Source organism: Leptidea sinapis, chromosome 14 (assembly GCF_905404315.1).
Source record: "Leptidea sinapis chromosome 14, ilLepSina1.1, whole genome shotgun sequence".
NCBI lineage: Eukaryota > Metazoa > Arthropoda > Insecta > Lepidoptera > Pieridae > Leptidea > Leptidea sinapis.
The window spans coordinates 13,528,029-13,672,207 of NC_066278.1; the positions used below are offsets into that span (position 1 = coordinate 13,528,029).

Genomic DNA, 144,179 nt, shown 5'->3' on the forward strand with positions numbered 1-144,179 from the left:
GCTAGGCTCACGTACCACCGATCATGCAGGGAGACCTGTCCACGACTTCGCCTTAGCATATGGTCTGACGCAACTGGTTATTGCGCCAACGCGAATCCCTTATGTGCAAGATCATACACCTTCACTGTTGGACCTTCTGTTGACCTCACATCCGGACGGCTACCTAGTTTCCGTTGACCCTCCTCTGGGATCGTCGGACCACTGCCTGATCCGGAGCACCGTGCCGCACACGCGCCTAACACGGCCCCGATTCCTAGGCTGTCGCCGCGTGTGGCACTATAGGTCAGCAGAGTGGGACGAGATGTGGTGATTTTGTGCATCCTACCCGTGGGAGCAGGTCTGTTTTTCGCTGGGAGATCCAGATGCCGCTGCTGACGCTGTTGCTGATGTGGTACTGCAAGGTATGGAACTCTTCATTCCTTTCTCCTCTGTGCCCATCGGTGGCAGGTCCCAACCATGGTTTGACCGCTCCTGCAAAATGGCCTCTCGCCGAAAGCAGGAGTGCTATCAGGCTTGGGTCAATGCGGTGTAACGATGTGAATTCCAGCGAACTTAAAAAACACTTCAATCATGCCTCCAGGTCCTTCAAAAGAGTTATTGCTGACACGAAGACGAAACACATTGGCAGAATTGGCAAGAGACTTGCACGCCTTCCCTCGGGAATTCGTGCGTTCTGATCGCTCGCCAAGGCTGTCCAAGGAAACTTCTGCCAGCCAGCCATTCCGCCACTGCACAGGGATGATGACTCGCTGGCCATGGGCCACGCGAAAGAGAAAGCTGATCTCCTGGGCTCCCTTTTCGCGTCCAACTCGACTCTGGATGACCAATGTGCACCACCACCGCATATTCCGCGGTGCGAGTCATACATGCCGGAGGTAAAAATCCGGCATGGCGCCGTGCTTAAGGCGCTTCTCACCTTGGACATTCACAAATCGAGCGGGCCCGATGGCATTCCCCCTATAGTGCTGTGGACATGTGCTCCGGAACTGGCGCCGGTCCCAACCCGTCTTTTCCGGCTCTCCTAGTCATCAGGCGTAGTCCCGAAATTATGGAAGGCGGCTTTAGTGCACCCGATCCCTAAGAAGGTTGTACGCTCAGATCCGTCCAACTATCGCCCCATTGCCATTACCTCCATTTTCTCCAAAGTAATGGAGTCGATCATCAACCACCAGCTCTTGGGATACCTAGAGGGGCACCAGCTGATCAGCGACTGCCAGGACGGCTTCCGTCAGGGTCACTCAGCTGGTGATCTTCTTGCATACCTCACCCATAAATGGGCGCAAGCGGTTGAGTCAAAGGGAGAGGCGTTGGCGGTGAGTTTGGAAACTGCCATCCTATGGGCTTCCCGAGAAGTTGTGCAAATAGGTCACTAGCTTTTTGGCTGATCAGAGCATCAAGGTTGTTATCAACGGTGCATGCTCCGACTTAAAACCCATAAACGCTGGTGTCCCGCAAGGCTGCGTGCTATCCCCTATGCTGTTTCTTCTGCATATCAATGATATGCTTCAAATCAGCAATATTCATTGCTATGCAGACGATAACACAGGGTATGCTTCCTACACCGGCCGTGCCAACATGTCCCGGGATAGCATCGACGAGAACCGAAACAAACTTGTGTCTGAAATCGAGACTATGCTTTGCAAAGTCTCAGAAAGGGGCCGACAAAATTTAGTCCAATTCAACCCCAAGAAGACACAAGTTTGTGCGTTCACCACTAAAAAGTCTCCCTTTGTCGTATCCCTTCGATTCGAGAACACTCCTCTAACTACCACAGCCTGTATTGGCATAATTGGCGTCGATATATCGAGCGACGTCCAGTTCCGTGGTCACTTGGAAGAGAAGGCCAAACTGGCCTCAAAAAAGCTTGGTGTACTCAGTAAGGCGAGACAGTACTTCACTAAAAGCCACCGCCTGCAACTTTATAAGGCACAAATTCGGCCTCACATGGAGTACTGTTCTCACCTCTGGTTGGGTGCTCCCCAGTACCAGCTTCTTCCATTTGACCGCATACAACGAAGAGCGGCTCGAATCATCGATGATCAAGTCATCTCCGATCGGCTTGATTCTCTAGCATTGCGTAGAGATGTGGGTTCTCTCTGCATCTTCTACCGCATTTATCACGGGGAGTGCTCAGAGGAGCTGTTCGGGTTAATTCCAGCGGCTGAATTCCACCACCGGACATTACGTGCAAAGTACCATCCGCATCACGTAGACGTCTGGCACTCCACAACCTCGCGTATGGTCCGAAATTTCTTGCCTCGCACAGTCACTACGCACTAGCACACTTACGGGTAGCGGGAGTGAATTAAACTCAGACGGTCTCTATACAACTGTAGGTGTACCTCAGGGTGCCTCATTGTCTAATCTCGCCTTCTCTATTCTTCTGAACGACTTACCGAGAATCGTAGAGCACGCCGATGTATACATGTACGCTGATGATGTGGCTGCTGTAATAACTGCGGGACTAGATGCTCTCGAACAAAAGCTCAACTTGGTAATAAATCAATTGGCTGAATGGTTCCGCGGAAACGGTCTGGTGTTAAATCAAACAAAGACCCAATTTTTATGTTTCGATCTTTCTGGTCAGACTCGGCGGCAGCTGGTTGTAAATATCAATGGTGTTCGTTTACAACAGGTTAAAGTAGCGTCCTTCCTCGGTATTCAATTAAATCAAACTTTGTCGCGGGATCGCCACATCGAAAATCTATCTGTTACATTAGCCCGTAGCTGTTTCGCTTTAAGTAGATTATCCTAGACATTGTCAAAGAAAGCGCTTCGTACCTGTTACTTTGAAACCTTTCAGTCACAGATAAAATATGGAATTGAATTTTGGGGACGCGCCGCGGACTTTGAACGAGTTTGTCGCCTACAAAGGCGAGCCGCTTCGTGTCGCTAAACATATTAATAATACCAAGCCTCCTAATACTACAGGTAGGCTTATACGCCCGAGCTCACTTACACCGGTATAAAAAAAGAGGCGACACCAGCCAGTATCAGCTGCGACACGTGAATCGCCTTTATGCTGGAAAAAGCTTCCCGCACAATACACGCTATGAGCCCTCGGGTTTATTATAAACTTCCGGACTATATCACAAGCGTGTCAAATTTTAACACTTTTAAACATAAATTCAAAAGGTTGAGTGCTCGTTCTACTCATACAATGAATTTGTAAATTATTTAAATTATTAGGTTAAGCATGTATGACGTGTAATAGTATTTACGAATAAGCCCAATGACTTGAACTTGAACTTGTTGCAAGAGAATGAGGGCGGTGGTGATCATTTAACACCAGTAGCCACCACCACCTTTTCTTGTAGTCTTATTTTTACTAAGTTTTAACTACCCAACCCGCCATTTTAATTTCAATTATTAGCAAAGTTTAACAGAACATGTTGCACGTCAACGTCACACATTGTTTGAGACTGGCTCGCCCACTTGGGCGTAGTATTAGTTGCCGCACTTTGCGACTACTACTGCGGTATCTAGTTGGATCGCAGCGTAGACCAACCATTAATGTAAGAGTACTTCTGACATCAATACAAAAATTGTGACATTTGTGTTATATCGAAATACATCAATATAAGATATTATACACGGAAAAGTATACGAGAGAGTTATCGTCACGTAATTAGTGGATACATAAATTCGACTTGAGTAAGCATCGGGTAAATCAGCTTTTTATCAAACTATTCATTGAGTTAAATTGTTGAGGACATGCCTATACCTAGATATTATATTTAGGTCTAAATACCCCACACATCATGACTGTGCTTGCTAGGGATGACTCACACATCATTAGAATCTGCATGAAAAGATTAATGATGTCAGCAAGCGGAGGGGAAATAGAGAATTTAATGAAAGGATATTATGTGTCACTCTACTCTATTGCCATTATATTGTGTTACCTTCACAGTGTGATTATAACAATTTAAGTGTATTATAGATGATTTATTACATTTATTTTTCGTACTGTTCAAAAAACATAAAACAAGACTTAAGTCTACACTTAAGTCTTATTTTATCACACCTACGTGTGTAATTTGAAAAATTAAATAAAAACTGAAAAAATATTGTTTGTTAAAATTGAAATTTCGATACTGGATTGAAAATATAAAGTACAAACATTGACTCTTAATCCCAGAGTTATGTTCAACAAAAAAGACAGCATCAGAGAGCTATTTTATGCAGACTGCTTACAAATACAGATTCTTCAGTATCTTGTAATATGGAATTAATAACTCAGTCATATCAGATTGAGGTGACACTAGCGGCACCTAGATTAATTTAGAAGTCAATAGACTAATTTTGTCCAAGTTTACGATGGTTTCGTAAAAAAATAACTACAAATTATGCTCCCTTTTTTGTAATTATAAAAACAAGTTTAAAGAAGCTCACACAAAGGAGTTTTGGAACGAAGTTCCTTATGGAGCGTTGCAGAGCGTAAAAAAGTAAAAAGCGTAAGACTTTTATGTATAGTGTATGTATGATAGCTATATAGTGTATAATGCATATATATATAAATATATATATATATATATATATATATATTGTCTGTCTGTAATATCTACATGATGATTGTTATGAAATATTTTTAAACAACATTTTATTGAATGTTTTTCTTGGAAATATTTGTTTATTGGGTTTATTTTTAATTTTCGTTGAAATATTTTATTTAAAATGTTGGCGGGAAACTTTGAAATATGTTTTTTTAAACTTTGTCCGTTGAAGTTTCACTTATACCACAGTCTTAAGAAACTCGTTCCTGTCATCACTCCAGTCATCCCTCGAGCATGCCTAGACGGGGCAATTATTATTTTCGGGCGGATGTGACTTTTACAATAAAATCAAATTGGGTATTATTTTCGATATTTTCGGCAGTGTCAATTACAAATATGACACCCATTTCAGGATACAAGATGGCGGATGTGACATTTTTAATAAAATCAATATGGGTATCATTTTTGAGATTTTCGGGAGTGTCGGTGAACACCCTCGAGAATCATGAAAACATTTCCCATGATAAAAAAGTTGATATTTCATGTAGCTCCTACTTGGATTTATATTTAGACAGCACTATCAGTTTCAACATCCTCAAAAATTATGAAAACGACACCCATGGCGAAAAAATTGTCAATTTTATGCGGCCGCCATCTTGAATTTTCATTTTGACAACACTAGCTGGTATTGGTTTCAACATTCACGAAAACCATGAGAAAACAGATGTTGGTAAGTATATTTAAAATAAACAAACATAAAAAAACATCCAAGAAAACCATTAAACCATATTCATATTGTTTTTTTTAAATATTGCAGCCACCATCTTAGTGTAAATTGTGAATTATGTTCACGAATTTATTAAAATCGATCTTACGGATTTATAATTCGAATACCATAACTATATAATAATAATATAACAATAAATCATTCTTATATAATATGTTTATAGTTTAAAAAAACGATAGCAGGAGTTTTGATGGAGCCGAGTTCAAATAGCCGTATACCACGCAATACGCTGGCATTTTTAAAAAGATCGCGGAAACAAATAACAACGTGACACTCGACTCGTATTGACCACGAAAACTGCTTAGGGGACTCGTCGATGCGCATGTTTGTGTGAGTGTGTCATTTCGAACGTTTGTAGGTAGTTTGTGTCAACTGTGCTATAACTAGATTTGTTAATTCAAATACAGCTAAAATCGATTAACAGTTTTATTGGCCATACTGTTGAAGTACAAGTTTTCGATATACATATAAATCATAAAATTATCCGTTATAAATTAAAGTTTTATCTCTTAGAATGCACCGCGCACATCATTTCTGATTCTCTGATTTTTCAAACTTAACAACACCTTTGTTTGATCTAAATAAAATAATTTCCAAATTGAAATTGATTTCTTTATAACTTACCATTTATCATTAATAAGTATCATGATTATAACTTATTACACAAAGGCAAGATCCTCGCAATGTGTATGTCAGCTCCTGCTCATCACTTAGTATGTTAGCATTAAATTTACACCTCAATTTTCTCAACTTAGATTTAATAATGCAGCATAATATTATTTGATTACAAGTACGATATTATGTATGCATAACTTCTGGTTATAAAAACTGTGTTAAAACCCTCAACTTCGCTCAAACCCTGCAAACTCTGTTACAACTCCTATTAATCATGGTCAAGTTATTGCTAAACAACGACAGTGTCGTAATGAATAAGCGATGTACTACATAAGTAACTGTACTTTCTAACCACTTTAATCACAACCCTCAAAGCTTGGCCGGTTACAAAGGCAGATTGGAAAAGTTTTTTCCTTCTGAGTGTCCAATTAAACTTGTTAGAAGCAATTTCCTTTGGTGTGTGCGCTTTTCTGAGTGCACTCACCTTGCGGGTTCAATGGGTAATTGTTATGTAAATGTTACCAGAAGATACAAACTACAAATTACTAATTGTTGGCTATTTTTTATTTCCTGCTTATTTATCTACCTGTCCGCTTAGGATTTCAACTTCATATTTAGAGCTGGTTTTAGTTTTTATCCTTATATATAATGAGTTAAAACTACTATTATTATATCTATAACATCACTAATTATTGTAAAGAACACATGGGCATAGCATTGTCGTCCATTGAACAAAAATGCTAGGACACTTCTTAGCAAAGTCTGGACTCTACTAGGAATAAACTTGTAAAATAATCAAAAGCAAATTGTTTATCAACTAACAATTGATCCAATTCGTGATATTAAAATTACCAAAATATATATTTATTTATCAAAATTTATTGCGAAATTAACTGCACCGATCATATCAAAGTATATTAATAAGCCGAAGTAAGCTAAAATATAAAATAAGCTAATTAAGTCCAACGTTTGCATAAACTTGAAAACGTGGCAACGTCTGTGTAAAGAAAATTGATGAATTTCATTTTTCTACTTAAGTAAGACCCTCATTTTTATGCACGGTTACCTCAAAGGTTAGCTTCGTCAAAGTTAAGTTGCCCGTTATATAAAACATTGAGCACATAAAGACCAAATTTATTTTAATATCTTCAGTTGTCTGAGCTGAAAAGGTGCAAGGTAAGTGGGCTCATGGAATATTAAAATTAATGTCAGAACTCAGGCTTTCTTATACCCACTTTTACCTCATATGAGCTTTAATGATAGCATATAATATTATTACATTCTTTGCTAGTCCAGTGAATGTGATATTATATATTATATGACAGCTTGTATCTGTGATCAGGTAATCAAACAATTAATATAAAGCATATAATTATATAATTATAAAGCAGCCTTTAGCTCAAACCGTGTAACTATCTACCGATTAAATAGAGAGTTGCGGGTTTTGTCCTTCGATATGTAACAATATATTGATACATTTTTTAGACGCTCATGTGACTTTTATAATAAAAAAAATAATAAATATTGATATATTCTCACTATGTATTAGCATAAGTAAAAGAATAGAAAGTGGAGTGATGTTTGTTTAAAATGTATTTTCTTAAATGTATTTAATATTAACTTAAAAACTAACATACAATGTAAATGTTAGTTTTTAAGTTAATATTTGTGAAATATATTTAACGACCGTACTTTTGCTTTGTAACTTTGTGTTTAATTATATGGAACTTTAAGTTTGTTTGTGCTTAATTTAAATTTTACTATATTTTGTGAAACTCTGTTTGATTTCCTAAATGAATAAATTAAGAAAATACTTCTGCAATTAGAACATGAGAAGATGGAAGATGCTTTGGAAAATTGTCAAAAACTTAAATGGAAATGGGCCGAACATGTAGCGCGGATGAATAAACAGAACATGGACATACAAAGTAACTAACTGGAAAGAACCGCAAAACAAACGATAACGAGGAAGACCAAGAGCAAGATGAACAGACGAAATAATTAAAATTGCTGGTAAAGATTGGATGACCAAAGCTAATGATATAGTTGTATGGCAAAATATGGAGGAGGCCTTTACTCGTAGAGAGGTCCTTAACATAAATACAAATACTTAAATAAAATAAACAAAATAACATAACTTATTACATAAGTTAATAATTTTAAATTTAATTTATTATAATTAATAGTTTATTTTAACGAATATAATTAAATTAATAATAATTATAAGTACTTAATAATTTAAAAATTATTAATTCATTAAAAAATATAAATTATAATATAAACAAAAAAGTAAAATTAAATTTGGTATATTAAATTCATTAAATTTAATTTGTAAAAATAATTACCACATAGAAAACAATGCATGCAATACAAATAAAAAAATTGAAATCATATATTTAGAAAGTTAATTAAATAAACAATTATTATACATAGTTCTGTTAAAGAGAACTGTTGTGTACATAAAATTAAAATAATATTAATCTGATTATTAATTTGTAAAATATACATAAAATCATACATGAAATAATATGATAGATAAAAATATACGATGTAGTTAATAATTAATACAATAATAATGTTATCATGAATCAGACGTTGTAATAGGAATGTATTTATTAAGGAATAGATGAGGCTATTTATTTATTTCTGAACTTATGTTTTTATTCAAGTTCATTTGGAATTGAATGGAACGAATGAGGAATGACTTTACTAGAAACTAGCGTTACTTTGCGGAAATCCATAATTATACAAATGATTTAAGTTTTCTTTGGTGTTAATTCCGCCAATATTTGTTTTGAGTCTCGTGCCAGATTTTGGCGAGACAACACGTCCTGAGGATGCCTCGTGTAGAGGCGAAACACGTGTCGAATTGTTTTAAAAACAAATATTGGCGGAATTAACACTAACGAAAACTTAAATCATTTGTAGAATTTAGTTTATATTTTATATCCTTCCTTCAAGAAAGGAGCATACACCCACATTAAAGGCCTGCCGACCTTTAATGTGGGTGTACGCATCACTTAACCTCTGGTGTTGCTGATGTCCATGGGCTGCTTCCCCACGACTCACCATCACGTGAGTATATTGCCCGCTTGCGATCTCTTATATAAAAACATTTATGAACTGTGTGTGAACCATATTAGATGGACAATTGGCCGCAAAGCATATTAAATACTTTATTATAGACCAAGAACAGCCACTTACAACTGCTTCGATCCAAAGCCAACAACGCCACAACATGCTACATAAAAAATAGATAGTTAAAATTATCATTTATTATTTTTTTGATAGTTCCTATGATCGTTCCAAAATATAATATATATATATATGAAAGAGATTTCTACCGGTAATTGACTCATCACGAAATCTCAGAAACTACAAAGCCTTCATACTTGGAATTTGGAAGGTACGTTCTGTCTAGGACGTATGTGTCAGCAGAATCGGATTTAAGAATCTCCTCCCTTAAGGGAGTGAATGGGGGTCTCGATGGTTGTTGTTGGAAGGATGTTTGAAAGTTAAAGACGTAAAAATCGTAATTTAGGTTACTCGCTGTAAACAATTAAAATCTGTACCTATACGTTATGAAAAACCTCCCCTTAAGGGTGGTTAAATAGGGGATGTCATTTTATTTGCGAAAGTTTTAATAATTGTTAAATTGAAGTTTGGTAGGTCTTTTTAGGGAGACTAAGTAAACTACTTACTAACTTATCAGCTAAGAAAATATTTTATGAAAACCCTCCTAAGGGGGTGAAATTGAAAAATACCATTCTCGAGAAGATAGTGAAGCGCCTTAACACTACCATGTTCAATACAATAACCAAGAATGGTCCTTCCAGCAAGACTCGGCGCCGGGTCATAATACTCGGTCTACGCAGTCTTGGTTGGCAACGAACGTTTCGCTTTCATCAGAGCTGAAGACTGGCCATCGTGTAGTCCCGATCTTAATCCGCTGGATTATTATTTATGGTCAGTTTTTTAGAGTATGGCTTGCTCTAAACTCCATGATAATTTGGAGTCCCTAAATCAATCCGTACGATTGGCAGTAAAGAATTTTCCCATGGAAAGAGTGCGTGATTCTATTGATAACTGTCCTCAACACTGTAAAAGTAATAAATGTTATATGCAATAGATTTTTTTGTCTTTGTTTTAGTATATATGGCAAGTCTAACTATATGGCAAAACAATTTTTGCCAGGTCAGCTAATAAAATATATCTATAACAAATAATAAAACTACAATGGCGTGTTACTCAACTACCCAATGCATTCATGTCAAACGCTGCGTAATCCAAGGTTTTAATCACACCAGCGTCACCCTGCACGGTTAGCTTTGGTTCCAAAGCTTTGTAACTGCGTACTAGGATGATATAACGATCTACTTGTTATTGTGTCGGATATATGGCTTTTTATGTCAGAATGAGTAAGCTAGATGTATATATATAGCAGAAATGATTATTACTTTGTTTATAAACGACTATGAGATTGTTTTATGAGAATAAGAACAAACCAAACTGGTTACCCTTGAATAAGCTGTAATATCAAATCTTATTTCCCATCACCATCACACAATTAACATCACTTATACTTCATAAACATGTAGCTTCTGACTTATTTTATATTTATTGTGAAATTCTATGATAAATTGACATTTTATGACTTTTAAATAAAACTCTTTTTAAAGAATTAAAACGTGAAATTTTAAGTGTGTGTTTACATTACATTTTGCGTAAAAATTTACAGTCTTATTATTATTTTGGTCAACCCGATGTTTCGTAACCTTTTTAGCATATGGTACCGCACCAGAGTATTACCACTCCATATCCTCCCGTGGTATCGTAAGGGATACATAGAACGGAGGATGTGCAGCAGCATCCTACCGAGAGAGGACCACTATCAATTGCGATCGACAACCCGCCTGCCAAGCATGGTGATTATGGCAAAAACCCCCAAAATGAAAAATAGCAATTGATGAAATACCCGTGTTATTTTATGCCAAGTGTGCGAAGTGCGCAGCCTATTTCTTGTCTGTTTAACCAATGTTTTCGTGGAGGTTACTTTCCGAAAATTTGGAAAACGGCCCATATAGTCCCTATTCACAAAAACAACGTTACTTAAGTTTTGCAGAATTTGTGATGTAATAAATAAATAAATAGTTAGACACTGTAAGTAAAGACGACTAAGTTGCTGGCACATCTAGTAGAGCACGTAGTTACGTAAATAATGAATCAAATTGGAAGTTCAAAGAGCACACGAGACTAACGTAAAATTAATCAATTAATTAAACTGTCACAGACAGACGTCTCAAATTAATTAGCTCCTAGAATCTCGTATGGCGGTTAATACTAGTGTTCATTCCATTACAGAGATTTTATGGATATTAATGGATCTTATATTAAATACAATAATTGTATTATTGGTAATGAAGTTTGAATTTAGAGTCAACAGCACTGCTTTAGTTATCCAAAAGCAAAATATTTATAAATATTGTTTTGAAAGGTTTCTAAATTCAAATATTGTGATTGGACTGAATGCTGAATTTACGGTCGTAGTAATTTGTCATGGACTTCCAACAAAACTGTCAAATGTATGTGAGATAATAGTGAGGCCTGTGTGCCCCAGGAGGTGCCTGCAAGGGAATCATATGTTGCTATTATGTTGTTAATTCTGTATTATTTTACAGTAAATCTGCTCGTGGCCTAGAGGCGTATGTCTAACTAATATATTATTAGAATCAGATAGCTCTTTTTAGTCCCAAAAGGCGTATTGGTTCGGGAAAACAGGAGACTTCTTATTGTAGAAAGATATGCAATTATTTTTATAGTTTTTTACTTCATATTTGTTTTTTTGTGATTTTTTTTAGATATACGTACATTATAATACACATATAATATTATATAGTTATAGTTATGGTTCAGTATAGTTATGCTAATTTCCGGGATAATATCATATTATTAAGTTAGAGTTATGAACTCGAAGCTGAGGAAAATGTTTAGTTGGCATTTGTTAATGACTAACCCCTTTGGTTAGGTTAGGTTAGGTTAGGTTAGTAACCTATTTTAGTTAGGTTAGTATCTATTGAGTAACCTATTTTTAAATTTGTAGGGGCTTTAGTAACTATGATTAATTTATTGAGGACATGGCTTGGTCTGCAATAAACGTTAATTTTATGTAGGATGCAGTATAAAATCGTCATTATCAAGAAAAAGGCGATCTTGACCCTACAAATCCCACTAGATCCGATTTTAAATTTACTGTCCAAGCCAAGATTCAATATATGGATTACGATTATGTAGGATTACGTTTTGTTTTATTACTCCATTTAATACCAAAACCAGCCATTTTTTACTATAGGCAGAAAAACTTCCTTAGTAGAAAGAGCTTAACTATTAAATATTTAAAATTTAATCGGATTAAATTTATTTGAGCGTACATGGGAATACATTAAGACAAAATGGTGTAACTATTACCTTAACACGCAATCATGTAATTCTAGGACCTCTCAAAGCATAATATATTCATGAACAAACAGTTTCTATCAAACAACAGGTACCTACCATCAAACAGAAAATCGATCCAAGACTCTCAAATAGCTATACGGAAACGTGACATATTATGTGAACTACAAAGTAACTTCACGCACTAGAAGTTTGGCTACTTTTATTGCAATAACTTGGCGACTGTTCGGCCAATATAATAGGACCCTTTGTTGCTTGTGTTGAATGGCTTTGTGTATAACACTTGTATCCTATTTGAAACCTATTAGCTCTATTCAACTATAACTGTGTGTTTTGGAGTTCAGTAAAGGGATATAAATTCTAGACGGACAAAGCGGAAAGGAATGCTTTTGAAAGTTTTACGTGAAGGATTTTATGACGACAATTGCTCCTCGTTTATTAAATTTTGATAATCTTATACCATTGACTTACAATGAACAACTAGACACCATCATGCTCAAAAATGGTCCGAAGCAAAATTCTGCCCACGCTCCAATTAGGTAGAGTTTTTGTTCATAGATTTTGAACATTACCCCCACGTAATAATACAAATATTTTAATTTATCTCAAAAGAAAACGTATTATACATAAAAATCATGTACAAGTTACTACATACTCATAATACCTACTACACAACATTATACATTACAGCCATTAGGTACAAATAAGAAGTCTACATACTTAAGTTTGGTAAATGCATCTAGACAAGTAGGTACGAAGTTGTTATTTCTAGGACTTCATAAACTTGGTACATATAGACAGTAGGTTTATGTGAAACAGAGCAAAAAGCTGGTGCCCTATTCCACAAAATAGCTATTTTGCTGGAGAGTAGGTATGTAGTCTACATTATGACAACAATCTACTAGTACATGGCTGAGCTCTAACTCCTAACTAAGTTTCCCTGTGTTTATATTATTAGTACTCCCCGTGTATCGGTCGATTATTGCATAGTAATTCAAGAATGTGAAGGTAAGTAATAAGGTGTTACTTTAAATTAATATTTTAATGTTATCTGTATAAGTGATTGTCAACGCCGCTTGGACCTTTTTTGGCGACTTTTTACTAGACGATTATGAGTGTAGTTGATTATAGTACGTCAATGTCTTATACCCCTATTTTTGTTCTAGGATTGATATCCTAGATACCCTGGTAATCATAGAAAGTTATACAACCTGAGCACACATACACATATTTCAAAAGTATCTCTTGAAAACAGCAGAAGATTCGCTTGAGCATGATTCTTTTAAGTAGATTTTCATGTTATTTGGAACCAATGTTTTTTTTTAACAAATGTGATGTGAGACGAGCAAATCACCTCATGGTAATCGCCCTGCCCATTACAAAGCAATGGCTCACAGGATTCAAACTCCCAATATTATGAGCAGCATTATAAGACAATTGGGAATAATATTCAACAAAATAAACATGTTTAATAACGTATTCAATTCAATAGACAGTTTCTCCAAGAATAATTTAAATCTTGGTTATAGACAGAAAAATTTAAAGCTTGGTTATAGACAGTCTCTCAAAGAAAAATTTCAAGAAATAAATATTATGACTGTTCACTGTCAGTACATTTATGAAAATTTAATATACGTTCACAAAAATCGTCACCTTTTTGTTCTTAATAGCGTATTTTATTATTATAGCACTAGAAATAAGAGATTGCTTGTAACTAATTCTTGTAGGCTTCATAAGATACATAATAGCTTTAAGGGTAAATGTATACACTTTTATAATAAAGTCCCAGCACTGTTCCGGCATTATCTATAAATAATTTTAAATGTTTAATAAAAAAATGGCTCTGTCGTAAATTCTATTACTCCACAGCTGAATATCTAAGTAATCGGACTACCTTGGACTAGAAATTTGATTATTTTATAGCAAATGAAATGACTGACAGCTACTAAGGTGGCAAATAATTTAATAATGATTATGTATTTATATAAAGATACGACAAGTGTACATATTTTCACAAAACACAGACACACACTCGTACATGCACGCATATTTACACACCATACATACACATACGCGATTGCACGCACACCCACACAAACACGTCCTTATAAACATTAATTTTTAACCAATTATTTAAGTTAGAAGTAATGTAAACAAAGATTATGTTCGTTTACATTTTAAGTTAATTCATATAATTTGAATTATATGTATCCATATTAACAATTGAAACGGGGGAAGGGGGGTTCCTTTCAATACATGCATTAATTGCTTTTCGCTGGGCACTAGCCCAAATTATGTTAATGTTTGTTTCAAATAAGATTCTAAGTCTCATTTCTTCAAACTAAAACACAATAAATGCTTGCACATTAATATTCAATATTCTGTGCAAGGAAGCCTCCTGCTGGTCGTAAAGAGCTGTCAGCCACGCTAAATACATTTTATTCGAAAGTCTCTAGTAGGTACAAAGAAATAATTGCCATATACCACAAGTGGATGTTGGCTATGCAACTGGAATCAGGTAGATGTTGAAAAATGAGATTATAATTTGAGTGATCTCGTATAGTAATGCTACTCTGTCTATTTATAAATGTCGCCAATAATTATTGTTATTGTCAATTGGTCTAACCAAGCTATTTAACTAGGTGCACCGTGTGTCGCCAGCAGTTACCTGCTTTCGTGACACTGTTACAAAGGCCAGGGTGCTCCCAATCAAAATGTGCCATTCAGTTTAAGACAACCTTATTATTTAACGAATCTGATTTGTGAAAAGGTGTTGGTGAAAATAAATATATTGAGACAGTTTGTTTTTTATATGTTCGTGATATTCTATCAGCCGTTTTTTTTGTACAGAGATTCGATCTGTACAGTTTTATTATTTGCTATTTGATTTGATGCAGCAGTTCCAGATATTAGTATATAATATTAGGATAGCGCGTACAGTATGATTACTTCAAGCCTCATTCGCGCTAGAAGTGTGTGACGCAAAGCAAGAAATTATGTCATAAGGTATGAGTGGAAAGAAAAAAAGCTGAATGAAACAAATTGGAACTCAAAGGTCAATGGTCATTAATGTCGGAGTTTTTAAAATGCAAAACTTTTATCGAGTTTTGTACTACATTAAGCGCTGGGTGTTGAATGTACTTTGTGGCATTTCTTGCTTTAGATTTTAACGCCACGCTTTTCCGACTGTTGTGCTAATGCAATGAATGAATTTATTATTATTTTTAATTTGCACAGACTGCTTTCATAAAGATTCAAATTCAAATATTTTTATTCAAAATAGGACGTAACATCACTTATTGAAAGTCAAAAAACTACACCCTTTCCAAAATGAATGCCTCAGACCTGAGAAGAATGGGCGCAACAAACTCAGCGGGCTTTTTTTTTTTCATCGAATAAATATGTTTACAAAGTAATATTGTACAATTAAACTTATTATTTAATAGCCACACTAGTGGTCACTCCATTCCCAATCTGTGGTTTCATTAAGAAAGTCATTTATGTATAGTAACCTGTACCACACAAACGTTTTTTAACAATTCTTTTGAATAACGTAATTTTTATTTTGAACATTTTCTGGGATCTTGTTGTAAAAGCATATTATACATCGCCCCACAAAAGACTTACTAACTCGACTTAGCCGAGTAGTAGGCATCATAAGTTTATGTCTGTTCCTGGTGTTAACATTATGATTATGACAGTTTCTGGCAAGTTCACTTATGTGCCGTCAGCCCACCTAACGATAACAAAGGGTAGAAGTTTTTGTTGTTTTTGTTTCATTATTTAACATAAATCGAAAACTATTTACAAAAATAAGATTTACAAATATACCTTGTTTTATGATTTAATACAAAAGTATTCTTTACAGACCCTTCCCTATATACGTTGTATAAGACGGTATTACTTGCCAAATCTCATAGTTCTAAACCCAAAATACCCTATAATTAACATTGATTCCCATGAGTGTGTCGAAATAAACGCGTTAAATAATAAAAAATAAATAGCGACATAAACGGCTGTATCTTTTTACGTTTACTTAGAATTTTTTTACAGCTTAAGAGACTGTAGACACAAGTATTTTAATTTAATTTCATCAATTGCCACACAAAATATACACTACTCTTTCTATACACACATTTTCTTTCGATTTTAAGTGTTACTTTTTGATAATAATGTATTAAATAGTTAGTAAGTAAATCTTTATTTGGTAAGGGATGAGCGGAGCCTCCAATCACAAGCGATCATTACTATCCAAAGGAGACTATTATGACAATGTTAGATAAGATATTGTTGATATGAAATTAATATTAGTATATAATTTTGTTAGCGTTACCAACATATTTATAATTTAAATCCATTTAAATTTCTATATTTGGTTGATTTATTGTTAAATAAAATTGTAATATTAAAATGTAAAATAGAGACAGTCAACTGACAACATCAATATGACGTTGTCAGTTGACCACGAATACCGGCATTCAGGTTGTAGCACCAGTACGAGGTGGCCGATTAATATGTTTTAAATTTTATTTTTACAGTTATTTGTTACTAAATAAAATATTTAAAATCCGAACTTTAATAATAATAAGGTTGGATCTAAAAACAGTGAAATGTGCTAATAATGTAAATAAAATACAAATTCATTCATTCATTCAATTCAAAGCGAGGGTCATAATGAATGCTGCGCGAGTGATTCATGGCCCTCAATATAATTAATCCATTTTATTTAATAATTGCATACTATATTAATTTTATCCGTAAACATAAGCACATTTTCTTTTTGATAATAATGTATTAAATAGTGAACAGGTAAATTGATTTTAAATAAGAGCGGAGCTTCTAATTATAAGCATTATTATGCATCTTTTGACAAAGTATAATATGATAATTTTTAATATTGTTCAAATGAATGGCCGTTGAGTTACTTGTATGTTGTTCTTCTCACGACCTCTTCTTTTTTTAACATATGGTAGATTTAGTAATTTAAAATAAATATTTATAGTGACGATTCAAAAGCGCTTAGTTTAAGCCTAATTCAATAAGTTTTATTTGACTTTGTGAAATTAATATTAGTAAATAATGCAATTAGTGAATAAAACATAAATTTAAAGTGAGGGTCGTAGATGAATCCTGAGCTACGCGAGTGATTTATGCCCATCAATATAAATTTGCTTTAGTTATTAGTTGCATACTATACTTATATATTATAGTGGTCCCACCAGACAAAAAAAACATGTAATGAATAAAAAAGAAAGCTTAAATTAACAAAAATGCACATTGTTATTATAAGGATTTATTTCTAACATGTGCGATATTTATTTATTGTAATGCAAAACTCCTTGAGGAGTTATTTGTCCACAGAGTTTGTAAGTCGAATATTCTTAGTTTGGATCGAGAATTTTTGTTCAAGGAGATTCCAATATTGAGATGGAGGTTGAATATATTGGTGTGTTCTATTCAAACACCACAATTGTTTCTTTTTATACATTGTTTTCACAGACTGAAAAAAAAAACTATTTACAGAAGTAGTGCACATTAAGTGATTGATAATTTTTAAGCTACTCTACCATAGGATGTGGGATGTTCCCTCAAAGTTCTATTACTTTGCGTTAGGTATATAAACATAAGATTTTATACCAAATCTATTATACATTAAACAATTTTAGCGCATACATTTTGTTAAATTTCCTAATATATTACATTATTAATTATTCTGAAAGGAACTATGTTGCCACGCGTGTCATTCCTATACCCTTTATATGTTCTCCAGTTTAAGTAGCTTATAAATTAGCTTGAAGCACTAATGTATCTTGATCGAAGTTGATCTGACAGTTTTACTTAAAAGTGATTCAGTATTTGAATTACAAAGTTAATGAAATTGGAGATATAAAAATCGAAGTTTTGACAAGTTGCATCATAGAAGCTAGTATTTTTTTGTCTGCAATAAATCTCATTTTTAATAATATCCTATTCAAGATAAAATTTTATATACAGTTTGGTATCGATGGTGTGTATTTATATGAACAATTATTACAAGAAAAATAGTGCTGTCAATACTAAAATAATACCCTGTAATTGAATTTCATAAGACTTAAGAAGTCTTGTGAAATTCAATTACAGGGTAAGATAGAACAAAGTCCTTGTTGACCATCTAGTATTTGTATAGAAAATCGTATAACTATCTCTCGGAGATTATTCGTCAATACCAGCGAAATACTTGATAGTAAAAGAGTCTTTGAATGATTGATTATATGTCAGGTAAAATGGATTCAATGAGCTATATAAGAAAATCAACTACGTCACCACGTGGTTTACTTAAAAGCTCTGGTGCCCAATAAATTTTTGAAAATTCTCAATCAATGGTTTCGTTCCCAGCATTATGGCATATGAGTTATTTACAATATAGCTAATAATTAATTTTATCGAAGTGTGATTATTTTAATTTAATAACTATACGTATATGCCTAAAAGGAACAACAGGGTTTTTGTTACAAAGTGTAAAAAATTTATTATAAATTATAAGGTGACTGAGCGTAATTATTTTACATCCTTGTCTTAAAATAAAACAATTGGTTTGTGTTAGCTAAAATATGAATTGAATACATTTGCTAAATATGTAAAAAAATATTTTTGTTGTGCTTTTATTTGGATCATTTGACGTATTCAAACTTATTGTTGATTTCATAACTTCACACATCATTGAGTGGGTCTCCCTTTGCCGACTCGAACTAACTTTACCCGAGCGATCAAAGTCGAGCATGACAGTTAAGTCTCAGTAAAATGTCAAATAGCTCAGTCAAAATAAATAGTTCAGCGACCTTAAGTGGGCCCTTCCCGGTCCTGTCTATCATCAATGCCAACATGGACGAAAAGTTTAAGAACATGTTGTTTGATCCAACGCATACCGCCCGTTGACGACAACCAAGAGAAATCGATAAAATTGAACGAAAAATAGTGAGCAGAAATTGTATTAAACTTCTTCCAGGAAATACGTGATTTTGATTAATCCTTACAAACTTGTGAAATAAGTATTTATCATTTAGAATCTTAATTATATGCGCAAGATTTCTATGGCAATGTTTCCTTTACTTTTACAATTTTTCAGTGCATTATTAATGGCCAAATACAGGTAAAATATGTGCGAAACGCAAATGTTTGGAGAGTTATACTGAATTTTTTCTAGAGTTTTGTATTATCAGCTTAGAATGAAACACAGATAAAATGAACAAGATAATAATAGTAATTTTTTAAGATGCTTTATAATGTCAAAATCACGTACAAGCATTACAATGAAAAATAAAACGGATTAGCCCCTCTTAAAGAAGTTTTAACTTCTAAAACCATAAAAGAAAGTTGTAACATTATAAATACTAAATATAGCAATTAAGAGTTTATAACTCACTCAAATACCACAACAGTAACTGTTACAACATAAAAGAGAAAATAAAATACATCGGATAAATAATAAATCGCTTGAAGCTCCTCAATAGTTGGGTGAAATAATTGATATTCAGAGGGCGAGCAAGCCGCAAGCGCGTTCATGTGAAAAACCGCTGTAAGAGAAAACAGAAACAATAGTGTTTCCTAATGGTTACTTTGTCTGCGTTATTTTCAAACAAGATTATCTACTGGTTTTCTATATTTAAAAAAGTTTTAACAATAATGTTATTGGCTGAATGCTGATAGCATTAGGATTTTTTAGTTCGGTTTATAGTTTTTATACGTTTGTGCGGTTGGTATCGAGACACTTTATGTTAAGTGATCACCGCCGCCCATGTTTACTTATTACACCAGACGAATTACTTAATAATGTTATTGGCATTCAGCCAACAATACACAACAATACACGTGAGTGTATATGCATTTTTTAAGGTATTGTCCTGAAAACATCGCACAAGGAAGCTCATTCTAAGACTTGGTTGTACGTGGGAGAAAATTCCCTAATAACTGCACTATAGAGGAACGCCAGACATGCAGATTTGTGGCATGCCGTGTCAATAGTGGAAATCAACGGCAGGATTTAAGTTAACAGCCCTTTGGAACACTCCCTGTGGCAAAATTGCGTTACAGGCCTTTTCGAACAATACACGTGAGTGTATATGCTTTTTTAAGGTATTGTCCTGAAAACATCGCACAAGGAAGCTCATTCTAAAACTTGGTTGTACGTGGGAGAAAATTCCCTAATAACTGCACTATAGAGGAACGCCAGACATGCAGATTTGTGGCATGCCGTGTCAAAAGTGGAAATCAACGGCAGGATTTAAGTTAACAGCCCTTTGGAACACTCCCTGTGACAAAATTCGCTAGAAGACACGCGACGTTTCTACGTAACGCCAAAAGGTCGAGCCGTTCACAGAGGACACACTGGACCCCTAAAAATTCGAGCAGCCCCGCGTTACATGCGTTATTTTTAACTTAGCTTAACGATTCTTTTAAACAGTTATGCTGTTATTAATGAAGGAATAATCAATAACTGTATAACAAGCTAATTCAATACTAAAATCAATTTATTTAGTATATTGATTGATCCCAAATGACCCTTTGTCGCTCTTATTGAATATTAACATATTTTTGGGTATTTTATTGATTTCATCAAAAAATACAACTTATTAATTAGCATTACCACAAAATATTTTTGTCATTTGAAAGGTATTTAAATTTTTTGTTTAAATAGAGATAGTTAAACTTTCAGCTTCACTTTTAAATCATTGCTTCAGTCGAGTGTTCAAATATTAATTATTTAAAACCTTACTCCAGTTTATAGTTAATAACCTATAATGGCATATTAAACTTTAAATTAAGTAGATATAGTACTGATACTAGTATACAAAAACACATACATACATCATCTAAGTTTTCACTGAAAAAAAAATGTATGAACACTGCTTAGCAATAAAAAAGCCAAACCACATACAATTAAACATCGAGGTACTCGTATGAAAACAGATCGTAACAAACAATACAGACTCAAAACTAAAGTTATAAAGATTTTTATATTTAAATTAATATAATAAATTAACTGAAATGGTATAACAACAAAGTGGCTACTAGTACTTACACATTACAACGCATTAAAATTATCGTTAAAGATTAAAACAGAAATGAACTAGAAAAACAATAAGCCTTTTTGTAACAGAATGAAATGGAGCTCAATAAAAACAAATTTCACTTACAGAACATTCCGACATGGCAAACTAGGGCTTAAACACAGAAAGTCATTATCTTCGCCGTCCTCAAGCACTATAAACTCCGATGAGCTTCGATTCTTTATAACAGAAAGGAAAAAAAGAGATTTGAGAATAACGAGAACGACCAAACGGAGCGTGAAGCCTCGCTCGCTCTGATCTTCCGACCATGATTTTCTGACTCCATCTTATTAATATTTATCGACTGTCCAGTTATCCCTTTAAAGGGTATTGGAGAATATATACGAAAAATATGCACATTTTATAAAATTTGCTAGTAAAACCACAAAGAGTTTTTACAAATATATAATATTATTGAGTTTATATATACGTCAACGTAATATTTACAGAAATGCTCTCAAATCATAGTTTTAACTAACTCAATACGTTATAGAATCAAGTTTTGAAATATACAACTAATATTTAAGAAGAAATTATACAACTAGTACTACCGAGCTACCAATAAGCGCATGCAATAAACGGTCCTAAACGAATAAAAAAATAATTAAGATGCAAGTTTACACCTATTATAAAAAAAACTTCACAAAAAAAGGTTGGTATTAAACTTAAGGTACCACATATTGCTTATAAGGGAGCTTGAGATTTGATATTGTTAAAGCCCTTAATATTATGATCAAGAGCCCTAGAGTAGGTAATAGATCTTGTTTTTATCGCAAATGCCACGTTTGTTCAAAGAATAAATAAAATAAAATAATGAAAGATTATTTATGAATTCACAGAGATTTTCGTATCCAATATTTGTTAAGACTATAATTGTTTGGACAATATTTGTTATCACTTGTTCCAATTGTTTTAACTATAGTTAAAAATTGTCGTTACTTTTGATATTAGAAATTAATACGATTCATAAAAAACAGGGAATTGTTTATTGAAGGATTAATTTTGTTCTTTAGTCATATGGCGTTTAAAGTAATATCACTTAGACCTCTCGGTGAGTCCGTAAAACGGTAAATTAAATAAGTGGAAGAGAAAGAGTTATGCAGGGATCTCAACGCTTGGTATTTTGTTCGCTCCGGATCTTTCAATACGTGCACAGCGTGACAAATAGAAATACCTCAATAATTTATTAATTTTATCGAACCATAACAGGTCCCCATGTACATTATCTATACAATATACATCTATGCACAATAAACAACTAGTTTGTCTATAGCAAAACTGTGTTTTGACCGCACTTAGAATACAGCACCACTACAATGATCACAATGACACAAAAAAAACAACTGATCTCAAAAAAACTATTCCAAAACAATAGATATAATATTAATTATAACGTAAAAGAATAATTGCGTATTTCTATAAATTGTATTCATCTAATTTATTAATCTAATTCTATTACAATTATTGTTATGTTTTGAATCGGTGTCCTGCCGCCGTCGCCCCTTCGCCGTCACTTCTCGCCTTGTCACGTTGCGCAACACAAGCACATCTCTCCTTCAACTATATATATATATACTTACAAACCTATCTTGGCTGACACCAACTCCAAAAATAAAAAATTCAAATAAAAAAGAATTATCAATATTGGTTCATCCACTCGAAACTACTGAGGTAACAAACATTAAAAAAATACCGACGAATTGAGACCCTTTTTCTTTTTTGAAGTTTGTTAAAAACTGTCCAAATAACAACAAAATATCAGCAAATAACATCGTATCGTATTGCATTGCAATTGCTAAAACTTAATACAAAGCTAACAAAGTTTTTGCACCATCATCAATGAGCTTCATATAAGGGTATACAATAAATAGACTTTGAAAATTACCACCATGACATAACGTGTTAATTTGAATGAATGTTTTAATGTTATCTGTTTATACTTACGGCCGTTTTTATTAACGTATCTCTAGTTACGGATACATTGCTGTCACCGTTTAATGACAAGATCTTATCTATCCATAGTTATGTCTAATATAGTTATAGTCCAATGCTTTATATCGATATGTTTTTGAAATGTAAGTAAGCGTAAAAGGATAGATTTGTCTTACCTCTAGTAAGTTAAACTTAAGATAAATACATTGGCTACGGCATACGTTGGCGCCAATACATTGTACAATATTATGCGATATTAAAATGGAGTGGGGTGATAAAGAGAACCGAATCCCTGTGATTGCATTACACAAAGTAGGTATGAAGCCAAAAGCCAATTTTAAAGCTCTCCATACGCTTGGTAAAATGTTTGTATACCGTGCTATTAATAGGTACAATGAGACTTTCTCTGTTTGTGGCAGAAAAAAATCTGACCGTCCACGTAGTGTTCGTACGAAAAAGGTGGTCACAGCAGTAAGGGAAAGATTTCAAAGAAATCATGACCGAAAGCAAAAGATTTAACCTCGGGAGATGAAGATAGCACCTAGAACCATGTCGCGTCTTTTAAAAGATGACTTAGGACTTGCAGCCGTACTGTATAAGATAACGACTATAGACGACGACAGGTATAAGAGACGTACTGGTCATTTCTTAACTGATAATCTAAAAAAGCGGTAAAATCGAAACAACTACTAAAGCGGTACACAAAGGGAGGTAACAGAAAAATTTAGTTTACGGAAGAGATATTTTTACAATGGAGCAAAATTTTTACAAACAAAATGACCGCATTAATGCTCAAAGCTCTAAGGAAGCTTCCCAAGTAGGCAACAGAATGCAACGTGGGCACTATCCGACATCAGTGATGGTTTGGTGATGTATTAGCTATGAAGGAGTGACTGAGCCATACTTTTGTGAAAAAGGTATGAAAACATCGGCACAAACATATCAAGATACCATTGTTGAGAAGGCAGTATAGCCCCATAAAAACACCATGTTCAATAACCAAGAATGGTCCTTCCAGCAAGACTCGACGCTGGGTCATAAAGCTCGGACGGCCCCCACAGATGGACCGACGATCTGGTCAAGATTGCCGGAAGACGTTAAATGAAGACCTTTGTCCAGCAGTGGACGTCTTCCGGCTGATGATTATGATGATGGAATGATGCATTAATAAAAATAAATTCATAATCCACCAACAAAATAATACAAATAAATTTATCCAAAAACAATTAACGTTTCCCAGCTTTTTAATTTGGCATAATATGTTAATTCTGGTGTTCGTGCCGAATTTAATATGTTAATTAAGGCTTCAGTTAAAATTTCAATACGCGAGAACAATACTCAAAGGTGTAATTGAGTACAGAGTGAAGATTAATTGAAACTGTATGTATCACAAGTGCAGATAAGAAACGCGCGAAGCTACGCAGGCGCGTTTTGACTCAAATCGCAGTGACGGTTGCTCTATCAGAATGAACGCTCGTAGCACATCACGTTTCGTCATAATCTACGGAATATATAAAACCTGAGACTGCATACGCAATTTAAAAAAAACTCTTCTCCATTGAAAAAACACTTATTCTAAATTCAAAGTTGATATTCCACAATTGTTTGCATTGTTTACAAGTTTTGTAAGTATGTTGTGAGAGTGTTTTGTAATTGAGTGATGAATTAAAACTTTGTGATTTCGTTTGGATAAGTGAAACTTCAGAGTATCATTCAACGTAAACCCTAATGGTGAGTTTATTTTTATAAGGGCTGTAACGACACCTAAAGAAATTAATGAGTACCGTTTATATCATTTTCAGTGGCATACACAGTGGTAAAGCAATTTAATCCACGGGTTAACAGCTTAACGTAACGTTACGTGTAATAGCTTTACTGAATTAATATCAAAGGCTTTCAAATATTCCCGAACATTTAAACGCCTTTGACGATCGTTAACATAACTATTACAAATATTACAGTTAAATGGTTGTTGAAATAATGTCAATGAAAAGAGTAGTAGTATTCACAATAAATTATAGTAAAAAATATATAATATTATTTAAATTATTATTCATACTTAACATTAACCTAAAGTAGGTATTTTTATGAAGCAGGAATTAAATAAATAATTTATTGCAATTAATTGAACTTTTTTAACGTTCAGTGATTTAAAATTCAATTTGGAATAAAAATATTTAAATTTAAAGATGGTAAAATTAATCATAAAAAATTAAAAAACCGCTTACAATTAAACTAGTTCAAATTTTTTTTAATTTATATTATCACTAAATTTTAATAATTTCTGTAATATTTTTAATTCGGTTTATATTGAAACATAAACGTATATAACATTCAATTAAGAGATAGATATATGACACGCCACAAGTTAGGATATCATCCCCACCATCTGGATGTGTCCTCCACAGTGCGGTTTTCATGGAGCTTTCTTCCTCGTACTACGAAGCTGTGGAATGAACTTCCTTGTGCGGTGTTTCCGGGAAGATACGACATGGATACCTTCAAAAAAAGCGGTCTTAAAGGCCGGAAACGCTCTTGTGATTCCTCTGCTGTTGCAAAAGAATGTGGGCGGCGGTGATCATTTAACACCAGGTGACCGTTTACGCTCGTTTGTCCTCCTATTAAAAAAAAAAAATAACAATGCTATTTCAAATTATGAATCCATATTTTTAATTCACAAAATAATTGAATTGATAGTAAACGCTTGTAGTGAGCTTTTTTTATAGATTAGTCGTTTTTTAACTAGAACCTGTTAATTTCTAGTTCTAGTTACTATTTAAATTTTGTAAATGTAACTCCTGAAATATATTCGTCACTACGGAATACTTATCAAAAATGCTATATTATTGATAGTGAACAAACTTTGTAGATGTTAACAAAATTATCTGAAACTATTGCATTGATTTTAAAATTGATGTAAAATTTTAATACTATTCACGGGTCGAAGCGAGTTTCCGTCCATGCGAGTCTTTGATGATGTTATTATTATAACTATTTATTTAATAATGTTGTCCAATGTCCACATTTATTTAAAGTAACACATACTTTTGTATTTATAAACTCTAGACGGTAGGTAATAGGATCAAAACTGATATTTATAGATTTTATTCTTACACAAATAAAATTTGAAAAACAAAATTTTATGAACGATGCGGGATTCGAACCCACGACCTCCGGCGTTCCGTGCCGGTGCTCTAAACCACTGAGCTAACCGTTCAGTTTTCAGTCCAATTTTGTTTTTCAAATTTTATTTGTGTATTAATCCTAGAAGTGAGGGTTATCACTTTAAAAACATAACAAATTGTTTAGATTTTATTCTTAATTAAAAATAAATGGGACATGTATAATTTTTTTTAATAGTAGTAACTCCATAGATAGCCATGGGGCTGCTGATCAGCGCTATTTTGGTATGATGCCAATGGCGCACGATGCTGGGTTAGCTTGTTTTGTTAACAATAGCTGCTGCACAGTACCCTCAAATTGGGAATATCAATATGACAATATTATTTAAGGATTATCATTCTTTTTGTATTATTCAGTGTAGTTCGTTCATGTAATGAATAAGTTTTCATTCATTCATTAATTTATTTTCATAATTAATATGTTTCTGACGTTATTGAAACAAATTTCTGTTACATATCTGAAAATACAGCCTCCTGGTAGTTCAAGACCTTAAATAGATACATGTATAGAACGGCTTAATTTTCAGTGAAATTTTGAGTAAACAACGTATTCCCAATTTGAAAATCTACATGACATAACAATACTTAATAATTCCCACAATCCAGATTATTTTGTGGAAGTAACTACTAGTGAAATACCAAAATGCGTCCAATGCTGACTAGTAGGAAGCTTATAAATGAAGACAAATACTAGAAACATTGTGGAAACAACGTTGATTGTCAATGGGCCTTGGAGTAAGCTTTAAACTTCAATGAATATTGTATTAACTTGTAATGTATTGTACAATTTAGCATTAAGACACATATATATAAATTAATGATTGTTATGTTGAATTAAACCTTCGAGGATATACCGGTGCAAGTTTAAGTAACAAAAAAAAAACACGGCTGTCCATTCTGCTCTCAACACACTACAATTGGTGTTAAATAGTATTTGTTTATGATATTGGTACTTCTGTTTTCAAATATTAATGACGAAGATACTACTCAATAACTTTGCGTATCTTATGGATAAAGTTACCTCGCCTTTATGTGTAGAATGCGATAGAATTCAGGAAGCATACCATTTTACGGTGGAATTTGTTCCAATCGAGGCTGAAAGAATAAAATGTTCTCTGAAATTCTGAATGAATTTATATGAAATAGGAGCATGTAATCTTATATTCACTTATCTTCTTTCGGAGGAAACTAAAAGTATGCATAAGTTAGGTTTAGATAGGCGATTATAATAATAATATGTGATTTTTTTTGTTGCAAATTGTACTATTAAGAGGGTGAAAAGTTCACTCTGTGATCAAACCCTGTATAAATAAAAAAACAATTCTTAATAAGAATGGGGTGTAGGTACGAGACAAAATCGAGGGCCCCAAAACCAAACCAAAAGAAGTGTACATGCACTATCCCTATTGAAATTAAAATTATTTATAGATGTCTGGTTTTCACATCTATTGGCACTCCGAGCAATAATAATGTAATAAAGTATATTATAGTAAAAATTTAAAGCACATAGAAAAAATATTTTAAAATATTAAACTGTTTTGTATACATATGATAAAATTACCTACCATTAAAAATGATTTATGAAGTACCAATAAAATATAATAAATTACTTCATTCGACCACGAATAAATGACCTCTATTAAATGATTCTGTATTTGTTAATAAATATTATTGAATGTTGACACTAAATACCGACTATTAATTTTGTCAAACATGTACATACTACTTACAATTTGTAAGTGTATTATATATATACATATGTGTATACGTGTACTTATATAAGCCTAGCTATACTATACTTCGCTAGTCTGACTCAAGCACAATATGCTACGAACATGTCAATGTGACGCAAATATATTTATTTATAAGTATATATAGTTAACCTTTGACAAAAAAAAGCTTAATGCGTCTAATAAACATTTCACTTCAATAACCATTTTTTTTTTATATATTTTAACAAACAAATTTTAAATAACGATTTTAAAAATTGAACAATGAAGTTTTCTTCAGATAATGACTAACAAATAGTTTGTATAGTAATTGTAACTGCAAGCAAACCAAAAATGCAATCATCCAAAATATTCAGTGTCTAAATTAAAAACAAAGGACGTACATCATCAGAATTGGATTTCCATACAACATTTCCGCCGGGCAATTATGTAGTGACTATATTAAAATTTTATTAGAAAATCCAAAACCAGTATTAGATTGAGATCTATGTTAATTTCATATAATCTAGTCAATATTTTCTTAGAAATTACTACAGAAACAAAAACCTCTTATTGTCGTATTGATATTATAAGTATTTGCCAATAAAAAAACCTAGTTAGTACTACGTAAAAAATATACTAAAATAAAAAATTATTTGTGATAAATTGTAGGTGACTGGAGAAAAATAGTATAGTATTTCATTAAAACTCTCAGTATCTGAATTATAAAAGTAATCCCTATGAGATCTATAATATGCTATTTAAATTAATTAAAACAGACCAAGGCAGTCAACTGGGGTGGTTTCTTGTAATTTAATTGGGTAACAGCTGGTATTCATAGGAGCAGACAACAGTTATATGGACTTCATAATAAGGCTTCATTATATTAAAACATTGACTGTGCTTTTACATAAAAGTTAAACATGTGTTGAACACTTGTTTTAACAAGTTCTATTACAAATCTGTGTCTTTCTTTTGTTAAGCATTGAACAATCTTTAGACATTGCTCATATTTAAACACGATTTGAAGCTTGTCTAAGGTGTGTCTAACTAATGATCATATTCGGAAGATTGATGACATAATACTATATGACAGCTAACAAGAATTACGTACCGTTCCTTTAATTGTTCCTGTACACTTCAGTTTAAGTTGTGTTAAAGGACGAAAAAGATAAAGTCCATTTTAGACGTCGTTATTGTTAGGTCACACACGTTGTTATAGTTAGGACACTGTTTAACAAAACACGTGTCTAAGCCATGTTTAGATTATTTTTTTGGAATAACAACGATTATGTTCTAGTGCAAAATTATTGGATATTAGACAAATAATCAAAAAGGCTTCAAAATTAATATTTATAGTGTTTCATTATTTCAATTTTATATTAATTATTTATTGCACCAACAGATTACATGCTAATACATACATAAATACAAGTTACTTAATTTAAAAGTGCAAATAATATTGATAAGTAAGAAGCAAATTTGTACATTAAAGAGTAAAATGTTTATGTTTAAACAATTAAATAGTATTTATATCATACATTGTTAATATTATTATTAGCTAGAAATTTGGAAGAGTAAGAAACTTCAAGTATGAATATTATCTCACTTTCAGCAATGCCCTATATTTTTTTTTAATATTACAATTTCCATCATAAATACTCTTGTCTCCTCCACCAGTTGCAGTCACTTCTTTTGGAACATATAAAATAGAAATAATTAATACTTTTAAACACGAAAAAATTGCTGATATATGGGGTATTTCTGTAAAATTAATAAATTTCTCTAAAAAATTAAAATTACATAGCTAACAATATTTTAAGTTAATAGTTGTATAATACATGGCGTGTTTCCTGACCTTCTGAAAGATTGTAAATTAAATTAATAACTGTCGTAACAATAACTATCTATTTAATACCTAATATCTCGTAAGTTAAGTGTTCAAGTTTGGCTTTATTAAGGGATGCTCAACTTCGGATGCTGGTGTCGAGCTTATCAAGAATATTTTTAGGCTTGGGAGAAATAACAAAATACACTTGGTATCTTCTGTGATTTATTTAAGGCATTTGACTGTGTTCAACACTTGCCGCTAGTCAGGAAGCTATGTCACTATGATATAAAGAAACTGCGCGTAATTTTCTGATTTCATGCACTTCTTTTGCCTACTACTCGGTTAAGTCGATATTAAGTATTTTGTATATTCTTTTATAACACGATCCCAGATAATGTTCAAAGGAAATGCGTTACAAATTCAAAATGTATAAAGACGCTTATTTGGTAAAGGTTGTAAAATAAATTACTTTCTTGATTATGTTTGGAGCGACTGCCCTAGATTAATCAAATAATAAAATTATTATAACGAAATTTTATATAAGATATAAGATTGAGAAGAAAATATAAGAAAAAAATATATTTTCTATTAAAAATATATAAATAGAAAAAAACAAAATGCACCTTAATATCTGATATTATTACTACGTACCCGCGCATCCCCAAAATTGATTCGTGACCCACTTTAAATAGGTACATTCATAGAATAATAACGCTCAGAACGATAGTTTCATTCATTGTTCCTGTCAAAATAGTAACATTATAATTAATGTGTGCGTGAGCATCACGTACTTACATTCGCCAACACGCACACAGACAGCCAAATAATGTTGCAAGTGAATAGACATATGTCTAGGGATATCCCTAAATCAGTAAATTGTAAGAAATACTAGATAGATATGTAATACGAAACAAGAAACAAAATATAAATTAAGAATTTAATAAAAACATCACGTATTTAATTATTGTTGCAACAATTTTTGAAGTATACGTAAAGAAGTTCTTTAGAATCGTTGTTTTTGGAACTCGATAAAACGAAAAAGCGAGACGATAGAGGTGCCGTTCCCTGCTTTATCCGAGGTTTTCTAGGATGCCGAGATCGAATTTAGGATAATTTTTGAAATCCAAGATGGCCGCCGTGCAGAACTATGATTCCAACAAAATGAATATCGAATCCAAGGTTCTCGAGGGTGCAGAACGAATTTGGGATCATTTTTTAAATCCGTGATGGTCGCTGCGCAAATTTATGATTTCAACAATATTGATATCGAATCTGAGGTTCTCGTGGATGCAGAGAATAATAATTTTGCTTGGCGGCCATATTAGATTTCAAAAATGATCCCAAATTCATTCTCTACACCTTCGAGAACTTCGGATACGATATCCATATTAAAAAAACAAAAAAGCGCGTAACCGAAAATCGAAACGATTTGCTATAAAATTTCTCTCATACGTCGACAAAGAAGTTTCACTTTAAAAACATACCGACGTATTGAGAACCTCTTCTTTTTTTAAGTCGGTTAAAAGTTCGGAAGTTGATGTTTTCACGAGCTCAACTTTTTCCGAACATATGTATTATTATATATTCAGTAATTTATAGGAAATATTTATAGTGACTATTCAAAGCGCTTAGTTTAAGCCTAATTGTATTAAGATTATTTAACTTTGACTTTGAATACTTATAACATCATGTGTGGCATCGTACATTATAGCCTCCTATCAATATTTACCACTAAACACAAAAAACTATCCCAGTGGAGGAACTCGGGGTATATAGTATATTCATAGCTGGCAACATATTTATTTAATGGCGTCTGTTTTGTTTACAAAATATTTTGCTGTTTCGACGAATGTAAAATTAAAAGTTGTGAAATAGTATTTAGGTGTGAAACGTGATTTTCTTATCATAATTTTTATTATAAGACGTTTTGTGACACCCTTTCACTGCACAGTAAGTCATTTTTCAATTAAATTTCGGACACTGATTGTCCTGGAAGTTGACAGAATGATACTGAAGCGGCGGGAAACGTATGTGGTCATAAACGACCACATTGAAACTGCTTCATTTCGCTTGGGCCTACTCACGTTCTAAGCGTTATTATTCTAAGGGTACATTATCCTACAGTTATAATAAAAAAGTGGATCAAAATTAAATAATTGTTTTCATTTTATTAGACACTGGCATTGTACCAATTGTCGTACAATATTTTTCGTGCAAAAATATAAACCTGTTAATTTGATTTTTAAAGAATTATCAGTAAAGTAGGTCATAAATTAATTTATTTCACCGTACATACTTTATAATTTTAATATGTAGCTACTACTAAAGATTTACAGAATATAACAAATGCTTTGTGAATATTTTTTCCAATATAAGAGAAAGTTCTTACAATGATAAGTAAGGGAATAGAATCGGCGGCACTCAGTCGAGTATCAAACACCTGTATTGTTAAAGAAATGAAATTCAAAGCACGTAGCCAGTCACAATGAACACGGATCAATATTAACAAGATGAGAGCTCGTCACTTTCAATACAATTGTTCAAGATTTCATGTAAACGTTTATAGATTTGTAGCTGAGTATACAGCTGTACATACTCTGCTATTAATATGAATACTATAACAATCGATTGCGTTGGTTCGTTAAGTAAAGACAATGTAAAGAAATCGATAAATTCTAACAAAGGATAAGTATAAACTTAATAACAGTTTATTAGGACAAAGTACTGATGTACCACAACAAGCTTATGGGCATATATATCTAAGCCTCACTCTAGAATCGAAGACAGCTCCTCTTAATTATTTTCTTATCTGTATAAGTTGGTGAATGACGTCATGTTTAGTTCCTATTTACTAGGTGCATTAAAAATTCGTGCCCCTATTAAAGACAAAAAGGCCGTCATCTTTTATACCATTCGTAGAAAAAAGTATCTACATGCTCAAATTAGGGACAATATTTGCCATAACGAATACCTACGTTGACTAAGTTGGTATCGATAAATGTAACAGTAAAAGAGTTTCCTACTGCCAAGCTAGCGGTTGGTAAAATCAAAAATATTATTGTGTTAATCAACTTCCGTAAAACTGAATTTATTATTTTAAAAGCAAAAAATAATAAAGATATTAAATTGAACCACATTCATATAGTTATATTACGACGATTAATAACATATTAATCGTTAATAAATTACTATTTATTAATTAAACTATACTGTAATGTATATATCAATCTCGAGACAAATTGAAGCTTGCAAAACTAAAGCTTGCCTTGTCAAGAAGACACCGGCGCCCATCCATGTTGATAGTTTGTAAAATATAAATAACGCGTTAAAAAATAAGCAAACTCTTGAAGCGTAACTTGTTGAAAGTTGAAAGTTTTTATGTAGTGACAACTGGGCCGAAAGTACATCATTTATTATGTTTTAAATATTTGAACAGAAGAGTTGGGAATTAATGTTGCTGGAACGGAAAGATATATATATATATATATATATATGATGATGATCCATTTATAATTTACTTTTCACTGGGTTTTTATTTAGATATTGCATAGAAAAGAATAAAATTATATTTATTTACAACAGTGAGTGACAATAACATACCGTATTGCAACAACACCTGGTAAACGCCACGAAGCTACATCAATTCGTGAAGAGGCTTAAATCCATGTCAAGTGGGAAAATATTTAATAAGAAACTCCCAGAAACTCCCCAAACTTAACCTGTATATAATAATATACATTTCTCGGTGGCCTGCACCGAAGCAGACAAGAACGATGCATCAATATCCCCTTTATATAGTCCCTTTTAAAATAATCTACGATACTATCTAATTACACTTTCTTTATCAAAGAAGCTTTAATATATTTCTTGAATTAGTGCTCATTAAGTCCTACTACTATCTGGTATGTAATTGTAAAATTGAATACCCTATGAAGAAGCCCTTAACACTAGATAGCGTAATACACGGCACGTACAGTTATTCTTATATTTTATCTTATCTTTTCGTACAGTTTATCTAATTCTTTCTTCTTGAATGAATAATTGAATGATTTCATTATTATTATTATATCCAAATCATACTATTATATTAATAGTCTGTTATCCGCTCCTATGGTTCTTTCCCTAGGACACCCGATCTTGTAATTACAACTAAAACTTTTTAAATGGAAATTATGTTATGCCATAGACTAAATATATAATATTTGAATAGCACAAACAACGACTTGCTAATGTTCGTTTTCCATTATGTAGGTCAAGAAAAGTATGTTGTGAAACCAGCCAATCTTTTTCTTTGTTCACGTTTTGGCTTACATCAACATTTCTTATAGCAGCATCATTCTAAAAGACATGTTTTTGCCAGATTTCTAATGTTTATGTAAATGTCACGTGATGGTACAATTGGGTAGAATATTTTTTATATTACATTCATGAAGGTGTTATAACTAAAAGATCAAAGAAAATATGATTGGATTTCCTTTACTAAATATTATGTTATATTTTAATAAGAAATACGTGAAACTACAATAATATGTATCATTTTATTTTGGCAATTCCCTCAAAATCTTCAAATATTTATATGATCGATCTCTTCACTATTTTCAACGTCTTTTTCATAATAACAAAAATTTATCCAAAACAATACAATTGTTACAGTTATATTTACAATGTTTATTATGATTACATGAAGGAAAAACTATCACTACGAGGAAGTATTCCAAGAATAACGGTAGCATTTCCTCGTTGGATAGTTAGCACAATCCATTGGCTGAAAAAACTTTCAGCGATTTCCAGTATCTGACTTGAGTCGAGTAGATATTACTTTGTACATTCTCCGCGCCTTTGGGTCCCACTGGCTAAGTGACTCGACAACAGATGGCACAAAGATGTAAAATTCACTGAGATCGATATTTTGACGTTTGATATCATCAGTAGCAGAAGCAGCAGCCCCTGCACCAACTGAAGTAGCTTGAACATGAGAAGGAGTAAGAGTGATGTCGCGTCCCACACCAGCAACTTACAACTCGCCTAGCCTATAAGGCCATTCCACCAGGTCATTCAATATTAGTATCATAATAATTGTGATTTTCAAGTTAAGCTACCTTAGTCAACCAAATACGCTCTCCTTAATACAATTACAAATAATTGGAAACTAATAGTTGCGTATAAAATTGTGTGTTTTTAGAAAGAGTCATAACTTATTCCATCTTACGCTCATGTTATGAAAGAAGTTAGCCGAGAACTGACTGAGCGACCAGCCTCGCGAGGAACTTCCTTGATCGGTCAAGACGTGCCCTGCCCGAGGCAAATGCACGCGCTGTCTCGCCCGAAACTAACGTTGTCGGTTTTTGTTCATGCTCAAAAGTACCTTGGTAAATTTGCTGCGCGCACTCAATACGGTTGTGATTTGTTTCACTTATTCGACAACCAATGGAACCTTTTTCTGGTTCTAACGTTCTAACGGTTTCCTTAATATTCTGAAGACATAATTTAAAATGCCAAAGGCGTTCTTCACAACTCTTCTAGCTTAGGACAGCCTGTAATATATTTTCGTTTTCTTTGTTGTACAAGGCAAAGAATTAATATAAAGGCAGTGGTCGCTATAGGTTTCTGAACTTAAGGTCTCATGCTAAACTGGCTATAATATAAGCCGTCTTAGGCACCTGTTCGACCTCACGTTAAGCTGAGAGCTCGATGCTGGCTCAGCCTGGCCGTGGCCTGGCCTTCTTCGTGCAAAATATCTATAGACCTCCGGCCTCCCGCGGCAAATGTCCGAGCCTTCTTCGCGAGGCTGCTCGCTCAGTCAGTGGCGGCTTATAACGATGGCATGAACGGAATTACGCGGCAAAATCATCCCTGTGACTTTTGAAACTTGCACAAAAAGGCATGAGCTTGGGATAAAGATGAAGTCATGCAGAATTTGATTATTGGTTTTCACACTGTCACAAGAAATGAATTTCCCTTACTATTTGATAATAAGCAATTACTTTACTGAAAATATTTTGCTTCTGATCTCTTGAAAAGCAGAATCATTTAAAATAATATATTCTATAAATACTGTATTCCCACATTTCCAACACGTCAGTATAAGCAGGGCAGACTGAGGTTGACAGGTGTCTAAAGCTTGAATACAAAATGACTTCCTTCGCTATATTTAGAATAAATTATGCTTTGTAGTAATTTTTTAATTAATATTACGATATTCTTACATTCTATTTAAGAGGGTTTTTTTCGATATCATTTAACATATAATATCGGTGAAATATATGAAGAAAATTTTTAGTTAATCCAACAAGCATTTAACACAGCAAAAGTACGAACACGGCTGTATTATTTTTGAATCTCGCTGGAACGTGAAGCCCCCTCCCGTACCCCTTTCACTCCCTCGCTCTCGTCATGTTGCGTCAGTACGGTTTGCAGCATTTTTTTTTTTATGGAATAGGAGGACAAACGAGCGTACGGGTCACCTGTTGTTAAGTGATCACCGCCGCCCAAACTCCAGAGGAATCACAGGAGCGTTGCCGGCCTTTAAGGAAGGTGTACGCGCTTTTTTTGAAGGTTCCCATGTCGTATCGTCCCGGAAACACCGCACAAGGAAGTTCATTCCACAGCTTTGTAGTACGTGGAAGAAAGCTCCTTGTAAACCGCACTGTGGAGGACCGCCACACATCCAGATGGTGAGGATGATATCCTAACTTATGGCGTGTCGTGCGAAGGTGGAATTCGGCGGCAGGAATTAGGTAAAACAGCTCTTCGGAACACTCCCCGTGATAAATGCGGTAGAAGACACACTATGAAGCGACGTCTCTACGCAACGCCAAGTGATCCAGCCGTTCACAGAGTACTGGGTCCCCGACAATTCGCGCTGCTCTGCGTTGCACGCGGTCAAATGGATCGAGCTGATACTGGGGTGCGCCAGACCAGAGATGACAGCAATACTCCATGTGTGGCCGGACCTGCGCTTTGTACAGCGCTAGAATGTGGGCTGGCTTGAAGTATTGACGTGCTCTATTAATGACGCCCAGTTTCTTTGAAGCCAATTTGGCTTTGCCCTCCAGATGGCCACGGAATTGGCAATCGCTCGAGATTTCGAGACCCAGTATTCCGATACTAGGCGAGGCTTTTAGGGAAGTGTTGTCGAAGAGCGGTGATGCGACAAATGGGGTTTTTTTAGTGGTAAACGCGCAAACTTGAGTCTTCTGGGGGTTAAATTGAACAAGGTTCAATTTACCCCATTCCGCGACCTTCTCAAGAGAGGACTCGATAGAAGACACAAGTTTCTCCCGGCACTGGTCGACGATTTCCCGAGAGAAACGTGCATGGCCTGTGTATACGGCATCATCAGTGCTGTCATCTGCATAGCAATGAATGTTGGAGGTGTCCAACATATCATTGATATGCAGAAGAAACAGCGTAGGAGATAGCACACAGCCTTGGGGCACTCCAGCATTCACGGGCTTCGGGTTCGAGCAATGTCCGTCGACAACGACCTGTATGCTGCGCCCAGTGAGGAAGCTGGAGGTCCACTTGCACAAGCTCTCGGGAAGCCCAAATGATGGAAGTTTAGAGAGGAGCGCCTTATGCCATACACGATCAAAGGCCTTCGCTATATCCAGGCTAACTGGCTGGCCTTCCCCCATGCTTTCAATAGCCGCAGCCCATCTATGTGTTAGGTATACCAGAAGATCACCTGCCGACCGACCATGGCGAAACCCGTATAGTCGGTCGTTGATCAACTGGTGACCCTCTAGGTATACCAAGAGGTAATTATGCTCTCCATGATTTTGGAGAGCAGGGAGGTAATTGCAATAGGCCTGTAGTTTTCCGGATCCGAACTGTCTCCTTTTTTTTGGATCGGATGGACAAGGGCTGACTTCCATGAGTCAGGGACTACGCCTTTAGAATAAGAGTGCCGGAATAAACGCGCGTTAGCACCGGCGTCAACTCAGGGGCACATGTTCTAAGCACGATTGGAAAAATGCCATCCGGCCCGCTCGACTTCCTGACGTCCAACGAAAACAGAGCTCGCTTAACAGTTTTCTTTCTGAACTGTACTTCAGGCATAGAGCTCTGACACCGCGGGATGGTCGGCGGTGTTTTTCCGTTGTCGTCAAGAGTCGAGTTGGAGGCGAAAAGAGCGCACAGGAGATCGGCTTTCTCTTTTGCCGTATGGGCCAGGGTGTCATTCCTCATATGCAACGGCGGCATGGACGGCTGGCTGAAGTTACCAAGAGCAGCTTTCGACAACGACCAGAACTTGCGTGTTCCGGTCGGGTAACTGGAAAGCTGCTCGCCGATTTTGACGACGTGTTTTGACTTTGCACGGGCGATTTGCCGCTTAAAAACTCTGGAAGCACGGTTGTATTTCCTCTTTAGAACTATGCAGTTCGGATCCTTTGTGCCCAGCGCCGCAACCCAAGTTCGATACGCCTGTTTTTTGCAGTCATGCTGCTTTAACTGACGCATCGAACCAGGGCTGTGATCTGCCACGGATCGGTACTACAGAGCTTGGTATAAAAATATCCATGCCCTGTAGTATCACATCGGCTACTGCTGACTTGTAGTGCCAAACGCGGCATGTCGCTGGTGGTCTGCGACGTGGGCGTCGTATAGGCACTACACTCCTGACCAGGCAATGGTCGGACGTTCCGAGAGGGGTGTCGACAATGACCTGGTAACCATCGGGATATGTAGTCAGCAGAAGATCTAATAAGGACGGCATGTGGCTATCCACATCCGGGAGCCGCGTGAGCGACTCAACCAATTGGGACAGATCGTACGCCAATGCAAAATTATGCACAGATCGCCCTGCGTAGTCTGTGGTACGTGATCCAAGCCATTCGGCATTGTGCCCGTTGAAATCACCCAAGACTACGATTTCAGCGGAGGGGATCTGTGCAAGCACGTCGTCAATTGCCGCTTGAACGCAGCCCATGAGATGATCGGTTTCTGCGTTACCACTATGGGACCTGTAGACACACGCATAGATGCGGACTTGGTCCAGTAAATCTACGCGGAGCCAGAGAGTGGACAGGTCCCTACCCTCAAAATTGCCGAGACGGCGACAGCAGATATCCTCCCTAACGTACACACATACACCGGCATGAGGCAAAAAATTGTGCTCAATTTTGTACCCGGGGTACGTTAAATATGACGTATCGCTAGGTCGAGATATCTGCGTCTCCGTAAGGAACACAAGGCCGGCTTCGCCGTCTCAAGGTGGTGGTGGACGGCGTTTAAGTTGGAGTGAATTCCCCTGATATTGCAAAAGTCCACGTTGAGTGTGGAGCGGGATGCCGTTGCGTTACTGCCTCGTTTGTCCTTGGTCATGCGCGGTACTGTGCCCTCCCCAGAATACGAAGGGCAGCCCTAGCTAGAGTGCTCGGGGAGGGATTCTCCGACTCTGGTAGAGCCGGTACCCTCCTGGGGTACTATCTCTTTAGGGACCGCTTTCATAATCTTTGTTGGGGATGGGGGGGGAATGGCCTCCGGTCCTCGACACTAACCTATGCGAAACATAGCGGCACTAGGCCGCTACTTCACGCCGGTATTCTGTGCGAGTGTGGTAATTAACCCGGACGAGTCTGGCCCGATTGTGCTGACGTCAAAAGACGGCTGCGTGACTCTCCCACTTCTAATTCAAGCAGCTTCATTTCTGTTACATTTGTGATATTTTCGTGCTAGCACTGCTTTGTTTTTTAAGTTTTCATTGTTCATTATGTAGTTTAGTTCTGTGTCGCTATAATATTTATGTCAGAAAAATAAATACCTACTTACTTTTTGTACTTAACCCAGATTCTTTCATTGATTTTTCATAATCATTTTAATAGTTATCAGCATCGTGACATCTTTACATTTTTTTTTAATTTATTTAGTGGCACGGTAACAGCTTTACATGAATCAATAATACAGATAAAATAAATCGTTGCTTATTCACAAATCATACTATTCTAGTGATGCTTGTTTTCCACACCATAACAAAGCAACTATGTGACGTCATCCAGTTCGTTATGTACAGAGATAATGTAACCTGGTAGTACATCGCTAAGAACTCGTTAGACTATTAATTATATTAAATATAAGACCATGTGTGTAGTCCCACTTTCTCTCTTGTATCTTTCATTCTTCTCGTTTCATTCTTTCTATTCAAATTCCAATATTTTTATTCAAAATAGGATGTGACATCACTTATTGAAAGTCAAAAAACTACCACCCATTCCAAAATGAATGCCTCGCGCCTGAGAAGAATGGGCGCAACAAACTCAGCGGGCTTTTTTTTTCATCAAAAATATGTTTTACAGTTAAAGTAACATTTACAAAGTAACAAAGTAACATTGTACAATTAGACTTATTATTTAATAGCCCGAGGGCGGTCGCTTCATTCCCAATCTGTGGTATCATTAAGAAAGTCATTTATGTTATAGTAACCTTTCCCACACAAACGTTTTTTAACAATTCTTTTGAATAACGTAATACTATTGTTTTGAACATTTTCTGGGATCCTGTTGTAAAAGCATATACATCGCCCCACAAAAGACTTGCTAACTCGACTTAACCGAGTAGTAGGCATTATATATTATCTTACGCCTTCTCAATTACGCAATAAGCCAAATTGTATTTCAATCAATCCATATCATGTAAAAAATTCACTTGGAATTAATTTTATTACAAAGTTTTAAACGAATTCGATTGTGAAATGATGGCTGGAATATAAAAGTTGAATCTGTAATACCTTCAGTTGAAAAACACTTCCGTAAATCATTTTCGATTCTACAAGCGGACGGCAATCTCTCCACTAGTACTGCTATAATTTAACATGCGAATTTCCAATAAATAGCTCGTATAAATTCTGTCAATTGGGATATCTTTTATTCAGAGAGAGGATTCTTTAGTTATTGTGGATTAAAATGATTTTTTTTCGGTTCTTCGTTGGGTGGTGCTACTATTTTATTGGCAATATATATATTTCGTATTTTATCATTAAAAAGAATTTGTAGAGATTCGAAACAAAATCAATTTGTTACCATTTTTGTCTTATGTAATTCTAGAACACTTTTTAATTTCTTAAGTTAAAAGGAGGACAAACGATGGTACGGTCACCTGGTGTTAAGTGATCACCTCCGTGCAGATTTTATTTCAACACCAGAGGAATCACAGGAGCATTGCCGGCCTTTACGGTATTTTGAAAAAAATGTCTTATAGCATTTTAAACATTTTAATCTTCTTGAAGTGAAATTTCTTAATCGACGTATGAGAGAAACTTTAAAGCAATTCGTCAATATTTCGGTTACGCGCCATATTGTTTCTGCTATAAGTGGGAGAATACTCACGTACAACTTTGTAATTTAAAATTATTATTACTAAATATATTGATCAGAATACATTATCAAACTTTTGAAGTGATACTTCTATATCGACGTACCATTGCTTGAATAGATTTTGAAACTGAGAATAGGTATAAAAATAATGTCTACATACTAGATTCACAGTCTTAATAATTAATACTTGCTAATTGCAATGGATTTATGAATTGATGGTTAGTTTGACTTCTTAAGTATTACACACGACCATTTTTTTATATTGGAAGGAACAATTCTTGTACATATTTATTTAGTAACTATATCTTGCGTTTCTCGGCATCGGCTCTAACAATTCAGATGATTTTTTTTAACAGGGTTTTTGGAGCGAAAAACTGATCAGTTGTTCCATAGCAGAGGAGGCCCTACTTTGTATTGAATTATCCTATTCTTTCATAATAAATTCATTTTCTTTAGAAATTTCGTTTTGTTAAAAAAATGTTTAGTTGCTTTTGTACCTTAGTTTCTGCAGTATATTCTGATGTTGTTAATTTCTGTTGTTAAAAGAACTTATAAAGACAACAGCTGTTATTTTTACATCATAGGACGGGAAAAATATTATTTTAAAAATGAAATACAACGTTATAATGTGAAAAACCATCCTAAAATTTAAATTAGTCCGTGTTGCTTAGACTTTTTTGATGTGTGTATTTCAGTTTATTATACTTAAAACATAAATGAGATTAATATTAGTTATAGATATAATTAAATAAAGTACTTTAGAAAGAATATAATATATTGTCGTAAAAGGACAAGTTATATATTATGGTCATTGCTTATAAATGAATAGACTGACATAGGGCCCGGCCAAAATAACATGTTTAATAAAATAATATAATATTTTCTAGGTCATATAAATTTCATTTTCTGTAGAGAAGTTAATAATATCCCACATATCTTAACATTTTGTTTTGATGTTATTAATGACCCTACATACACCATAATGCTGCTTCGGAAAAACGAACTGAGTTCGAATTTACTTAACCAAATTGTCGATTCTATTTATTAATTAGTGTTAACATGAAATACATTATTCATATATTTAAACTTTAATGAGTTTCATATTCATTGTAATGATAATATTCAATAATTTAGAAGTTGGTACATTTGCTTAATGTATGGCAACTTCGAATTTTCATCGCGATGATTGATCACTTTCAAATGTGTCTCAGTTTAGGTATTACTTTTATATTTTAGATAGATAATATGATTTTCATTTTCACATCTACGATACGTGTCCCTGATATCCTGAGAGATGGAATATTGTTTCGTTCCATAACTATCTTGAGATGAGATAAAAAATATTCAAAAAAGAAAAAAAAACACAACAGTCAAATTGACAACCGCTGCTTTTGTTTTCAACATTACTTATATCAGATACATTTCATACATCTCAAATACCCGCAAAGCTTAATACTTAACATGAATTAAATTGTGAAGTTTGTGGCTTTAAAATGACCTAGATTGATATAGGTTGCAAAAACCTAAAACACTCTAAAGATAATATTATTTTACAAGTACTTACTTAAGCTGCCTAATATTATTTAGATACTTTAGGGCAATTCAATTTATTGTACTTTAGACATTGTCGTAGATGGGATATATTTTGGAAAAGGGGACTATTTTTTTCACTTCTGTTATTTTTCTGAATGAAGATGTACTAGTATTAATGCTAAATTTTTTATTCTCTCTACTTCATAATGTAAGAGGGATTTATTATTCTTAGTAACGTAACTTAAAAGGCGTTTTTCCTTTCTACCATACCTATTAATTTATACTCCTTAGAGTAGAGAAATAGAAAAAATAGATCAGTACTTAATTTATGTGAGTACCTTTATAATTAATGAAGAGCCTTACTTCACAGGTCCATTCGTCTTGTTCACGTGGGATGCGATAAATTGTTTTTTGTCTCTCTTCTGATATTTAATTCAAGAAGACCAGCTAGACAGCTAGACATTACCTTGCAATTTCCTGGTTCGATTACGGTAATAGTTTACGAGACATTACAAGTACTCTCGAAGTCAATGATCGTTAGAGTTTCTACTTAGTACCTTTTTTTAATTCCATTAATAATATAACAATTCCTTTAATAAGTTTTTATAAGTGATTGTGAACCACACAAGATAAAAATGTGGCGTGTTTTAGGGATATGCTAGAAACTATGATAATCACAATGTTAATACTAGGAACAAACATAATCTTGTTATGCCTACTACTCGGTTTACTGAGTGCATGTTTACATACAAACATGCACACTGATACATACACATACATACACACGTACGCACACACACAAACGGCTATGCAACCTAAGTGCTTAAGGAGCTACGCACCCTAAAGAGACGAAGAGCCCAAATAAGGCAAGCATGTAGTGGAAGTAGCTGCTAACACGTAAGTCCCTCCCCGTGAAGAAATGTTTGACGGCAATCCAGCGGGCAACAACGAGGGAACAGAAGAAAGAGGCGGTTCTTTAGTCGGTATAGGTCACCAGACCGAGTCTGACATACGGGGTCCTTGGCATCCTGACCCCACGATACGTTATAGTATTTTTCCCCTTAAAAAAAAAACAGAACATGCTCACACACAGACACATACGCACATACACACAACTACCATACAAAACATTATTAATAAGTGATGTGGCTTAAAAAGTGTGAACCTTTAATTAGCAGTAGGACATCGCATTATAATATTGTAATTATATATAATACTTTCTGATAGAAAATAAATAGAGATTGGGAATGGAGCGACTGCCCTCAGGCTATTAAATAATAACCTTTATACGATAACCTTTGTACGATATTATATTGTTTCGATATTTTTGTCAAAATGAAGTCTGCTGAGTTATTTGCGCCTGTTTTTCTCAGGTCTGAGGCGTACTTTTTCGAATGGATGGTAGTTTTTGACGAAAATATTTGAATTTGAATAAAACTAACCTTATGAAGTTTAGTCTAGTGATTATAATAGTGTGTTTAAAAGAAGCACATTATGAGACTTGAAAAGCAATAATAGGTCAATTTATATTCTGGGAGTGAAGAAACATTAGCCATCCTCTTCTTTCTTGTTTTTTTTTAATGCAATCCTTTTAAAATAAAATCAATGTGTCGGTGTAGTAAAACGAATATGAGTAAACAAATTACATATCTATACTGCTATACCATTGGTTTTATATAATAATTAATAATTTTCTTCACAGCTTATTGTTCTAAAATAAAACTGAATATAGAAATGAGTCACTATAACTTTGAGTATAACGTGAAATTACGTTGATCAGTCCAGGTAGTAACCAGTTTGACAATAAGATATCGGTTTGATGTTTGTAACCCTTAATATAGGGCTCGCATTTTACATCTGTTTGTTTAAAATGCATGTGCAAGAAATAGTAGAGGCACTGTACTCAATAATTCTAGTGGATTTACAAGAGTAGCAATGAGTTTGTTTCCACATCTTCTCATTAAAGCTTTTCAATTGGTGGTAAAGGGTAAAAAGTAAACTTTTAACATTCACGCCATATTTTCTTTGACCTAAATAAATAAATTGATTTTGATTTGATTTGTAATCATTTACCACATAGTAACCCAAATCTTCTATCCGCCTTGAAAGATACAAGTAAAACGATATCAAACTCATCCTAACATCATGATCTACGCGCGTAATTCATAAAACTTAATAGTGTCAACAGATTTCACGGCTAATTTGGTTTTATGGAAAAATCTATAATTTTAAAACGTGGTGTTTGAATCATTGAGGAATAATACGTGAGTAACACTGAAAATGTTTAGAACTGGCCAGTTACCAACATTGCTTGCATTGCATTAATGAAAACTTTTTTAATTTCAATTTAAGTACTCATTGGTAACCTAATGTATTATATTGCATTCATTTGTCATTTGTTGTTGTGAAATGGCGGCAAATCTAAAACTCTTGTAATACATGAAAACGAACCTAACGCGAGAAAATTTTCGGTCAATGATTTATTATGACTTTCGTTGTGGGTTTGCTCAACAACAAAGCTATGATAGGCTGCGATTAGCATTTCTTAATGAAGCCCCATCTAGTGCCACTATTTATAATTGGTTTAATGAGTTAAAGCGTGGACGTAGCAATCTCAATGATGATCCGCGTGAGGGACGTCCTTTAACAGCGACTACTGTAGATAACATCAGTGCTGTGCTCATGATAGAGGAAGATAACAGAGTGACCTATCAGCAGATACGGGCAAAACTAGGCATTGTTATGAGTCAAGTTCACAAAATATTACATGGACATTTAGGCGTCAGGAAGCTTTGTACCAGATGGATTCCCCATACTTTAACCGACGACCAGAAACACCTTTTTTTTTATATGAGAGGGGGCAAACGGGCAAGAGGCTCACGGGATGGGGAGAGGTGAGGCAACCGCCCATGGACATCCGCAACAACAGGTGTGTCAAGAAACACGTTGCCGGCCTTTAAGGTGGGAGTATGCTTTTTTCTTGAAGGTCCCTAAGTCGTATCTGTTCGGGAAGACCGCTGCCCGTAGTTGATTCCACAAAGTGGCTGTGCGAGGCAAGAAATTTCGAAGAAAACGCGCGGTTGTGGAATGCCAAACGTCTACGTGATGCGGATGGTACTTTGCACGTAATGTCCGATGGTGGAATTCGGCCGCTGGAATCAACCCGAACAGCTCCTCTGAGCACTCCCCGTGATAAATGCGGTAGAAGATGCAGAGAGAACCCACATCTCTACGCAATGCTAGAGAATCAATCCAATCGGAGATGACTTGGTCATCGATGATTCGAGCCGCTCTTCGTTGTATGCGGTCAAATGGAAGAAGCTGGTACTGGGGAGCACCCGCCCAGAGGTGAGAACAGTACTCCATGTGAGGCCGAATTGGCGCCTTACAAAGTTGCAGGCGGTGGCTTTTAGTGAAGTACTGTCTCGCCTTACTGAGTACACCAAGCTTTTTAGAGGCCAGTTTGGCCTTCTCTTCTAAGTGACCACGGAACTGAACGTCGCTCGATATATCGACGCCAAGTATGCCAATATAGGCTGTGGCAGTTAGAGGAGTGATCTCGAATCGAGGGGATTTGACAAAGGGAGACTTTTTAGTGGTGAACGCACAAACTTGTGTTTTCTTGGGGTTGAATTGGACTAAATTTTGTCGGCACCATTCCGAGACTTTGCAAAGCATAGTCTCGATTTCAGACACAAGTTTGATCCGGTTCTCGTCGACGCTATCCCGGGACATGTTGGCACGCCCGGTGTAGGAAGCATACCCTGTGCTGTCGTCTGCATAGCAATGAATATTGCTGATTTGCAGCATATCATTGATATGCAGAAGAAACAGCGTAGGGGATAGCACGCAGCCTTGCGGGACACCAGCGTTTATGGGTTTTAAGTCGGAGCATGCACCGTTGATAACAACCTTGAAGCTCCGATCAGCCAAAAAGCTAGTGACCCATTTGCACAACTTCTCGGGAAGCCCCTAGGATGGCAGTTTCGCTATAAGCGCTTTATGCCACACCCGATCGAAGGCCTTCGCTATGTCCAAACTCACCGCCAACGCCTCTCCCTTCGACTCAACCGCTTGCGCCCATTTATGGGTGAGGTATGTAAGAAGATCACCAGCTGAGCGACCCTGACGGGAACCGTACTGGCAGTCGCTGATCAGCTGGTGCCCCTCTAGGTATCCCAAGAGCTGGCGGTTGATGATCGACTCCATTACTTTGGAGAAAATGGAGGTAATGATAATAGGGCGGTAGTTGGACGGATCTGAGCGTACACCTTTCTTAGGGATCGGGTGCAATAAAGCCGCCTTCCATAATTTTGGGACTACGCCTGATGAGCAGGAGAGCCGGAAAAGACGGGTAAGGACCGGCGTCAGTTCCGGAGCACATGTCCGCAGCACTATCGGCCGCTTGATTGTGAATGTCCAAGGTGAGAAGCGCCTTAAGCACGGCACTATGCCGGATTTTTACCTCCGGCATATATGAATCGCACCGCGGAATATGCGGTGGTGGTGCACCTTGGTCATCCAGAGTCGAGTTGGACGCGAAGAGGGAGCCCAGGAGATCAGCTTTCTCTTTCGCGTCATGGGCCAGCGAGTCATCATCCCTGTGCAGTGGCGGAATGGCTGGCTGGCAGAAGTTTCCTTGGACAGCCTTGGCGAGCGACCAGAACGCACGAGTTCCCGAGGGAAGGCGTGCAAGTCTCTCGCCAATTCTGCCAATGTGCTTCGACTTCGCGTCAGCAATAACTCTTTTGAAGGACCTGAAGGCATGATTGAAGTGTTTTTTAAGTTCGCTGGAATTCAAATCCTTAGATACCACCGCATTGACCCAAGCCTCTCCTGCTTTCGGCGAGAGGCCATTTTGCAGGAGCGGTCAAACCATGGTTGGGACCTGCCACCGATAGGCACAGAGCAGGATGGAATAAAGAGTTCCATACCTTGCAGTACCGCATCAGCAACAGCGTCAGCAGCGGCATCTGGATCTCCCAGCTGAAAACAGATCTGCCTCCACGGGTAGGATGCAAAAAAGTACCGCATCTCGTCCCACTCTGCTGACCTATAGTACCACACGCGGCGACAGCCTAATAAGCGGGGCCGTGTTAGGCGCATGATCGGCACGGTGCTCCGGATCAGGCAGTGGTCCGACGATCCCAGAGGAGGGTCAACGGAAACTAGGTAGCCGTCCGGATGCGAGGTCAACAGAAGGTCCAACAGTGAAGGTGTATGATCTTGAACATCTGGGATTCGCGTTGGCGCAATAACCAGTTGCGTCAGACCATATGCTAAGGCGAAGTCGTGAACAGATCTCCCTGCATGATCGGTGGTACGTGAGCCTAGCCATTCGGCGTGGTGGGCGTTAAAATCGCCAAGAAACACGATCTCTGCAGTGGGGATCTGCTCCAACACGGAATCTGTAGCCATTTGGATGTGTTCGAGGAGCCGGTCAGTCTCTGCGTTACCGCTATGGGACCTATACAGGCATGCGTAGATTCGCGGATGGTCATCGCAGTCTACACGCAGCCAGATGATGGATAGGTCCTGTCCTTCAAGAAAACTCAGGCGTCGAGAACAGACATCCTCCCTGACGTAAACGCACACGCCAGCCCGTGGTATAAAGGAGTGTTCCAAATTATGCCCCGGGTAGGAAAGGTAAGATGAATCAGCCAGGGAGGATATCTGTGTCTCGGTTAAAAAGAGCAGGGCCGGCTTCGCCGTCTCCAGGTGAAAGTGGACGGCATTTAAATTTGATCGAAGCCCCCTGATGTTGCAAAAGTCCACAGCGAGTGTGGAGGAGGGTGGTTTGAGCCTCCTGCTCTGTTTGCCCCGAGCAGATTTGCCCCCTCCAGAATACGCGGGGCAGCCTGAGCAACCATTGTTAGGTACAGGCCCTAATTGTGGACGCCCAGGGACGGATTCTCCAGGGCTGCATAGCCTGGTACCGTCCTGGAGTAGTCTCTTTTTAGTCTTTGCTGCCATTTATATTTGGGAGGGGGGGTGTAGGCCTCCGGATATCCCACTCACCGGACGAAACACAGCGGCATAGCCGCTATTTCACGCCGGTTTCGAGTGGGGGAGTGGTATTTCTCCGGGCGTGCCGGCCCAATTCGGTTGTGTCCGTGAGGACCCAACATGGCACTACCACTCCTAAAAAAAAACCTTCGCATGGACTGTTATCGCCAAATGTTACATAAGTTCAATGGCGGTGACTCAAATTCTGTATTTGACATCGTCACAGGTTGTGAAAGCTGGATATATTCCTACGAACCCGAAACCAAAAGACCATCAGCTCAGTGGGTGTTTCCTTTTGAGGATCGACCAACTAAGGTAAAGAAAGGAAGAAGTCAAGGAAAAAAGATGAATGCCTCATTATTTGCTCGGAAAGGCCATTTCGCGACAGTTGTGCTATAGGATAGAAGGACAGTTACTGCAGACTGGTATGTCAATCGCTGTTTGATTGTTTTCTTGGAAAAAATTCGACAGCATCGCCCTCGAAGCAGGATCCTCCTTCACCACGACAATGCTTCAGCGCATTCCGCAAAACGGACTATTTAGCTTGAATATTTGACTATGGCAGGTGTCGAGATAATGACTGACCTGGCGCCCTACAACTTTTATTTATTCCCAAGAACTAAAGATAAAATTCGAGGTATTCGCTTTACGAGCTCTGAAGATGCGGTGAAAGCGTGCGAAAATGCCATAAAATAGATCCCTAAGGAAGAATGGGCCCACTGCTTTTCTCAGTGCTTCCATCGAATGCAGCGATGTGTAGAGAGGTACGGAGATTACTTCGAAAAACAATAAAAGTATTAACAACTTTCTACATTAAGCCGTTTTTCATTTTCTAAGAATTTTCACCTAGGTATCGGAATTCTGGGTCTCGAAATCTCGAGCGATTGCCAATTTTAGTTGACCATCTGGAAGGCAAAGCCAAATTGGCTTCGGAGAAGCTGGGCATCATTAATAGAGCACGGCAATACTTCAAGTCTGCCCACATTCTAGCACTCTACAAACTGCAGGTTCGGCCACATTTGGAGTATTGTTATCATCTCTGGTGTGGCGGATCCTAGTAGCAGCTCAAACCATTTGACCACGTGCAACACAGAAATGCTCGAATTGTCGGGGACCCAGTACTCAGTGAACGGCTAGATAACTTGGCGTTGCGTAGGGATGTCCTTTCATTCATGTCTTCTACCTGATTCCTGCCGCCGAATTCCACCTAGGTATATTGTTGATATCATGTTTGTACAATATGTCAGCAAGTAATAATCTTATGTTTTAATATTAGCTAAGTTCACTGAGATCTTGTCGTGAGAACATTACTAGGACAGTAGAGTTAAGTCTCTTTGACGTAATCAAAGAGAATTTTAATTAGGTTCTATACACAGTGCTTATTACTTAAAATATCATTGAATGATTTACAATCTTATATTTTTTAATTTTTTACAGTAATAATACTTTACATAGCTCCAATTGACTGTTAAAATATAATTAAATTTTGTGATGTATTTAAAAAAGTATTGTTAAGGAACGGAATCCTTTGACACAGGTTTGTTAAAAAAATAAAACTTATTGGTTTATTAATTATACCTATAATCCACTTAATCCATGTAATAAAAGAAAAGTATTGAAAGAGGCAATTGAATTTTGTATTTTGACTTAAATGAGAAGAATGAAACAACTCAATCAAAGTTCAATTAGGATTATTCAAAAAAATATATATAATCGAGGTAATCCAACACAAGTAATTAAATTATTTAACACCCAATATTAAGGAGGGCAGAAGGAGTATTTATGTAAACAATGTAATAATATACTATGAAATAAATTTTTATTTAACTTAATGGCCGGTAGTTAATATAGGAGGGCCTCGAGTATGTTTTAAGTTCTTTTTTACAGCTTCTACTCTTGTAAGAGTAGAACCTCAGTCAAGATATGCTGGCTGCATACTGAAGTAATAACGTAATGCTAACTAAAGATGACGTGTAGTGTTTGAGTACCTACGTTTGTTGTTTGTATGATATTGAATGGTTGCATAATAATGTATTATTAACAGTCAGCTCAGCAAGCAATTAGGTTAAAAATTGAATATAGTAAACGCATTACTATGAAACTTGTTTGATACATAAAGCATTATTATATCAGTTTTATTGTTTTAATCCATTTGCAAATATTGTTTCACGGTTGTACAAGTAAATGCAAATATTGTTAATTTACGTGTATTCGAGCATCATTTTATAGTATTTGTTCGGTTATTGAAATTTGTAATAATAATATTTACTTTAGTATTACATCATGAGATAGCGTTCAAAAGGTTGTGTTCTATTACAGTTTAAATGATTACATTAATATCCATTACGACAATTCATGTAATATTAATCCGCTGTGTTGTGCTGAACGAGTATTCTAATGTTTGAAGACACATTTCTTAGGTTAAAAATAATATTATGTACATGCCAAACTCCATTCTATTGATGTAAATTCTGTCGCAAAATGGATAAAAAATCTTACATCTTAAGCAAAAGAAGCGCACTGGCTCCAAACTAAAAGAATTTAGAGCTAATTTGAGTTTAATCAATGATTGAATTAGTCACAAAAAAACCCCCGTACGTTATATTTTACTGAGGTCTCTTAGCATATGTCACATCGTAGCTAGTCGTCTGAGAATTGAATTTAATCGAACGTATTGATGCAGTTCCAGTCCAGAAGCTTAAAGACATCCGCCAACGCAGCGGTGAACAGCTTGCGCGATATGACATCGCCTTGTCTGACTCCCCGCTGCTGTCAGATAGGCTTCGAGATCGGATCCTGGAGACGGACTGATATGGTGGCGTTTCCATACAAACACTTCAACGCTTCGATATATCGGAAATCGATGTGACACCTCTAGATAGACTGAAGCACAGGTCTTGATCGAATCAAAGACATTCTCATAATCCACGAACGCCAAGCATAGTGACTGGTTGTTGTGGCTGAACGTCCTTCTCATTTTGTCCTTTATTGTCATAAAAAGAAAAATAATACTCGTGTACGAGCGCTGCCGGTTATTGGTCGATTCCGTTATTGTTAACTTGGCTTTTGTTGGTGATGAAAAATTCAAATTTTTATTTTTGTGTTATGTAGTCTATAACTTTGACATTCTTTAGTGCCATTTTCGTACTTAAATGATAATGTCCTTAATGACATGATATTTTGATTTTTTATTTTTATATTTTAAAATACTAACAAAGAGGCAAAAAAGAAAGTAATTATTTGATTGACCATCTCGGTACTTTTATTTTACCTTATCGTTTTAGTTACATAAATAAATTTTAAAACCTCTTAAAATATATGACTAATTCCTGAAAGAAAACTTAGATACGGGTCTATAATAGCTTTGCATGAACTGTACGGCATGAATGAATCCACAAGAGTAACCACATTCATAAATCCACAAGGTACTAGAATCAGCACACTAATGTGTCCCATGAATTCAATCAACTAAATCATGATTTATTCATAAATGTCGTGCCTGAATAAGATAATCATACAGTCGCAAGTAGGTATGTAAACAATATTAAATATCTATGAATAATCTGCAAACTAGAATACTCATACTAAAATAATATACAGTAATGTACATAGATTTCATTCGCCTTTGTTTTACAAACAACCTGTTTTTTAAACCATTAAAAGTGAATAGCTTAACGAATAGTTTCGTACTGCTGAAATAACAAAACCAAAGACTTTAAAGAAATTAAAATATCCTATGGAAAGATTTAGTGAAACTCTCATTCTTCGACGAATCCAGTAGAAGTATTTTATATAGCCTAAAGTTTGGTCTGTTACCTAAGATCTTGGTAATGGTAAGAGGTATACCCACACAAACATTAAAAAAAATACTAAGAAACTGTCCCATAAACGAATGATGTAGTGATCTTGACTTGCAATTTAGATTTGCAGTTTGAAAATAGTATAATATTATGTGTTTACAATTCATAATTATCTATAAAAATTCCAATGATGGTTTGAGATTCTTTAAATTAGATTTATGTGAAAGAAGTTTGATAATGAGTGCCTTACAATGGAATCCGAATACCCTGATTGGCGTGAAGTGTAAGCTACAAAACTTCAAATCGATACCTCAGTTCCAAAGTGTCAAAAACTAGTCTGAAATTCAGCAAGTTTGATATAAGTATGTACCCACCATGACCACAGAGAAACAAGTCGATAAGTGAAGGCAGTTAAATTATTACTTCCAATATAACCTCATAAGTCTTAGGATATTTGCGTTTCATACAATAACAAGTCGAGTTGTTTATTTTTTTTTATTGAGAACCATTTACTGAATTGTTACTCTTTGGGAATGAGGTATTGAAATAATTAAACTAATGGTCTCCCAGAATAGGGAAAAAACTTAAAATTAAAACTTTATTCGCATTCCAAAATTAGTGAATTCCAATATTTCATAGAAATAAAACACTTTTTGACTTCAATGACAGTACCTCTTAAGTAAATTTTGCCAGAAACCATCTGTCAACAGCAAATATTACCTCCGGGGCAATAAATGGCGCTAATCTTCATAATGACAAATACAATATTGATTCATTTCAATCGCAATCCCCCTGAAAACGTGCTCTGGAAAGGTCTCGAAACGTCGGGTTGACAAAATAATAATAAAAATGTAACTTTTACACAAAATCTAATGTAAAATCATAGTTGCAATTACACGCGTTTTATTCCTTTAAAAAGTGTTTTATTAATGTAAACACTCGCGTTATCAAAGAAAATACTATTAGTGACTTCAGTTGTTGGGAAAATTATGTAAACTGTAATTTCTTACCTGTATTTGAAGTGACAAAAAAATATCATACAAAATTACTGTAACTCGCATTTGAATTGAAAATATCTAAAGTTAAGTAGGAATGATAAAGCAGAATTACTTTGAAGTCGAAACTCTAAGTGGAACAACAAGACAACTGCTTTAAAAGTTTAACAAAAAGTTTGTGAGGCATTGTAAAGTGTTTGATAGCAAAACAATAAGGAAAATGGGTGGAAAGTAGAAATTACTGTTTAGCTCGAATAAGTTAAATTTTATTGAAAAGTGAGTTGACAGTTTTGATACTTTGTAAGGGATAGGGTTATTTATTGCCCTTTGAATATATTATATTTTATAACTTAAATAGATAATGCTGGTATTTTCAACCAAGCTCATAAATAGGATACGTCCTCAATTCGAGGGTTGTTATTTACGTCTTTTTTATGAAAATATGGGACGAGACGAGCAGGACGGTCAGCTGATAGTAATTGATACGCCTTGCACATTACAATGCAGTGCCGCTCAGGATTCATGAAGAACTTGAAAGGATTGTTTCGATAATTTCGATTACTATGATGGAATTCATAAGGAATTGAGTTAATTCTGCATATTAAATAGGTGGTGAACATGTAGCGGTATGAGATAGAGAATTAACATAAGAAAATCACATTTGGACTAGTTCAAGTGATTAAAAAATATCACAAATTGTCACTAGCAGGGCACTTCTATAGTATATTATAGTCTAAATATTTAAAAACGTCAGTGAGTCAACAGGTTTGATTTTATTCCGTCATGTACCTGTCATCATCAACAGTCATGTGTTTTCGATTTTTGAATTCACATATTAGTTCATTCGAGAATCGGCCAACATCTATTTTCCATCCCCCTAAATGTCAAATTTTCACCCATCTACGATCAACAGTTACTTTTGTATCGCGATTTTAATATCGGCAATACAACGTTTGCTGGGTCAGCTAGTAATATATATACTTACTTGTAAATCCAACTACATAGTATCATGAACCATTATGTCAGTACGCTGAAAAAATGCTTTAACGCAGTCTACACTATTGTACATACTTGAAGTCTTATAATATACAAAGATGTAATATCACGTTGCTTGAAAGGTACATAACTTGATGCCTATACCTTGACTAAGAGTTCAACTTGTCAATGTAGTGAGTCAATGATATACATTTATAATATAGTTAAAGGCTGATAACGCATGTCTTGACACCTGTTGTTGCGGATGTCCATGGGCGGTTGTCTCCCCACTCCCCTTCACGTGAGCCTCTTGCCTGTTTGTCCCCTCTTATATAAAAAAAATGTTACGTTCATAATATATCTATATCATTGACACACAATACGAAACAACTAGACTCCTAATCGCCTATTAAAAGGTTGCCAGGCTGGCAACGTATGTACGTGTAAATTAACTTATACAGATAACACTAAATCATTCATTCAAATTTATTATTTTATATAATATTATTCCTTATTTCAGAGCAGTAATGTTCAAAATCTATTGTATACGCTCATCAGAAGCTTCGACGCTATTAATCAAAGGCAAGTACATTTTGTCTTAGCAGTTGAAATGTAATTATTTATTAAAATGAATAAAATCGTCTAGTATGTTACAAAATTTTGTTAATTTAAAGGGACACTTAATTGAAATACAACACTCTAACCTTTTTATGTTTGGATATACTGTTATTTGGACAGTTTTTCACTGAACACTTTGCGTGGCGTTGTATTCAAAGCACGGTCGAAACACGACTGATTGAGAACTCTACGTAGACAGTAGGCAGAGTTTTGAATCAGACAATTTTGAGCGTTTTTGTGATTCTAGCTGCTTATTGTACGTCAATGATCTGTATACAATATTTCAATAATTCAGTAACAGGAGGCTAGAGAGTTACGACAGACATTTCAGTGCAAAGAAATTCAAAATATACCTTTTTATTTATTACTATTTGATATAAATAAATTCAACATAATTAAATTGGAGCTGTAATAAAGATTTAATTAATTTCAAACAATAAAGTTTCTTGATTGCTATCATAAAAAATAATAACTTAATAAGTTCCAAAGCTAAAATTAATATAACACGCTTAAGCTAAGTTTCCTCGTAATTTTGTTAGCGTGATGTTGCAGTTAAGACAACTTATATTGCAACAAATTTAAAAGCAAGAAAATTTCTGACCACGTTCGTTTTAACTTTCGTACCGCGTATGTGAAAGTTAAAACGAAAAGTTTATGTTACGGAACAAAAGAACGTGTTTCTTTGAGGAGTTATTAACGAGCCTTTGTTTTCAGGCACGATGACCTCATATAGGGGCCTCTGAGATGGCGCGTACAACAGCGGCATGCCTTTTCACAGTACATTTTCTTTCGTGTATTATTGGTAAGTAGACTTTCAACTTATACACTGGTTCAAGTTTGCACTAGTTTTAATCATAATGACTTATCGGAGGTTATTATACGCTTGTTAAAAAAAGGTATTCATAATCGCAGACAATTGCTAAAACACTCATTATCCTTTCAATATAGTTGATGTGATAAATTGAAGTAAGGACCCTTCTACAAACCAACTTTAAGCCCTCGATAGCAAACAATTGGCGTTCGGTTAGCTATTGTGTATTAGGCGTCGATTTTTAATTCCAGGAAGTTTATAATATTAAGCTGAGTGTCACATAAGGTTAAGCGTTATGTGTATTGAGAATTCTTAAATCGAAGCGATAAAAAATTGTTGCTAAATGAAATTATATAAATCAAAACTTAACGAATCAATCATTTTGTTTCCGTTTTAACTAAAATCTATAAGTGTGATCATTCAACATTAGATATACTTAAAACACATTTTAACTATTTGGTTATGTTGTGTATGGTTTATACCTTCGATAAGCGTTCTATTATGAATAAGGTGGAATTATTTATGTATTATTAATTCAACAATTGGGAATCGATGAACGAATATTGATACAAAACCGATACGTTGTCGATTCTTTTAAAACTTTATTATGATAAGCGTAATATTTATAATAACTGCGGTTGTTTATAGTTTTTATGGTTTCCTTTATGTTTGATATACGACGATATAATAATTTTTAGTTGTTTTTTTTTTAATTAAATGTATTTTATATTTTTTTTTATAAAAGCAAATTGACAATTATTGCGAAAAACAATGATGGATATATTTGATGTTTGCAAATAAGTCGGTGCATAGATAGAAGCAGTAATTAATATAGTGTCATATATATATGCTGTAACAATATTTAATGGCATATTGCGAGGCCTTAGTATATTAGGTAATTAAATATTATGTAGTTCATTAAATTTTGGACTATATTACTGTCACAAATTGCATGTAATTTCTCAAAATCTAATACTTTTTGAAAAAAATTTCGTGCTGATTGTAGCAACATTAAAAAGTATAAAACCAAAGCATCATCTGCACAAAAGCTTTAAGATTTTAATTTATTTATGAAGGCTACTGTTTGTTGAAGGTCAATAATATCACTAAACTAAAAATTAAAATAAAGAAGGCTTTATCTAATTTTGCTTAAAAAATATGAAATAATTAAATAAGTACTCTCAGTATACAATTAACTTTTGAATTCCATTTGTAGCATTTTTATTATACCTACATAAGTAGCTACGAAGTACTTAATCATAAGATTAAGTATTTCGAATTTTAAATAGATTCATAATAGCCGAGTATCGTATCAAATTGCTGCACGACAAATGTAACAATATTTAACAGGCCAATAAAATTATTTCAAGCACCAACTCTCGCGAATTTGGAAAAATTTCACACTCGATAGACGTTCAAGTGATTAATCATGAGATTGTAGCCAAATCAGCTATAATTGAGACATCGTACTCGGTGTGACAACATTGGGGAGAGCTATCAAATTAATAATTTGTGTCAACATCGATTTAAGGATGAATCATGCGGGACCATTAGGGTGCAAGCAGTGCCCCATACAAGGCACGATTTCAAAACTTCACGAATATTGCACCGTGTTGAGAAAGGCGCGGTATCGTGCGTCTTTGGGGCAAGTCCGACCCTTGGCCTCGCCCGGAACGCGGGCAGCATCACTTAAAATGTTCAAGAACTTTTGAAACCGTGCCTCGTTTGTACTTGACTAAATTATCACTGGTATCACGAACTTATTATTATTATTACATATTAGGGAACTGATTAGAGCAAGGACTTTTATATTCTTCTTACTGAAAAAACTAAATTTAGTAAATATATTGATATAACACAAGGCACGGCTCGCGCACGCTAAAGTCATAATAGTTTATCCTTAACTTTACGTTACTTACGTAGTTTTCTTTTGGACTCTTTTGCACACGCAATTGTTTTTGTAAAGGAAAAATTTTGAAATGCTTTTATAAGTTCATAGTATGATAATATACTCCGCGTGGTGTTCTCTTCCCACGATGGACTAAATAAACATATCACATCTATAGTAAGTCTATAGCGTTGTTTCACTTGAAAATAGTGTAGAACCAGCTATCACGGAAAGATAATACCAGACGGAGTATATTATATACCATGAATTTACGTAAATAAAACCAATTTAATTTTCATTTTCATCACTTCACCCTTATTCTCGTTATTTAATTGGTAACAAAATTTGCAATTTTAAGATTTCGATAATATTCAATACAGCTTGAAAAAAAATTTTGATGCGACTCTTAAATTATAATTTCGAATTCAAAAAGCTCATTTTTCAGATCGATTCCCTAATGATGAAGTCTGCAATACTATGAGATGATTCATTCAAGTCAAGTATCCATCTGGCCAATAATAACAAGCTTCTACAGTGGTGCTAGAATTGACTGGGCAATTAAAATAAACAGAACTAATAATAATCGAAAAAATATGCGTATGGGCAATGTATTGTAATGACAATTCAGTTCTGATGACGATTAACGGAGGACCCAGAATTCTGAGAGCGATGGCAATTGCGCTTGTTAACTTGATACCTAATATGTTAAGTTTCATGAGCAAAATTTTTACTAGCTACGGAAACCAAACCTACTCTTGAAAGCAAAACACAAATAATGTTTAAAGTGTTAACTTCTTATGGGAGGGTAAAACGATTCGTAACGTAACGCGTTACGGCGCCAGATGGCTGGCTTCCCTTTCTCCTCCTCTCTCGCTCTAACAAATTGCTACTTTTATAGGATTAAATAATGATACTAACAATAAACAGATAGTCGAGAATTGTAAGTAAGAATAAAATATTTATTATTTTGTAATCAATAAAATTGTGTATTAATAAATAGCCTTTTCTCATATAACCATGTTAATATACATAAAATTAATAACATAAGCTTGTCTCAAGTTCAACAATTTCAATATTAAATAGTTCATCACTTGTGTCGGGCATCCCGAGACGCACTCGTTTTTTTTAATTGTAGTTTGCACACTACTATATTATAATCTGGTAAAATAATTATATACATTATACAATAAATAAGCATTTTTTTCAGTTTGCCGCCAAGATAGCAGCAGTAACAAGTCTCGTGAGAATACAGTTTCCGAGTCATCTCGACGATTCAGGACAGAGTTCTTAGAAGACTGGCCTCAAACCCCCGTGTCACCATACTTTGATCCTACCACTCCAGATAACGTGACTGGCCTTGTTGGACATCCGGTCACGTTGCTATGCAAAGTGAAGAATTTACAAAACCGGACGGTGAGAAGTTTACTCTTATAAATCTTTTTTTATGGAAACTTTTACTAATCATCTGTCGCATTACAATCGGCCGCGGTACTCCCATTGTACTAGAGGTATAGTTGTATCATTAATTTCTAGTACTGCCTCCAAGTCAGTTCGGCCGCGCGGTCTAAGACGCCAGATTTAAGCTCTGGTTGCCGAGAAGTAGATCAGTTCGAATCCTACCCCCTTTTTTTTTTCACTTGCATCGTGGTTATATGCAAAAAACACAATTGCTTTTTTTTAATACTTTGTCTTTAACAAAATAACAAATAAAAAATGGATAAAATTACCACACTCTAAAAACAAATAAGATATGATGACAAAATTTTCACGATTAAAGGAATATCTAATAATGGCATGTACTTCAATAAAAGTTTAGTTAAACGATCTTGGCTACTGCACTATGTTCAGAATCAATATTTTATCCGGTAAGCTATTAGTGGTTGATAAATGGTCATGATAGACACTTAAGCCGAGATGCCCTTCAAAGGTTAAGTCGGGTTTAAGGAGCACTATATTGTCTCAATAGGTTTTCATTACATTTAGTTCTTTCCTCGACATTTAACAAATTTACTATAAAATAGGAAATAAGGTGATACATTAGTATGAGTCTAGTTTTATTACTGTTGTTCACAACATTGTGGCAAGTAAACAATGGATGAAGAACTATTTTATTCTACTATAGTTTTTCGTCGCTATACGATGATTTCAAATTTTAATTTTCTTAAATTTCTAATTCAAAAAATACTCCCATCATTTGGGCTAGGCTTTTCTAGAGTTTTTCCAAGCGGATGACCAACTCTCTCTCGCAGCATACAGGTCGTTGTCGATTAATACTGCCCAACTAGAAGCCCGTGTATCCTGAAGTTACCGAAGAGTCAGTTGTTTTTTTATTAATTTTTTTACAATCACTTCTCATACACCTTTCTGCCATGCCAAATGGGGAATGAACTTCCTTGCATTGATTTTCCAGGACGATATTTAAGGGTAATTTGTAGTGTTTAAACTGTTATAAAAATACCGAACGACGTAAAAAGTCGGCAATGATGGTCCCTATGATGTTGCAAAATAGTGTGGGACAAGATGGAGCTCGTCTTCTTCTTCTATTAAAAAATGGCAGGTGTAGAGACTGCCGATAGAAGTGAAAACTTAGATATTAGTATTAAGACTTTAAATTTTATTATGTTTAAAAACAATAAAAGTATTATTAATAAATATTGATAATAAATGAATTTATATGTTAAACTTATTTATAAAAATATATAAATATAAAAAACATTATTTCAGCAATGCCTAGTACACATATATACATATATATTACAAATTGAACTTTTCACTAAATCCATTCAATTTCACTTATAAGATGTACACAGCACTAATGTTGCACAATACGTCAGCTGCAAAACTACAGATATAAGAATAACTAAAATACGAGATATCACCCGTCTAAAAAGTGTCTAACTGTATATATTTGTATTTCATTTTTAATTATTTATTTATCACGTGCGTCAGTCATGAACAAGTCAGTGACGCGAACCCATAAGATTTTCCCCTAACAAAAATCCCCAACGCAGCTAAAAAATTTTTACTTAAATAAATATACTTCTATTTTAAAACAACATAAATAAAGTTTCTTTAGACATTGTGATTTATGAATTTCATTAAAACATTCTACAACATTGTATAAATAAACATTCATTGTGCCTAGCTTATCTAAATTATCCATTCAAATATCTTTTATCAGAGCTCGCAGCGGGTAATAGCTGTTCAGTTCAGTGTTTTCACGCCAAATTTCTAAGCCAATACATTGTTATTCTCGTACGAAGTAATCAGGGTTAAAGGGAAGTCGTGAGGGGATAAATTCGAAGTTACTTGGCAATGAAAGCTAAGAATTTGGCAGTTGTTCTGTAATCTAAATTTTCATTGTGATTGCGAAGTGCGAAGCTCAACGGATGTAGCTAGTTAGTCCCGATTAAATTTTAAATGTTGAACGGTATGAAGAACAATATTGAGAGAATTTGTTGAAAATATTTTATCAAGCAGAGGTTTGATTTTGTTGATCATGTAGTAAATGGGTCATGGGTTCGGTTCTTACTGCGATTAGCAGCTCTAAAAATAAGTTAAATTCTATAATGACACCAAAAATATATACCCATTTAATATTCAATCAGAGAAGTAGATAGATTTGGTACATATTATAATTAAATGGAGAATTGCAAAAACATGTGCTTTGGTCATGACATTCTCGGCTACCTTATCACATTCGTCCGTGGTTCTCGTGCATAATACTACATTGAAAGTGACCTATATAGCACACTTTTTAAAGCGTATGGCAAAAATAATTCAATTTGCTTTCTGCGTTCAGTTTGAAGTAATTATATTTAAAATTTAATTTATTAAATTATAAATTTGTTACAACTATCTTGGGTCTATTATAAAAACTATGTATCACTCGTGGGGAGACAGCATTTATTATTTAAAATACAATCTAGTTTATACCTTAAAATATAATAATAACGCACATTTAAACTTTACGAAGCTTATAGATTTAAATGCAATACTCGATTGTATTGAGCTACCATAGCAATAGCTTACTTATTTCCCTTGGCGAAAAATATTCCATCATACTAACTACATAAATAATATACATCTTATAAGTACATTCGTATTGATATGTCAACTGGTAAGTACGTAAAAGTACCTACGAATGTGCAGGCAGAAAAGTTACATAAAAACAATTAGTCAGATGAGAAATTAGAGAGAAATGATACAGACAAAATGTGTGAGAATCAATTTCTAACAAGTTCTGTATTTGGTTTTTTCTTTGGCAAATAAATGTTTTAAGAAATACAATGTATGCGTTGCATATTAAAATCATTTTAAATTAAATGGCTGTAAAAATGACTTCGAGCGGCTTTTTGAAATTAATTTGTAAAATATATATTTAAAGTCAAGGTCAATTTATTCAATTAGGCTTAAACTGAGCGCTCCTGAATCGTCACTCTATAGTTCTTTTAAGTTACTGAGTAAATGGTTTATTATATATATATGGATAATTGGAAAAGTATAGCATGTGAGAACATACCAGAAACTTGAAGGCCACTCTTTTCAATCAATACAGTATTTTAAAATGATGTAATATACAAAAGAAATTAGTTTGATTTCCTTTTGGGGGAGAATCCCCTTTATTAACGATGTCTTATTGTATTAGGTCTAGGCTAACAGGTCCGACTGTATTTATAGTATGATTAACTCCTTATATTTCGTGTCTCAAACAGTATGTTTCATTGAACTATCAATAACCCAGCACCAGTAAATTAAATTATCACCAAGCGGACGGAGGGTTTCATTAATTCCACCTGGTTTCACGCCTTCTTTGCTAAATACATAATATTGTCTTATTTTCGCTATAATAATATAATTTGTTTTCAGTGATGCATTTGCAGTCAGCATGCATTGCCAAAATGTTTACAAGCTATTATATCAAACACTATTGCCGCTTCATATTATTCACTATTCATCTTGTAGTGAAATTGCGAAAATAAAAGAATACTTTAAGTTATAAACTTAAAATTGTGCATCTGAAAATGTCTAATATGGTTGTTGGATTGCATTTGCATTACATCAAGTGTGCTAAATCCAGCCAACCATATAATATAATATATTATATTTACAGTGTCTAAATTTTTTTGTATCTGTGGGTCTTTTTATGCATGAAATAAATCAAAATCAAAATTTTGGTCAAATGTGACTAATATACGATTTCATTATAAATTATAAACAAGATTTATATATATATATTTATAATATTATAAAATCAGAAAAAAGTAAAATATATATAGCATGAAAGCAAAATTCAATAGGATAAAAATATTTTATTGCTAATCTTAAATACATATTCAATCTAATTCCAGCTATATTAAATGTCTTAGTACTAATCCAGCACGTATTTGATCTCGTTCAGCTTTCAACTGGCACGTTTTGTCCAGCTTGGTTAATTAAATGCGGGCATAATCCTCTTTTATCTTGAACCATCATACTATTATCACATTTATAAAGACTTCAGAGAACTATGTCTTGATTGTTTTTGTGTATTTTTAGATAGTTATGGCTATGCTTTTAGAGAATGTTTTCTGCTACGGTAATTAATAAAAAACTTCAACACATACGATAGCAAAGGAAATCGAGCTTTATCATTTTAATTACTTGTTTCTGTTTTTATCGCCCAACAAAAATAGATAAAAATACTTTGAAAAATAGAAAATCAATTTAAAATATTAAGAAATCCCTAATAGCGATATAAAAACTACATTATAATACGTAATATATATTTATTTTATTAACTAAATATGTTTAGCACTTGTTAAAATTGGAGCATTTTTTCGACATTTGTCTTTTTTTTTTTTTTTTTTTTTTTTTTTTTATGGAATAGGAGGACAAACGAGCGTACGGGTCACCTGCTACCGAAACACCGCACAAGGAAGCTCATTCCACAGCTTCGTGGTACGAGGAAGAAAGCTCCTTGAAAACCGCACTGTGGAGGACCGCCACACATCCAGATGGTGGGGATGATATCGTAACTTGTGGCGTGTCGTGCGAAGGTGAAATTCGGCGGCAGGAATCAGGTTGAACAGCTCTTCGGAACACTCCCCGTGATAAATGCGGTAGAAGACACACAATGAAGCGACGTCTCTACGCAACGCCAAGTGATCCAGCCGTTCACAGAGTACTGGGTCCCCGACAATTCGAGCTGCTCTGCGTTGCACGCGGTCAAATGGATCGAGCTGATACTGGGGTGCGCCAGACCAGAGATGACAGCAATACTCCATGTGAGGCCGGACCTGCGCTTTGTAGAGCGCTAGAATGTGGGCCGGCTTGAAGTATTGCCGTGCTCTATTTATGACGCCCAGTTTCTTTGAAGCCAGTTTGGCTTTGCCCTCCAGATGGCCACGGAATTGGCAATTGCTCGAGATTTCGAGACCCAGTATTCCGATACTAGGCGAGGCTTTAAGGGAAGTGTTCTCGAAGAGCGGTGATACGGCAAATGGGGTTTTTTTAGTGGTAAACGCGCAAACTTGAGTCTTCTGGGGGTTAAATTGGACAAGGTTCAACTAACCCCATTCCGCGACCTTCTCGAGAGAGGACTCGATAGAAGACACAAGTTTCACCCGGCACTGGACGACGTTTTCCCGAGAGAGACCTGCATGGCCCGTGTATACGGCATCACCAGTGCTGTCGTCTGCATAGCAATGCATGTTGGCGGTGTCCAACATATCATTGATATGCAGAAGAAACAGCGTGGGAGATAGCACACAGCCTTGGGGCACTCCAGCGTTCACGGGCTTGGGATTCGAGCAATAACCGTCGATAACGACCTGTATGCTGCGCCCAGTGAGGAAGCTGGAGGTCCACTTGCATAAGCTCTCGGGAAGCCCAAATGATGGAAGTTTTGCGAGGAGCGCCTTGTGCCATACACGATCAAAGGCCTTCGCTATATCCAGACCAACTGCCAGGCCTTCCCCCTTGCTTTCAATAGCCGCCGCCCATCTGTGTGTTAGGTATACCAGAAGATCGCCAGTCGACCGACCATGGCGAAAGCCGTACTGCCGGTTGTTGATCAACTGGTGACCCTCAAGGTATACCAGAAGATCGCCAGTCGACCGACCATGGCGAAAGCCGTACTGCCGGTCGTTGATCAACTGGTGACCCTCAAGGTATACCAAGAGCTGGCGGTTAATTATGCTCTCCATAATTTTGGAGAGTAGGGAGGTAATAGCAATAGGCCTGTAGTTTGCCGGATCCGAACTGTCTCCTTTTTTTGGGATCGGATGGACAAGGGCTGACTTCCATGAATCAGGGACTACGCCTTTTGAATAAGAGTGCCGGAATAAACGCGTTAGCACCGGCGTCAACTCAGGGGCACACGTTCTAAGCACGATTGGAGAAATGCCATCCGGCCCGCTCGACTTCCTGACGTCCAACGAAAACAGAGCTCGCCTAACAGTTTTCTGTCGGAACTGTACTTCAGGCATGGAGCTCTGACACCGCGGGATGGTCGGCGGTGTTTTTCCGTTGTCGTCAAGAGTCGAGTTGGAGGAAAAAAGAGTGCACAGGAGATCGGCTTTCTCTTTTGCCGTATGGGCCAGGGTGTCATTCCTCATGTGCAACGGCGGCATGGACGGCTGGTTGAAGTTACCAAGAGCAGCTTTCGACAACGACCAGAACTTGCGTGTTCCGGTCGGGTAACTGGAAAGCTGCTCGCCAATTTTGACGACGTGCTTCGATTTCGCACGGGCGATTTGCCGCTTAAAAAATCTGGAGGCACGGTTATATTTATTATTTGTTATATTTAAGTCTTTAAAGGCTTTTCTCGATCTTTTAATCAAATCTCAGAAACTTCCAATGTTTAATGTTCTTTGTTGTTCATTTTTTTAATGTAAATATGGAACGAGACGAGCAGGACGTTCAGCTGATGGTAATTGATACGCCCTGCCCATTACCATTGTAGCGGCACTGCATTCAGTGCCGCTCAGAATTATTTAAAAACCCAAAAATTCTGAGTGGCACTACAACTGCGCTCGTCACCTTGAGACATAAGATGTTACGTCTCATTTGCTCATTAATTACATTAGCTACGGCGCCCTTCAGACCGACACACAGTAATGTTTACACATTACTGCTTCACGGCCGAAATAAGCACCGTTGTGGTACCCATAATCTAGCCGGTATCCTGTGCTAAGGAGCCTCCCACTGGTCAATGATATTGTTCTTCTTTACTAAGGAATAATACGAGCTGTATTGACAAATAATGGACAAAGATTTACTACCACTACAAACACTATTAAATGGTCCACCACGTTACTGGATGGTAATTTTGGTACATTGGTACAATATCAGTAGATTTTAATTTGAAGAAAAACGATTTTCATAATAACAGCACTTATGTATAATAATTTATAAGAATAGCAAAATGCCAAACCGAATCCTATTTAGAAATATTTTCTCATCGTTTCAAAATACAAAGGTAAACTCTTTATTAGCCAACTTCTTGACATAACTCTCAAAGACACCTGGGACCGATTTCACAATGGCACTCTCCCGTCTTTTATTACTTCAGTTATACTATGTTTTCACTCGGGTATGACGTACTTTAAAGCCATTATAAAAAGCTTTAGTGCATCATAGTAAAGTTGTATAGGTTCTTTGAAAGACTTTTTATTTGCTTAGCGCTAAATGTGTGATTGATTTTTTTTAAAGGAAGATAAGAACAAACGAGTTTTTACTGATGGTAAGTGGACAGAGGAATCACAGGAGCGTTGACGGCCTTTTAGGTGGTTGAGATGAGAGTTGAGATTTGAAGACCCAGTATTCCGATATATTATAGCCTAGGTCCTATAGAATCATTAAGAGAAAAATTAAAAGAAATAAAGATTTTGACTGTTGCTTCTCAATATATTCTTGATAATGTTCTATATGTTCATAAGCACATTGAGGAATTTGCTAGAAACTGTGACAATCATAATGTTAACACGAGGACCAAACACATACTTGTTATGCCTTAGTATGCATCGATATACAGTCTATAAGTGATTTTTGGTATTTGAATGGGATGTATATTACAAATCTAGCTCATTTCAACCTATAAGAGGATAAGAGAAGAATATAAATATATCTATCATTTCCCACTTAAACGTTAGCTGCATTTTAACGTTATACTGAGTATACACTATTAATTATTTTCTGAAATTAAAATTTTATATTATTATTTCTTCTAGCTTAACTAAATGATGATTAGTTAAGTTTGATGATAATTAATGATGTAGTCTTAGCCTGAGCGTGTTAAATATATGTTATTAAATTTAGAACCCAATATCCAACCTCAAATTTTACCAAATCATATCATACAAAAAGGTCTACATGGACACATACTCCGATGATAAATCCCTTTTGAGGTGGTTATTATAGCGATCATATTTATAGCTTCACCAACAAACCCCATAAAACCATCTCCTCTGATGTTCAAAACGTCGTTATTTCGAAGCATCAATATAACGCCGTCAATTCTTTGTTAACAGACTATTAAATATCATAATATATACTGTGGGTAAAGTAATAAACAGTCATAACGATAGATTGCCTCTATTGTACAGTTATTGAGCATCTCCCGGCGGTAAGCATTGATGTAGCGATAAATTTCTAACCTTTTTATTGTGGAATCAGCTTTTACATGAAAAAGGTGGCTTGTTACTTTTTTGATCGTGTTAATTATGATACATGGCTGTGTATACAAATACTAAAAAAATAGTAATCATTCTGTACGTCATGGTTAACGAAAAGGTTTATTGTATTTAATTGAAAACCTTGGAGACATTTTTAAGTGCAATTTTGATTGTACTATGAATCAAATCAAATTTAAACTAATTTAAATATGTGGAAGTGAAGGGCATGGCATGAATATTAAACTAAAAAACAATCCCACTTTTTTATCCTAGCTAATACAACGCTTTGGAGACTGTTAAAGTTACTTAATGAGAAAAAATCAAACAATCCAATGCCGCTCAGAAACTTCATAAGTCTTAGCATCATGGTAATTTGACATAATATCTTATCTAATGTCTCATTAACCCATTATTCTCACTAGCTACGGTGTCCTTCAAATCGGAAACATGTCAGTGCTTGCATATTATTACTTACTTTTACTACACGGCAGGACCCTCAGTCATCTTCCAGTTCTAACGAGTCTCCCACTATGAAATTCAATAGGATATATTATCACTTACTGAAAGTCAAAAACTACCACCCATTCGAAAAGGTATGCCTCAAACCGGAGAAGAAAGGGCGCAAGAAACTCAGCGTTCTTCTTTTTTTTTTCATAAAAATATGGATGCAATGTATAATCCATTCCCAATCTGTGGTATCATTAAGACAGTCATTTATTTTATTTTAATTTAGTAACCTTTACCACACAGTCGTTTTCTACCAATTCTTTAGATAACGTAATAATTTTGTTTTGAATATTTTCTGGGATCTTGTTGTAAAAGCAACCACAAAAGACTAACTCGACTAAGCCGAGTACAAGACTTATTATAAGTTTACGTCTGGTCCTGGTGTTAACATTATTCACTTATGTGCATACATAACATTATCAAGAATATATTGAGAGATAATTACTGTTAAGATGTTTATTTCTTTAATATTACCTACATATATATAATGCACCAGTGCTCGTAACTTTACTCACGTAGTTCACGTAGTTCACGTAAGTTCGGTATATTATTTCAATTAACTCAACCCTATTCTTTGTGAGGCGATAAAATAATCACTAAATCACCGGTGCAAGCCGCCTTAAGCCGCCTAAGACAGAAATTCCCTTAAATATATTTTGTTGTTATCGATTTCTTAAGTGCAGTTTTTTTTTAATATTTAATGTACATACATGGCAAGTTTTCAACTTTTTTATATGTATAGATAAATATACACGACATTTTTTCCTACAAATTCAAATTCAATTTGAGCTAAATTGAGAAATATCAAGTTTTATTTATTTTTAAGCCAAATTGAAACAATACTTTGCTCTTTGCCTCATTCCAATTATTCTTAGATAATGATATTAGTCAATAAATAAATATCTAACTATTTTTACGACAAAGTATTTTAACAAAAAATACCTGTTAAGGATTTCTGGACTGGATTCTGGACTTCGGAAAAGTTGAGCTTTAATGGGAAGAAGTGGCTAGAATTCATGCCGCACCATTTTACATTTCTGTAAGTAAAAGAAAAAGAAATGATTAATCATACAAAAATACTCAAAAGAATAAGGATTGCAATTCGCATACACTATAAATAAGTAAGGGTATTATTACATTTTATATCTTTCAGATTTAATGTACAACAATATCGTAGATAAAATAATATCACGCTTCACTACTTTAAGCTTCACCCTCCTCAATCTAAGCCGGGTCGTTAAGTTCTTACTGATGTAATTTAAGTTAGTGACCCTTTGGCCCCGACTTTGCTCTTCGATCATTTGGTTCGAAATTGTCACCCCATTATGGATCTTCGACTGGTGAGTTAATAGCGGCTCCGTGATGAGAAGTAAGGATTATTACTATACGCCATTCTTGTAAATTACTTTGTAATTGTTTAATCGGGTTGTTTTTATTAAACTGTGAAAAATCGATTATTCTTCTTTATTTATAAGGAAGTATTGTAGAAGTGTTTCTTTTTATAGGATGTCATACTGTGCGTGGATATTATTTAATGACGTTCTAATATTAGTAAGAATTTTAACGATAGCAATTTTCATTTGAATTGTTGTGTTTTATTTAACATACAATGTTTTTAACTTAACGAAATAGCCTTAATTAAGGTAGACCATGATTAATATATACGTCAATTTAATGGATTCACTTATGATGATGTGATATATAACTAAAAAAAATATAGAATACTACAATAAAAGCAGGTTATACAACTTAGGCAAAAGGCAAATACTTACATGTTTTTTAATAATAAAAAATATACTTAAATTGAAAACACACATAACAAGAATAATTATCTCCTAAATATAATAAAAGGCATAAAAGGCATTTATTTTCTCAAAATTGATTCCTTTAGAATTCTTTTTGATGTCATTTCTTATACTACTAGATACTACTACCGCTTCGGAAACAAATGGCGCTCTGAGAGAGATGAAGCGGCGCAAGAAACTCTCCCAGCATTCTTTTTTTTGCGCTCTTTTCAATAAAAATATACAATATTGTACAGTCATTTCTATCGCTATAAAATAATCACAATCTAGTCCCAGGCTATCCGATCATTTAGATATTCAGCAGTGGAGTAATAGGATTTACGACAGAGCCATTTTTTTATAAAACATTTAAATTTATTTATAGATAATGCCTGAACAGTGGCTGGGACTTTATTATAGAAGTGTATACATTAACCATTAAAGCTATTATGTATCTTATGAAGCTTACTAGAATTAGTTACAAGCAATCCCTTATTTCTAGTGTTATAATAATGAAAATCACTATTAAGAGCAAAAAGGTGACGATTTTTGTGAACATATATTAAATTTTCATAAATGTACTGGCAATGAACAGACATAATATTTATTTCTTTAAATTTTTCTTTGAGAGACTGTCTATAACCAAGCTGATATATAGCACGAACAGCTCTCTTTTGCCGTGCAAACACTATATCAATGTCAGCAGCATGACCCCATAGTAATATACCGTACGTCATGATGCTGTCAAAATAACTAAAGTACACTAATCTAGCGGTCGCAACATTCGTGTACTCTCTAATTTTTCTAACAGCATATGCCGCAGAGCCGAGTCTATCTGCTAGATGGGTAATATGTGGACCCCACTGAAGCTTTTTATCTAACGTGATACCCAAGAAGACCGTAGTGTCCACAAGTTCCAATTTCTGGTCATTTATAAGTACGTTGGTTTGTACCTCCGCTGTGTTTGGTGTAATGAAGCGTAAACATTTTGTTTTTTTACTGTTTAAGTGCAGATTATTCATCTCACACCAACGCACTATTTTTGAGAGTGCATTGCTTACCTGGTCATCAATATCCGCACGTCGCTTCACTTTAAAAATAAGTGAAGTATCATCAGCAAACAATACAATCTCATGGCTATCATCTACCACAAACGGTAGATCGTTAATATATATAAGAAACAAGAAAGGACCGAGCATAGAACCCTGTGGAACACCTATTCGCACAGGTTTACCCGAAGACCGTTTGCCATTTACATCGACTATCTGAACTCTTTCGCTTAAATATGATTTTCACAGATTAGGGCTCTATTTTTCACTCCATAATGCTTTAGTTTTAGGAGTAAAGTTTCATGGTGGACGCAGTCAAATGCTTTTGACAAATCACAAAAAATACCCAATGCATCCTGTGACTCTTCCCAGGCGTCAAAGATGTGCTCAATGAGTCTAGTACCCGCATTAATTGTTGATAAGCCCCTAGCGAAACCAAACTGATTTTTGTTCATTAATTTACAAAAATGCATTTGTAGCTGTTGAAGCAAAACTTTTTCAAAAATTTTACTAAAAACAGGCAGCACTGAAATAGGTCTGAAATTAGCAGAGTCAAAAGAACTGCCCGATTTAAACAAAGGTATAACTTTGCTGTATTTCATGAGGTCAGGGAACACACCCTCATCTATGCATTCATTAAATATTATTGCTAATTCAGGTGCTATAATGTCAAGTATGTATTTTACAATATTAGTCGAATGGCCTCATAGGTCTTCTGTATTTTTTAGGTTAATTAATTTGAAGATTTTTATTATATCGCTACCTGTAACATACTTAAATTTCAAATCAGTGGAAGATACTGGTACGTGTAATTTAAGCATATCATATGCTGCTTTTGGCGAAGAGTTATCGGGATTTCGGAGAAGTATATATCAAATTCATTTGCAATTTCTATTTCCGAATTTATAACGCGATTATTAATATTTAAACAGATAGAGGTGTTACGGCAATTCGATCTACCAGTTTCATTGTTAATTACACTCCAAGTCGCTTTTACTTTATTATTACTGTTTTTAATTTTATCTGCAATGAAACGTGTTTTCGCTTCATGACAAACTACTTTAAAGAGCTTGGAGTATTTTTTTACATATATTTTAAATTCTTCACTATTATTGTAATGTTTCTCATAATAAAGGTCATATAAGCGTTTACGACTTTTGTGTATACCCATTGTTGCCCAATCATTAAAACAATGTTTATTGTTTACTGTCACCGTTACTCGAGTAAAAATCCTGTCAAATTCCTCACAGAAGGAATTGAAGACTAAGTTATAGTGAAAATTAGCAGTTTCACCACAGTGTCAAAATGGTATCGTATTTACCAAATTATTTCTAAACCTCTCAAGACGGCTACCCGTAACTGGTATAATCGTCACCTTTTTTGGTCTGACATTGTCCAATCTTGTATTTACTTTTATAAGTTGCCCACTATGGTCGGACTGAAGATTATTAATGATGAGTTTACTAGTAATAGTAACATATTCTGTAAAAATATTATCTAAACAGGTTGCTGTTGTAGAAGTGATTCTAGTAGGTTCCCAAAATACATTGAACAAATTAAAACTTTGAAATAAATTTTTAAGGCTAGTACAATTGGCCGAAGGTTCAAGCAAGTTTATATTAAAATCTCCACACACTATAATTGTCTTGCTAGTTTTGCTAAATTTTGATAGTACCTCCTCCATTCTATGTTGGAATTGTTCATATGATGCAGTTGGGGGGCGGTATACACTCACAATAATAAATTGCTCTAGTTCTATACAAGCTATTTCAATTAGTTGTTCTATAGAGAGATTAACAATACCTCTTCTATTTTTACATTTTAATCTATTATTAATAATAATTAGGGAACCTCCATGTATTGCCCTATTTCTACAAAACGAACTGACTACTTTATGTTCTCTAAACCTAAACTGGAGCTGATGACTCTTACGCCAATGTTCTGTAATACATAATATATCTATATTACAGCAGCTCAAAAACAGTTCAATTTCTAATTCCTTACTTGAGATACCTTGTATATTCTGGTGAACAATATTTATGAGCTTTATATTATGATTATCTATAGCAGTAACATTTATATTTGGTGAATGTTGCCTATTTTGTATGATATTGCAAGAGTTGTCCTCCCTTGTCAAATAACTTAATTTAAATTAATTGAAGAAAAATCTTCATTGTTATATTTTTGTACATTAGTACTAATACATTCCCCAATAGAGGCTTGTATATCGATTATTTTACAATTTTGCCCAATAGAGGCATGTTTATTAAATAATACTACAGAGGAAGTAGTTTGTTGACTAAGACTATAAGCTACTAAAGTAGCCAGCTGTCGCTTAACTCTAAATGGTAGGTATAGGTTACCATTGGTTATTTTCAGTTTATAATTAATGAATTTATTTGTGTCAAATAAAATTAAATTTTCATTGTTGTGGAATGTCGCATTATACAAAGTTGTATTTAATTTAAATATTTTTCTATTTTGCTCCTGTGTCAAATCCGAGGAGTATGGAAATGTACACATCATCACTTTAGATTTTGTGTTATTGGAAATATTTATTAATTTTTCTATATTTTTAATTAGGTCCTTATTTCTAATATTATGAGAGTTATTACCAAACAGTATACCTATGATCGTTTTTTCTTTTAGATTTATTTTTGGTATAGAATTTATGAGGTTATTGAAAGTTATATTGGGTTTACATATATTTATCAACTCACAATTCTTTGCAACTGCATTATTTAATAAAGGTCCAAACCCTTGGCCAATTTTGTCTGAAAATAATATAAACCTACTTGATGCACTTGTATCCATACTTTGACTAGTTTTTAATGGGGATACACTTAGGTCTTGATAATTTTCTAATGAATATAACATATAACAATAGCATAAGCCAGAACTGATACACATTTTGTAATACATCAATTATTATAAGCACGTAAAAATAAGCCAAATCTCTGCAGCTAACTGGTGCAGACTGTTTAAAGCTAGACGTTGACAACTACAAAGACTATTAGAAAACACATCTCTACAGTCATTTATAATTACTAAATCAAATGACCGAGATAATCTTTATCTATACTATGGTTGTAAGATTTTTTTTAAATATCATAGGTAACAAACATTCATTGCACCCAATTCTGAAATAATTAAATTTTTATATTGTTGTGTTTTGTTTGTTAGCAATGTTACAGATTTATTTTCAGATAATTGCAAAAGTTAAATGATTTTTAAACAGATATTTTTATAGGTGTCATGGGTACGTCACCGGGATATCCACCTGCTGACAGTGGGTCGGTACACGTACACGTCGGATCAGCGCTTCGAGGCACAACACAAGCCCCGCTCTGAGGAGTGGGCGCTGCGGATTAGAAGTCCGCAGCGGCGAGACTCAGGACAATATGAGTGTCAGATCTCTACCACGCCGCCTGTCGGTCACGCCGTGTACCTTAATATAGTAGGTAAGTATATCTGAAGAGTGGATTCTTTAGGTCTAAGTTGAAAGGTACAATTTAGATGTCAGGGATATCTGTAGATTCGATGCTGCAATGATGCAGTCCTTAATAATGTCTACATTGGTAATATGATTTTATGATTATTTATGCCACAATGTAGCGCGGGTGCTGTTAAAGATATAATATTTATCGAGACTGGCTATAAATCTTGTAACAAGTAAAAATCACGATTATTTTTTAGGACATAGTGAAATTATATATTATGTATTTATTTATTGAAGTGTCAGCAATAAATATAAAATATTCTATTTGGAAGACTATCTTTGTCTTTAATGCAAGCATTTAGACCCGATTTCACACTCTAGGACGATTAGAATACTTTGAACTAAGTTTACGCCTGTAAACAAGATTACAAATTCAATTTGGATTTCGTCAACACAAACTAAACGCAGTTATAGCCTAAACGCATTTAAGTACTGACCGTCGAATTTTGGACGTATTTACATATTTGATCGCATTCTAGACCTGTCACTGTCGTTATCGTAATATAAACATTGAGTTTTATTAATCTCAGTTTGAAGTGTGATTGGTGAAATCGGGCTCAATCTGTCTTGCCAAGAATGGTTGGATTATCGGACTATTTCCAAGGGAAATTTAGTCACTGCTGTTCTAGACATTCCTTAAGCAACTCGATGGTGATGTGTTACGTTGATAAAGCCATGTTTTCTAAAATTAACCATAAAGAAAGAGAATCCTTGTGACACCTTGAAATGACACTACCTACGAAAACTTTCGACCACTTGTTGACAGCTTTTTGGAAGCTATCAGCATACACTTTGTCATTATACTTTAGTATTCTTAAGTTTTTCCATCACTGAAGAGGATGTTTCTGTACTTTCACCTGTACTTAGACATCATTTTGATCGAAACACTCCCTTTACCTCCAGGGATTGATTTAGGATACCATATTCTGTATGTATATCCATGATAAGGGGCAAGCTCTCAAGCTCAGCAAGTAGGTCTTCTTTGATGATTCGCAAAAGAATATATTTTTTTCCTTTATAGAATTTCAGCTAATTCTGACTTTAACAGCATTAACATTCCTTTTAGTTTTAACAACATCCAATTTTTTACGGTCTTTGATAGAGGATATGTTGGTATTTCTATCGATAGAGTACGATAAACGAACATTGGCCATAAACGTAGCTTTTAAAGTGACATTAAAATGACCAACGGCTCCATACCCACTTTCTGTTAGGCAGCCACTGCAATTCTGTGTTCTTTATATTATTAAATCACACCACATTTCATTGTTGTGATTTAATACTAACCTATCAAAAATGTATGATATGGCGAGATTTTTATGATATTGAACGCGTTTCTGCAATAAAATATTGTTGTTTTTAGTTTATATAATATATAGTTTATAGTGTCTGTATACAACATGTATGGCCAATCTAGCTTTAAATATTATACTATTCGTATGAACTCTTTATACTTGATGAATTTTTTAATTTTTTATTCATAACAAAATATCTTCAACGCTATGTTGAATTACTGTACTCTATTACTATTAAATAATACAAAATATCTAAGTGCTGAATTAAGGCAATAGAAAATAAATGCATATTAATGTTGCTTCATAGTTGAAATATTGATATTTCATGTACAAATTTAAAAAAAATACAATAAGCGCGCGAGTTTAATGCAGTCGGGGCCTGAAGTAAAAAGCGGGAATATCTCCTCCATGAGAGCAATGCACCAAGCAAAAATGACGAGAAATGTTTTAGACATGTGTGTTGAAGATAAGCAGAACAAAAATTTTAGACTAAAGTATTAACTTAACATTATGGAAAAATTATCGTATTTTTGTAAAATGCTAAACTTGAAGCGTTGTTGTCACACTCATGATTATGGTCATTACATTATAATTACGTCACAGCACTACCACATGTGCAGATCATCCAGATTAAGTCTTAATTATCTTCATTGTTCACAGAGCCTGAAACTGAGATTCTTGGTGGTCCGGACTTGTTCATATACGCTGGATCGACAATAAATCTGACATGCATAGTCAGACATACTCCTGAACCACCTAGTACCATAAACTGGAGTCACAGAGGAAAGGTAATAATATATGTGACAAGAAAGAAATTAAATTTGTAACCGAAATTTATGAACGATGCTGGACTTGAACCCGCGACTTCTCGGATTCCGTCCGAGCGCTCTTTCCAACTGAGCCAACCGTTCGAAATCTATTTTACAGTTGATAAACTGTTTAACCCCAAAAATTGAATATAAGGAAATTCCCTTGTTATGTCGCTCTTTCAAATTTGAAATTAAGTTCATAAATTTTGGTTACAAATTGAATTTGTATAATGAATCCCAGGTGTGAGGGTTATCACTTTAACCACTTTAAAATAACAAATTGTTTAGATGTGTCAATATTTTATCAATGTTTTTATTAGATAGTTTAGATCCCCATATAATTATGAAACACAATTGAATATTTATGAAAATATATTTTTTAAACACACATTAAACTGTTGTCTGGTTAACGCCTAGAGTGACGTCATAGCTCATAACAGCATTGGATGAAAATCACATTTAGGGCCACTTCTTTACTTCCTTCATTCTGAACTAAGGCGCCCCTTTCAAATATTTGTATATACCAGAATTTTTGGGGCATTTAAAAATATTTTTTTTTATATCATCAAAAATATTGAATTAAGAATTATTTTATAACATAATATATTAAAAAAATTGTAATTAAATCCAATGCGCTCTAAGTAATATCTATCACAAATATTTAAATGGCTGTCAAATCTTAAGAGAACTTTATCTGATTATTTTTCTCATTTGCATGATATTCATTCGTTATAGTTAAATTGTTACTCGGAGTATACGGGCTTTGGGAAATTGAGCCTGAGGAAATAGTAAAATTTTATTGATATTTTATTCAAATCAAATATGAATTACTTATGAATGTCCAAAGTTATACAAATTGTATTTTATAACTAAATTTAAATTTACGCCCAAAAATTTAACACTTTCGTTAACCTTGATACCTTTATTACTGTTGTGATAACACTTAAGCCTCGTACAAAAAAATCACATTAAACCGTAAGTAGCAAGATAAGAGTGCTCAGCTGAATTTAACGTGTGTTTCAAAAGGTTTAAGTCATTAGACCCTTACGTGATTTCTGTAACCATTTTCATTTTAAAAACAGGTCCGGAATCTAAGGGCTGTGAAACACGGAAATACTTTTGTAATTTTTATTCCTAAGTAAACTTATTATTACCAATTTTGGTAAAATTGTTCATTAAATTGTAATTCTTTGCAAGAAATAAAAGGATTTTTTTATTTTTATATATTCGAAAATTTTTAAATTTCATTAAATAGCATTAATTTAACAACAAAAAGCAGGATTATTCAAAAGGAAAGCCAAATAATAAATGGTTATTATTATATTTGAATTTAAGTGGACTGTATATTGAAGGAGGCTGTAGAACCAAACAGCTAGATGCAATGTGGAATTTTAGGAAAATTCGGAAATGGACGTACAGACATGGCCGACAAAATGGCCGTTCGCTGCTCTGACACAAGCCTTACAAAATCACAACTCATTGATGGTTCAATAATTAAGTTTTAAAGTAACCGGTTTGGCGCAATGTATGTACACAATAAATAGCGGGCTATCTATTATTACTAAAATTGATTTTAATTCACAATTAATAACAGTCAGCCAGTTGGACTAAGCTGCTCATACAAATTAAGTTTGAAAACAAAATTTATTAGCGATGTGGGACTCGAACCCGCGACCTCTCGCGTTCCGTGCGAGAGCTATTCCAACCGAGCCAAAGTTGATAAATCTTGTATGTCGTGTTCAACTCTTAGATTGTGTGTTCATCTATAGGATCTTCTTTACAGCTGTTGATAACGAGTCCCGCATCATTCATAAATTTTGTTTTCAAATTTAATTTGTATAATTAATCCCAGGTGTGAGGGTTATCACTTAAAAAAATAAAAAACAAATTGCTAAGCTGCTTAGTTTTTGAATAAAGAATTGGAACACATTGACAAATGCACTTTGGTCAGGGATTCTAAGTCTACGATTACTATTACAGCCTATGTTGCCTTTTCCTATTACATATTATATTTAACAGATCCGTTTATTTTACACAAAACTTAAGTGGCTAGCAATCTCTTCCATGTTTGTTTACGTTAACTCACTTAACAAAAAGCTAATAAGCAAACTACACAAAAGCGCAGTTTCAATTTGATCGCACAATGTTAGTTTTAATTATTTTGTTTGTGGCTTGTTAATTGCTTCGTGTAGTCAACAAATAGTGTAGCGTAGACGCAAATGAGTTTTAAAACTATTTAAGTGTTTGCCTCAGTGACTCTCAACTTTGATCATTAGTCTCCATTAATCTTATGTATGTTTTCGATTGATGGAGTTTGGAATACGTCTTTGTAGATGCTTATAATAATAATAATCATCATAACATCTATTTAATTATAAATATTAAGAAAATAATTAAAAAAATATGTGTGTACTACTTACTGATTGTGTATTTACTTTAAAAACTCAATATTAATACCGGTGGAAGCTGATTTGAGAATTTTCAAGGATCAACATGCATGAAATATATGTACATGGGTAGAAATACTTAACCGTAATCATAAAATATAAATTTAAAATTAAAATAAATCAGAAATTTTCAAACAATTTAACTATATATAATAATATTATAAAACTTAATCTTGAGCATTATTACATTAGCGCTACGCACCTACGAGTTCTGAATGGCTACGTGGCTACGTGGGGCAAGAACCTGTCAGTGTCTACGCTAGCGCGTTGCTACTACATTAGTTACATATCATAATCAGCCGGAAGACTTCTCGGAGATCGAAAATCTCCACGACCATCGGTCCTGCGCTGCCGTGTTCCGGCGATCGAATCCGGTGCGTTGGGCTATGTTGGTGACTTTGGTTCTACTATGGATCTCCTATTGCTGATTCGATCTCGCAGGGAAAATCTGAGATTAGCCTACTCCATTGCCCTCTGAGCGACTATGAGCTTTCTCATCAGGGCCATAGTTAGCGACCACATGTGCGTACCGTAAGTCATCACTGGCAACACACACTGTTTGAAAATCTTCGTCTTCAGATACTGTTGGATTCGACGAGTGACGTCTTTCACGAAATTAGACCTGCCAACCTGGATCGTTTATCCAAGGTAAGTACGGTAAGGTTCAAGACGTACTCGTCAACAATTTTGAGAGTACAGTTCAGTTTCAGAAATCATCGTCCGGGGACTGAAGGCCCATTTGACGTCTAACATAAATCGCTTTGAAAATTAAGTCTGAGATTTGTCCGGAATTAGGATTACCGAGTCCTTACCCTGTCTTCGGACCTCAGAGAACCCATCGTAGACAACATCCCATCGTAATCTGCTCAAAGCATCCTCAAGTTCCTCAAACTTCTCGTCAGTCCGCAGTGTCTTGACATTGTATTTATTGCCAGGCCCAGTGGTCTTCATTTGTGGTAGCGCTGCCACACGCGGAGATTCTTAGCACCCCCTGCCCCGTCACTTATGTGGCTGCTACCGTGGCCACCACGAGCGGGGCCGCCGGAGGACTGGGGGCCACAGTCTTATATTGTCTATCGTGTTTTTTGGGGGGTTTTGCCATAATCGCCATGCTTGGCAGGTGGGCTGGCGATCGCAGTTGATGGTGGTGGTACTGTCGCCAATCCACCCTCGGGAGGAGATGTGGTGGTGCTATTCTAGTGCGATACATTACTTACACGTTGTTATGAAATGATATTAAGGAAAATTGATTTATATGGGTGAATTATAAATTTTTTTTTGGTTACTGCTAAGTAGCTCATCCATGCGTTCATTTAATGTCACCATTGTGGCTCCACGCTGTATTTAGACACAATTGTAAGCAAAATGATCACAAAACTGTAACGTGTTCTATATTTTTTTACATGTATGTACTTTAATATATTTGCGTGTTGTAAAATTCTTTCTGTTAGAAATAAGGTTACTTAGTATATATGCATTGTGTTGTTGTTATAAATTAAAACAAACGGAGTATCTATTAAAACTTTCTCTGTTCTCCAGCAAAATATTTTTTTCAATTCATAAGTAAAAATAATTAAAAACTATTTAAATTTGTAGTAGTATACCTACCTTCATATAATTTTTTTTTCGAATGGATCTTGAACAGTGAGACATACATACAGCATAGAGTCGACTATTAGATTCGAAACTCGACCTAGCTGTACGCTAAGGGGAAATGAACAAAGGCATTAAAATATAATAGACAGCTATATAACAACCATGCACATATAATATGTACAGTTTAGGTTTCGTCTGTTAAAAAAGTTTTTGGATTAGAATATAAAAATGTATATCTATGTGGTAGCTTATTCTAACACTCCTAGCACAATGCTTATATTTGATGTAAAACTTTATTGATGCGACAGTTCATCAGTTATGTAAACCTATGTTGTTTATAAAGTCTCTTTCGATATACACTTTAGTTCATTCTTAGATTTTTCTAATAACAACCAGACTCTATTCCACATCGAATGACACCTCATTCATATTATTCCGGGACTGTTGAAAAATGTTTAATATAAAAGCACTTATTGCCTATAGTCTAGTCTAAAGTTAAAAGTCGAGTACATTCAGTTCAAAAGCACTATTGAAATTAATGAAGTCCCCATTAGTCTTTGTATTGAAGTCATACTCTTACTTCACCTAACAGATTTTAATTACGAGCTCCAAGCTGTAGTGCCAACGTGTTCAATTTGTTTCATATGAAACAGTCTTGTTTACAATATTTTTGTATTATGCATTGATAAAATTATGTTTAATACATTTTTTAACTAAATCACCATTAATTGTTAAAAAGAACACTATTATAATATTTAAACGATTTAATCTCATGAAATAGATAATGAAATTTTAAATTGTGTGTAATCAAACACGGAATAATATTGCTATATAACTGAATGACTTTCTGCTCTAATAGATAACAGTATATTACTGCCAAGACTCAACTTTGTCATTCTACTATTCATTGTGTATATATCACAGATATATTGTCAAAGTCGTGATATTATAATCAAACGTAGATTGTCAACCGACTTCATTTCTAATAATTTAACGGCCTGAGTGACATTGTAATGCGTGCACGCAACTAACATTTTGACACAAGTATTATATATATTATAAACAATATCAAATAAATAATTTACAGTAAATGTAAAACGGTATTATGTATAAAAACCTTTAAATAAATAAATAAATAAAATTATGTCCTTTTGTGTAATAATATTTTGCATATACATAGTTTGATTAAAACAGTAGTATCTTGAATGTTAAAGTGTTAAAATGCTTAAAGTATTTCTTTTTTCGCAGACAATAAACTTCGATTCTACACGTGGTGGCATCTCCCTTGTGACAGAGAAGGGAACACATAGCAGTAGCAGGCTCCTTGTTCAAGCAGCGAGAACTTCAGACGCCGGCGCTTATCAGTGTGTCCCTGATAATGCTCTCACAGCCTCAGTTCGAGTCCACGTTTTAACTGGTAACGAAAAAGAAAATTAAGAACGTGATATTAAGGAGATATTAATACAAACATAACCAATAGTCAATGTTCCAATTATCTGGATTTTTGTATGGAATGAATGAATGAAATGATAAAATATTTTGATGGCTCCAATATCAATCGGCATCTAAAATATCACGTGCAGCAACAAATTATACAGATTGTAATTTAGGAATAACCACATAGGTCACACTTAACGAGTGTGACCTATGTGGTTATTCCTAAAATACCCTATTAAAATAAGGAAACTAAAACCTTTCTACTAATCTCATGCGAAATGGCAAAATTTTGGATAATTCGTTTGATTTTTTAAAATTCGTTTTAAGGTTTTTGATATCTGCAATAGTTACGGAGTAATTGCCACGTCACACTTAAAGATCGCAATCTGTATACGACGTTATAAATATTATCATTATTAATATAAAGTTTTAAATACGGCCACGTAGAACATGAATGAAATAATTTATTTATAAAGTACGAAACAACGTACGTAAATTAAGGTTTATTCAGGTAAGTACGTGTTCTTTTAAACAATGCCCTGTTTTATAGATTCGGGAATCGGAATTCTTTCAAGTTGATTTCCCATGAGTAAAGTTCAATAATGTGAAGAGATGGCGGAGTGGGCGATATAAAATAACACGTATTTTTAAAACATTGTCTTTCCTATCAATACACTGTTTTTAAGAATCCTGCAGATTAAATTGTCAAAAAAATTGTAGGATGAATTGATTTCGTATGTAAACCCCGAGTAAAGCACAACTTGGCTTACATGGAAATATTAAATATACCATGATAGTATGTGTATATTAGTAATTTATTGATTAAATCTACCGCATTCTATCACGGGGAGTGTTCCAAAGAGCTGTCTGACCTGATTCATGCCGCCGAATTTCACCTCCGCATGATACGCTACAAATTAGGATATCATCCCCACCAACTGGATGTGTGGCGTTCCTCCACAGTTCAAGGAACTTCTTCCCTGAACAACTAAGTTGTGGAATGAAGTTCCTTGTGCGGTGTTTATTTATTTATTTACAATTAGGTACAATAACAGACAACAAGATAAAATTATCATCTAATAACAATTACAGCATATTTTTATGATACTGAGATCCAATTAAAATTGTACACATCATTCACCAAATACAGTAAAAAAATAATAAGTGGACACAACAGAAATTACATTACAATCAAATTTAAGTTAAACATTAAATTATATTACGAACACTACATTTCCAGGGCGGAATGACATGGGTACCGTAATATAGAAAATTGTCCAAATCACGAAAAAAATTTATTCCATTCGAGCAATGTCTGGCGAATACGGAGGGTGACTCGTGCTGGATGAAGTCCACACAATGTTGCAGCATTTGACCTGACATTGCATTTTTCGCTTACGGTTATCCAATATTCCTTTATTTCGTTATCGATTCAACAGGCACTACAAGTTTCAACACGCGTTTCTTTCTGCAGATCAGTGAAATCATGAGGCATCCATTTTACATATTTATTTATTTTATTGATTTGACGCTAATTAGTCAATATTGTTGGTAAAGTTACGTTAAACCATGCCACTAATGCCTGGGTAGTTTGGCTTAGATCGGATTCCACCATCTCTTTCAATTTATTCACCTGGGTGGTCTTCCACGTGGTTCGTTCTTCAAATAAAGGTTTCCATCACGAAAGCGTTTAAAACAAAATCGCACGGTGCATTCATTAGCAGTCTCCTCTCCAAACACAACATTGATATTGTGAGCTGTTTCTGCCGCGTTTGTTCCGCATCGGAACTCGTATTCAAAAATCACTCAAATTTTCGAAGTATCCACCTTTCTTGTCTAAGCTGCATAAAAAAAAAACAACTTAAATACGATAATCAAAAATATCAATATCATAAATAATAGAATGTTGCACATTTAAAAAAAAACTACATAGGGACTATGTGAAAAAAGTTTCACTCAAAAATCTAAAACCATGAAGGTTCTATGTCAATTCGAAGCATATATAAATATAAAATGGCAATTTCATACTATAACCCCTATTACTATATGCTTTGATGACTATATGCCATCTTGTAGCGTAGTGATATGATCCCGTTGGTGAATAAATATGAGAAGTTCTAATCAAAAAAACACAACACGTACCTTTTGCAGTCCTATGTTGATGTTAACTTGATACTGATTAAAGAATTTTGAAGATACCAAAGCAGTGCTGCATGGTGGATGTCTTCTCCCTCCCTCTGGATGGGCGTGTAAATGGGAAGAAGAGTAGACGCCTTGGTTATAACATGACTTTAATAATTTATTGTTAAATTAATAATATGATGTCTTGATACGTGATGAATGAATGACCGTCGCTGAAGCATTGTTGGACACGGAGAGCTGCGCCCGCACCTGCCCGCGCGCCCTGCGCCTCTCCGCGCTAACCGGTTCAAGACTTGAACACCCTCCTTCTCGTTTTTGCTAAGTGGCTAAGGATGTGTGTGGTCTAGTGTTATCGTGATGAAAGTCTACGTATCTTCAATTAAACAATTCCGGCTGCTTGCTTTCATATCTTTGCTCTCATATCCTTGCTTTAATCTCTCCTTCTTCTGCTTGGCAGTAAAACTTATAATGAACCCTTCCATTCATATACAGCATCTCCTTATTTCGAATTAACTATAGTTTTTTTGTTTTAGTCTGTGGAGCGTGGCCAACGACCACGACGTTTTTAGGACGTTATTTTCATAGGTGATCTATTGTTTATCATCAGATATCAATATTATCAAAAACGGTTTGATTTTATTACATCACCATTAGGAGTCGCTAATGAGTACACGCTTCACGAGGTTTTTCAGTCAACTCGTACTCAACATTACGAGCTTGTTGTACACCTAGATTTATTCAAATAGTTCAAAACTGTTTTGTGGTCAACTCCCAGATCTTAAGCAATGTCGTTACTTGTGAATGGCATTCATTTTGTAACAGGGCAACTAGAGCGATGAGTATGTTTGACAACAAAATGCACGTATTGAAAACACTTAAACGAACTTCGTGCTATTCTTACTGACATTGCATCAGATAAACGGCACAAATTTTGTCCGCAGCTTGCGCTGCATTTTTCTGTAATAAGGTTTTAAAATATGAATATGAATTTCTTCAAAAAGAAAGATATCTGGAAAAACACTTTACTAATCCGTTTCTTTTTCTTATCTTTTGATTCATTTTTATGAATAGCCAACTATAATCAAAAACATTTTATTGTAAGATTATACATACTATGTGCGAAAAGAGTTTTCTCCCGAACTTATATGTTGCTTGCCAAAATTTATGCACGATGCGGGACTTGAACCCGCGCCTCTCGTGTTCCATCCGAGAGCTAATACAAACTGAGCCAACTGTTCGAGTGTCGCACTGACAGTTAATCTTGGTTTGTCTTGTTCAACTCTCAAATTCACAACTATCGCAAAAAAAAAACACGGTTATATGTGTAACGTACACACAAAATAAATTTCAACATAATGATTCTGTACGTTTATTGTGATGTGTTACGACATAGATCATTATCAGGGACAGATATTACAGAAAAAAAATAAGCCCAGATGCAGTCACTGCTAGTCTGGTCACTTCTACTGCATTATAGACGATAATAAAATGAAAAAGCATTTAACTGAATGTTGCTATTATATTGAAGCATTTGATTCTCCAACTCAAGCTGAAATATGCAACCCGCTTTTCAATGCTTTAATAGTTGTACGGTACTCGTTGTACGGTCGATTTGAAATTTGTTTGTTGAAACCGTCATATTTTTCGCTTGAATGGTTCTCAAATCTGCATCTTATGGACTAGTATTTTATATTAATAGACTCTACGGGTGTTGAATTCCCAGCTTATTGAAATATTTCATACATTTTGGAAGATGATTATCATTAGCTTTAGCTTCTCTTTAAAGAGTCTAATCAAGGTAATATCATAAAATTATTCCTTTGTGTCCTAGGGCTTGGTTTTTCTGTTAGAGTATTGGTCACAAATATTTAATTCAATAATGCAATAATGTGTTGCTTTAAATAATAGGGAAGAGTTCCATTTAAGGAGTTTAATCTTTTCATTGTCTTGGATGTCAAACATGGACTTTCACGAATGAAATAAAACAAAAAAATAGAATGAAACAGAAAGCAATAGAAAGAAACATATTAAAAATAAGAAAAATTTAAAAGATAAGAAATGTTCTGATCAGACAATGAACAAAATCAAAAGATGCACCCATTGAAACTAAAATGGCAAAGTTCCGGTCATATATCACAACTCACAGACAAGAGATGGACGATACAGACAACGAAAGGGATGGAAAGGGTCGATGGGCATTATAAAAGTTGGAAGACCGTGTAAGAGGTGGGCTGATGATGTAATGGAATACGCTGGAAAAGACTGGCTGACATTGGACAAAGTCCGTATAGTATGAAAGAAAATGGAGATAGCCTTCACCCAAAGAGGGGCCCATACTTTTAATTAATTCATTAATTATTATTAAATAAACAAAAACTTACTAACATAAAACTTTTTCACGTATTAAATTCTTATAAGGCTTAAGTTAAGGTTACTAACAATAATATTATAAGATTTTATATTTTTAAATTTAATTTAATTATGCAATTTTGTATGGTAATAATTTTTTTTTTATTTTACTATTATTAGAGATCTAAAACTGAAGACTATTGTTCCTATTTCTAGCAAGGGTAAATAAAAAGTAAGCCTGTTAAATTACTATGAGTTAGCCTACACCAATGTATTTTTAGTTGTATGGCATAAAGATTAAGTTAGTTATTAAGTTCTGGTAAAGCATGTAAACTAAAAGGATTGATGAAATGAAAGAAAACATCATTAGATTACATTTTAAATTCATGAACATTTTCACTGCGTGTGGTAATAAGTTTCATATCAATATGTTCAAACTCCGCAGCGAGAATTCAACTAAAGCGCATCGCTCACTCAATTTGAAGTTTCAAACTTGGTTTATTTGATTTGAAAGAGCATTCCGAATGATTTAAATTTGATTTCAAAGCTCACGTAAGCATAATATATTCCCAAAGCTCGTGACGCGAATAGCATTTAAATGGCGGAACGTGATTTTTTTAAACATAAAATTCGTACCGTCAATAAAATCATAAAGCAATTTATCATTTGTAACATTGGACGTGAATTTGTGAAATATAGAGACATGTTGTTTAATTGCTGAAGCAAAAATAACTTTACTAGATTTTTTCGTTAGAAAATCTAGCGTTTATTTCAATTTAAATTTTATACTTTGTTGAGGCGTATGTTGTATAGTCGTTTGTCTTTATTGGATGCTACGATTAATGACAATAATACCATACTGTATTAATTGTAAATGATACGCTACGTTAAATTATTTTAATGTTAGAACTTTTCGTTTATCGGAAACGGTATAGAACAATAAAATTATATGCAGACTTGTTTTTTTTATGGAAGAGGAGGACAAACGTACGTACTGCCGGCCTTTTGGAAATATGTACGCGCTTTTTTTCAAGGGGGAGACAGAAAGTGGGAGACTTTGTATTGTCCTGGAAACACCGTACAAGAAAGCTCATTCCACAACTTTGTAGTACGTGGAAGAGTAATGTGGTCCTAGGACTCTGACATTTTATTTAACTTATACCTGCGTTATTTTATAATTTAAATAAAGTTTGTTGTTATTACTCTCAGTTATAATATAATTTTCAATTTCATTAACTTTGTTAAAAAAAATGAAATTAACGTCCGCCTATTGTATCAGATACACTCAGAACATTTTATAGTTAGCTTCTGTTTTTAAATAACAGAAACTGCATCATTAAACTATAGAGCGTTATTTCTATCCAAAAATAATTTAAGTTGCTCTCAAGTTACGTCCATAGAAGTTTTAAGCTGGATTCAGTGCATGACAGGCGTCAGCGCTGACTGTTGGTCGAGCGTAGCGCAACGTAGCTGTGCGCGCGTAGCAGTTCATCGGTGCTGTACTGAACACGATCATAATAATATGTTTTCATTGTTAAAACTACGCTTGACCGACGTCAGCGCTGACCGTCGGTCGAGCACTAAATGCAGCCTATCTTCAACATTTTCAGTATCATGATGAAATACAATGTAATTGTTATATTTGTTGACAGGAGAAACACCAGCTGCCATGCAAGGGAGTGCGCAGTGGATGAGATGTTTCGGTTTCCCCGCAATTGTTAGTTTTATCAATATCGGATTGTACGTATGTAAATATCTACTGTAATCTTAAGATTATCAAATAAATGTAAATGAATAATAATTAATTATTATAATGAATTTTAAAATATAAATATGTAATTGAATAAACTATATCAAAATAATATATTAACTGTGGAATTTTGATTTCTTCTTATTTTTATTTTTATCCCTAAGTTTAATTTACAACTTTAATTAAATTGCTTATGACAATTATATGTGACTTATGTTTTGTTCTCAAGCGCATATTTATTATCATATGTCAACGTATTAATATCGAGTGACATTTGGGAAATTAATTATCCCGAGCGTAAATTAATTCCTTTTTTGGTTGTTAATTAAATAAAGTAAAACTTTATTTAAAAAATTATGGGATATCATATTTATATATCATATCTTGGTAGATATGATATATTTTATTGTTGTTAATTTTAATTTAGGATAGTTTCTGTGATTTATGTTTTAGATGTTTTAAGCAATGCTTTGCTTATATGTGGTTAACCATTTCATAGTTATAATTATTATGACAAATAATCCCTTAATTTTAAGTTATACTTGTAAGTTATTTTACATTCTTATATTCTTATTACTTTGCAGGAGAGTACGTATATTTGCTCAGGAATATTAACATATTTGATAATCATACTGTTATTGTGTTTTTCTGAATACTTATATAATTTTTATTTTTGAGATATTAATATGACAATTGGGTTAGGAAAAGTCAGGTTAATGTTATAAAGGAAATAATTTAATTCCTATTGAATAAGTTTATAACAGCCTGAAAACTTAAGTAAAAAGTAAGTAACTGTGAGATCATTCCTCGTAGTATGTTTAAGTTAAGCTTTCAATAGATAGGTAAGTACATTAAAATTATGAAGTGATTCTCATCTTCATTGATGTTGAACATCGAAATTGTTATACGTGAAATAATCTTAAGGATCAGGGTAAATGAAATTACTGTCAAGATTACTTCAGCCAGATAGAATTACTGTAATATTCTGATGATTAAAATTGTGGAAATATTACTGTTATAAATATTGATATGAATAAATAAGATGATCAAGTTTGTACAGATATTTTTTTTAATTTATACCTGCATTTGCTATCCTAAAGCAATAAAAATTAAAACCTTGCTAAATGCTAAAATGATAACCGCTTTTTAATAATATCCATATAATGTACCTCAACGGCACCTTTTTCTGCCGTGTAACAATATTGTGTAAGAATTATTCTGTTTTGGTCTGAAGGGCGCCAGTGCTTGTGAAATTACTGGGCAAATGAGACTTAACATCTAATGTCTCAAGGTGACGAGCGCAATTTTGGTGCCGCTCAGAATTTTTAGGGTTTTCAAGAATACTGGGTGGCACTGCATTGTAATAGGCAGGACGTATTAATTACCATCAGCTGGACCTCCTGCTCGTCTCGTCCGTTAATGTCATAAAAAAATTAAAACTTTGAAACTTTCTCTCAATACTCTAGGTTGAATCTTCGTTCAGTCCATACTATTGCCAGCACGCCAATTTCTACTGATTTATACTGTTTTCAATGCAATTCATAGAAATGCTAACCATGTGAGACGAACAGAGGATGAAACAAAGCGAGTCAAGTCTTACATCATTAAATATAAATTTGTATAAGTAGGGATGGATACTTAATTAACTTTAACGATACATATATTCTTTGTAATTATTTTGAATATTATTTTAGAAGATCGTCACAAAAATTTTATAACCGGAAAATAAGGATTTCGATTGTTACCAATCTTCTTTGTGTGTCTTCTACCGCATCTATCACAGAAAGTGTTCTGAAGAGCTGTTTGACATGATTCCTACCGCCAAATTCCACCTTGACACGCCACAAATTAGGATATCATCCCCACCATCTGCATGTGTGTTCCTCCACAGTGCGGTTTTCAAGGTACTAACTTTCACGTAAAACAAAGCTGTGGAATGAGCTTGCCTGTGTGGTTCTTACGATACGACATGGATACCTTCAATAAAGGCCGGCAACGTCCTGTGGTTCTTCTGGTGTTGCAGTAGCATGTTTTCGCTGTGATTACTTAACATTAGGTTTTTAGGCATATAGATGCTTGTTTGTCCTCCTCTTCCATAGAAAAAACTTTTACAACAAGATCCTTAACATTGATTAGCTTGGCTTATAACAATGATAAAAGTTGCTTCTTCATAAGATTCAGGAACAAAATTTTAGTCTATGACCTGAAAGAAACCAACCCCTAAGAAATTTATGATAGGTTGTACGCCATAGGCTCTAAAAATTATGGACTATTTTTTCTGGGATGTTAAAGGGGCGATCATCATTGAAATGACTATATTGTATCTATTGTTGCTGGCTCTTTATATGCAAATGAAATCAAAAGCCAAAATTAGAGAGACAAACAAGCAAAATCTTTATTGTTCCATCAAGATAATGCCCCGGCTCAAAAATCCACTGTAATTCTCGACGAGTAAATCCTATAAACTATAACATGAATGAATGAATGAATGAATAAGCCTTTATTGCAAACAATGTAAGATTCATACAATATATATAGTCTAATCTAATCTAAATAATATTGTAAACTAAGTAATATTCTAATCTAAGTAATATTCTAAGCTAAGTAATAATAATCTAAGTAATATTCTTATCTAAGTAATAATCTAATATAAGTGATATTTTAATCATCGTTCGCTTGTCTTCCGACATAGGCCTCCTCCAGAAATTTCCATTGTGATCTGTCCAGAGCAGATCGTCTCCACGTTGGTCCAGCCACTTTTTTAAAATCATCTTCCCATCTAATGGGTTGTCTTCCTTGATTTCTTTTCCCTTGTCTTGGATACCAGTCTATAATATTTTTTGTCCATTTATCAATATTGCTTCTCAAGGTGTGTCCTGCCCATCGCCATTTTAATCTTTTTATAGTGTTGTCTATCCTTTCTAATTTCGTTTTCTTCTTGATTTGTGTTAGTCGTACCTTGTCTTTCCTTTTGATCTTTAACATGCTTCTTTCAATGCTTTGTTGACACACTTTCAATTTTTGTATATTTTTCTTTGTTAAGGACCATGTTTGGCACCCACATGTCATGCAAGGTGTAATGCACATATTGAAAACTTTGCTCTTAAGTTTTTGCGAGATCTCATTAGTTTTCATTATATTTTTTAAAGACCAGTATCTTCTCCAAGAACTTGCCACTCTTTGCTCTATTTCCTTGTCCATGAGGTTTGTGGGGGATATGATTTGGCCCAAATACGTATATTCTTCAACATATTCGATAGTATTTTGGTCCACTGTTATAAGTTCATGTGATCTGTTAGTCATTATCTTGGTTTTTTCAGTGTTAATATCCAAACCCACTATTTTGATTTCTTGGGTCAAATCCTGTAGCATTTTTTGGAGCGTTCTAGGATCTTGGGCAATAATAATTAAGTCGTCCGCAAATCTTAAATGATGTAGGCGTTGACCATCTATGTTTATTCCCTGATCCTCCCATTCTAATTTTCGAAAGATTTGTTCCAAAACAGCCGAAAATAGTTTGGGTGATAGCGGATCTCCTTGTCTCACACCTTTGTTGATCATAAATTCTCGTCCTAATCTTTCCAATTTAATTTTTGCTCTATTGTTTTTATAAATTTCTTTTATTAAATTTATATATTTGCTGTTAATTCCTTGTATTTTTAGAGCATTCCAGAGAGAGTTGTGTTTTATAGAGTCGAATGCTTTACTGTAATCAACGAATCCTAAATAATATGGTTGGTTATATTCATTACATTTCTGTACAAGTTGTTTAATTACATGTATATGGTCTACCGTTGAAAATTTGTTTCTAAAACCAGCTTGTTCTCTTGGCTGCGACTCATCTAATGTTGTGGTTATTCTATTCAAAATAATTTTAGAAAATATTTTGTACAAGTTGGGCATTAAGCTTATTGGTCTATAGTTTTCAATTAATTGTGTATCTCCTTTTTTATGAAGTAATGTAATTATATTTTCTGTCCACTGTTTTGGTATTTGTTCTGTCTTCATTATTTCATTATATAGATTTGTTATTAGTGTTATTGTTTTACGAAGAGTTCCTTTTATCACTTCATTACATATGTTATCCTCTCCAGGTGATTTGTCGTCTTTTTGAGATCTTATAGCTTTTTCGACTTCACTCTGTAGTATAGGTGGTACTTGTTCTTCAAACTGTGTCGTTCTGTAATAAAAATCTGTTGTTTCTATTTCGTGATCTTCGTACAAGGAGCTGTAGAAGTTAGTTGCGATTTCTAATATATGTTCTCTCGGTGTTTGACACGTTTCTGTTTTTGTATTCAACAATCTAGGAATCCAGTTTTTGTTACGATCCAGAAATTTTTGTGCCCTTTTCACTCCACCCGTTTTTTCTATATGGTCTATAATAGTGTCAGTAGCCACTTTCCTTTTATATTTTCTAATGCTTTCGTTTATTTTTTTACTTATGTCTTGAATTTCTTTTTTATGAGTTTTCCGATCAGCCAACAAATCTTTTCTCTTATCCAATAGTGTCAACGCTTCGTTTCCAATGTTATTCCTTTTTTCTTTACGTTTAATTAACTTATCCTTGAATTCAATTAAATTCTTCTCTAGAATATCATATTTATTTTGTATAGTTTCATCTTTATTGTTGTATATTTCTTGTTTAAGTTTCTTTTCAAAATCGTCCAATACGTTCTCTGAAATCAGTAGCGATATTCTTCCTCTGTTTGGTTTTTTAATATACCTGGATCTTGTTTCTTTAGATTTCATAGTTCCTCTTAGAATTCTATGATCAGAGCTAAAATTAAAACTATTGACGACATCCATATTCTCGAATGTTCGCGGTCTGTTTGTAAGAATAAAATCAATTCCGTTATAAGTAGTTGCATCAGGGGAGACCCATGTCCATTTTCTGTTTTTGTTTTTCTTAAAAAGTGTATTTGTAATAGTAAGATTGAATTCGAAAGCAAAATTGATTAATCTGTTACCATTATCATTCCTCTTGCCATAGCTATACGGGCCCATGATTCCTTTTTCTCGTTCGGTATATTCTCCAATTTGACTATTGAAATCCCCCATTATTATAAGATTGTCGTATTTGATTTTCTCCAATGTAGAGGTGAGTGTTTTATAAAACAAATTTTTATCTTCTTCTGTTGCTAGTTCGTGTGGCGCATATATTTGAAATATTGTCCATTCTTTTTTGTAGCCTGGCAATTCTACGACCAATATTGCTATTCTATCAGAAATACCTATAAATTGCTTAATTCTTTCTTTCATTTCAATTTTCACTAAAAAGCCAACTCCATTCTTTCCTTTAATTAAACTATAACATACTACCCATTGAACTTGAATAATGAAAGTTTGCACTTCCTACAAAGTGTCACACATCTGAAAGAAAAAATACAAAAATAGTTATTACTTACCTTACAATTAATATTCTTATATAACCTTTTTTTTATGATAACAAGGGACGAGACGAGCAGGACTTTCAGTCTCATTTGCCTTATAATATAGCCCAATAATAGCTACACTGCCCTTCAGACCGATACATAATAATGTTAACACATTACTGTTTCACGGCAGAAAAAGGCGAAGTTGTGGTACGCATAATCTAGCCGGCATTCTGTACAAAGCAGTCCCACTGGTAAAGCTTTCACTCAAGTTAGAGTGGGGTAGGGAAATACATATTTATCAAAAACAGTAGGTTGTTATAATACCTTATGTACGAAACAGCGAACATGAAATCATATGAGACAAATATTACAGCCTGCAGTCGTTTAATGTGTCAAAGGAATTTTAGCAAACAAGCCAAGTCTCTAGTGACCAGTGTATACCAAAGCGTCCTATCTCCTCTGGTCAAATATGAGTTAATATCTTGTTTAGATTGTCTGGGATTTATTTTGTGTATAGCAAGGATTGTAATTAGCTTTTGCATTAACAATATTTATAGTTAAAGACTTACGTGTTGGTGAAACCATACTTACATTTAATTTGAACGTTAATATAAGTTGGTTAAGGAATTTATGTAATGTATTGAATATAGCTTTTATCAAAAACTTCCCACATTTTTTTGTAAGTGTCGATAATATGGTTTTGGCACTTCATAGCTTTGAAGTGGTGTTTTAATAAACTCAATTTATGTGAGTATCGTACTACAAGTCAACATCAAATATACATACATATAGGTACTGTTAGATTTAAATAATTAGAATAAAAGAGTCAAAAAGGATGCGATGAACTTTAATAAAACATTTTTATAATGACTTTGAAAGCTGACTTGAATATAATGAGAAATACCTTTTTCTAAAGGTCTCAGTGGAAATGTGATGTGAAATAGCTTCTTAACTTCGAGACTGTAATTTCTTTTCATATGTTTTATTCAACTTAAATTGCATTCCATCTCGGAAATCTTACAATTTTTATATAATATATTATTTTTATGTAATATGTGTTGTTTTCACTCGAACCTATCATACCGATATGGTGAGGATATATGACAGAATACATAATATAACTAATAATAAAAGAAATACATTAAAATCTGGTTGGGACAATAAACCATTACGGGGTTAGAGGTAAGACTATATCTTTTAAAATAATAATTGTGTTGTACCTTAATTATTAATGACCTCAAATTAATTTCGAGATTATTGTCGCTCATACAGAATGAAGTTTGGTCGAGAATATGGCTTAGTAATTGATTGATAGTGGTATTATTAGTTCTGTGTGAGGTAAGTATAGATACATCATCGGCAAATAACACATGTGTCATTTATTGTTTTCCGAAGGTTCGTTGATTCATACTTAGTGTAGGATACATCCAATCACACTACCTTGTGGTATACAGGCATTTACTATTTTAGCGTGGGATCTTATATTGCTTCTTTTGTTTGAATCATGAACAAAATTAGACATGTAACCATGTATTCCTATTCCCTGTAGTTTAATAGAAATTATTTTATATTGGACTTTATCATATTATAATGCTTTTGTCATATCAAATAGTATGCCAACTGTATAATATGCTTTTCTATCATAACTGTATAATAAAAATTTCTTGCTGATATTTGTAGACAACTAAGACAACGGACCGCACTTTTAGTACTGAATGTAGTAATATATATGTTTAACTTGGCATCAACTTAAAATTTTATTTTAATTTTATTTTATTCATTTATTTAAGCAAACAATATTCCTATTCTACAAATTAATACTATAAACTATATACATGTATTGCCTTTAACAAAGTTTGGCAGGTTATATTATAATGAAATATATCACAAGCACACATTATTCAAGACTTCTTCTTCTTTTTTTATATAATTACCATTTATTTACCAGTGTGATTATTTCATTATAATTTAACCTGCCAAACTCTGTTAAAGGCAATGCATGTATATAGTTAATAGCATTAGTACCTATGTAGACATAGCACAGATAATATAAATACTAAATAATAAAAATATTAAACCTTGAAAAAACTAAAGATTTTTCAAGGTTTACACATGATTCATTCACACTAACATCGTAAAAAAATCAAAATATAAGACTATGGTAACGATAAACGATAAGGAATTCGAACATTTGTTAGAATAGGGTAGTTGCGATAAATTCGGAGTATTATCGTATCGTTCCGAATATATCGTTGTCGTTTTTCGAGTAGACCTCCTGTACTGGCCCATATTCCGATCCGTCCAGTCAGATGATGAAAATGTTATAGATTATTTTTTTATTTGGTATATTAACCTAATCATGCCCCTCGTATTCTGGGGAGGGCACAGTACCGCGCATGTCACAGGACAAACAGGGCAGCAACACCACGGCACCCCGCTCCACGCTTAATGTGGACTTTTGTCACATCAGGGGAATTCACTCCAACTTAAACACCGTCCACCACCATCTTGAGATGGCGCAGCCGGCCTTGTGTTTCCTTACGGAGACGCAGATATCGACCTAGCGATACGTCATATTTCACGTACCCCGGGTACAAAATTGAGCACAATTTTTTGCATCATGCCGGGGTATGTGTGTACATTAGGGAGGATATCTGCTGTCGCCGTGTCGGCAATTTTGAGGGTAGGGATCTGGCTACTCTCTGGCTCGCGTAGATTTAGAGGACCGCGTCCGCATCTATGCGTGTGCTTACAGGTCCCATAGTGGTAACGCAGAAACCGATCATCTCATGGGCTGCGTTCAAGCGGCAATTGACGACGTGCTTACACAGATCCCCTGCGCTGAAATCGTAGTCTTGGGTGATTTCAACGGGCGCAATGCCGAATGGCTTGAATCACGTACCACAGACTTCGCAGGGCGATCTGTGCATAATTTTGCATTGGCGTATGGTCTGTCCCAATTGGTGGAGTCGCCAACGCGGCTCCCGGATGTGGATAGCCACATGCCGTCAATATTGGATCTTCTGCTGACTACACATCCCGATAGTAACCAGGTCTCTGTCGAAGCCCCTCTCGGAACGTCCGACCATTGCCTGGTCAGGAGTGTAGTCCCCATACAACGCCAACGTCGCAGACCACCAGCGACCCGCCGCGTTTGGCACTATAAGTCAGCAGATTGGGATAGGATGCGTTCCTTTTTTGCATGCTACTCTTGGGGCAAGGATTATTTCCCTTTGGATGATCCTAGTGCCTGCGCCGTTTCAGTAGCCGATGTGATACTGCAGGGCATGGATATTTTTATACCAAGCTCTGTAGTGCCGATAGGTGGCAGATCACAGCCCTGGTTCAATGCGTCAGTTAAAGCAGCATCTGATTGCAAAAAACAGGCGTATCGAACTTGGGTTGCGGCGCTGGGCACAAAGGAACCGAACTGCAAAGTTCTTAAGAGGAAATATAGCCGTGCCTCCAGATATTTTAAGCGGCAAATCACCCGTGCGAAGTCTAAGCACGTCGTCAAAATCGGTGAGCAGCTTTCCAGTTACCCGACCGGAACACGCAAGTTCTGGTCGTTGTCGAAAGCTGCTCTTGGTAACTTCAGCCAGCCGTCCATGCCGCCGTTGCATATGAGGAATGACACCCTGGCCCATACGGAAAAAGAGAAATCCGAGCTCCTGTGCGCTCTTTTCGCCTCCAACTCGACTCTTGACGACAACGGTAAAACACCGCCGACCATCCCACGGTGTCAGAGCTCTATGCCTGAAGTACAGTTCAGACAGAAAACTGTTAGGCGAGCTGTGTTTTCGTTCGACGTCAAGACGGAAGTCGAGCGTGCCGGATGGTATTTCTCCAATCGTGCTCAGAACGTGTGCACCTGAGTTGACGCCGGTGCTAACGCGTTTATTCTGGCACTCTTATTTCAAAGGCGTAGTCCCTGACTCATGAAAGTCAGCCCTTGTCCATCGGATACCAAAAAAAAGGAGACAGTTCGGATCCGGTGAACTACAGATCTATTGCTATCACCTCCCTGCTCTCCAAAATCATGGGGAGAATAAGTAGCAGCTTTTAGTATACCTAGAGGGTCACCAGTTGATCAACGACTGAGGGGGAAGGCCTGGCAGTTAGCCTGGATATAGCGATGGCCTTTGATCGTGTACGGCACAAGGCGCTCCTCTCAAAACTTCCATCATTTGGGCTTCCCGAGAGCTTATGCAAGTGGACCTCCAGCTTCCTCACTGGGCGCAGCATACAAGTCGTTGTCACCGGTGGTTGCTCGAATCCTAAGCCCGTGAACGCTGGAGTGCCCCAAGGCTGTGCGGCACGCTGTTTCTTCTCCAAGTTGGAGGTGTCCAACATATCATTGATATGCAGAAGACAGCACTGGTGATGCCGTATACACGGGCCATGCAGGTCTCTCTCGGGAAATCGTCGACCAGTGCCGGGAGAAACTTGTGTCTTCTATCGAGTCCTTTATCGAGAATGTCGCGGAATGGGGTAAATTGAACCTTGTCCAATTTAACCCCTAGAAGACTCAAGTTTGCGCTTTTACCACAAAAAAAACCCTATTTGTCGTATCACCGCTCTTCGAGAACACTTCCCTTAAAGCCTCGCCTAGTATCGGAATACTGGGTCTCGAAATCTCGTGCGATTGCCAATTCCGTGGCCATCTGGAGGGCAAAGCCAAATTGGCTTCGAAGAAGCTGGGCTTCATCAATAGAGCACGGCAATACTGGCCCACATTCTAGCGCTCTACAAAGCGCAGGTCCGGCCACACATGGAGGATTGCTGTCATCTCTGGTCTGGCGCACCCCAGTATCAGCTCGATCCATTTGACCACGTGCAACGCAGAGCAGCTCGAATTATTATCGGGGACCCAGTGCTCTGTGAACGGCTGGATCACTTGGCATTGCGTAGAGACGTCGCTTCATTGTGTGTCTTCTACCGCATTTATCATGGGAAGTGTTCCGAAGATCTGTTTAACCTGATTCCTGCCGCCGAATTCCACCTTCGCACGACACGCCACAAGTTAGGATATCATCCCCACCATCTGGATGTATGGCGGTCCTCCACAGTGCGGTTTTCAATGAGTTTTCTTTCACGTACTAGAAAGCTTTGGAATGAGCCTCCTTGTGCGGTGTTTCCGGAACGATACGACATGGGTACCTTCAAAAAAAGCGCGTACACCTTCCTTAAAGTCCGGCAACGCTCTTGTGATTATTCTGGTATTACAAGAGAGTGTGGGCGGCGATCACTTAACACCAGGTGACCCGTACACTCGTTTGTCCTTCTACTCCATAAAAAAAAATCAAATTTCAACTACATACAAATAAATTATCTCATTCCTATTTTTGTATAACAAATTTAATACTTCAGTTAAGTTAAAATTTTACTAGAGTGAGAATTTACAATAACAGAAATTAAGGAAATTGAATCGATGAAACAGTCGTCGGTTACTCAGCTTCCAATAGCTTGTTTACTAATAGAATTGAATTGATTTGAATAAAGTATAAGTTCAAGTAAACTTTGAATATTCATAATCTTGCGCTCAATTTGAGCCAAGCGTATTATTGAAAACAATTTATACGATATAAAGTCAAACTCAAACGTATTGATTCAAAATTGAAATTTAAAAGCTCTTACTAATGTTCAAAGACATGCACATCTCAAATACAGGGTGGCGCAATAGAACGTTCATATTTAAAATATTGATTAAAAAGTAAATAAAAAAGGTATAGTTTAAATAAAACAGAGGTATTATTAAAAAATAACTGTAGTTTAATTTTTAAAAATAACATCGTCTAAATGATGACCCTCTCTACGACGACACTCCTCTAATCGCAAACGGAAGTTATTGGAAACTTTCTTCAGTAATGCTGGTGTAATTGCTGCCATTTTACCACAGATATTCTCCTTGAGCTGATCGATGTTTTTCGGATTATTGCTGTAGACTTGGTTCTTGAGGTATCCCCACAAAAAAAAGTCAGGAGGCGTCACGTCTGGTCTACGTGGGGGCCATGGGATATCACCTCTTTTCGAAATCAGTCTGCCAGGGAACATCTGTTTCACAACTGCCATGGAGTCATTTGATGTGTGACAGGTAGCTCCGTCTTGTTGAAACCAAGTTCTAGAATTCACTATTCTTGAATTTTCAAGCTCTGGAGCCAAAAAACCCAACGATGCAGACTCCCCCCGCCCGCGCACTTTCTACCCCGCGAAAAAAGATGATGCAATATGCAGGTTCTATTGCTCCACCCTATATTAAACTCGTCAAAACCAAACAAGGTAATATTGTTGATGAGTATATTTTATATTAAACTAGTAAATATTTATAATTTACCGTATCAAATGTCAAAAATGTGAATGCGAGTGTTTTGTTAAACGCAGAGGTGATGATAATACAATGAGACCCCCATATTGAAGGATTGGCTAATCGACTTAGTCCTGCAACATATGCGGTTAAAAAGATAAGACAATTTACCCACGTAAATATGGCAAGACTAGTTTACTTTAGTTATACTCATAGTATTTTGTCCTATGGTATATTGCTATGGGGCTATGCTGCCGATATCAATACCATCTTTGCAGAACTGCAGAAGAGAGCTGTTCACGCTATTTATTACTAAGGTCCTAAAGAATCATTGGGAACAAAATTAAAAGAAATAAACATCTTGACTGTTGCCTCTCAATATATTCTTGATAATGTTATATATGTACATAGACACATAAATTAATTTGCTAGAAACTGTCATAACCATAATGTTAACAACAGGAATAGACATAAACTTGTAATGCGTACTTCTAGGCTAAGTGGACTTAGTAAGTCTTTTGTAAGGTATTGTATATGCTTTTGCAACGAGTTCCCAGATAATTTTCAAAACAAATGTATTACGAAATTCAAAATAATTGTTAAGAAAGGTTTGTGTGATAAAGGTTACAATAACATAAATGACTTTCTTAATGATACCACTGATTAGGAATAGGGTGACCGATCACAGGCTATTAAATAATAAAGTTTGTTATATGATTTTATATTGTAACCATATTTTTATGAAAAAAAGAAGCCTGCTGAGTTTGTTGCGCCCGTTTTTCTCAGGTCCGAATCATACCTTTTGGAATGGGATTGTAGTTTTTGACTTTCAATAAGTAATATATATATCCAATTTTGAATAAATATATTTGAATTTGAAAGGAACTTCCGTGAGCAATGGTGATAATTAATCACCATTTGACCACTCACAATCATACACGAAGATCGTCCTTTTCTTTAAGAAAAAAATGAATAATATCCCTTAATGAAGAAACCCACTTCTTTTTGGATATTATGATGGGTAGAGCAAAATAATAACATATTATTTAATGTACATTTCATTAACAATACTTTAATTACATTAAATTAAAACTATCGATACAGAGAAGTGTACCAAATATGTAATTTTTTTTCTATTTTGCTATCATAAATTATATGTTTCCAGTCGATTGGATTGCCTTGTCCTCTAATTAAATACCGGCATATAATTTACTTTTATTATTTTTTTCTATAATCTAAATCTACGTACAAAGAGTTGCCAATTATTATAGCGATGGTTGAAGTTATATAAAACCCTGACCGTATTAACTAAATAGTTTGCCTGTGGACATCTGCCTCGAGCCAAATAAATACAGGTTTAAAACTAAGTTTAAAGTTAAAAATATTTTTAAGTTCCCTTCCTTAGCCATTGTAGATATTGTTATTCTTGTATTTAACATATAACATTTAAGTCTATATAGATATGGAAATGTCTATATTTAACAAGACTCGTTCCTGCAGTCAAACTGTCAGAACAGTTTTTTAGGGTTTTGATATCATGTTTAAATGTAGTATAATTTTAAATATTAAGTTATAAGCATTGTTTAATTTTTAAAAAATTACGCAAAAAAAATACATAACCAAACCTACCCAAGGTTGACCATATCTTACATTACAAATTCATTAACATTTACCATGACAAAGTTGTTATGAATCAGGCTACTAGCTAAAATATTTTATACATCTAGATATAACCTCTTGCTGTTAGACAACCAATGAAAACAGGCCAGGTTTATTTCTTTTGTGTGCGTGAAAGGTTGCATCTTCACTCGCGATTTGTATGACACTATGACGTGCTATCCTCAGATACTTCGGACATATCACGCGACGTGGGGAGCATGCCATAGAGAGACTTGTTATTCAGGGAAGGGTTAACGGCAGTAGGTCAAGAAGACGCTCCCCTATGCGCTGGACAAACCAGATCAAAGCCCTAACTAATACTCCCCTCAACACATGTGCCAGAGAAGTAACAGCCAGGGATAACTGTCGTAGAATCGTTCGTCGTCCGACGTGACCACGACTGCTCTGTCAAGCGTAATCCGACGAAGAAGAATGACGTTCTTGCATTGCTGAAAATGAAACCTCATTTTTTTCGACGCCTTCATAGCTTCCACAGTTTATCTAGACGTGGAAGTGATCTCAGGCTACTAGCTGACTATCTGATTTAACCAGAAGCCTGCTTGGTACACAGCCACAAGCAAGCAATAGTTTTGTTCCATAAAACATCATAGTATCTAGAATATTATAAGCTTGTCTATTTTCACTACGACTGAAATAGTAATATGTGCTTAGCAAGTAACGTATACAAACCAACTTCACTTGTAATTACAATATTAGTAGTTGTTAGAGAGTCCTCAACTGATGCGATTGTGGCAGGCGCCATAACATTTCCTATCCATTCAACTACTGCTACAATTGTTCTGAGATAATGTGAGCTTTTACGATAACGACAGTCGCTATTGGCTTGAATGCAACCCAAATAGCCTTCCACAGCATTCTAGTGTTGAATTTACACATCTTATTAGAATCCACAGCTAATCTTAAAATTAGCAGTATTTTTTTTTCTATCCTCATTGACATTATATATTATTCTCTATTTCTTATTCGGACTTACACTATAAAAATGATTAAATTAAATAACAGAAGTTTAAAATACAAAATCATATCACTTGTGTCAAAGGTGGACGGTGTAGGAAAGGTCGTCTTACGATGAGCTAGTAAAAAAAATCAGCGGTCTACATTTTTTAATATTATTGTGTGTACTACACAATATTAAAATATTTAAAATACTTACCCGGAGTGGAATTTTTCAGCATTGAGATTTTTAAATTGTTTGTAGGTTTTAAAAATAATAATCATTTGTTAAAGTCTAATATTATATGGTACAGAATTTTTTATCCCCTACCCTCTGCGGTAGGATACCCTTAGTTGCAAGAGGATAGGTTCTTCCAATTAAGCTTATAGGTGATATTATCAAAAAGGTTTGCGTGTATGTTTGTGTGCGTGTTTTTTTAAGTCTATTTTAGTATGTCAAACTGTGCACAAGATAAAATAAGTGTTCTTAATTGATGCTTATGTTTTAATTTTAAAAACGATTTTTGTATCGTCGTATTTTAAGCCATGATTTTAAAGATTTTGTTTATGTATTCGTATATTTACATGAATTTTTATTAAATTTACTAAATTAGTAATAATAGTAAGCTGAATAAAATTCATATTGTCACTGAGCAAAGCCTGTTTTAGTTATTGGGGTACGAAATGTGGTAATTCTATTATTATCAGTAGAGTTTATATAAATTTTTACATCCGTTCTAACTGAAGCATAAAAGTTTTGCTAGCTCCACCCCACGCACAATTGCATTGGAACACTGAGAGATTTGTACACCATCATAGTTGTCTCAACTGGGGCCACGTCTCCTAGATTTCTAAATAATGGAATGAACGTTTTATTTTATTGTTTGTATTATAAATTTGCACCATTCAATTTAGGTGTTCGTCTAGTGTAACACCAAGGTATTGTATGGTTTCCTCTTTGGCTAGGATGTAACATTTACAACAAGATTGATTGGTTTTCCGGTTACAAATATAGGTGTGTATTGGGAAAGTGAATTGTCTATCAGGATTATTTCTGTTGGAGATATTGAAGCACATATATTTGTCTTAGCGGTATTGACAGCAAGTAAACAATTTTTCAGCCAAGACGTGATTTGGCTCAATATTTCTTCAGGTAACGATATCAGGTCATCGCAAGGATTTCCTTTAAATAAAACCACATTATCATCGGCAAAGCAAAAGATACCTCCCGACGTGGGAGAAATCTTACAAAAAGGGTTGATGTAAGCTAAGACTAGTGTAGGACCCAAAACACGGCCCTGGGGAACTCCATAACCAATGTTGATAAGATCACTAGTAAGATTGATCTTAGTATACTGCTGTCTTCCATTAAGATAATTTTGGAGCCATTCCAATGCTATTCCTAAATTGGAAAGTCTATTGAGTAAGATAGGGATTGAGACTGTATCGAACGCTTTTTGCAGATCTAGGATAACGCCTATGCATGTATATGACCTCAAGTACTAAGCCAGAGTAGATCGATTAGACCGAAAGCCAAATTGGTTTTGCAAAAGTATGTCATATTGTTCCAGAAGCTTGGTTAGTCTGATACAATTTTTTCTAATATCTTACTAAAATCACTCAGCCACGATATGGGTCTATAGTTTAGTGTAGGTTTTAATGGTATTTACAATTTCTTTCTTACAATAGAAACGTTGCTACAGCTTGTTTTACTCAAACCACTGCATTTGTTTCTTATATCTTTATCTGGACGACACAATTTATGAAAATATGGGTCATATGGGACAGTAAATTGTCCATCAAATCATCGATATATAAAATATTTTTTATTACAGAAGATGAACATGACGTGATAGTATTCTAGAATCTTGATGAAATTGAACATCTTTTTCAGTTAACTTGAATGCGTGGCTTAATCCTATTAATATTATAAATGTGAAAGTTTGTATGACTGGATGTATGTTTGAACTTCTTTAACGCAAAAACTACTGTATGGATTTTGATGAAACTTTATAATAATATAGCTTACACACCAGAATAACACGTAGGCTATTATTTATAAATCTATCGCGTGAATTATACTTTATATGGCTAAACAACGTTTCCCGGGTGAGCTAGTGTATTATATTTTTAAGAACGAGTAGTCAAACTTAAGGGGTAGTAAATTAAAAGCACGTAGAACGTTAATAATACTTATTTTTCTTAAAAAAAATATTTTGGCGGAAACAGCTATCTGCAAACAATTCAAAACTCTAGTCACAATGCTGAAAAATTCCACTCCGGGTAGTATAATATATTTAATTTCTCAGTAAAATGCTGGGTACATGAGTACTACTGTGTGTAGAACGCTGATTTTTTTAACTGGCACATCTTATAGGAGCTTTCTCCCGACAGCTTACGTTCTGAGACAATATGTATATACACAAATCATATAACATTTCTATTAATATAATATTTTTATATTATTTGTTATAATATAACCTTTTATAATATTATAACTTGTCACATATTACCATATACCTACTCTATTAATGTAATACGGTTTTTGTTTTTAATTGACTTTTAGTAGAAATATATTTAAATTTGCATATTTAGTTTTTTTATTATTATTATCTTAGGTTTAAATAACTTTATTTTCATTAAGACCTTTTGTCACTAACATGAGAAATTAATATTTTAACAATTAGAGTAGGTACTTACAAACAATGATTTTGGTAGGTACAAAATGGAATACAATGTTAGGCAAACAGATAAGACATAAAACAACATATGTTATTGAAACATTTCATAATTATTGAGTGCGCGTTTGAAGGCTCGCTTTAAAAGAAGGCAATGTTTTGGCATTTCTTATTTCTGAGGGCGGGTTGTTATATATCCGAACTCCCTCAAAGGTTATTGTCTGTTTTCCATAATTACTTCTCACCATTGGCAGCTCAATATGACTAGCTCTACGTGTAACAATTCTGGTTAAATTCCTTTTTTTAAAGAAAGATGTGTTAGTGTGATTTTTTTTATTTAAAACCTTGTAAATGAGTAAGCGTGTGTGTATATAATTGTCTGATTGTCTTAATTTTTGTTTCTGTGTAGATTTTTTCAGTTGAAGTTAAATAGGGATTATGACAGTAGCTTTACTAGTTTATTTTGAGTTGTCTGTAGTTTAATTAATTTCGACTTTGCAGTACAACCCCATATTTCTATGAGATACAATAGGTGTGGTTTAACTAGTGAGTTGTAAATCGGACACGGCGTGGAATAGATCTGACAATGTTTCGCAACAATTGGAGGGTGCGCCCTGGTAACATTGGTCCAGTGATTGATTAGTTATTGTGTTCGATTTTCACTAACCGTGCGCAATGGCTGTCTCTTGCTGGCTAATGGCTAATATCTGCTCGACTCTTCCGGCGGTTAGTGGGTGCCAACCGGAAGATTTTATAGCATCCACCTGCGTTTTGGCCTGCGCAGTTGATCGCCGTACGCGGGGATGACGGAATCCTGGGGAGCTGAGCGGGACAGGAGTCGGGGTTTGGTTACCCCTGTAACGTAATACGCTCTCTTTGGCCCTGATTTCAAGCTAGTACACTCACGGTAGCCCCGTGAGTAGCCATCACGTGGGTAATGGTGGCGAGGTAAGGTTGGTCCCCATAAGGGGAAGGTCCTTGGCCATGCTGACGGGGTAAGAATGGGTAGAGGACCTGGTGGATTAGCTCGATCTACCAGCCATCCATCTCGAGCTCCCGATTTCGCGCAAGAAGCCAACCAGCTGAACCTATATTTCCTTCGTAGCCCTGATGGTTAAGTTAACCATCCCCAGGTGCGGGCTCCGTGGAGGGTGGGGAACTGGGGGAACGAAATCTAACCCGGTTTTAACATGAAGAACAACAGATCCAACAAACCCCTTAACATGGGACCTGGAGGGAAACCAAAAGGTACCATAACTGGTTCCTTGGTGGAGAAATCTACCAAGAATACTAACACATCCGGAGAGTGTTCAGCACCTACTGGCACCCGGAGCATACTGGCGAAAGAGCCATTAAAGGCCCAACCGTCTATGGGCACAGACACTGCGCAAGTGGTGCCTGCCCAAGCAGTCAGCAGACTGGAGGCTGGTTGGACCCTCGTGTCCTACAAGGGCCGAAAACAGGAGAAGCCCTGTAAAAGGGAAAGTCAAAAGGAATCGGCACCTACGAGTCACCATCGTCCCAACAGGATACAGAGGCGCATAGCAGTCTGCCTTCGCAAGGCCGAAGCTCAAAATGCCAAAGCCCCGATGGCCTCCTCAACAACAGAACCTCAACCCAGCACCTCTCGTGGTTCACAAATAACACTACCAAATGGAGACAGCCTAACTGTAAATAACATGTGGGAAGTCCCTAACCGCATAACGTACGGTATCCTGCTGCCTGGTGTGTGGAGGGACACCAAGGCGATCGGTGGCATGCTTAGGTTCCAAAACTCTTAGGCCGAGGTAGACTGCTGGTTGCTTCATGCTCTTCACCATCACAACGATGACACATTCATCATCGAAAATCCCCAGAATAATGGAACACGGCGCCGGCTATCGTTTATGCTGGGCTCAGTTTACATGAAATTCCAGGGGCCAGGGGGAAAATTTATTGAGACCCCCCCCCTCCAAGGATGCTAACGATGAGGCAACCATCCAACCTGCAGAGCCAAACGAAGGCCATAACACTGCATCACCGGAACCGATAACACAAGGGAATAACCCAGCAGACGGAACCTGTGCCGCAAGCTCCCCTTCTGAGGAAGCGCTCGATAGCCTGAAAGAGCTCGAAGAGCTTCTGGCTTCGGGCACCAAGGGCGATGCCGACTGCACTAAGGGTATCGAAGAACTCTGCATCAGGGACGGTGAGGAGGGCTTGCTATCCAAAGATGGCATCCCCTTCTTAGTGCAGTTTTATACAAATAAACCTCCACCATAGTGAAACTGCAACGGCTCAACTTCGGAAATGGCTGGAGGTTAACTCTACTGCTCTCGTCCTAATCCAGGAGCCGTGGGTTAGACGAGGCCGCATTTGCTATTTCTCCAATATTGGAGGTAAGCTCACACATTACTCACGACCAGAACATCCTAGAGCCTGTATTTACATTTCAAATAACCTACATGTGCAATCCCTAACAGACTATTGTTCCAGAGATTTATGCGCAATAAAACTACTGTACCAACATACTCACCAAAAAGCGATAGTGGTCGGAAGGTATGTCTAATTCTATATCCAACTGGCATGTCTCAAAAGAAGCACCTTGCTCAGATCACAGATGGATACTATTTAACCTGAAGGTAAACACTACTAAACCGTCTCCCAGGAGGAAACCCCGCAGAACGAATCTCATCCAATACAAGATGATGATGGAATCACGTCTGAATGAGGGAACATTCTCTAACAAGATAATCGGCGTAGATAACATCGAAAAACAAGTATCACAAATCAGTGATCTCATGATAGCCAGCTATCACGCTACATGCCCCCTCATCTCCCCCCAATCTGACAAACCTAAACCCCAGCCGTGGTGTGGACCTGAACTGGAAAGGCTCAGGAAAAAAGTGAGGAGACATCTAAACCACGCAATGTACACAGGCGAACAATACTACTGAGATACCTACAAGGAAAGTAAGTCTGAATACAAGAAACACATCAGATACAGAAAATCTGAAAGTTGGCGTAAATACTGCAATGGCATTCAATGCCAAAACTAAGCAAACAGGGTAAGAAGAATGGTCTCCAATCAACCTAGACATATTCTGGAATCTTTGCGAATACCTGATGGTACTTTCAGTATCTCACCAGAAGAAACAGAGCGTGTATTAACAGAATCCCAGGCTGCAAAATAACGCAGCAAACGGACTGAGTGGTTGAAAACACAACTGCTGAAGAAGCTGACTGGCAACTGGCCCATAAGGTTGTGACGAATTATTAGACGAAGTGGGCTATAAATTGCATCCACCCCTTTAAATCGACGGGACCAAATGAGATCTATCCCGCATTATTGCAATGGGGAGGAGAGTCCCTTCACATCCGGTTAACTTACATTTTCAGGGCATGTCTAGCGCATGGATACATCCCTAGGAAATGGAGGGAGGTGAAAGTAATCTTCATACTGAAACCGCGTTAAAGCGACTACTCTAATGCTAGATCATACAGACCCATCAGTCTCACCTCTTTTGCCCTGAAGACCCTAGAACGACTGTGCGAAAGAGAACTGAGGGAAAATTACCTGCGGAATATACCCTTACACCCCAATCAACATGCGTACAGTCAAGGTAAAAGCACTGAATCTGCACTACACGCTGTAACGAACGTTATAGAAGGTGCACTTTCAGAAAAGATCTTTTGTCTAGGAACCTTCCTGGATATCGAAGGAGCTTTCGATAAGACATAATTTACAAAAATGAAAGAAGCCCTACAACGACATAGTGTATGTACAACTCTGACATTATGGATTGAAAACATGCTCAAGCACAGAGTAAATTTACTCGATGAAGGTGAAACGCAGAAAGCTATAGTTGCCAAAGGCTGTCCCCAAGGAGGTGAAATCTCACCTCTTCTATGGAACTTGGTTGTAAATGATCTGATTGCCACCCTCAACGAAAACCATTACTATACTGTAGGCTACGCAGACGACCTAACTATACTGATATGCGGAAAGTTTGCCAATACTGTATGTGAAGTAACAAATGCGGCACTAAAAATCGTTGAAAAATGCATAGATAACGATCTGACAGTTAACCCAACGAAAACGGAACTGGTATTGTTCACAAACAAAAGAGTTTTAGGTAATTACAAACTGCCGAAACTGTTTAACACTGAACTCCAATTAACAAGCGAAGTAAAGTATTTTGGCGTAATACTTGACAGCAAACTAAACTGAGGCGCACACATAGATGCGAAGATAAATGCGGCCACAATATCCTTCTGGCAATGCCGTAGAATGCTAGGGAAGACATGGGGTCTTGCCCCGAAAATCGTACTATGGCTTTACACAGCTGTGATACGGCCTGTGATATGTTATGGTGCAGTAGTTTGGTGGCACATGCACTAGACTTAGAACCACGTCTAATAAACTACAACGATTTCAAAGACTGGCATGTATGCCTATCACAGGATGCATGCGAACTACACCTACTGCAGCCTTAGAAACAATGCTAAATCTTCCAGCTCTACACCTCTTCATAAAACAAGAGGCGGCCTCCACCGCAGTAAGGTTGAAGACTCTAAATCTTTGGAGAACCAATCAACCCACACACCCAGCGGTAATAACTGAGGTGATTGAAAAGGAGCCTCTGCTGCTCGCGGTAAGTGACAGGTTTCCAAAGGAATCTTCGATAAGAAATACAAAATACAGCTGTATGAAGAACCAAAAGAGGACTTTAATGTTATAGACCTCAGGATTTTCACCGATGGCTCGAAAACAAGATCTGGCACTCCTGTGTGTGTACGGAGTGTTCTCGGAAGATCTAAATATAAAAAATAGCCGCACCACAAGGAGCTCAGAACACTGTCTTCCAAGCAGAGTGCATGGGTATCATAGAAGCGGCTACAGCTACTTTGGCACGAAAGGTAAAGGATTACTCAATCTGCATCCTCTCAGATAGCAAATCAGTACTACAAGCTCTACAAAGCAACACTATCACCTCAAAGCTAAAATACGACTGTCACCAGTATCTGACGGAGTTATGTGCAAATGGCAACCAGGTAACTCTTCAATGGATAAAGGGTCACAGTACTCACACGGCAACGATGCTGCGGATGAACTGGCCAGGAAAGGCTCGGAGATGATAGCAATAGGACCAGATCCAATCGTCCCCCTCCCCTCTAGATGGCCTGCAATGGTCATACGAGAACATTCCAAGAAATTACAAAGTAAATACTGCACGGAAAAGAGAGGGTGTAGACAAGCAAAAGAGGCCCTACTCCAAGTAGACTTCAGGCTCTCTCGCAAGCTACTTAAACTTCCACGCCAAAGATTACATAAATTAACCCATGTTGTAACGGGTCACGGCCCTTTTAACAAACATCTGTTTAGTATAGGTGTCACCGACAGCCCGCTGTGCAGAGCCTGCATGGAGGCAGAAGAGACGGCCGCACACATTCTGGAGTGTGGCCACTTACCGAGCCAAACACCTGGGGTCACCGAGGACTCTCCCCGAGGTCATGGGTGACATCAGAGGTTTGATTAACTACCTTGAGGAGCTGGGATGGCAAGATTAGCCGCTCACCTCACCACGCAAAATAAGCGCGCCATAATCGTCGAGTTGCGGATAGTAGCATGTGATAACCTGTAACCTTTATACCAATTGGAGATGATAATTTTGTTCTTAATTTATCGATATGTGGAATCCATGCCATATCACTGTCCAAAATGAGGCCTAGATATTTCTCTTCTTTTTTTTTCTTCGATTTGTTGATTATTTATTCTTAAATGAGTGAACGGAGGATTTTTTTTTTTTGCTTTAAAGATGATGTACGAGGTTTTAGATGATATGTTTACAGTTAAAAAGTTACTTTGAAAGGATTGAAAAATAGTAGATTTTCCAAAGTAAAAAAGGCAAGTGTCATCAGCATAAAGCGTAATCTGTCCATGCAAACCTATTTCATGAATGGTTTTGACATATTTAAGTATAAAAGGGGTCCAAAGACTGAGCCTTGAGGCACCCTGAGGCACCCTTGAGGCATGTATAAAGGTGATAAAGGGTTACTTTGATGATTATTTCTGGACAATTTGCTGTCGTTGATTCAAAAATTTTTAGAGCTATTCCTGTCATACCCAGATTTGCTAATTTCTGTAGTAAAAGTGTGTGCTGACAGTATCAAATGCTTTTTTTAAGTCGATGAAAATGGCTAGAGCTATATTTTTTTGGTCAATGTTTGTTTTTATTTTAGTAACTAAATCTATAGTAGCAGATACTGTACTATACTCTGATCTGAAACCATATTGATGGTTGGAGAGAAAGTTTATTGAGTTATGATAGTTTTGTATTATTTGACGGTTCCGAATTTGAGCCAGGTTTATAGATAGGACAAACTTTCGCAATTTTCAGACTATCAGGAAAGCCCTGTACTTTCCCCGGGGCGTAAAAAGAATAGGGGAGTCCCAGCCCCATGGGTGTCGTAAGAGGCGACTAAGGGCTTTTTAGAAGTGGGAGAGTCACGCTGCCGTCTTATGACGTCAGCACAATCGGGCCAGACTCGTCCGGGTTAGTTACCACACTCGCACAGAATACCGGCTTGAAGTAGCGGCCTAGTGCCGCTATGTTTCGCATAGGTTAGTGTCGAGGACCGGAGGCCATCCCTCTCTCCCCCAACAAAATTATGAGAGCGGTCCGTAAAAAGATATTACCCCAGGATGGTACCGGCTCTACCAGAGCTGGAGAATCCCTCCCCGAGCACTCTCGCTCGGGCTGCCCTTCGTACTCTGGGGTGGGCACAGAACCGCTCATGACCGAGGACAAACGAGGCAGTAACACCACGGCACCCCGCTCCACGCTCAACGTGGACTTTTGCAATATCAGGGGAATTCACTTCAATTTAAACGCCGTCCACCACCACCTTGAGACGGCGCAGCCGGCCTTGTATTTTCTTACGGAGACGCAGATATCTCGACCTAGCGATACGTCATATTTCACGTACCCCGGGTACAAAATTGAGCACAACTTTTTGCCTCATGCCGGGGTATGTGTGTACGTTAGGGAGGATATCTGCTGTCGCCGTCTCGGCAATTTCGAGGGTAGGGACCTGTCTACTCTCTGGCTCCGCGTAGATTTAGACGACCGCGTCCGTATCTATGCGTGTGTCTACAGGTCCCATATTGGTAACGCAGAAACCGATCATCTCATGGGCTGCGTTCAAGGGGCACTTGACGACGTGCTTGCACAGATCCCCTCCGCTGAAATCGTAGTCTTGGGTGATTTCAACGGGCACAATGCCGAATGGCTTGGATCACGTACCACAGACTACGTATCTGGCATAATTTTGCATTGGCGTATGGTCCGTCCCAAGTGGTTGAGTCGCCAACGCGGCTCCCGGATGTGGATAGCCACATGCCGTCCTTATTAGATCTTCTGCTGACTACACATCCCGATGGTTATCAGGTCTTTGTCGACGCCCCTCTGGGAACGTCCGACCATTGCCTGGTCAGGAGTGTAGTGCCTATCCGACACCAACGTCGCAGACCACCAGCGACCCGCCGCGTTTGGCACTACAAGTCAGCAGATTGGGATAGGATGCGTTCCTTTTTTGCATCCTACCCTTGGGGCAAGGTTTGTTTCCCTTCGGATGATCCTAGTGCCTGCGCCATTGCAGTAACCGTTGTGATACTGCAGGGCATGGATATTTTTATACCAAGCTCTGTTGTACCGGTCGGTGTCAGATCACAGCCCTGGTTCGATGCGTCAGTTAAAGCAGCATTTGACTGCAAAAAACAGTCGTATCGAACTTGGGTTGCGGCGCTGAGCACAATGGATCTTAACTGCAAAGTTTTTAAGAGGAAATATAACCGCGCCTCCAGATTTTTTTAGCGGCAAATCACCCGTGCGAAGTCTAAGCACGTCGTCAAAATCGGCGAGCAGCTTTCCAGTTACCCGACCGGAACACGCAAGTTCTGGTCGCTGTCGAAAGCTGCTCTTGGTAACTTCAATCAGCCGTCCATGCCGCCGTTGCACATGAGGAATGACACCCTGGCCCATACGGCAAAAGAGAAATCCGAGCTCCTGTGCGCTCTTTTCGCCTCCAACTCGACTCTTGACGACAAGGGAAAAACACCGCCGACCATCCCGCGGTGTCAGAGCTCTATGCCTGAAGTACAGTTCAGACAGAAAACTGTTAGGCGAGCTCTGTTTTCGTTGGAAGTCGAGCGGGCCGGATGGAATTTCTCCAATCGTGCTTAGAACGTGTGCCCCTGAGTTGACGCCGGTGCTAACGCGTTTATTCCGGCACTCTTATTCCAAAGGCGTAGTCCCTGACTCATGGAAATCAGCCCTTGTCCATCCGATCCAAAAAAAGGAGACAGTTCGGATCCGGCAAACTACAGGCTTTTTGCTATCACCTCCCTGCTCTCCAAAATCATGGAGAGCATAATTACCCCCAGCTTATACCTAGAGGGTCACCAGTTGATTAACGGCCGACAGTACGGCTCTCTCGGGAAATCGTCGACCAGTGCCGGGAGAAACTTGTGTCTTCTATCGAGTCCTCTCTCGAGAAGGTCGCGGATGGGGTAAATTGAACCTTGTTCAATTTAACCCCCAGAAGACTCAAGTTTGCACGTTTTCCATTAAAAAAACCCTAATAGGGTATTGCTGTCATCTCTGGTCTGGCGCACCCCAGTATCAGCTCGATCCATTTGACCGCGTGCAACGTAGAGCAGCTCGAATTGTCTTGGACTCAGTGCTCTGTGAACGGCTGGATCACTTGGCGTTGCGTAGAGACGTCGCTTCATTGTGTGTCTTCTACCGTATTTATCATGGGGAGTATTCCGAAGAGCTGTTTAACCTGATTCCTGCCGCCGAATTTCACTTTCGGATGACACGCCACAAGTTAGGATATCATCCCCACCATCTGTGGAGGATCCCACCAGGATGTGTGGCGGTCCTCCACAGCGCGGTTTTCAAGAAGCTTTCTCCCTCGTACTACAAAGCTGTGGAATGAGCTTCCTTGTGCGGTGTTTCCGGCACGATACGACATGGGTACCTTCAAAAAATGCGCGTACACCTTCTTTAAAGGCCGGCAACGCTCTTGTGATTCCTCTGGTGTTGCAAGAGAATGTGGGCGGCGGGGATCACTTAACACCAGGTGACCCGTACGCTCGTTTGTCCTCCTATTCCATAAAATAAAAAAAAGAAAGATGCCGATAAGCATGAGATGATTAAAACATTTGACTAGTGGTTGGGCTACGAGCGATTTGATGCATTTTAGCATTTTTGTAGTAAGTCCATCTACATCAGTACTACAATTTGGGTCAAGCTGATCAATTATTTGGATGACTTCATCTACAAGGCTCTAGGGAGAAAAGAGATGGTTTTGTGGTGTCTGCACTTGAGCAAGATGTAGTGTTTTTTTCGTGTAATGAGAGTGAGATGGGATTTGATTTGCCAGAATTGTGCCGATTGTTAAAAAGTATTTCTTAAATTCTTCACAAATTTCTATAGAATCCGTTATTGATTTAGAGTTAATGACAAGCTTTGAGGGAGTTATCACAGTATTAAGATTGTTTTTACTAATATCGTTGATCATATTCCACATTTTTTTTGGCTTTTTAACGCATTTCTGGAACTCCTCATAATAGTAACTATCCTTTGTATTCCTTATTTCAATGGCTGTCAAGGCTCTTTGTTTCTTATATTCATCGACGAACTCTTCATTTTCAAGATCAGCTTGTAATGCAGTCCAACGTAGATTTCAAATCAGCACTTAGATAAAATGTTCTTGAAGGCGTTTGATAGAGTGTTATTTAATTTGAGCTGTGTTAGATCAACTAAATTATTTTATACTAGCAATGTCCCGCGGTTTCACTCGCGTACATACCGATATCCTTGTAGAGGAATGCCTACTAAGTCGGACTGTAGATTTATTTTTGTTAACATAATAGTATATTACGCACCTAGGGAGAAAAGTAGGTCATTCTCACTCGCGGAATAGTGACATTCGCGGGGAGCAATGTCCTACTTACATGTGAGATAAGTACGTATACAATTTGGTTTTAGTCGCCTCGTACCACGAGGGACAAAACTCGTCTTGCCGTGAGAAAATCGGCCACTTTGGTCCCTCTTACCAGGGACTAAAAGACAGCTTTTATCGAGGTAGGAAAACAAAGTAGTTAGTATTGCATTATTTTGGTAGTCTTCAATAAAATATTTTATGGGATAAGGATTTATTGAAGTAGGCGTTACTTTGCGGAAATCCATAATTATCCAAATGTTTTGAGTTTGCCTTAGTGTTAATTCCGCCAATATTTTCTTGAAACAATTCGACACGTGTTTCGCCTCTACCCGAGGCATCCTCAGGACATGTTGACTCGCCAAACTCTCGACGAGAGGAAAACCCAAAATATTTGGGATAAGGATTGATACAGAGGTTGGAATAATATGGTTTCATTATTGTCGGCACTTTTATCAACTTTTAAAATGTAATAAAGTAGTTATAGTTGCATAACTATAGTAGTTGGACAAATAGTATTGCGGACTTTTTTTGTAGATATTGAACATTGTTTTGTTGTATCATCAATAGTTTCCGCAGAGTACGCAGACAGATTTTTGGTGACTACTTTTTAACACCTTGGGTTATATTAATATATTTTCATAAGGGATCCCTATTTTTTTGGTAAATGTAATATAGCGTATGTCACTAAGTGAAGATGCAGCTTTCTAATGGTGAAAGAATTTTTGAATTTTTACTGTTTATATTAAATCCTACAGATATAGACACTGTACTGTGGGTACTATGCGTAAGAACAATACTCAAGAACACTTCGTAGATTTGAGCATTTTTTTTTAAATAAACTATAAAGCCATATCAAGAACTTGATCATTTGAGTAATCCCATTATTTTATTTAATGTTATATAATATACTTTATTTTTTTTAAATCATGTTAGTTTGGACTCATGAGTTACCCCTAGATCATGAATTTCCCTAATCCTTTAAAGCTCAACTTCCTTTAGGAAACGAGTATTAACGAGGTTTTCGATTTAAATCATCAGATTTATTTATTTGAATAATAATTTCTCAATCTTATTATTACTAATGATCATGCCATTCATATCCTCAAATATCAAAAACAAATTATATTATGTTGATTACATGAAAATGTCATAATTTTGGATTTCCATTTCTAACAAGAAAGCAATAACTCAACAAATAATTCTCCACAGATCCCGGCATAAAAGGAATCTGTAGGAGTAATTGGTGAATTATTCGGTCAAAAGCTTTAGTAAAATTATTAATCTTAATTTCATGCTGAAAGTAAGATAATCGAAAATTTATTGAAGTAGGCGTTACTTTGCGGAAATCTATAATTATCCAAAATTATTTGAGTTTGAAGCATCCTCAGGACGTGTTGTCTCGCCAAAATCTTTTTTAGTTTTAGTTAGTCTGTGGCACGAGACTACAGTCTCAGTCAGAGACTAATACTAAAGAATACTCAAATCATTTTGGATAGGAAGATAATCAACAAAAGATAATATATTTTACTGTGGATCGTTTCCTCCAAAGGCCGTGCTGAGTTGGAATAAAGGTTTCTGTTGAACCACTGATCTTTATTGTAAGGACGTTAACTGTTCCAAAATGCATTTTCTTTGATAAAAGTGTGTGTTATATACACATTTACTTAAATAAAGTATCTATTAGAACGCGCGTTATTGTAGATGTATTACAATTAAATGAAACTGTTACAACCGAAAACTATTACAATTAAATTTAGTTGCATACATATTCAAATTTCACTAATCAATAATTGGTATGAATGTGAAGAGGCTTATTATATGCTTTTACCTGATATATACTGAAAAATTTAGAAATAATTGTGACTACGTTCTTACATTTCCAATCAATATAAATTTGAATAGAGAAATATTTTTAGCCCTAAACCTTTTAATCATTAAATAATTTGACGCCCAATAATTTGATAAATAATTACTTCGTTCATTGTGCCCTGTTGTTGTAATGAAATCATGTTACACCTGCACTGTCAATTTTACGTCTAAAACATATCTCAATACTGAGAGGATTGGAATATCAAAATTTGAAGAAATAAAAAAGATGACACAAAAATAAATATTTTAAATAAAAATAAATCGTCCACCAACTGGTACAACTTATAATAAATATCTCCCAAGTTTGTCCAAACTGAATTAAGCATATAAAATTTCATTCAATTTAATTTTAAGCGATTTTAAGCCGTGTTAAATCTTATTCACATTCAAATTAAAAATAAAAACTCCATAATATTATGCAGCGGCAATTTGCTCTACTGTTTAAAGATAATAATTATATTTTAAATAATAAGTTAATAAGTTAATAATAAGGTAATTCATCTATATAAAATGAGCCACATAAAGTTTAAACATTAAGTAGCGATTTAATTATCTACGTTTTAGACTAGAATAACTAATGACTGCAAAACAACTGTCGAGATAATCTAAATGGATTAAAGGGGTTTTGCATTGAATATAATACGACTCTTTTCTTGCAATAAGCAATTATTGTTGAGTATCATTAATTGCAAGCTTTATATTTAAATCATACTATTATTCATTTCAATCAACTACGAATTATAGACAAAAATAAACTAATGAACTAAACATACAAATATACAATTTATGCAACGCTTCCAAAAAGAGGTGCTCAGAGGTATTGTACACGTATGAAGTAAGTAACGGCGACCTTCATCGTAACCTTGAAGTGGATCTAGTCATAAGTTACAATAGTTCAAATATTATGGAAAGCTCATAATTATTATTCACAATAATTTATACGCTGAAGCTACTCAACTCCCAAACAACAGAGACCTAGTAAGAAGACTCAGAATAAACCTTTCATGTAAATGTAGTGAAGGAGTATTATATAGTGTAGTGAATGCAACAACATAATTAAGGAAAGACACTTATTATCAATGTCTTCCCCTAAATAGAGACTATGAGCAAAGTGCTAATGGGTACCTGTTTTAGTTGTACTCTTCTTAATAAATTGATAATAATTCTTAGACTAAATGATGACGAAATATAACTAAAATCTCTTATAAAATTTGATGACGTAAACATACAGCGATGTTGTAAGAATAAACGAAAAAAAACTTTGGTCATATTTATTTGCTTCGAACGTTGCAAAATTGAATCTTTGTCATCAAACTTCTGAGAAACATACAAATGCAATTTCAGCTACGCACGAAAAAGTAAATCTCTGTATAAATAAAAAAATTATATTATTAACCGACATCAGAAAAGGAGGAGGTTGTCTATTCGTCGGTATGTTCTATTTTATATTTTTTACCTCAAAAATTTCGACTGGGTGAACCGATTTCGATAATTCTTTTTTTAATTGAAAGCTGGTGCTTTCCGGGTGTTTCCATTGTAATTTGGTCCAGATCTGACAGTGGCATCTTTGAGAAAACCGTAAAAGTCTTAAATTTGCTCTACATACGTATAGCAAAGTGGATGATAAATTTACTAATAACTCAATATCGCGCCAACCGATTACGATGATTTTTTTATTGGAAAGTATATACTCCAAAGATAGTTTGGTGAGAGTTTGGTTAGGTTCTGATTACGGAATCCATGACAAAGTAACGGAACTCTTCAATTCTTAGGAGCAAATTAACGACACTCGACCGAATCTTCTTTATGCTATCCGGATATATAAGTCATCTACAATAACATACTTATGGTCAAGTAATTGTCGTAGTCGAATATGATTATCAATGGGACTCCTTAACGACTTACAGCAAGGGAGTGATCTGTGGCAGAATTTCTAACTGTCTGTAATTAAATTACACTTACGTTCATGGCTGCATTGAAAAATTTAGTATAACTTCACATATTTAGACAAATTTTTAGTTAGTGTACTTCAAATTCACTAAAAATCATAAAAAAAATTAACAAAAAAACAACCGACTTCAAAAACACTATTCCAATACAATAGATATAATGTGCACTAAAAAGTATAAAAATAATTGCGTATTTTTATACAATCTAATTCTAGTTACGATTGTTGTAATTTTTGAAGTCGGTATCATCCAAGATAAGTTTGTTACTACATACTATATAGTTATAGGTGAGATGTGCTTGAGTCGTGAGGGGGCGAGAGGCGAGAGCGGGTCGCGGCGGAAGGACACCGATATAATGTGCACTACAGTATTTTAATGTAAACTGCACTAATGTAATTTGTCGAAACATACCACAAAATTTTAAATGCATCAGCTGTATTTGGATAATTTTAAATGTCAAAACTGTTTTCTGATTGTTGGTACTTATGTATAATAATTAATAATACCAACAATATTTCATTTCTGCTTTTATCTTAGTATCCAGATATTGCAATGAAACGTGATTTATTATAAAATAAAAGAGCAAATATTCTCTGTATAGATTTATGGATAAAACTCAATAATATTTCTGCTTTGTTCATTTAACAGCGAACTAAGTCGTTAAATAAACTGCAGAATGGCTGACTTGTTTATTTTCTTAAAACTAGTTAACGCTAAGTTCCTTTCCTTGTCATTTTAAAAGCAGCTACTGAAAGAAAGTGAAGCTAAAAATCACGAGAGAATGCACTTGACTTATAATATTTTATTAAGGTTTTTTTCAATGTTAGTATGTTTTTTTTCTGTGTTTGTATCTTAGAAATCATTCATGAATAATTTGGATTTATTTTCCATTTGATTTTTTATTATATGAAACGAGATGTCTGTTATTATTATTGATATTGTCATTAGCGGACCTCCGCGTGCCTGTATAAATAACGCAGAGACTGATCGGCACCTTGAGCACATCCAAATGGCCACAGATTTCATGTTTCAGCACATCATCACGAACATCAAGAAAGAGAGAAGACGAAGAATCACATGCCACAACATCGTGATTCTTGTGAATTTAATTACCCACCACGCCGTATTGACTTCCCTCTAGCTAATTTATGGTCTGACAAAATTGGTTGAACGTAGAATATATTATAACTTATACAAAGAATTCTGGTGTCGCGGTGTTTGTTACGCTTCAAAACTGCTAAACTGATTTGTATGAAATTTTGTGTGCATATTGGGTAGGTCTGAGAATCGGCCAACATCTATTTTTTATACCCTTAAATGATAAGGGTGGACACACCCCAAAATATTTTTTAATATTTTTTTGACAATTTTTTTATTTTATTATGATTTAGCATTAAAAATGCGTACAACTTAAATTTTTCACCTGTCTCCAATCAACACCTATTTTTGCATCGCAATATTTATGTTATTCTGTTCCATCTACAGATCCGCAATAGAGTTGCAAGACGGCAAATATAATAATTATTGTACGATATATTCGGTAGGTCAGAGAATCAGTCGTCATCAATATTCTACAACCCAAAAACTTTTATTATTGATTATTTTTTATTACTGTTTTTGGCAACACAACATTTGCTGGGTCAGCTAGTATAATATAATAAGGTATACTTCTCTATCTCTCACACAACACACATCCTTTGAGGTCGGAACACCGCCTGTCCCGGAGCCATAGATAGCTATGGTCACCAAAATGGGATTATAGATTTACAGGACAAGTGCCATACAACAATCAAGAGCATAAATTCAAGTTACGAGTTCTTATGAACTTATTATATCCAGAATTATTTTTGCGATGTCTGGAAGAGATCACAACATGCGATAAGACTGTCCATTGCCTGCCTATATATTATATTTCTTTAATTTTGTTAAAATACTTAATTAAAATTTTTTGAACTCATAGAAATCTTTAGAAATTTCCTAGGTTATTGTCGAGACAAAATTTTGAATTTCGACTTGATTCAATTATTATAAATAAAAACAAACACGATTTACAAATTATTCTAAATTAGCACGCGCTATTTATATTTATTTAAAAATTGAGCCGATTAATCAAATCACAATATCTGGGCCTGTGCTCGAGTTCTTCGAATATCGGCAGAGTATTGGCCAATCGCTGACCAAGCAGGAATACACGAAAGTACTCCTTTCGCAAGGCCCAAGTATGCCTATTGCGCTTGAGCCCGTGACCAGAGCGTCACGCCAGCCACACCCCTCACTGAGCCCGGAGGTAGTGGAATCAAGTAAGAGGCATTGTGTAATAACTCCTTCGATTGCGCTCCTATCCGAGAGCAGGGGCCAGAGCCAGCAGGGGTACGCCCGCAACACCAAGGGCTCAGAGAGACCCCCGCACATTCCGCAGCCAAAGTAGCAGTGACATACGCTGCCGTCGTCACCACACCGCCACCGCCTTCAAGTGCGGCGAGCCCACAGCAACCGTCGATAGCCGGGTCAACAGATACCACCACACTGACCACCGCCGCGCCATGCAGAAAAGCGCCTCAGCCGGCAAAAAGATTCCCGCCGCTCATTTGTGAGACCCTCCCAAACTGGGTGCACCACTTCCGTGCACTCAAAGAAAGTTGGGAACGGCTCCCAACGCCCGCCCCTTTGGCAAAGGGTACAGATTCACCTCGGCAAAGGAATACAGAACCATCCAGAGATACCTAAGCGAACTGGAGAAAAGTAATAAGATCTCTTGGTTCAGCTATTCACTGCCGGCGGAGAAAAGCGTGAAGTTGGCAATAAGAGGGCTACCTGCGACAACTGAGCCGAATGAAATTGAAGAGGAGTTATGCGGGCCAGACAAGGGCGTCCGGGTGTATCTTCTTCACAATAATGAAGAGGACGCCCAATCTTACACCAGGCATATTTGAGATCAACGAACTACTGTGTATGCCAGTTGTAAAATTCGAAGCCTGGAGATCAAAGAGGGAGCCGGTACAATGCCACAGGTGCCAGCACTCCCGCTTTCTCTCGGAACCCGCAACCTGTGCGTATTGTCCTCACCCCGCAAACAACTCTCGATGCCCTGTTTTCAAAGAAGAATTAAGAAATAAGAAGGCAGGGCCAGGGTTGAGCTCCAGATCAGCGGCCAGGCCTTGCGCATTTTCGCCATTTACAGCCCGGAAGGCTCGTCCCCGGAGACGCACGACATTTGCTTTACTCCCCGAAAGCACCTTCTCTCCCCGCCGGGGTCTGGAACTGCAAGCACCCTGCCTGGAATGCCAGAATGGCCAAAACCGCGGGCAGAACACTTTTTAACGTTCCCACCCACTAACCATGAACACCTTCCGGATATGATTGATTTCACTGTCCTCAAGAACTTGGACTGCCAACTGACTCAGGAAACTATTATCGATGAGTTTCTGTCAGACCACCTTCCTTCTTACCATAACTGCCACCGCAACGTGAGCACCATCACGACCATCACGCCGGGTCACTGACTGGAAGGTGTTCGCGGAAGAGTTTGCAGCCAACACTTCATCCCGGAAGGCTGGGAGGAGACAGCTGCCAAAGTTGAGCCCTCGCCGTGGACCTCACGGGGAGTATCCAGCGGTCGCTGGCCACCGCGACAAAGGAGAACAAGTCCAGGAAGATTTGCGCGAAGAGTTGCCCGCAAGACTGCGGCAACTCATCCTCGAGAAACGAGCTTTACGCCGCAGATGGCAGGAGACCAGATGCCCAACACTCAAGACTCGTCTTAACAGGCTGGGCAGCCTAGTGAAGAAGAATCTCGAAGAGGATGCCACCGAGAGCTGGGAGGAAACGATTGGCGAGGCCGCAGATGATGTATCAGTTCTTCATCGTCTGGGCCGCCAAATCACATGTCAAGCGCCCCCAGCTTCATCCCGACGCAGCCTTTAGATACGCAGCGGCAGAGCATGCCGACATCTTCGCCGAACACCTTGAACGCCAGTTGCAACCGAATCCAACTGACGACAGGCACAAGAAGATGCGGTGTTCTTCTCCCCAACTAAAGTGAGAAGCTGCATCCTTCGTACGAGGCCCAAAAAAGCCCCGGGCGTGGATGGTATCACAAACGCCGTCCTTCGTCATCTGCGGCGTCAAGACATCGCGGCGATGACGCGACTCTTCAATGGCATCCTGCGCTCGGGGTAATTTCCAAATATCTGGAAGGAAGGCCACAAACTCAGGTAATATATATTTTACCTTTTGAAGCTATTGGTAAATAAAGAAGACATATTTAAAAAGGCCTTGATTTTCTCAAATTAAATCCTTTGGTATCATTTTATGTCATATATAATATCATTTACACAATGTATAAAACATATTAAAAATGTTTAAGTTTTGTTACATATTGTAAGTACTTCTAGTCTTGTGAATCTACTCTGAGTGAAATAAAAAAGATCCGTCTGAAAGACTATTGTAGTGTACGAACTAACATCATTAATACCTCTAGATAGACAATGATAGCTGTGAAAACGTTGAAAAAAAATGAGTTTACAGCCTCTATTTTGACCAATGCACACACACTAACACAATGTGTCATACAAATCGCAAGTATAAGATGTAGCTTGCCAATCACACGAAACTAATATTCCTGGCCTGTTCTTATCGGTTGTCGAACAGCAAGAGACTATCTAGACGTATAAATTATCAAAGCGTCGGCGCGTCATCGGTGTCTCGCTTAACATTATAGTGCACGCGGGTGGCACTAACTTGTCAGGATAACCGATTAGTAAGATTTATCTTGAATAAACGATTTAAATTCATTCATAAGTAAAGTCCTAACAGCAGCTGGGTTTTTAATACACTACCTTACCTTTAAAGTGTATATATTACCGAACCTTTAAAGTGTACATTTGAATCAGTAATAAGTAATTGGTAATACCTACTAATTAAAATTACTATTGAGTTAAAAAGGTACTAAAATAAACGTATTCAAATTAATAATAAGTGTATATACAATGAAGAGCAAAACAATGTTTATACGTTTAAAATTTTCTGTGAGTGAATGTCCTATAACCATGCTGATGAAATTATATAATACTTAATAGCTTATATCAAAAACATCTTCCTCAACTAAAACCATCTGATACTTTAGTGATATTAGATATTTTAATATTATTATTCATCTTTACCTACCCAAAACATTTCTTGTTAACTTGGTTGTCAACACTTGAAATTCACTAGGAAATTGAATGGATGAAACGGTAGTCCGGTCCACAAAAGGTTGTTTACTAATACAATACAATTGATTTGAATTATTGATAGATTTATGTAAACATTGAATATTCATCACTGTCTAATCTATTTGATTAAATATGAAAATGATTTCTTGAAATCAATTTATACTTTAAAGTTAATCTGTAACCACGATAAATTGAATCATTATTTTAATATTGTGTATAGATAGTTCGTAACTGTCTTCATTTTATTTATTTATTTAATTATACCAATATTTGTTTACATTGATGCATTATATTATATAACGATATAGAAAATATATATTGTACTAAATTTAACAAACAACGACATATTTTAATAATTTTCACAAAATAAATAATAGTTTACCTTTCAGAGACGAAAAAATATTATGAGGATACAACTTAATCTGCTTAAAAATTAATGGTTAATTGTATTAATATTAAACTATTATTATGTAAGGCTATAATAATATATGATTATGACTGCCTTTTATTCACTAAACATACATACAAATAATTTACGAACTGTATGAAAAGAAGAAAGATTAATATCAATGTTATCACTATTCGTATTTACCATCTAGAAATAGTAGAGTTCGCTGCACATCTTCCAAAGTAGTCGAAAACTGTCGAGCTATTTTTAAGTTGGGCTTTATGAAACATCCTGTAATTAATTTGTTTTAATAATAATCATATCCGAGGATAAACATGCAGAAATCTGAAAGACACATCACATCAACCATCTATCCAAATTTATTATTGAATCTTGTTCACATTACGATCTCAGGAAGACTTACCATAATTGAAAGGTTCTTTAGACCATCGAAGATATCACAAGCAACGTGATGAAATTTCATGCCGTAAGAGAAAAGGTCAGTTTTATTGCCCGATGGAGTTTATGGTTTAAACATAAAAATATTTCTGCAGCAACGATAAAGTAAACTAAATGGTAAAATAAACCGCAGAAAAGTGCCTCATTCATTTCCTTGAACTGGTAAGCACTAAGCACCTTTCTTGTCATTTAAAAGCAAATGTATTAAGAATGTGTGGTTGAAATTCACGCGATTGAATTTGCAGTAAAGTAAATGACAGCATCCAATAGATTGAAATGAAATAAATTTTTCAAAATAAAAAATGTTTTACCGTGTTCCAGACCTTCATTATAAGTACATGCTTTGAATCTCTTGGTGCGGGAATTAATGTTGGATGCCAATTTTTAATTTAATTCCAATTTTCAATCACTACAACTAGAATAATAGGTAGAGCATTTCAGCTATTTATCATATATATATGGGTTAGTTTTGTGCGTACGTAGTGCTAAATACGAGTATATAGAATTGTGATTAAGTCTGATTAGACACACGAAATAAATTAAAGAAAGCAATTTAAGGAAATTAACAAATTTAGGAGCTAGCTACTAATGACAAGTGTTACATTGTGTAGTTAGAGTTGAGGTAGTTTAGTGAGTTACTTTTCGTGACAATCATTACCGTACAAAACTTATTTAGTCAATAATTGTTAAAATAAAGTTGTATAATAATATAGTAAGGCACTCCGATGTGAGAATGTAGATTTTATAAGATAATATATTTAAAATACATCAACGGTACAAGCACTTAAAACAACACAAGTGAACTTAGAATATATTAAGCTCCTTATTTTGAGTAATGATGAAATATGCCACATTCCACCCTCCTAAAGTGACCCCTAAAATAATTTTTTTGAATCAGCTAGTACAAAAGTGCAAGAAGGTTACTATATACTAGTGGATAAGCTGTGACAAATTCAGTAGAAGCGAATACTATGTAAAATATATAACAACATTAAAATAAAATATCCAATTTTGCAAAGTTAAATAAGTAAAGACCTTTTTAAATTAACTAAAAATTTTGTTAATTAGATAATCAGTATGAACTGCACCCCACCATGTACAACATACTTTGTACTCAATGTAAAAGAAGTGATAAGTATTTTATGACATAAAACATTAACGTATAACGTTAATGTGGTGGTAATGGGTGTAGACGATATTCATTGATTTTTTATCATTTAATCCACATGAAATAAAGAATCTGACGTAAAATTAACAAATCTGGGAGCTGACATTTTTATTATATTACTAGATGACCCAGCAAACGTTGAATTGCTATTTAAAGTAATAAAATAAATTTTGGGGTGTAAAAAGTAGATGCAACCGATTCTCAGACCTACCAAATTTATCGTACTACAATTATTTAAAATCAATAAATCATCAATTAATTAAAAATCGCGATACAAAAATAGGGGTTGATCGTAGAGGGTTGTAAAAACAAAAAAATACGTCCAAAAAATAAAAAAAACATTAAGGGGTGGACCTAAATGTTAACAGTTAACACCCCCTTAACATTTAGGGGGATGAAAAATAGATATTAGCCGATTCTCAGACCTACTGAATACGCATATAAAATTCGGTAAAAATCTATAATAATATTTAATTTAAATTGAAATCAGTATACGTCACTCAATAAACCAGCAATCACTTCTGTATAATATACCTCGAGGTTCAACATTACTTATCTGATATTCCATCTAATTGATCAAGCAAATAAGGCACTTCACAAACACTAGTGTCAAGGATACAGCAGCTGGTATTGGTTTTGCTGGCGACCAACTATGCTTGAATAGCTTAATCGGTTTAAATCCAATTAATTGGATTCTAACCTCCAGCTAGATATCTGTCGCCAAATTCAGACATTGCACCATACATTAGAAACTAGAATATTACCGTCACAGAGGTGTGGCGTTCATATTTACATAATACTCTCTTCGTGGTACAACGAATTTCAGGAATTAACTTCTCTGCATTTGAATTTAAACAAGAATGAACTATCTCAATAAAACCCTTGAACGCGTTTTATACACTTCTCAAATTGCCTTTTTCTGCAGCACACATATATTATGCTGTCAATATCTGCAGCTCTATCCCACAATATAATTCCGTAGGACATCACACTATAAAAGGAGCTGAAATATACAAGTCTAGCCGTTACAACATCTGTCAGCTGCCAATTTTTTCTATCGCAAAGACTAAGTCCTACTGCAGAGCTAAGTCTATTAAAGAGATCTTTTAAATGAGCGCCCCATTGTAGCTTAAAGTCTAATGTAATGCCTAGGAATGTTGTCGTTTCTACTCAGTTTCTACAAAATCAAGTTTGTCATTATTAATTTTTATAGATGTTGGTTGGTGCTTTATATTTGGAAGTGTAAACCTGCCAAGTGTAAATCATTTTGTTTTACTTTCGTTTAAAAGTAAGTCATTAACATTAAATTTGTTACGATATAACCTCGCAAAAAATGTATATAACTGACTGAAAAATTCAAAACATAATTCTAGTGCGTATAGCCGGCATAAAAAATACAATAGTTGCAATTTAATCAAACTTCAAGCAAACAGAGAACAACATCAAGGCTCAAGATGACACGATATCAATTGGATTGGGAGCGAGAAGATTGGATCTGTCGCAGACATTGTCAATTGTTTAGACATTGCTAGCGCAACGCTACAGAAGCTCAATGAAACTGTAACGGATCTATTCCTAGAAACGCTTTAAGCGAAAATATGTTACATTATTTCATGGAAATATCAGTAATTGAATCATTTGTTTGTGAGTTTAACTTTTTAATTACCAAGCAATTAGAGACCTCACTATGGAGCCGCCAGTTTAATCCTCACCCGTCACGTACCAATGTGTTTGCGATTTCCAAATACATAATATGAACGTTTATTCGGCGCTTTATAAGGTCGGCAACGCCCTTGTTCGATTCCTCAGGTGTTACCAGAGAATATGATATCTGGTTATCACTTACCATCAGGTGACAAAAAAACAACCTTGGCACTAAACTCGAAGGACATATGGGGCATTAAATTCCTCCAATGGCAACCACGTTCTGGAAGACGCAGTGTATATAGGCTCACTACAAGATGGACCGATGATCTTGTCAAGATCTCTGGAATAGGTTGGGTGAGGACAGTGTAGCACTACAATAGGTAGTGAAAATCTTTGAGCGAGCCCTTTGTCAAGAAGTAGACGTTTTTCGGCCAGAATGATGATGATGATGAAGGCCCTCACACATGAAGAAACAAACATGAATATCAGAATTGAAATCAAAATAAATCGATTGGTGGAGTATCTTTTAATAATTTGATGCGTGGGTTGGTATTGAAAGCTATTTAGCCGGGCTATTAGTAAAATTTCTAGCTTCTTAGTTTTCCACCAAAACATATGGTAATTAGTCTTAAGCACTAAGGGCGCAGGTGTGGGACGCGACTTGCGTCGACACTCTGGCTCCTTCTCATATTCAGGTTACGTCAGTTGATGCTGGGGAACCTGCTTCGACTGCCGAAGATGGCAAGCATCGCAAATATGTTGGTCTCAGTGAGTGATACATCTTTGTGCCGTTTGGTGTCGGTAATCTTGGCTCTTGGGGCCCAGAGGCGCGGAGAATGTTCGAAATACTATCTTCGTGCCTATCTCGGTCAACGGATCAGCCTAGCTATCCAACGTGGAAATGTTGCCAGTATTCTTGGTACACTTCCAGGTAATGATAGTTTTAATTTTATGTAGTCATAGTATTGTAAATATAGTTATAAGATTTGTTTTGTTTGAATAATAAGATTTAAGCATAATAAACTTTTAACCCACTATTGATAATATTTACCCTTTAGCGAACTAAATACATTTAGTTAAGTAAGTTGTATATATAACGCCATGTTTTATAAGACTATAGATTTATGTTATAAATTTAAGCACCAGGTAGTTATTAAGTACTCTTGATATAATATTATAATTTGTAGAAACAGAATAATATGTTGATAATTTAAGATTACTTTAGTTTTTTATAACAATTAGCAAAAAGCATAAATAAAAATTAATATAATAATTTTATATGTTTGTGAAAACTCCACCTATCTGATGACGCCTGCCGGCTCTGTCGTTCTTTCATCTGGCACTGGCAGTTGGCAAAAGTGGATACTATTTGTAGATATTATTCTATTTTTCTTAGCACCTGTTTTATAAATGTATATATAGTATGGATTATGCATTTTAGCTGAAAAGTAAAAAGACGCACTTTGATGTGATATATAAATTTTAATATTACATACTTAGTCTGGCCATACATACTTAAATAAATACTACAAATAAATTTAAACAAAATATTACATGTGAATTTGGTAACTGTCATTTTTATATGATCGTTCATTGTGTTTTCTTATTTTGGCGCCAATACATTGTACAATACTTTGCGATATTAGAATGGAGTGGGGTGATAAAGAGAACCGAATCGCTGTCATGGCATTACACAAAGTAGGTATGGAGCCAAATGCAATTTTAAAAAACTCTCCCTGCAGTGAGACTTCCTCTGTTTGTGACACAAAAAGATCTGGCCGTCCACGTAGTATTCGTACGAAAATGTCAGTCAAAGCAGTAAGGGAAAGAATTCGAAGAAAACCTGTCAGAAAGCAGAATATTTTATCTCGGGATATGAAGATAGCACCGTGTCGCGTATTTTAAAAGATGTGTTTAGACTTGCAGCAAATAAGAGACGTACTGTTCATTTCTTAACACTGGTAATTAAAATTAAAAAGAAAAGGCTGGTAAAATCGAAACAACTACTGAAGCGGTACGCAAAGGGAGGTCACAGAAATTTTTTGTTAACAATACGTACGATTGGCAGTGAAGAATTTTTCCATGGAAAGAGTGCGTACTTCTATTGATAACTGGCCTCAACATTTAAAGGACTGTATTGCAGCCAATGGAGACCACTTTCAAGAAGTTTTTTATATTTTAATTTTTTAAAATTTATGAATTAAACTAACACACTGTAAAATTAATATATGTTATTTGTAATATATTTTTTTCTTTGTTTCATTATTTATGGCATGACTAGGTATATCTTATTGAAGAAAAGAAAAATTTAATAAACATGTACATAAATATTTTTAAAGGGTCACAAGGGGATGTGTTTTTGTATTTCATTTTGGCAGGTATGACCGCTATTAGTCCAGAAATGTTTAACATTAGTGTCCTCAACCAGTTTAATTTTATTATAATTTAAATACCATTTATTTCATTCTGTCTTTAATTTTGAGCGCTAATGGTAGAAATTACTTATGTTATTATTAGTCTTCCAGCTCAGCCAAACTCTGGCACGAGACACCATGAGTCTTAGGCGAGTCAGATTCTCCTGAGGATGCCGTATGTAGAGCCGAAACACGTGACACATGGGTAAATTCCGCCAAGATTTGTCTTCAATCAATTAAAGACAAGTAATCTTGGCGGAAATTACCCTCAAGAAAACTAAAAAAATTTGGTTTTTGATATATTACAATACCTACTAAAGAATAAACACAATTAAATAAAAAAATTATGTACTATATTATTGCAACAGCTATGAAAACAAATGGATATCATTGCTATTCTAATTTATTGAGTGAACAAATTAAATGTTTAAAGACGGTACTCAAAAACCTTATTATTATTGTGCTATAAAGCCCTCAGTAATTTCGTACTAATTCCTTGTTACTAAGGCTTCCCGAGCCCATACTTTTTCTTTTAACACCCACTTTGAATATCAAATTAACTTCAATCCTAAGTCTTTTTTTACATTAATATTTTTATTATTTTTAAATTAAATTGATTGAAATATTCTTTTTTCAATGGTAGGAATTATTGGTTACTGATATTTTCGTACTCAGTTTTGATAATCTTTTTTTCATAGTCAGCAATCAGGGTAAATTTAAACTATTTGCCTGAATCTTATATTAATTTAATAACTATATTTACTAAACAATTAATCGGTGTTGTTATCGACAAGTTTCAGACCAATCTTCATCAGGGTGATTGTAGTAAGTCTGCGGGCGCAAGACACAACCGACGACGAAAAATATAGTTCCGTCTTACGAAAGTTTTATTAATTAAATTTAATAATAATAGGGGTTAAACTATGAAATTGCCGTTTTATTGTAATATGTACTCCGAATTGACATAGGAAAAGAAGACTTCTTTTAAAAAATGTACAATATTCGATTATCGACTTTCAGTTGTTTTTTTATTCACCTTAGACAAGAAAGTTTGATACTTTGAAAATTCGAGTGATTTTCCGACGCGGAACTAACGCAGCAGAAACAGCTCACAATATGTTGCATTATGTGGGGGACTGCTAATGAACGCACCATGCGATTTTGGCTTAAACGCTTTCGTGACGGAAACTTTGATTTGAAGAACTAACCACGTGGCCCACACAGGTGAATAACAATGAATTGGAATCCGATCCGAGCCAAACTACCCAAGAATTCATTTGCGTCAAATCAATAACATAAAAAATATGAAAAATGGGTGCCTCAGAAACAGAAAACAACGTGGATGCAGATATAATATAAATTCTTCACTAAATTTTCAACTCTTACTACTTCATCTACAAACAAATGTGAACATGGACATTAAAATTAAACAAAATTAGCTTTAAGTATACCAATGAAGTTATATTATTCCTAATACCTACCATATCATACCAAATAACTTCACTTACTAAAAAAAAACACTGTTTAAAATAAACATACTTATTTTTCTGTTTCTTATTACAGATACTACACTAAAATATAATGAAGTATTATATAAAAATAAAGTTGTTTTTTAATGGTGTTTATGAGTAAATATAAGTTTTGTACGAGAGTGTACTTCAAAAAGTTATCTAAATTGTACTATAAATTGCAGAACCGCTAAGTACCTAGTTAAGTTTAGCATTAGCTTGTTCTATTTTCCTTGAACTGGTTAACGCTAAAACTCTTTTCATGTCATTTTTAAGAAAGATGGAAAACGATAAATCTGAAAATCGTGAGCAGCTGAAGTTATGGTTTTTAAGAAATTTTAAAAGGTTTTATGAAAATACTGTTTGATAAAATATGTTGCTCTGGTAATAATAATATTGAGTCGAAATAAGGTTATCTATATCAGTTTCGAGTCATATAGGTATATCATTTGAGATCAATTATTATGAATCTAAAATAGCTATATGGCTCCTGACACACTTTGTATAAAGCAATTAATTCACTATTGTTTATAATAGTATAGGTTGTACATTATACCATCACAAATTTTATTTCGTAAGTTGTTATGATTTTTTTTTAATAAGATATTATTATAATTTGTCCTGAATTAGTTACTTACTTGCTTGCATACCTAGAAATAATTTCGGTTTAGAAAATAAACATAACAATATAAACTGATTATTAAAAGGCATAAAGGCTTTCATTTTCCCAAAATTAATTCCTTTAAAATTCTTTTTGATGTCATTTCTAATATACTAGATACTATTACCCCTTTGAAAACAAATGGCGCTCTGAGAGCGAAGAAACGGTGGAAGATACTCTCTAATAAAACGCCTTTTATGGGTAGTACAGTTAAATTAAAAAAATAATAAAATTGATTAAACAAACATATTATGGGTGAAACTGGAAAAAGGCTTTATAATTGAATTATAAAAGCCGTCGGTAATTTAATAATAGTTTCCTGTTAACGAAATTCCCCGAGTCCCTACTTTTTCTTATTGCTTTGAACATTATCAAATTACCTCCGCCCTACGTAAACCATTTATTATCAAATTTAAAATGTGCTTGCTTCATTATCATAAGATGTTGAACTGTGTGAATATAACTTCTTATTTATAAAATTCTCGTGTCACAATGTTAGTTACCTTACTCCTCCGAAACGGCTTTACTGATTTTTACCAAATTTTATATCCATATTCAGTAAGTCTGAGAATCGCCTACTATCTATTTTTCAAACCTCTAAATGTTAGGTAGTAGTAGTAGGTAGTCCACCACTACATTTTTTTTGGACGTATTTTGTTTTTTTTTTTTATGATACAGCATTAAAAAGTACATACAACCCTAAGATTTCAACGCTCTACGATCAACCCCTATTTGTGTATCGTGATTTTTATATTATTCTGTTCTGATCCACAAATCCGCTATAGGGTTGCAAGATGGCAATGGATCAATACTTACAATAATTGTAGTACAATATATTTGGTAGGTCTGAGAATCGGTTGTATCTACTTTTTATACCCCAAAAATTTTTTTATTACTTTATATAGCAATACAACGTTTGCTGGGTCAGCTAGTCATATTATATAAATGATTCCCTTGTTCATGGAGAACTTATGTTAAAAATGTAAACTAAAATATTTATTAGTTATTTAGTTTTAAACTAAACCTTAAAAAGTATATACAGCTGCAATCTACAGAACATATCTACAGCTGCAATCTCTACATTGCTCTCGCAGGCGTTAGCATCATAAAAATATTCTGGTTTACACCATCGTAATATTATACTCCGCCTGGTATTCTCTTCCCCCAATGGCCTAAGACTACGTCACGAAATAATATAATATGTCATACAGACAGCTCGCCATTTCATCGCTATTGTCGTGTCACTCACATCTATAGGAACTTTATAGCGTTGTTTCACTCGAAACTAGTTTCAGAACAGTCATCACAACTATTGACGTATTCTTAGGCATAGAGATTACCAGGTTTATACAACATGTTTCTGACAGTACAGTTCTGATAAACTATATTCTATACATAATATTAAAAACGAACTCCAACTCTATCAACAAACTAATGCAAATGTAAATTTATTGGAGTGGTCCGGGAATAAGATATTCCACCATTAAAAAAAAGTGTGTATGCTTATGTATCCAGGCAAGAAGTTATACTTCTTTGGCCTAACGAAGCAAAAATCCTTAAAATTATTTATTCCTCGTGTTTATATTAATTCTACGTTTGTAGAAATAAAAATATTGGAAAAATCTTGCAACGATGGCTTAGACAATTTATTATTAAATAATGAATACGGCTGTACGGGCTTGAACCCTTTGCCTATCCTGATAATGGACGAAAAAACCAAAAAAAATAAAGACATGTCGCAAACGTCATAAAACTTTAGGAACCAACTTCACCCAGGTACTAAAACGTAGTGTTTAAATTTTCTTTGCAGTTACTTTTGTGTTATAGTGAAACGCGCGTACTTAAAATTTCAGTCTTATATTTTTTTCTTAACTCAACTAAAGAAGTAAAGCTTCAAAAGCAATTGTGGGGTTTTATGAGACCACGATGCAAGTGAAACTTTACTTCTTTATAAAAATCTTAATAAAGTGATAAAAGTACCTTGGTCAAGAGTGTTAGGTTTGAACCTTTTCTCCCTCTCGGGACCCAGAGCTTAAATCTGGCGCCTTAGACCGCGCGGCCAAAGTGATCGCATCCGTGCGCTAAACCTGCACGATAAAAAGCTAGGATAGAACCTGTACGATATATAACTCTAGAAGGGAAGATGTTCTACTTCCTCGAAGCCGCGCGCTATACCTGCATGATAAGACGCCAGTAGTGAAATTAATCTACTTACTAGTGATACCACGAAGCATGAGACGTTCGCCCTTTCTCACTCTATCTCAATCGGTCCCAATCTCCGTCTCTCTCTTCGTGAATAAAAACGTGTCACATTTTCGTGACACTTTATTGGCACATATTGACACTTGGATTTAAAAATGATCCTAAATTCGTTCTCTGCACCCTCGAGAACTTCGGATTCGATATCCATATTGTTGAAATCATAAATATGCGCGGCGGCCATTTTGGATTTCTAAAATTATCCCAAATTCGTTCTCTGCACCCTCGAGAACCTCGAATACGATATCCATATTGTTGAAATCATAATTTTACGCGACGGCCATCTTGGATTTCAAAAATGATCCCGAATTCGTTCTCTACATCCTCGAGAAGCTCGGATTCGATATCGATATTGTTGAAATCATAAAATTTTGCGGCAGCCAACTTGAATTACGAAAATGATCCCAAATTTGATCTCTGCATCCTCGAGAACCACTGATTCGATATCCAAATTGTTCGAATCATAAATTTCCGCAGCATCCATCTTGAATTTCAAAAATTATTCAAAATTCATTCTCTGCACCCTCCAGAACCTCCGATTCGATATCCATATTGTTGAAATCATAAATTTGCATGGCGGCATTCTTGGATTTCAAAAATGATCCTAAATTCGTTCTCTGCACCCTCGAGAACTTCGGATTCGATATCCATATTGTTGAAATCATAAATATGCGCGGCGGCCATTTTGGATTTCTAAAATTATCCCCAATTCGTTCTCTGCACCCTCGAGAACCTCGAATACGATATCCATATTGTTGAAATCATAATTTTACGCGACGGCCATCTTGGATTTCAAAAATGATCCCGAATTCGTTCTCTACATCCTCGAGAAGCTCGGATTCAATATCGATATAGTTGAAATCATAAAATTTTGCGGCAGCCAACTTGAATTACGAAAATGATCCCAAATTTGATCTCTGCATCCTCGAGAACCACTGATTCGATATCCAAATTGTTCGAATCATAAATTTCCGCAGCATCCATCTTGAATTTCAAAAATTATTCAAAATTCATTCTCTGCACCCTCCAGAACCTCCGATTCGATATCCATATTGTTGAAATCATAAATTTGCATGGCGGCATTCTTGGATTTCAAAAATGATCCTAAATTCGTTCTCTGCACCCTCGAGAACTTCGGATTCGATATCCATATTGTTGAAATCATAAATATGCGCGGCGGCCATTTTGGATTTCTAAAATTATCCCAAATTCGTTCTCTGCACCCTCGAGAACCTCGAATACGATATCCATATTGTTGAAATCATAATTTTACGCGACGGCCATCTTGGATTTCAAAAATGATCCCGAATTCGTTCTCTACATCCTCGAGAAGCTCGGATTCGATATCGATATTGTTGAAATCATAAAATTTTGCGGCAGCCAACTTGAATTACGAAAATGATCCCAAATTTGATCTCTGCATCCTCGAGAACCACTGATTCGATATCCATATTGTTCGAATCATAAATTTCCGCAGCAGCCATCTTGAATTTCAAAAATTATTCCAAATTCATTCTCTGCACCCTCCAGAACCTCCGATTCGATATCCACAATGTTGAAATCATTATTTAACACGGCGGCCATCTTGGATTTTACAAAAATCTGCTGTAAGTAGAGAAGGTGTTCCACTTACTAGCGGCAGCGCGCTAAGCATGCACGATACAAGGCTAGTAGGGAAGCCCGAGAGTAAGAAAAACTCTTCCTCAATCGATGTCAATCGCTCTCTCCCGTGAACAAAAACCTCCTCCTCTTCTTGAACAAAAACGTCCCACATTATCGTAACGTCTATTGCGTTTTATTCATAAAAAAATTACCCTCATGCGCCTAAAGAAGTTTCACTTCAAAAACTTATAAGAGTAAAAACGTTTCATAAATGAATCCAAAAACTATTGTTGACTATTATTTACTTTTAGATTAAATAGACTTTAAGAATCCAAATGGTATGTCATGAAGTCAATTATACTATGAAGCTAATGATATTACAGACAGTCAATAACTTCACGAGAAAACTACATACAAACAAAGTAATAAAATTATATTCGCTTTGTCATCTTGTTGTAATTCTAAAGTTCGTCTAGATGTGGAATTAAATTAATGCTGTTTTTCTTTCATACATCTTAATATCTGTCCTTAAAGTCACGTCACTTGAGATTTACTAAGGAGTTCCTACGACATAATGTAATTACTATTTGCTTTCAAAACAAACATAGTATTAAGTTTGAATACCTTTTGTCACGAGAATTCACAAATAATTTCAATTATGCTACCATTTGTTATATCTTTCTTTCTTCGAATTCACAAGGGAAGAAATTTAGATACTTGCAAATACTTTAAAACAAGGTAACTAAGAATTGTTAAAAAATAAATCTTCTGTACAAAATTTTAAATTGTGTTGAGCACAATTAAAAATTAAAGTTAAACATAGTAATTCAATAATTATAATACAAATAAAAATATGTTTAATGTAATGACATTACCAAATTTAATGACCTGCTATTATATTAGAAACAAATAAATCAAATTTGTTTATTACTATAAGGACGCGTTTGCCAATGCAAAAAATAAGATATTTTCTACAAAAAAAACTAAATCTAATAAAACTAAAAATTCTTCTATACTTCTTTATCTCCAAATAGCGTGAAATTTTTGGTTTGTTATTTTGATATTTTATGTCGTAAAAACGATTATCCGTTACCTCTTTACACAAAATTGACAAAATGGGGCTTCATTCAGGATCATTTTTCTTCTACTACTTACATAATTTTGTCTCTTTAAAAATACGTTAGGAACGCAGATATAATATTGCCAAAAACACGAGAAAAAAATAAATGAATATGTTATAAATAATCTCAGAAAAAAATAAAAATGAATCATCGAAAATGCATATATTTTTCTGATAAGCATGAGCTTTAACATGCGGTATTAAGGGTTATTTTATTTTGTCACTCCGTACGCATTGCATAGAAAGATCTTTCGATACAACGCAACTCCGCGCTCCGGAGGCCGGCTCATTTGATTCAGTCTCGTGCCAGATTTTAGCGAGACAACACGTCCTGAGGATGCCTCGTGTAGAGGCGAAACATGTGTCGAATTGTTTTAAAAACAAATATTGGCGGAATTAACACTAAAGAAAACTTATATCATTTGTATAATTATGGATTTCCGCAACGTAACGCCTAATTCAATAAATTAACACAAAAAAAGAAATATTTAAGTTTCGTCTTTTCACCCACAATATTTACAAGACACAACCCGTTACCGATCATCAAAAAATCTCAAAATTTCATTTAGAAAGACCTATATAATGATACCCTACATGCAAAAAAACAATTTCATCTCCTTTTTAACCACATGAAGCTCTACCCCTCTTATCAATTATTACCACCATATTATGTCAAGAAGAGTTATTTCAATAGATATTGTAATCATAAGGAATAAGCTATTACATAAATGTAACGTATATCTTCTTTAGTTACGCATTATTTTCAAAAGACAACCCCTAAAGGAAATGTCAAGTATCAAACTTGAATCAAACTATCAAAGACCTATCCAACGATACCCCACAAAGTAAGCCTCCAGTATTTTTTTCATCTCCACTTTTAGAGGAGCTGTCCTTAGGGGGGAAGCTACGTTCAAAGCATTAAACAACACAAAAATGGCGTGCGTACAAACTACACAACATGTCAGAAGTGAAACTTCTTTGGAAAGCTAATTTTTTAATCTCGTTTATATTAATAATTATCCTAATCGGTCCTTAAACCTATTGTTTTTTATCAATATTAGAAATTATTAGATGTTCTACTTACTCGCGGCCGCGCGCTAAGCCTGCATGATACAACGCTAGTAGCGAAGTTGTTTTACTTACTATCGGTACCATCTGCTTCATGCTACGTTCGCCCTTTCTCACTGTATCTCAATCGGTCTCAATCTCTCTTCCCTCTTCTTGGATAAAAGCGTCCTACATTTTCTTGACACTTTATTCCGTTTCATCCGTAAAAAAAATAACCTCATGCGCCTAAAGAAGTTTCACTTTAAAAATACAAAGGTATTAAAAATAACATGAAACTTATCTGTGAAAATAATTCAAACTTGCTAAAGTATCAAATTCATTTTATTCACGCAATTAACTTAAAGTTCGTGTATGTGTTTGAGCGGTATCAGTGTAGTGGTGCGATACCTCTCTGTTTTGAGAAGGCGTCCTTAACAATACAAAAGTATTTATAAGCTAGGGGCAGGTGTATCCTATTATGCTTATCACTTGTGTGGGGCATCGCTCTTTTACCTTTATTAGGGTATATTATTAATTAAAGTTATCTAACAAAAAAGAAGGCATGATTCAGAGAAGGGGGGCAGTATATTTAGGAATATTGTAAAGTGAGTTCAGAAGGGATTTTTGTATTTTTGGTGTGTGTGTGTGTGAGTTATGTAGCAGGCTCGAGTACTCTACTCATTTAAACACATTTATATAAAATACTTTCTAATGGATCAAGACGCGTAGTTACAGTTACAGGTACAGTTGTATTACAGGGAGTCCCCCTCAAAACGTGCTCTGCAAAAGTTAAGAAACATCAGGTTAAATGAATAAATTATAAAAAATGTAACTTTTACGAAAATAATTTATGTAAAATATACTTATACAACTTACAAGTACATGCGTTTTGATCCTTTTAAAAAGTATTTTATTTAAACTTGATTTTTAGTTATATATACATTCATCACATATTTTTTTTAATATCACCAATTCGGGACTAAAAATAACACAAATGAAAAATACAATTTTACAAAATTTTGAATATAAAGGTTTAATTTGAAATTTACAATGTGGTGATAAAATACACTTATTACTTTTGAAACTAAGAATTAATGTATTTATATATTTTAAATATAAAAATTTAAGCAATACTAATAGAATAAGCCCAGTAGTATTATCAAAATATCTTTTTGAAAGTCTCTTCACAAAACATTGTAACATATTCCCAACAGCTTGTTTAATAAGGTAGATTATATTTCAAGCCATTATACTATAAGTAGATTAAGCTGGAGCCTGGAGGCGAGCTCATATTTTCTTTTAATTATCATTATTTAGACTGACATTAACTGCTAATGTTTGCATAGCTAGAAATGAGCAAACAGAACTCTTGGTCTGGAACATAATGTGTTAGTTAATTTTATGCGCATAAAATATATAACAGGTTTAATACCTTACAAAAGATGACGAAGTAAATCGCAACAGATTTTGCTTGAATTGGTTTCAGATACAGCTGATATTAAAAAATATTTTTTAACTTTTGTGTTTTAAGATTTCACAACAAAACCACAGTTTTAGCAAACGTGCCGTTGCGAAACACCTTTGAAGTCAGAAGTAAAATGATTAATCTTTTATCATAATATTATATAATTATGAATTTCATAAAACATAATTTTTGAGATATTATAAATATACGTTAATACAGCACAATTTAAATAATAATCAATATTTGGTTATGCAGATATTTAAAAAAAAATTAAGCTTTCACAACAAGACTACAGTTTTACAATACATGCACTTGCGAGGTAAAATAATCTGTTTTTACTAAAAAATTAATAACATTATTTGAAAAGCTGAACTTCATAAAAGATAATTTTAGATAATATATGATAATAATTGTACACAGTATTAAAAATAATAAACAATAATTTGGTAATGCTAACAAAAGTTATTGAAGTCAGAAATCCGAAATTTCGTAGAACATCGTTATTAATAATTGAAATCGAAGAGGATATAAGCTTAATGGCCGAAGGCGGGCGTTCGTTGTCAGTGAGCAATATGCTAATTACTGAATTAGTTCTGAATATCCCAATAATTTCGAAGTGCATTCTCGTAACATAATATTCAACAAATTTTGGAGTCTACAACTAAAAAATCAATTAGAGCTCAGGGCATGAAAATTGTAAATTTTAAATATTTATAGCCCATATGAACACACATTTCAAAGAAGTTTTAATTTAGAAGCCTTCGCGTGCACGTCATTCAAAATACAATGCCAATCTCGGCATTATTTACGTTATTACACCCTATTTTCGCCGTAACAAAAATTAATTTACTGCCATAAGAAAGCTGGCGAGGAAAACCCTTTATAACAATACTAATTAAGTAGTCTGTGTGTTTATGTTGCAGCCACGATGTTTTTATCGCCATAATTATCATTCGTCTATTGAATTATTTATTTTATAATTCTACTTACCTTGCTTTTCCGATGGGCGCTCACAGAACCCTTTTAAGCTGCTAAGCTGATTATAATATTGTGTTTCTCAAATTCTCCGGAATTATGGCGACATAGCATTAAAATTATTTAGATAATTAGATTATTATGTTGCCTGCTCTATTCCAACTAGAACGTAGTAAAAATATTAAAAAAGTACTAACTAAGGTATAACAGTCATAGGATAAAGGTGGCAAAGCCAAGGGAACTAGTTCGTATCTCCCGTGATATGACTAGGAATAGAAATAGATATAGAGATATTTATAATGATAGTTACATAACATATTGCAACAACACTTGTAAATGACATGAAGCTACATCAGTTCGTAAAGGGGCTTTGAAATGAGGAGAACGTGATTCGTGGTCATTTTTACTTAGGTCATTTTGTTATAAGTTGCAATAAATTTCATGTTGTCCCTTTTTTTCCTATCACTTAGGTATGGCTGATTTTAATATTCAATCACAACCCTAAAATGACTTTACAGTAATCTATCTACAGGTTATGTATCTTTATAAGCAATCTATGGAATGATATACTTACATAGCTTGGTATTTGTATGAATGTACAGGTTAACTGCTTTTTATATTATATATATATAGGATCGATTGACGGATGACATAATATATTTGAAACAAATCCTCAACTAGAGATTGAATATCAACAACATCAGTATCCTCTATTATGTAAATACTAATTAATATAGTCACACCTAATCATTACAATATAAAATAGTTTTAAAACGCCCATTTCTAAATCATACCGCAACATCATGCGTCCTAGTTTCGTTCCAGCAGTTTTTTATTCTAATTGCGTACGTAAATATGTGTTGACTTGCTAGTTGACTGATGAAATATTATCTCGTTGTGTTAGAGAGAGTTGTATGATACTTTAAAAATAAATAAATCTGCACCACATTTTGCATTTTAAAAATACATTTGATATATTTGATTAAAGTTTTCAGAATATTTTTAAGTGTTATTTATTACACTTCTAGTATTACTACTACCAATTACTCGTGACCAGTCAACTTGTGACATATTAATACTGATCGCTAATAACATGCTAGCAGCTATTGCTTATTCATCATATCAGTTGGAAGACGTCCACTGCTGGAAAAAGGCCTCCCCCAACGATCTCAACGACGATCGGTCTTGCGCTAGCCTCACCCAACACCTTTGCTTAAAGGCCGAAAACTCTCCTGTGATTTCTCTGGTGTTGCATGAGAATGTGGGCGGCGGTGATCACTTTTGGTGTTAAGTGAATCGTACGCTTGTTTGAAAAAACCCTTTATGGTTATTTTCGATTTATTTCGAACATTATCATAATCATCAATTGAAAATAAACTTGTGAACACGTTGCTTATGTAACAGCAAGTAACTTGGCCTGAACTCGTGAGATATAAGGACTAGATTTCCTTACACCGTAGGTACCTAACGAATTCTATGACTCGCGCGGAAATGTGACGTGACCTTCCTAACGCTAACAAAGTTTGAATACGATATGTTCTAGTAACGGAAGGGTTACCATGAGTCGAGAGCTTTTGAGTTTGTGGATATTTGGGAACTTGTTACTTTGTAGATATTTATTTCAACGTTGTTTCAAACATCATGCTTATTTCATCATCAGTTAATTAATATTCTTATATTTTTTCTTGATTACCTCTAATAATATGGGCTTAAGTATTGAAATAGTTATTGTGACATATTAGATGCATAGCACTAAAATAATACCTTTTTGGGTGCAAGATATTGTGGGTGAATCATTTTCATGAAACAGTTAGGACATTATGATGAAAAATTTTGTGTAACATTTCATTGGTTTGCAAAATTAAATATGATTCAAAGGTAATTTTACACATCACATTTAATTTAATAGATCGTTGCATTAAGTTTCTAATCACATCTCAATTAAAATTGTTTGGAAGGAATCTATTTAAGGGAACCAAATTAAGCTATTCCAATTCGCTTGCAAATAATAATTCACATTTAAAATGTAAGCCACATAGAAAACCCTTTCACCGCCACGTTAATTAAGTAGTCACTCAATGTTAGCGGAGGGTTCTGCTGTGTTCCAATTTTTTTAATGTTGAGTATAACTTGTTTAGCTCTGAATGAAGCTTATGTTTTTATTTTGTGTGTGAATATTTGGATTAATACTTACACAAATATTGTGATACTAATAAGCCCGAAGTAAACTTATTCCAAATTTAAAACTTTTTGTCTTTGTCTTACCTTTGTCACTAAAGAATTATATGACAGGGAAAAGTAATTTTAAGTTTGGAGCAAAATTACATCGCTTTTATTACAAAGACAGATAGAGCTTATATTTGGAATAAACGAATTGCAAATAGTGATCATATAAAATTATATTCATGGAAATTACGAGATTGTTTTTCTAAATATAATGTGTGATGTGTAACTGTCAAATTGTCGTTAATGTAACACACCTTTACATATAATATAGAAGTAAAAGGAAAGACTACGCAGATAAGCCACGACTGTACTGCTTTTTTATTTTGAATTGCAGAAAACCGCAAAAAATTATGTATTTTAAGTGAATTATTTCTAGGTGCGCCGGGCACTTTATTTCTTGGGTATATAATTATACTAAGCCATTACTCTAGACTATGTTATACTAGTTCGGCAACTGGGTAACTCTGCAATGGATCAAGGGACACAGTGGTTAGTTGGGGAATTATGCAGAAACCCATGTGACTGGCCCATTGCCACTTCTACCGCTGCCCTTCAGCCAAATGCGTTCATGGATACTCTTTCTCACCAACAACCTGCACAACATCCGATGGATTATCGACTCAAGCAGTCAGAAAGATGCGATTTCTGTACTATCGCCCAAACTGCCAAGTTGAGTTTTCACCTTTGCCACAATTGGCGTGACACACAAGACAGGAACAGTTCTAAGTGCAGAGGTTGTCTGGCCGAGGATGAAACGGTCAAATATTAATCCTGGAATGTACAGGGGGACCAACCAAACGGGCAAAAACCTTAGTGTATATACAAGGTCGCTCTGAGAAGTCTGCGAACACTCCCGGAGTGTTCTTCTGAAAGGAGTTGGCTGTTTGGTATAAC

The 144,179-nt window shown here is 35.3% G+C and overlaps 1 protein-coding gene across 2 annotated transcripts; it reads left to right on the forward strand.

Annotated features, from left to right (window-relative positions):
- The first annotated feature begins 24,826 nt into the window (after positions 1 to 24,826).
- LOC126968027 (zwei Ig domain protein zig-8-like) lies at positions 24,827 to 88,772 on the forward strand. Of its 2 annotated transcripts, XM_050812810.1 has the most exons (7): positions 24,827 to 25,100; positions 56,048 to 56,135; positions 59,240 to 59,445; positions 74,279 to 74,489; positions 76,483 to 76,610; positions 81,923 to 82,091; positions 88,255 to 88,772. In XM_050812810.1, the coding sequence occupies exons 2-7, from the start codon at positions 56,078 to 56,080 to the stop codon at positions 88,365 to 88,367; spliced, it is 885 nt and encodes a 294-aa protein (XP_050668767.1). In that variant the 5' UTR covers positions 24,827 to 25,100; positions 56,048 to 56,077; the 3' UTR covers positions 88,368 to 88,772. The 2 variants fall into 2 exon arrangements, with proteins under 2 accessions (XP_050668767.1, XP_050668768.1); XM_050812811.1 differs by lacking the exons at positions 56,048 to 56,135; positions 59,240 to 59,445.
- The last annotated feature ends 55,407 nt before the right edge of the window (positions 88,773 to 144,179 follow it).

Excerpts from the sequence above, each read along its gene's own strand:
- LOC126968027 (XM_050812810.1), top strand. The coding sequence starts at position 56,078 with ATGGCGCGTACAACAGCGGCATGCCTTTTCACAGTACATTTTCTTTCG. Across the intron at positions 59,446-74,278 it reads AGAATTTACAAAACCGGACG|GTGTCATGGGTACGTCACCG; the intron begins GTGAGAAGTTTA and ends ATATTTTTATAG. Across the intron at positions 82,092-88,254 it reads TCGAGTCCACGTTTTAACTG|GAGAAACACCAGCTGCCATG; the intron begins GTAACGAAAAAG and ends ATTTGTTGACAG.